The sequence below is a fragment of the Xenopus laevis genome, chromosome 5S, assembly GCF_017654675.1.
Source record: "Xenopus laevis strain J_2021 chromosome 5S, Xenopus_laevis_v10.1, whole genome shotgun sequence".
NCBI classification, from domain to species: Eukaryota; Metazoa; Chordata; class Amphibia; order Anura; family Pipidae; genus Xenopus; species Xenopus laevis.
In genome coordinates this window covers 25295990-25440168 of record NC_054380.1, presented here as the reverse complement: position 1 = coordinate 25440168, position 144179 = coordinate 25295990, and the positions used below count along the sequence as shown (strand labels likewise).

Genomic DNA, 144179 nt, shown 5'->3' with positions numbered 1-144179 from the left:
GAAGGTTTTCTTCAGAATAAGCAGTGGCCATCTTTGGTGCAATGTTCCCCTTCAGGGTAATTATTTAACATAATGGCAGAATCTCTATTCTGGAGTTGGCATATATGGAGGTTTTTCAGCACATTTTGCATTATAAATGGCCGCTTGGTATTCTTCCACCATAATGATAATGAAATAGAGAGAAAAAAAAGGGCTGAGACTTTATAAGTTGTCAGTGAAGGATCAGTGCAGTAAATGAAGGTGGAATAAGAAGAAGGAGTAAATAAAGATGGAGAAAGGCCAGCCGATGGCAGACATCTCCTGTCAGTATGAGGTGTGAAGGATATTAGTACAAGACAAGACTTTAAAGACCCACTGGCAAGCTCTTGCATGTCAAACGCATAGAATACATCAGATTACATATAACCAAATGTAAAATAGTATCGGCGCCCCTTGTTACTCACCTTTATGTGTGAAACATGAGCAGTCAGGGCTAACACCCTTTTTTCATATTGTGCTGCATTAGTATCAGTCCTGCCTTGCCAGATCTAACACATTAAAGCTGGCCATAGATGTTGAGATTTTTAAAAGATCAGATCCTGATCGTGAGACCACGATCTTCTCAGAACGATCGTACGATCGTACGAATTTACCATCAACTAAAAAGACCAATGGGGAGCTGCCTGCTTGTCCCTGCAAACATAGATAGATTGCACTGGCCGATCAATTTCCCGACAGATGTCGGCCGAAAAATCGTAAGATGTACGATCGTTCGACTGCCACTAACCGCACGATAATTTCGATGGATTGGTCGGGCTTCCCTAAAATCGGTCGTTCGGCAAGAAGAATCGGCGCGTCTATGGGGACCTTTAAAGTGTCCATAGACGTTACAATGTTTTAAAGATCTTTTCGTTATCGTAAGACCAAGCTTATCCTGAAACGATCATTTAAATTTACTATTTGTCCATCAAATAAAGAGACCATTTCAAGTGATATCGTCTAGTTCAGGGATCCCCAACCTTTTTTTACCCGTGAACAACATTCAAAAGTAAAAGAGGTTGGAGAGCAACATAAGCATGCAAAATGGCCCTGGAGGTGCCAAATAAGGGCTGTGATTGGCTATTGGTAGCCCCTATGTGGTCGGGTAGCCTACAGGAAGGCTCTGTTTGGCAGTACACCTGATTTTTATGCAACCAAAACTTGAAGCCAAAAATTCAAAATAAGAAGTGGCTTTGAAGCTACTGGGAGCAACATCCAATGAGCTGGTGAGCAACATGTTGCTCACGAGCCACTGGTTGGGACCACTGGTCTGGTTGAAGCCAGGAGAACTGTGGGTAGCTGCCTGCTTGGCCCTGCAAACAATGGATAAATGGGTATCTTTCACTGTGAATGATGAAAATATTCTAACCTGCCCGATTATTTTGACTAATGTTGGGTGAAAAATAGTTCGATTTTCGATGTTCGGTGCCCACTAACCTCACGATAATTTGACGGATCGCACTAAAATTGGTCATTAGGGAGAGAAATATGTCTAACGCCACCTATACACTTGCTTTGCCTTGACTTTGTTTAAAGCATCCTCCTCCTACAAACTATGGCATTGTGTCAGGGATAAAGGAATAAAATGACTGTTTCTTTATTCTCTGTCCAAACCCCTCCTGTTTAAGATGGGTCTTATGTCAATGGATTCCTCCAAAGGCCAAATGTTAAATAAACGTTTAGCCACAGCTATGTGAATAGTCAAACAAACATCATTCGCTGTATCATTTACAACTCAACATTTGGTTGAGTTATTCCCAGTTCTTATCCTCTGTTTCCATTTCCATGTTCGTTTCAGAACTTCTAACCACAGGACTTTGGCTCAACTAGGGAATCATTTAAGAGATGCATTTTTCTTTTCATCTCAAAAATGTCCCCTAGTGAACTAACTGTACGTCTTTGGCACCATATATACATCTCATTATCGACATCCAAACAGACTAATGTCTATCAACAAAGGCAACCAGTCGGTACTTTTGTCAATAATTCAATCATTCCCATTAAGGAACTAATAGTATTGACTCGGCTTGAGATCAGCACTGTAACATCTGTTACAAAGTGAAGGCATCTCGGTTGAGCTGAATGACTGATCTCAGATGCTTCAGGTGTAAGAATATTATATGGGAGTGGGGCGAAGTTAAATATCATGACATGTAGAAAATGCCTTATCTGCTGGGGTCACAGACAGATTCAAGTGCAGTACATAAACAGTGCACATGCACATTTGGTACAGGGAAGGATCTGTACCAGCAAAATAATACCCAGCAAACCGGTGAGATATGAAGGTATCTAAGGCAACTTGAAGGTTATTCTACATACAGTATCATTAAACTGTATCTAACACACAATTTATACTTCTCTGCAAAATAACCTAAAGGAGGAATGACCCTGTGTGAGAAAATCACAGGCTGAACGTGAAGCTCAATAAAGGTGTCCCCCTCACCTGCTCTAACCATATAATGTTGGTTTGTGTAAAGTTGGCCATAGACGCAACGATCCGATCGTACGAATCGTGGATTCGTGCGATTTTTGCACCGTGTGGAGAGTCCCGACATTTTTCGTCCAGCGGAGATCGTCGTTTGGTCGATCGGACAGGTTAGAAAATGTCGCCTGATGATAATATCTCTGCATGTATTGCCGATCGTATGAGTTTCAGTGGGAGACTGTCACCAGCTTTATCAGACATAACTATCGTACGATTGCTGTCAGAGGTAGAACATTGGCTGATCTGTTCTTTTACTACTTTGATCGGAATGATAAGACTTTGATCTGAATGGTTAGTGGCGGGTCGGGAGATGGGAAAGTCCGGTCGTATGTTGATTCGTACGATCGGATCTTTGCGTCTTTGACCAGCTTAAGACATACTTGTCTCAGTTTCACAAGCTGTAAATGTAAATCCGCCTCGACTTCCCAGAATCTCTTGCTGTTATTGCAAGTTTCATGTCCTTTGGGCATCAATTATCTCAACCTATTAACTACTAAAAAGACTCTTACAGGCGTGCCTGGATCATAGTAATGGTCTAGTTTGTTGCAGGTACTGTGCTCACATAAGCAGTCATTACAGCATCATCACCACTTTATCTATATTGTATTTTTTAGTCTCTCCTTCAGAAGTTCTTTGAGGTTTGCACAAAATATGACACATCAGAATCCTACTGTCGGTTTCCACTTCAGGATCTGTGAGGCCGCTGTACATATTAGTGTTATCTGGTTCCTTCTGAGCACCTTGTGGTCCTGCAATGCTCCAAGATGTTCCTGACACTTTTCTCATAGTTTCCACCAAGGTTCCCTAATGGTTAGCTCCCACTTAAATTGTATAGAACTAAAAAGAAAATTGTAATCTGCAGCATCCCAGAAGGTATATGTCTGTTCCAGTTTCCCAGAGGCAAGAACATTTTTAGAATTTGGATATTTGCCTTATTAAATCTTTCCCATGAATCTCAAATTACCCATGACAGATAAACATTTCATATCATTCTCCCTTATTGTTCCTGATTGCTTCTTGTGATGTGATCTTCTGTACTGATCTTAAATCTGTTGTAGTTGTCCTCCAAGTAGCCTGTCTTATATTTGGTATTATGTGTTGCTTGAGTTTTTCATTTCTGGCTGCTCAGTCTCTCCTTTTACATATATAGCACTTATATTTTTTCTTCCAGCATCCCTAGACCTTCTGTTTGTCCAAACTGATGGTAGAGATGGGGCTGACGGCCTCCTGTGTGACTAAATGTTGATGTTAAAGGCAGAAGCGTTTGGTAATGCCAAAATCTTTATGTTCCCATTTGGTTTAGAAGACATGACACATGTCTTAAAACAGTAGCATCAAAAAATAGTTTAAAAAGTAGTGAATAAACAATGTAGTGTTGCCCTGCACTGATAAAACTGGGGAGTTTGCTTCAGAAAGACTATTATAGTTTATATAAATAAGGTGCTGCATAGCCACGGGGGCACAGTAGATAACAGATAAGTTCTGAAGAATCCCATTGTATACTACAGAGGTTATCTGTTATCTGCAGTGTATCCTGTGTCTTTTCTTCTTTTTCAGCTTTGAATGGCTGCCCCCATGGCTACACAGCAGCTTGTTTATATAAACTATAGTAGTACTTATCTGTTTTCTACTGTGTATCCTGTGTTTGAATGGCTGCCCCCATGGCTACACAGCAGCTTGTTTATATAAACTATAGTAGTACTTATCTGTTATCTACTGTGTATCCTGTGCTTGAATGGCTGCCCCCATGGCTACACAGCAGCTTGTTTATATAAACTATAGTAGTACTTATCTGTTATCTACTGTGTATCCTGTGTTTGAATGGCTGCCCCCATGGCTACACAGCAGCTTGTTTATATAAACTATATTAGTACTTATCTGTTATCTACTGTGTATCCTGTGCTTGAATGGCTGCCCCCATGGCTACACAGCAGCTTGTTTATATAAACTATAGTAGAACTTATCTGTTATCTACTGTGTATCCTGTGCTTGAATGGCTGCCCCCATGGCTACACAGCAGCTTGTCTATATAAACTATAGTAGTTCTTATCTGTTATCTACTGTGTATCCTGTGCTTGAATGGCTGCCCCCATGGCTACACAGCAGCTTGTTTATATAAACTATAGTAGTACTTATCTGTTATCTACTGTGTATCCTGTGCTTGAATGGCTGCCCCCATGGCTACACAGCAGCTTGTCTATATAAACTATAGTAGAACTTATCTGTTATCTACTGTGTATCCTGTGCTTGAATGGCTGCCCCCATGGCTACACAGCAGCTTGTCTATATAAACTATAGTAGTACTTATCTGTTATCTACTGTGCATCCTGTGCTTGAATGGCTGCCCCCATGGCTACACAGCAGCTTGTTTATATAAACTATAGTAGTACTTATCTGTTATCTACTGTGTATCCTGTGCTTGAATGGCTGCCCCCATGGCTACACAGCAGCTTGTTTATATAAACTATAGTAGAGTTTCTGAAGCAAACACACCAGTTTTACCAGTGCAGGGCAACTGTACATTATATTTTAATTAACTTAATACATTTTTATTTGTTGGTGTTACTGTCCTTTCAAAGTAAGATAAAGGCCAGCACTGGCCAAGGTGGAATAAAGAGTTGTGTATCACTGACTTTCAGAATGTTATATTTACTTTAGGCAGTTAACAGTTAATGCTGTGAATCTGATTGCAGAGATGGGACTGAAGGCCTCTTCTGTGTCTAAATGTTTCTGTCAACAGCAAACGTTTATTCTGTATTGGGTTGATGTTGGAAATCCACACACACAGGGAGAGCATGTAGATTCCTTGCAGATAAAGCCCAAGTCAGAACCTAACTCCAGACTCCAGAGCCTCCATGCCACCCAATATTAAATAAAGTGGAGCACTGACACCAGCTACGTCTCTCCTCACAGATATTGGCACCCACTGTTTATCTGAACACCAGTAGGAACACAGTAAAAAGGTTTTATTATATGAGAAGGTTGAATGAAGCACCTATGCACGGTATGACATTTAGCTGGTGACATTTCCATATGAGTCAGATACAAGTCCAAAGGTTGATGATTATTAAAATTTATCAAATCACTGTGAATTATTTCAAAGTTGGAATATTTGGAGGCAGATTTAATGTCTTCAATCCAGCAAAATATTAAATTAGTATAAAGGTATAGGACACGTTATCCAGAATGCTCATGTCCTGGGGTTTTCCGGATTACAGATCTCTACATAATTTGTTTCTTCCTACCTTAAAGGGATACTGTCATGGGAAAAACATTTTTTTCAAAATGAATCAGTTAATAGTGCTGCTCCAGCAGAATTCTGCACTGAAATCCATTTCTCAAAAGAGCAAACAGATTTTTTTATATTAAATTTTGAAATCCGACATGGGGCTACACATATTGTCAATTTCCCAGCTGCCCCAAGTCATGTGACTTGCGCTCTGATAAACTTCAATCACTCTTTACTGCTGTACTGCAAGTTGGAGTGATATCAACACCCTCCCTTTTTCCCCCCAGCAGCCAAATAAACGAACAATGGGAAGGTAACCAGATAGCAGCTCCCTAACACAAGATAACAGCTGCCTGGTTGATCTAAGAACAGCACTCAATAGTAAAAACCCATGTCCCACTGAGACACATTCAGTTACATTGAGAAGGAAAAACAGCAGCCTGCCAGAAAGCATTTCTCTCCTAAAGTGCAGGCACAAGTCACATGACCAGGGGCAGCTGTGAAATTGACAAAATATCTAGCCTCATGTCAGATTTTAAAATTGAATATAAAAAATCTGTTTGCTCTTTTGAGAAATGGATTTCAGTGCAGAATTCTGCTGGAGTAGCACTATTAACTGATTCATTTTGGAAAAAAATTTTTTTCCCATGACAGTATCCCTTTAAGTCTACTAGAAGACCATTTAAATATTAACTAAACCCAATAGGCTGTTTTTTTTTATCCAATAAGGATTAATCTTAGTTGGGATACAGTACAAGCTACTGTTTTATTATTACAGAGAAAAAGGAAATAATTTTTTAAAATGTGGATTATTTGCATATATCTTTTCTGTAATTTGGAGTATGGGACCTGTTATCCAGAATGCTCATGTTCTGGGGTTTTCCAGATAACAGATCTTTGCGTAATTTGGATCTTCATACCTAAAGTCTACTAGAAAATCATATAAACATTAAATAAACCCAATAGGCTGGTTTTGCTTCCAATAAGGATTAATTATATCTTAGTTGGGATCAAGTACAAGCTACTGTTTTATTATTACACAGAAAAAGGAAAAATTTGGATAAAATCCAGTGTATACGAGACAGCCTTTCTATAATTTGTAACTTTCTGGATAATGGGTTTCTGGATAACAATAATGAAATGACGGTTTTTATGAGGAGTTGATCTGAATCTGGTTTATCTTTATGTTTATCTTCTCTACAATTTAAATTAAATGACGGTTTTATCAACGAGGAGTTGATCTGAATCAGGTCTGGTTTATCTGTATGTTTATCTTCTCTAAAATATAAAATGAAATGATGGTTTTATCAAGAGTTGATCTGAATCAGGTCTGGTTCCAAAGACACATTCAGACGACACCAAAATGAAGTTCAATTGCTAGCCCTTTAAACGTCTATTTCTAGAAAAAAATACAGAGTAATCAGCTTTTTTAAACATGTCCCTTTGTCTCTACTTGTGATAACAACAAGCTGTCAAAATCTATTCAACTGTGGCAGAAAAGCGAGCACTCCCTTCCTTGGGTGTTTCTCCTCCACTCTGCGGATTCCTTTGTACGGACTAGAAAAAGTTGTTGAATGGACACTTTCCCCATCAAACAGATTTGCACTATCTCTATACATGTTTCCTGATGTTCCTGCTCCTAATGACCTTCAGACCTTTGTGCTCTTTCCTGTTGGATTCTTTTGTAGAATGAGTTCTAAGTTTATTCAGTAATTCAAGGTTTGCCGACTCCAGAATCTTCAGCCACATCTTTAGTCATGTCATTTATATACATTGCCTCTTAGGCCAGACCCAGACATCTATAGCAGTGATCCCCAACCAGTAGCTCTTGAGCAACATGTTGCTCCCCAATCCCTTGGATGTTGCTCCGAGTGGTTATTTTTGAATTCCAGGCTTGGAGGCAAGTTTTGGTTACATATAAGCCAGTTGTACTGACAAACAGAACCTCAATGTAGGCTGACAATCCACATAGGGGCTACTAAATGGCCAATCACAGCCCTTATTTGGCACCCCAAGAACATTTTTCATGCTAGTGTTGCTCCCCAACTCCTTTTACTTCTGGGTGTTGCTCACGGGTTCTAAAGGTTGGGGATCCCTGTGTTGTATGAACACACACAAAGGCTGATGTTATTGAAAACGAATATCACTTAGTTCATTGCTTGTATTTCATTACAAATTTTAATCATCTCATGCAAGACATTTTATTATTATTTTTTCCACATTTGCCTTTGAAATCCGCCTTCTGCGTTCCATTGGAAAAAAACAGCAAATGACTAGAAAGGTCAGAGAGATGGGTTGCCAAGACAACTGTTTTCATTGCTTAAATAATAATGGAAAGGCACTTCATTAGAGAACTTTATTAATCTCGTAAAAATGTTTGGGCACTTTCAATAATTGTAGGATAATGGGCAGTGCCGTCTCTGGCCTTGATCTCCATTATTCTCTTTCCGCAATAGAGTAGAGCTTCAGTCTGAGCACAACTTATTTTAGACTAGAAGACAAGTACCAGAGACTTCACTATACGGCCAGTAAGTAACAAATTCTCTTTGTGTAATTGTCAGTTCACACAAGGTTTATTTGTTTTTTTTCTATCAACTAGAACATATATATACTGTATATATGTATGAATACACACAAAGAAAAGGGTTCCTCTGCACTCGCACATTAGCAAGAATATTAAGACATTTTATGCATTAAGCTACTAAAATTACCCTCCCCTTTAAACAAAACATGAATTGTTTGCCCATATATTGCAATATATTCAAGATGCCAACTATGTCAAAGTATCTGCCCAGTCCTACACTCACACTCATCTCTAGTCTGGCCAGTCCTACACTCACACTCATACCTGGTCTAATCAGTCCTACACTCACACTAATGCTTTGTCTGACTAGTACTACACTAACACTCATCCCTGTTCTGGCCAGTCCTACACTCACACTCATCCCTGGTCTGGCCAGTCCTACACTCACTCTCATCCCTGGTCTGGCCAGTCCTACACTCACACACACCCCTGATCTGCACAGTCCTATACTCACCCCTCATCTGTTAAGTCCTACACTCATGCTCATCCCTGGTCTGGCCAGTCCTACACTCACACTCACCCCTGATCTGCCCAGTCCTACACTCACACTCATACCTGGTCTAATCAGTCTTGCACTCACACTAATGCTTTGTCTGACTAGTCCTACACTCACACCCCTGATCTGCACAGTCCCATACTCACCCCTCATCTGTTAAGTCCTACACTCATGCTCATCCCTGGTCAGACAGTCCCTACACTCACCCCTGGTCTACCAAGTCCTATACTCACACTCACCCTTGATCTGACCAGTCCTACAATCACCCCTGATCTGCCAAGTCCTACACTTACCTGTGGTCTGCCCAGTCCTACACTAACTTTCACCTGATCATAATGTATATAATGTATGATCAGCCTAGGAAACAAGCAGGCCGGATTTCTATTCAGCTTGGTCACTTACAGCAAGAAGATGAACACAATAATTATCAGCCGGTAAGTCTGACATCTGTAACCTTCAAATGTTAATGATTTCCAGCAGGATCCTTTAGGGTCAAAGTACCTCATTAGTTTTTTATAGGCAATTTAATGCAAAGTGAACTGGAACTTGTGATGTTAAAATCTAAGACCTGGTTGAGAAAGTATTTGAAAGAAGACTAAGAGAGAGCACTACAAGACAGCACAAAAAGGTCTTCAACTTCTCTCAGTCAGAATGTTTTTTTATGAAAACAGAAGGTCATGTAAAACTGATCTTGCAAGTTTCTATAAAGAAGTAAAATTTGGACCAGGGAACGGAAATTAAAACTGACTTTTTTATAGGTTTCATGTTATGGCGTTACCCTGCCAGACAACCACTGACTTTTAAGAAAAGAAATTGCCATTTGAGTTTTTACTTAGTTGTAGATTTTTTCCTTTCAAAGATTTGTTCATAAATCTTTCCCTTTTGATGTGAGGAGAGAGAAGCCACAAGTTGCCTCCCAAGCTGCTAATGCGATGGGCAGCCTTGTAACAAACCCCAGAGGAACACAAGCGAGTGCACCAATATGGGAGTGAAAGAGACTATGCTTAGACAAGAGAGGAAGATATGGATTTCGATGTCTTTGGATAGAGTGTTTTTTCCATGCTATGAGGAAGGAACTACTATTTCAAAGAGCAATGCAACCCTGTTACTTGAGGCTGAAATGTATTGACTGAACTTTTGTGTTACTGCCCAAATGTGGACTTACCAAGGAAGGAATGTAATCATTATATTATAGTTACATTGTTTGTGCTCCATACATTAATATGTTATTCTCCCTAGTGGGGGCAGAGGTTTGAGTGGTCCTTTACTATTTCTTTAAAATAAGGAATGAGGTATGTGCACCTCTTGAACCGTATAGGATGGAATTGTGTTACAGGTTTGCCTTTGCCTGGGCACCTGACTTAAAGGATATGTCAACCTTTAAAATAAGTAAATGTAAAATAAATGAGGGAGCTATTCTAAAATATTTTGCAATTCACATTCGTTATTTATTTATTTTTTTTCCCCAATATATTAAGGGATATGTGTACTGTAAATATGAATGAATTGTGTTACAACAGCGCCACCTGCTGGTCAGTTTCTGACCAGTCTGCCCACCAATTAGTCAAGGAAGTTGTCAGGAGAAAGAAAGAGGCTGCTCTGATGTTCTTCTGCTTAGGAAAAAAATTAGAAACCTTTCTCACATCTTTCCTAAGCAGAAGAACATCAGAGCAGCCTCTTTCTTTCTCCTGACAACTTCCTTGACTACTTGGCGGTCAGACTGGTAGGAAACTGACCAGCAGGTGGCGCTGTTGTATCAACATTCATTCATATTAACAGTACATGTATCCCGTAATATCTTGTGGAAAAAAGAAAAAAAAATAATGAATGTAAATTGCAAAATCTTTTAGAATAGCCCCTCATCAATTTTGTGCCTTCCCCCCACAGCACAAACATTCAAAGGCAATAAACATGTAGCAGGGGCAGCTTTTGACTCTGCTATTTGAAAGTTGGTGAGAATTCACTAATATTCTATATCATTTGTGTTTGACATTGTATTTCTGATACTGAAACCCCATATTCAGGCTGTGTGCAATGGCTGTATATATATAATTGCCTTACCGACTGTATGTGAGATGCAGGGGCAGCACTAGAACAGCTGCGTGAAATCGATTTCCACCATCAGCATTTTAATATCCACAATGGAACAGAACAGCTGCAACTTCATTTTACTGCCTTCTGTTATTGCCTGTAATCTGCTGCCCTCTGCTGTCTGATACAGTAACTGCAATATATTGCCCTGACTGTCTAATGCCCAGTGAAACATCTCTGCTTGTAAATATTTATATTTTACTGAAACAAATCTAATAATATATATAAATTAGTCCCCATCCAGGCTTATTAAAACTAATTGTTTTCTATCCATGATGCCCTCACATCGCGGTTGCTGCAAATAGAACCCCCTTCCCCATACCCGATGTTCATTCCCAGTGTCCAGTCATTTCTGATATAAGTGCAAGGCTATAGTAAAATGAGCGGCACCGTTACTCTCACTAGGGGGCAAATTTACTAACGCGACTAACACTGTCGCAAATTCGCCAGCATGACGTCATTTCGTTACTTCGCCAATTTACTAACGGGTGCTTGTGTAAATTCGCTAGCGAAGTGGACCTACTCTAGCGCTACTTCGCACCCTTACGCCAGGCGAAGTTGCGCTATGTCGAAGGGACGTAACTACGTGTGTAGGGCAATACAACACCTTTATTTTATTTCTTAAAGGTTTCCTGGGCTTGTGTAGTGTAATGTAGTTGCTGCAGCATATACGTCCATAATATTTTAACTTTGCGCCATATGCAAATTAGGCATCGCTAGCGTAACTTTGCTTTGTCTGAAGAAGTAACGCTAGCGCAACTTCGCTACTGTTCGCCTCCCTGAGCGCAACTTCGCATTTTAGTGAATTTGCGTACCGCTGGCGAAACTACGCCTGGCGAAGTGCGGCGAATTGCGGCAAAGCTGTTGCTGGCGCAACTTCGGATCTTAGTGAATTTGCCCCTAGGAGCTTTACCCCCAATATCTGCTCTGGATGAGCCTATATTCCTCAGGGGATGACCCCTCGCAACGGTGCGGAGGCAGGTTGTTGTGCAACTGTAACTGTATGTAATGCACAATTATTGGGCGCCAGTGGTTTTTGCAACATATTTATTAAAGAACAAGATAATCAATAAGAGATAAGCAGGAACATAGAACAGCAGTGGATATAGTGAATAAAGTACCCCCTCTTGTAAATTATAAGTTACCGAGGAGTTTCATGACCATATAAAAACACGAGGTCGAAGGTCATGGAACTCCGAGGTAACTTCTAATATCCTCATATTTTGCAACTGGGGTACTTTATTTATTATAATACACACATTTCAGTGAGTCATATGACAGAAATGACATCAGAACTCACCGTTTATAACTGATGACATCAGAACTCACCATTTATAAGGATATAATTTACAAGATATTCATGACTTTTGTGTATTATAGGCAGATACTCACAGCACCAATGGTCAGTATGATTCATTGCAGGGTAAAAGAGAGCATACACAGCATAAACTAGAGTACTCACAATTTTCAGCCTCTTCCCTAAGGGTGTCTCTCCATACCCTAGCTCTAACACTTAGTCCCTACTCTTTGCAATTAGTATCCTAATCCCGTAGAGGGAGAGGGAAGCCGTGCTCAGCCAATTAACTCTTTGTAGATGAATGCATCAATCCTCTTAAGTAGATGTACCGAACATCCAAAACTATTAGATTTTTAGTGAGAAAGAGGAGAGCACTCGAACGTAGATTAACTGCTTGTGATTAATATTTATTTAAGCTGCTGTACACAACATGTTTCAGGCTGTAATTGCCCTTTCTCAAGTGAGAAATCCCATAACTCAACACTCCTCATGGAGTCTGTGCTGCTTGACTAAATAGCCCTGACTATCTATCACTCTTACAGTGACCTATGAAACTAAGTAGCGTATCACTTACTAGAATTGACCTTGTCTAGCTTCCAAGTGCAAACCCTTCCTGTCTGCTCAGGTAAAGGGACTGGCAAATTGGACCCTGAGCACATTTACCTTATATATTATAGAATTCTGCTATCTAGTGGCTAAATAGGGGGAATGCTAGGGGTCATGCTTTGATCCAGGAAGAGGAGTAGATCTCCTGTAAAATTAAGGGGCCCTTAAACGGCCAAACTAGGGGAATGCAATATAAATGGGGAATACACATATCAGTCCCCTACATAAGATATTAAAAGCTATAAAATTAGAAATTCCATTAGATAGACAGTAGTGTATTACACTTTGGGCTGTGCCCATCCAGCAGGTCTGTACCTGTAACATCACATCCAGGTTCTCTCTATGACCCAATCTCAAGACTTTTTTCTGTTGTCGGGGATGGGCAGCCCAGCCCTTCTATGTTAGTTGTTGTATTAAAGGGCTTGTTCACCTTCAAACACTTGTTTCAGTTCAGTTGGTTTCAGACAGTTCCCCAGAAATATTGACTTTTCCCAATGACTTTCTATTTGTGACCATTTTTCTAATATTGAAGTGGAAAGTTTCATGTTTCCCCTTCTTATGTTTGGGGGGTCAGCGACCCTGTAACTGATCCATGAGTTGATCCACGTGTTTGTCCCTGCTGAGCAGAATCCCTGAGTTTCATTAAAGGCAGATGTTAGAATTGATATAATAGTTGCACTTATATTGCCCATAGATCCTACTGAGAAATGGACCAACTAATGGAGCAAACTGGAATAGAATCTGCCCCTGGATCACTGAGCTGCCCCAGACTCACAAACCACTGGCACCAATATTCAAAGACTCTTTGTCTTTTGAAGGTGGTGAGGTTTATATCATAACACACACACACACACATATATATATAATGTTACCCATATTATAAATCTAAGCATATTATGTCACCAGGAGACCATATTCTCTAGGAACTCTAAGGTGACTATCTAATCATCATTTTAAACACGGGAAAATGTTTTATATTATGTGAGTCATGTGACACAAATTACACCACTGAGCAACGATTATAACTAATGACATCACTGAGCAATAATAACTAATGACATCATCATCATCATCATCATCATCATCATGATGATGAGCAACAATAACTAATGACATCACTGAGCAACGATTATAACTAATGACATCACTGAGCAACAACAACTAATGACATCAGTGAGCAACGATTATAACTAATGACATCACTACGTAACGATAATAACTAATGACATCACTGAGCAACGATTATAACTAATGACATCACTGAGCAACGATTATAACTAATGACATCACTGAGCAACAACAACTAATGACATCAGTGAGCAACGATTATAACTAATGACATCACTACGTAACGATAATAACTAATGACATCACTGAGCAACCATTATAACTAATGAAATCAATGAGCAATGATTATAATTAATGACATCACTGAGCAACATCTATAATATCGCGGATATTCTTGGCATCCCTTATGGACATTGTTGTACTTCTCTTTACACCAGGGACCGAATCTGATCATTTCCATTGATTGATTAAGAAAAATTAGTTAAAAGAACAATTTGCCTAATGGAAACCACTGTGCTGTGCTGTATAATACAATAGCAATGACATTTCTCCCTCTCTGTCACTAATTAGCTTTTAGCTGAGAACGACTGCACCCGGCTGGGGCACAACACTGAGAATATTCTCATGCGGAATAAAGACGCTGCCTTATTACAAGAAGTGTATCTGTTCTTAGCAACCTTTGCCTGCACTTATTCTGTCCTCATCTATGAATATTCCATCCATTTGAAAATCTGTTAAAGGATAAGTAAACTTTTAAAATAAGTGAATGCAAAATTGATGATGGGGGCTATTCTAAGCACTTTTGCAATTTACATTCATTATTTATTTTCTTTTTTTCACAAGATATTAAGGGATACAAGTAGTCAAGGAAGTTGTCAGGAGAAAGAAAGAGAACTCTCTCAAATCTTTCCTAAGCAGAAGAACATCAGAACAGCCTCTTTCTTTCTCCTGACAACTTCCTTGACTACTTGGTGGTCAGACTGGTGGGAAACTGACCAAAAGGTGGCGCTGTTGTAATAAAATGGATTCATATTAACAGTAGATATTTCGCTTAATATCTTGGGAAAAAAGAAAAGAAATAATAAATGTATATTGCAAAAGTTCTTAGAATAGCCTCATCAATTTTACATTCACTTTTTTTAACTGTTTACTTATCCTTTAAGAGAGCAATTGGATGGTGCACGGGCAGACAGACATAAAGGACAGGCCTTTGGTCACTGACGCTACACTCTAAACCTCTTGACACTTCTACCCACAGATTACGTAAATGACCCCTTAACACAATCCACTAACAGAACCAATCACTTAGTACTTGGGTTTCTTGGGCCAATATCCTGAAAATCTGGTCCCATAGAGGATTGTCTGCTAGTCTGGCCATAGACCTGCAGATTTTATTCCTTGTGCAACCAATGCTCCTTCATTTCAGTCTAATGATCTACCACTAATCAGTCAGATTAAATAAAGTAGTAAAAACACCAAATCAGACGATGTTCTGGCCATGAATTCACAGACAATGTTAGAAAAATAATGTCAGACAAATAGAAGTGACAGTCACCCATTGGTATGGTCAGACAGGCAATACATGCAGAGATATTATCAGTAGCACACAGAAATCTTCTAACCTGTCCCATCAACTAAACGGTACCAGAAATGTTGGGGCGATCCACACACGGTCCTAAAAATCGTACGAAACTTCGATTCATACAACTGGATCTTTGTGTCTATGGCCAGTTTAAGTTTTATTTTTAAGTTTTTTTTTCCTGGTGCTCTCCCATTGGGAATTGAAACTTACAAGTAACTAGGGTCACTTACCCTAGCAACCAGGAAATATTATTGCTGATATTATTAAAGGGGCGGCTGGCCTTTAAGTTAACTTTTAGTATGTTATAGAATGGCCAGTTCTAAGCAACTTTTCAATTGACAATCATTATTTAATTTTGAAAAGTTAATTTGAAGGTGAATTTCCCCTTTTAATAACTGACTTCCCAATGTGTTTTCTAACATACAGCTTCAAGTACAGTAATATCTTTGCTTCAGCACATGGAAGTTTGTTCTTATCTGAGGAAATTGCACAGTTTAGGAATAACCAGCAGGTGGCAGTGTAACACAACGCTGTTCCCAGACAATATTGAATTGCAACCAGAAGATGGTTTTTGTGCTCCTGTGACGCTGTTTGTTGAGCAGCAGCCACTGGGGGTCATTTATCAACACTGGGCAAATTTGCCCATGAGCAGTAACCCATGGCAACCAATCAGATTGCTGCATTCATTGTTCTACTTGCAGCTGGTTTCAAAAAGCTAATCACTGATTGGTTGCTTTAGGTAACTGTCCATGGGCAAATTTGCCCAGTGTTGATAAATGAGCCCCACTGAGACAAAATCAGATGAGCTAGAGATAGAATTCTGACATGGATATGTGATAGGATGAGGATCGATAAAAGAAACTGATTAAAGGGCACCTGTTGGGCAAAAATATTATCCCTAACCAAAGGTGCGGGCTAATTGAGCTCAACTCGGGCTATTAGAGCCTGTTCTCCAGTTGGGGGTAACAGTAGGTTTTTTTTTAAAAAAAAATTGCCCCTGCCAGCTCTAGGCCACCTGCACCGGAAGGGAGCTCTCATTTTGAGTGGCCATGTTGGGGCACATGCATGTGCATATGGAGCGAGTAATGCATCTTGCTCATTATGTGCATGCACGTGACGTCAGAAGAGCATTTATGCACGCGCTCTGACTGCAATTTAAAAAACAAACTACTGCTACCCCAAACCAGAGTGCAGGTTCTATTAGCTTACACCTTTGGTTGGGGATAAGATTTTTTCCAACAGTGCCCTTTAAACGTTTAAAATTAGTGAATGTAAAATTGATGAGGGGGCTATTCTAAAAAAAAATGCAATTTACATTCATTATTTATTTTATTTCTTTCCCAAGATATTAAGCGATACATGTACTGTTAATATAAAATAATTTTGTTACAACAGCGCCACCTGCGTTTCCCACCAGTCTGACCACCAAGTAGTCAAGGAAGTTGTCAGGAGAAAGATAGAGGCTGCTCTGATGATCTTGAGCTAAGGAAAGATGTGAGAAGGGTTTCTAATTCTATTCCTAAGCAGAAGAACATCAGAGCAGCCTCTTTCTTTCTCCTGACAACTTCCTTGACTACTTGGTGGTCAGACTGGTGGGAAAATGACCAGCAGGTGGCGCTGTTGTATGTTGATTTTGATAAAATTTGGATGAGACTCCACTACATTCCACTTTTAGTATACAATCTGTCGATCCCACACCATGCTACAAAATCTTCCAATGCTGTTTGGCTCGTAAAGGAATTTAAATCCTCAGCAGAAAAAAAGTTAAATTGCTCAACTCTTCTGACTCTTACTTTGCCATTTTTTCTAGTTTTCAAGATAATAGCACCATCAGCCGTTCATTTTCTCTGGCCAGCCGGACAGGTTAGTTGATCTTCTGATGTTGCTCTGCTTAGAAAACAGCTGAAAAGATCCACCTGCCATTGGAGATCTGTGCAGGTGTGATGGGCAGGTCTGTGCCAAACCCGGACCCACTGATCCATAACCTGACCTGCACCCACCACCCTGCAATGCCCCCTACCAAGACCCGCAACCCGGCCCTATCTGCAATAGCTTAACTTACCTTCTGACCCGGGGAATGTGAAACTCGAAATGACATCACTCTGGAGGTGGATCAGCCAGGTAAGAGGGAGCACACCTACACTTTAGCTGGGTACCCAAGCAATTGCCTTACAGTCAGGGGCGTTCTGCCTGAAACCTGAACAGTTTGTGGGTACCCCCCATATCCCTGACCCAATGTAGCTCTCTACCTGCCGTTTCTCTACTCTTTCCTAAGCAGAACAACATCAGAACATTGTTCATAACTGAACAGAACCTGCTGACATTTTATCATGGCTGAATCCTGCCAGTGCCAATGAGATGCTACATCTGGATAGAATATTATCAATAAAACAGACCCCCACATAGGGATATAGTCAGGGCACCCCTGCATTTTGGTATACTATAGGCACAAATACAATGTAAGAAATTGTGGCTGCTAAGAATAAAAATGCCTTTTGTGGAAGTGGCACCAGAAAGGGAGAGAAAAGTAAGAATATTTGCAAACATTTCCACTACAGAGCCCTGTAATAGGCACAGTAACACGCAGGAGCACAGGGTGACCACTAAGGGGCAGTAGCGCATAACCAAAGAACTTGTGCAAATTTCATGCAAATGTAAAGGAGGGGCAAGAACTGTTTAACCCACGCTTGCCCAGTCACTAGGAATTATGAGCAGATTTTGAAAATAATGTCAACAAGTAATAACTCCTTACTGATCTGTATATATATATATATATATATATATATATATATATATATATATATATATATATAGTTACATAGTTAAATTGGGTTGAAAAAAGACAAAGTCCATCAAGTTCAACCCCTCCAAATGAAAACCCAGCATCCATACATACACCCATCCCTACTTTTAATTAAATTCTATATACCCATACCTATACTAACTATAGAGCTTAGTATCAGAATAGCCTTTGATATTATGTCTGTCCAAAAAATCATCCAAGTCATTCTTAAAGGCATTAACTGAATCAGCCATCACAACATCACCCGACAGTGCATTCCACAACCTCACTGTTCTGACTGTGAAGAAACCCCTACGTTGCTTCAAATGAAAGTTCTTTTCTTCTAGTCTAAAGGGGAGGCCTCTGGTACGGTGATCCACTTTATGGGTAAAAAGGTCCCCTGCTATTTGTCTATAATGTCCTCTAATGTACTTGTAAAGTGTAATCATGTCCCCTCGCAAGCGCCTTTTTTCCAGAGAAAACAACCCCAACCTTGACAGTCTACCCTTATAATTGAAGTCTTCCCTCCCTCTAACCAGTTTAGTTGCACTTAGTCTCTGCACTCTCTCCAGCTCATTTATATCACTCTTAAGGAATGGAGTCCAAAACTGAACTGCATACTCCAGATGAGGCCTTACCAGGGACGCTGTATTATTTATCCATTTGCCTTCCCAGTAATTCAATATTCTTATGTTTAAGGCTGTGCCAGATGCTGATTTTCCTCCCTTGCTGGAGAAGCCTCAGGCTGTGTAAGAAGCACTCGTCCTAATGATGTGAACTCATGTCTTGCCTTCACTAAATGTCTGGTTGCTGCTGCTGCTGCTGCTCTGAATACCACGTCCCATCCATTTGTGTATACAGGTTGGCTGACAATGGACAATGGAAATTAGGGTGGCCTGGGACCACTGGGAGGCCAGTATGACCTGGGTGCTGGCTGTCATATACTTGTGCTTACTAGCGATTAGCTAATTTTTTCTCCAAGCATGGATTTGTGACAAAATTCTACACTTCGCCATCTGCAAAATCTTTCGCAAAACTGCGGCAAAAATCTGCAGTGAAAAATCTCACCACAAAAAATTAGTTGCCAAGACAAAATTGTTGCAGAGACAAAAAGTCACCATAAGAATAAACCTCCCATTGTCTTTAATGCATTTGGTGTGAGAAAAAATGGTTGCGTGCAAAAAAAAGAAATAAAAAAGAAAGGGTAATAGCTGATGCCCCAGGGGTTACTATTCCTGCCAGACAAAGCCTAGATCTTGGGACCTGGACTTTTCAGGATAATGGATCTTTCTGTAATTTGGATCTTCATACATTGTATGTAGTTGGGATCAAGTACAAGCTACTGTTTAATTATTACACAGAAAATCATTTCTAAAAATCTGGATTATTTGATTATAATGGAGTCTATGGGAGACAACCTTTCCATAATTCAGATCTTTCTGTATAACGGGTTTCCTGATAACGGATCCCATACCTGTACTTGATCCCAACTATATAATAAGTCCATATTGGAAGCAAAAGAATCGTATTGGGTTTATTAAAAGAGGTGGTTAACGTTTAGTATGTTATAGAATGGCTAATGCTAAGCCATTTATCAATTAGCATTCATTTTTTCATTTTTTATAGTTTTTGAATTATTTGCCTTCTTCTTCTTCTAAGTCTTTTCAGCTTTCAAATGGGGGTCACTGACCCCATCTAAAAAACAAATGCTCTGTAAGGCGACACATGTATTGTTATTGCTACTTTTTATTCCTCCTCTTTCTATTCAGACCTCTCCTATTCATATTCCAGTCTCTTATTCAAATCAGTGCATGGTTGCTAGGTTAATTTGAACCCTAGAAACCAGATGGCTGAAATTGAAAACTAGAGAGCTGCTGAAAAAAATAAGGAAAAACCCACAAATAATAAAAAATGAAGACAAATTGCAACTTGTCTCCGTGTATAACGCACTACATTGTAATTAAAGTTAACTGAAAGGGGAACAACCCTTTTAATGTTGAAAATATTGTTTAGGAGACTTAAGGTAAGGTAATTCAAATTACATTACCTTATCCAGAAATCCCCAGGTCTTGAGCATTCTGGATAACAGGTCCCATACCTGTATTAAAAACTCTAATGATGGACTTGTGCCGCCCACTGCAGCAACTGCAGCACCAACATTAAAGTACCACTGCGCCAACACAGTCAATTCCGACTCTTTAGGGCAGAGTCACGCGAAGATTACAGGAGATTTAGTCGACAAATCTCCTCTTCTTCAGGCGACTAATCTCCCCGAACTGCCTTCCCGCCAGCTAGAATCTAAATTGCTGATGGGATGGCACTCGGAGCGCTTCGATTTCTGAAGTTGCCATCCCGCCCTCTTTTCCTTTAGCACAGTGAAATAATCAAGGGGGATGTAAAATAAATAACTTCCCATCTTTGCAGGAAGCGCCATAGACACACCCTGTGGGAGGGACTTCCTATTGACCCAGGTGTATTATGGGTATTTCTCAGTTAACTCATCTATAAAAGGGGAAGGAACCTATAGAGCCTCCTCTCTGATCTCCAGCTTAGCAGGGGGCGGATGCGCTGATGAGCCTGACGAAATAGGAGGCCTCGGTACTGGAGAAGAAGTTTTGAAACCATCACTTTAAAGAGGCCAGGGAGAAGAGACCCTGCCAGTGAGGCTTCACAAGTGACAGCTTCTCTTGCACAACACTCTAATGGGGTCCATTACAACCACGGCAAAGTTGCCGTTTTACACTTATTTAATTTCTTTTGTTCAGCCAGGGCCAAATTTGAGCGGCGGGCGCCCCTAAGCCTCTCTAGTGCGCTCTAGTGAGCACAGGTACACCGGAGCACTGGGGAGCTGCGTGTCCCCGGTGCTCCCTATAGAGCGGCTGGGCGGCCCCTAGGACATTGCCGCTCTCGGCCCAGGCCTTTGTGGCCTCACCACAAATCCGGGCCTGTGTTCCGCATCTCTCCAGTTTGGACATCCAGAAGCTATCTGGTTGCTAGGGCCTAATTTACCTTGGCAACCAGGCTTTAATCCAAATGACAGACTGCAAGCTGAATGTCACGTTTGGTATCCCAAAACCAAGAGCAGACTCCAAGGTTCCTTTCACGGCTCACGCTTCTGCCTATAGCAGCTGCCTTTCACTTCGGGAGGAGCCCTCTGCAGGTCTTAAAGTGAGAGAACAAGGGCAAAAGTTCTGGTCAGACAAGGGAACTGTAATGGAAGGGTGGGGAAAGAGTAAGCATAGTCGTGGGACTGGTCAGGGTCAATACAGCACAGGAACCAGAAACATAGTCGAGGACACAGGCCATAGTCAAACCAATCAGTAGCGCAGTACAAATTCAGGATCCGGAATGGTCAGTAACAGACAAAGGTCAGTACAGGCAGCAAATTAGCAGAGGTCAGGGACAGGCAAGGGTCAAGAGAAGGAAACCAGACAATAAGTGTATCCAGGAAATATCTCACAATAGACCTACGTTGGGTGATGGGAAATAGGTTGTGGCCCTTTAAATATTTGAACTTCTCAATAAGCTCAATTACAATATGTGGTGCACCAAAACAAAAAGGACGTACGTGTTAAAACGAAGAAGAGGACGACAGTTGCAGACGTCCCCACAGGGAGAAAAGCATGCCTCCCCACTGCCCCACTATGAAGTCTTACAATGAGTTAAGCTGGCCATAGACGCAAAGATCCGATCGTACGAATCAACGTACGATCGGACTTTCCCATCTCCCTACCCTCCACTAACCATTCAGATCAAAGTCTTTACCATTCCGATCAAATAAGAACAGATCACCCAATGTTCTGCCCCTGACAGCAATCGTACGATACTTATGTCTGACAACACTAGTGACAGTCTCCCTCTGAAAATCGTACGATCGGCAATACACGCAGAGATATTATCGGCAGGCGACAGAAATTTTCTAACCTGTCCGATTGACCAAACGACCGATCTCCGACGGACGAAAAATGGGACTCTCCACACATGGTCCGAAAATCGTACGAATCCACGATTCGTACGATCGGATCTTTGCGTCTATGGCCAGCTTTAGAGAGGAACTGAAAAGGCCAAGCTGACACCCACCTAAGGACCAACCGTGAAAAGGGACCCAGGATATTATTCTTATGGAGTAGAACCCCGCTTTTACTTTTACCGCAGAAAAATGCCTGGAAAATGTAATATCCGAGTATGTAAACGCAGATTTATACTGTAAAAGGACATTAAGTGAGGTATCCAGTACAATGAGGTGTCTTACCTGTTGGGACGACACCTTCACACCCTAGTCTGTTTCCTAGGGGGTCTTCTTCTTCTTCGGGTCTTCTTCCGGCGCTTCGGCAATTTCCGTGACTTTTGGCGTATGTGCAGTTGTTGCAAAACGGGAGATTGCATTATCAAAGTCAAGAAGATTGGCGCCTGTGAACTACGATGCCCTGCCTCTGCACAGAGGGATAAGTTAACAGTTAGGGGCATTTACCAGGGGTAACAGCTAGTCTGGGGGGGGAACAGGGAGGGGTCTATGTAGGGTGGGGGGGTAGGGTTTTTTTTAATTAAGGGTTTAGTTCTCCTTTAAGTGGTCTCTGAGATATGAGCAGTTTTACAAGGGTAATGGATTAAAAGCTGCAATGTTTGCCCAAGTCTAGTTACCCAAAGCAACAAACAAAAAGAAGTTTGCTTTCAAAAGGGTGATCAGCTATTTGCTGAGACGGTTAATACCATGACCTTAACTGACTGCAGGTGCCTCCTATTTGGATTTAGAAGACCTTTAATGATCTACCTTGGAGCTGTCATGCAAGTAGGGTGGCCACCTTTTGTCCTTCATTCTATAGGCCTTCAGGTCTGGGGAGGCAATGATGCTACATGAGGGCGATGCAATGACATCATGAGCTAAGGGAACGGGCATCTCGAATGGGTGCTAAGGTGGGCCTGTTCTTATCATGGGAATTGGGCAGTAGAGAAGGTTCAGCTAGGGAGGGACTTATAGGGTAATACAGATTTACATGCAAGTCTTAAAATGTATGGGATGTGAATGGGCACAGGGGCAGATTGTCTGGAGGGTGAGCTGTAACAGCATGTTCATTGCAGATGCAATTTACATTTGACTGAAAAACTTTTTATGGCACTTACATGTGTTGTACTGGCCCACTGGGATAGCAGGAAAACTCTTGGTGGGTCCAGATGTCAGTGGGTCCTTTTGCTTCTAAACATTTGGCCTAGTTCATGTCATTCTCTATTTCTTTATTGAAAAAATGGTAATAATATAGTAAGTAGATATGAAATACTAGGAGAATAAAGAGGTTGAGTGTGGAGAGGCGGAATAATACCGTATATACTCGAGTATAAGCCCCCAAAATATGCTGAAAATCTCTACCTCGGCTTATACTCGGGTCAAACGCAAAAACGGTCGCCGGCGTCCAAGAATAGTCTCCAAGAATATTCGCCGGCATCCAAAAATGGTCGCCGGCATCCAAAAACGAGACGCCGGCACCAGGGCCGGACTGGGAGTAAAAAGCAGCCCTGGCAAAAAAAATCAAAGCAGCCCACACAGAAATGCGTGCTGGTCTTTTATTTAAACACGAGCATATTTTATATATATATATATAGTCATAAACAAATACAAAAGGAGTACATTTTAGTTTTTTAAATTTATGTTTGCTTATCATTTATAGTAGGGGGTACATTATCCCTTATAATACATGAGTGATACTCAGAGTTCCCTGTGTAACTCAGCCTGCAGCCTTGTGCCTTTATATGGTCACAGAACAACCCCCCAGTGACTTCTAATATCCTTATCATTTACAGTAGGGGGTACATTATCCCTTATAATACATGAGTGATACTCAGAGTTCCCTGTATAACTCAGCCATCAGCAGTTCTAGAGGTACCCAAGTTAAGTGCAGCACCGCCGGGCCGGTCTTATCAAGTGTGGGGCTATTTTGGTGGGAACCCTTAGACTGAGTTGCCAGCTGACATACCACAGGGACTCCAGTGCCTGTCTCTGCTTCTCTCCTGCTAACTGTTGCTGTAACCCTGCCTTTTAGTGATGTTGCGGGCCGACCCGAGGCCCGCGGAACCCGCGGGTCGGGCGGGTTCAGGCTGACCCCTGGACAAAATGCACGGGTCGCGGGCGGGTGCGGGTTGAGCTCTTCTGCTGCTCTCCCAGCCGACCAAGTACTGCCGGTTTCTGGCTTCCGGCACCGTAATATATAGACTTACACCTGCCCTGCCCCACCTGTGACGTCACTGCGGGGCGGATCTATAAATAAAGGGGAGCAGCTGGCCCGGGTTGGGTGCGGGTAGGGAGCGGGCGGGTTAGGGTCGGGTTAGGGTCGGGTGCGGGAGCGGGCGGGATAGGGTCAGTTGCGGGTCGAGAAATTCTCGACCCGCACATCACTACTGCCTTTGTACCGTATCACTTCCTTGTTTCATTAGCCCTAGCACTTAATGGAACATAGTGGCCCACAACTATTTCATACTATCACAGCCCACTGCCGAAGAATTACAGAAAGAAAAGAGGAGAGATACTTTCTACTTTTTTCAAATTCTCACTCATAACCCTTCATTTTTACACCCTTCACCATTTAGCTTTACTTTTTTTCCAGATTTCTCTCCTTTCATTGCTTATTCTGCTTCCCCATCTTCACTGCTATTTATTTTGCCCCTTTATTTTTTATTAGATCAGCCTCTCCTTTTTTTTCAATTGTTTTGTCTGCACAGTGCAAAAAAAAAAAAGGTTAATTGCCTCTTACTGTGGCAGGGAGCATTGCGTTCAGGCGCAGCACAGGCAGGCCAGCAGCAATCAGCATAAATATGATCCGCACCTCTCCACACCTATACAGTAGTGTGCTGCAGCTGTCTGTGCTGATGCGGGCGCGCAGAGACAGGGGACTGAAAGGCCATGCTGAAGGCCCTGTTCCTCCGGCTTCCACTGTGAACGCAGCAGCAGAGAACAGAGAGACGTGGGAGGGGCGGAGCCACAGTGGGAGCTAGGACGGAGGAGCGGTCCTAGAGCCCTCCAGATGCATTGAAAGGTACAGTAAATTCTAATAAGTATTATTTCTCAGGAGCGGCCCACTTAAGCAAAATATAGAGCGGCCCTTAGGGCAAATGCCCGACCACACAGATTGCCAGTCCGGGCCTGGCCGGCACCTCCAATGGGAGCAGAAACCCTCAATTTTTTGATTGGAACTTACCAGAAGCTGCTGCATTTCTCACCCTCAGCTTATACTCGAGTCAATAAGCTTTCCCAGTTTTTGGAGTTAAAATTAGGTACATCGGCTTATACTCGGGACGGCTTATACTTGAGTATATACGGTAGTTTAGAAAGTGGGCCCACTGTCTAAGGTTTTCTGGTGGGTCCCTGGCATTCCAGTCTGACACTGGAAGAGGAAAGAGGAGTCTACAAAGCATAATCTCTTTAAACTGATGTTGTTTACTGGAATCCATTCTAATCAATACAATCGCTGCAGTCAGCTACCTTCTAAAAAGCACAGGGCATGGCAAATTAATCTAATGTCTTATTAGGGGGAAGGAAGATGCTGGAAGAGTGAAATCAAGTCAATACAACATATATAGATTTATTCCTCACTAGAGATTAGTGATGATTATAATGCAAAGTCATCCAAGCTCAGGCCACGGCTCTTTCCTTTGTCATCAACTCACAGAGATTACAGTGGATGTTCTCATTAAAATTCATTTCTGGTAGGATATAGGTAATAGTGTTCTAAGATAAATTTGCTGATGAGTGAGTGGGTTTGACAGCCAATAAGTCAGTGTTACAGGCTTAGCTAGAAGGGACCTTTGGCAAATAGTTGCGCACAGGAGACATGTATGTAGAATGCATATAGGCATGTTGGAAGGGTTAACGTGTAAGCACTAATTATATTGTTTGACAGGACAGTGCGATATGGGATAGGCTGCACTTTGTCTCAGGGTAATATCTGTAACTATACAACAATTTTACCCGCAGTCCAGCGCTGACAGACATCCAACGGAGTCGCTGGTCATTTGCTTTCAAAAAGAGCCAATGCTGCACTACTAGAACTGCTTTCTGACAGGCTACTGTTTCTCCTACTCAATGTAACTGAAGAAGTGTCAGTGGGACATGGATTTTTACTATTGATTGCTGTTCTTATATTTACCAGGGAGTTGTTGTTTACCTTCCTATTGTTCTGCTGATGGGCTGCTGGTGGGGGGTTGATATGACTCCAACTTGCAGTACAGAGTAAAGAGTGACTGAAGTTTATCAGAGCACGTCACATGACTGAGAGGCACCTGGGAAACTAAAAATATATCCCCATGTCAGATTTCAAAACGAAATATTAAAAAAATCAGTTTTCTCTTTTGAAAAATGTATTTCAGCACAGAATCTACTGGAGCAGCACTATTAACTGATGCATTTTGAAAAAAACATGTTTTCCCATGACAGCATGCTTTAAATCAGGGATGCACTGAATCGTGGATTTGGTTTGAGATTTGCCGTAAATAATTTTTAGCAGGATTAAGATTTGTCCAAATGCAAGAGCATGGTCAAACCAAAACAAACCCTGCCCTGCAGCAGGAGCTCCCTCTTGGTGTGGGGTGCAGATTGCTCTTGGCAATTGTATTCTTCCTACTTTGTGGCAACTAGGGATGCACCAAATACAGGATTCGGTTCGGGATTCGGCCAGGATTCGGCCTTTTTCAGCAGGATATGGATTCGGCGAATCCTTGTGCCTGGCAGAACCAAATCTGAATTTGCATATTTAAATAAGAGGCAGGTAGGGAAATCACATGCCTTTTCGTCACCTTTCCTGACCCTAATTTGCATATGCAAATTAGGATTCAGATTCGGCCGAATCTTTCACCAAGGATTCGGCCGAATCCTAAATAGTGGATTTGGTGCATCCCTAGTGGCAACAGTTCGTTGATGTCAAACACCACTTTTGCGCAATTTGCGCAACTGAGAATGGATAGCAGCGATTTTGTGCATCTTGTTGCCCACGTGGAGTGCGATTACCCTTAGAAAACATAACTCCCCATGTGCTGACAATAATAGGGCATTGGCATTACCATTAATGACTCATATTTTATAGAAACATATTTGTAACCCAAGGCAGCAAAATGTCTGTTCAGCACAGAAGTTTCATGGTTTGCAGGATATAAGTTTATCAGGGCCGGCCTTAGGCCTATTGGACCAATTGGGCCCAATAGGGCCCCGCACCTCTGGGGGCCCTGCACCACAAGGCAGCACAGATAATATTTCCCTCAGCACATGATGCTGCCTGGCCTGCCCCCAACTTTGAGAGTCCAGCCCATCCCCAAATCCATAGGTCCAGCCCACCCCCAACTCTGATAAGCCAGCCTATCCCCCAATTCTCATAGGCCCAAGCCTGCTCCCAAGCTGAATCGGCCCAGCCTGCCCCAAACTAATTGGCCCAGTCCACTCTCCTATTTCCTCCCTCTCCTCTCTCTTACCCTGTGTGCCCCTATTATGTGCCCCTATTTCATCCCTCTCACCCTCTTACCTTGTCTGCCCCTTTCCTTTCTATTTTGTGCCTGTATGCCTTTATTTTCCTAAATACTTAGTGTGTCAGTAGCCAGCAACACTTTGTCTAGGGGCCCCGCCAACATGGTCCCATTTGGGCCCCACATTTGATAGGATCAGCCCTGAAGCTTATATATACCCATTGTGGCATAGAGAAAGTAAAAAAAGGGGGCAGGTTGGCATGTGGTTTGAGCTGGAGCTTGTGTCTAGGGTGTGGATCCCATGAGGTGGGTGGCCCTAAGGTGGCAACTCCTGTGGTCCCCACACCCCTCAGTTCGACACTGAGCCCTGGTATAACCAGCGTAAGGTAAGGTGCTTCCTGACCAATGTCAGACAGACTGCAACCAATTTATAGAGCTGCCCATACACAGACAGTTTTAAGCTGCAGATTCAGACAGAGTCAGCAGCTTCTATGGCTGTGTATGGGCCCTTCCTGACAGGTATCTGTCCACATAGGTGGCCATACTGGACAAAGTTCCATCACTCATTGGCAACGTTACATCCATCTATGTACAGGTGTCTGCCCATGAAGTCTTTGAGACCCACTGCAACTCATGTCGTGGTGAACAATGTGACTGGTGCAGGGATTCATAGTAACATAGTAAGTTAAGGCTGAAAAAAGACGCACGTCCATCAAGTTCAACCTTTTAAATTCTTTTTTACCCCTCTGCCTATGGGTACAACTGCACGAGAGCAATACCGGCGGATCCGATGCGGTGTGCCAAAACGCAGGCATCAAGTTGGATACGGCGGAAAATAAGCCTCTCCAATTTGCTTCAGAGGGGGAAAACATTCCTTCCTGACTCCAAAATGGCAACCGAACCAGTCCCTGGATCAACTTGTACTATGAGCTATCTTCCATAACCCTGTATTCCCTCACTTGCTAAACACCATCCAACCCCTTCTTAAAGCTATCTAATGTATCAGCCTGTACCACAGGGAGAGAATTCCACATCTTCACAGCTCTCACTGGCGGAACCTCTTTTCTTCTAAATGGAATGGGTGACCTTGTGTCAGCTGGAAAGACCTACTGGTAAATAAAGCATTAGTGAGATTATTATATGATCCCCTTATATATTTATACATAGTTATCATATTACCCCTTAAGCGCCTCTTCTCCAGCGTGAACATCATGGACGTTGGGTTTAGACTGGTAAAACAGGAGTTATGAGACTATGTTGTTATGGAGTCGATATGGACGGTGTCTTAATAAATCCATCATTAGCCATTTTTCCAATTATTTGTAAGTCACGAGTGAATGACCCAGTCTGAATCCGATACATTCTATATGAGGTTGGGTTGGGGGGGAAGGAGAATTTGCAGGATTTTTGTTTCACTGCCGGATGACTGCAGCTTGCCCAAGGCAGGGAGCCACACAAACAGCGGCCCCTTAAAGGAACAGTGGCGTTACTGTGTCGCTGCTGAATGAAAGAGCTGCTGTGTGTGACTACACGTCTCTAGCAGCTGCAGGAGCCTCTGATGCACACGGGGGCAATTCACAAAAGGGTATTTTTATGACATTTGTTAAAACCAATGCCCCATCCTAAAGAAACCCATGCTATATATATGGATCAAGCATAACATTGGTAAAATAATTGAAGAATTTAAAGGGTGCTTAGCGCCTTCTTGTTCTCTTAACCCTTCATGTTCCAAGGCTTTCTCCCACAGGCACCCCAGCCTGTTCTATGGCTAGACTGGCGAAAAGTCAATACGGTGCCCCCGGAGGGTTTCCTAAGCAAGTCACTATTCTGCATTGTTGGTGCTGCATTGCCATGGCAACTGTCATCCCAATAATTAGTCAGTTGGCTTCAGAGTGGCAGCCAAATACAAACTGTGTTACTGCTATGTCCTTTCTCTGCTTGTGCACAACCCCCTTTGCTTATTTGCCACTTCCTAACCCAAATGCCAGCCGGGATATCATTATTATTAATGATTCTTATATATTATTAATAATGCCAGCATACGCTGCTGGGTAGTGTACATGGTGTATTGAATAAATGAGAGATTGACACATATGTCTAACACTGCCCCTGTCATTGATTTAGGTGCAGACTGCACAGTTTCTTTGCAGCCCTGCCTTGTTCAACTGCAACTCTCTCATCAGGGAGATTCTGGGAGCTTTAGAGTTACAGCCTGGACATCTCTTCTTTATATGATGTCATCCAACTCTCACACAGGGACTCCAGCCTTACTGCATTTCCAGGGGGCCCTTCCAGCCCTGCGCACGTGGATAATTAGCTGGTTAAGATGCAGCCTGCACTGATTTCTGTGCAACGTGGATACAAATTCATTGCTAATTAGCCTTTCAGCACGTGCATGTCCAGTTCTAATAGGAGGCAAAGCCAATGTCCGGCTATTGTTTAAATGGTGCAACAGCTGCTGGTGGGTAAATGAGACTAAAATAATCAACCATTTGTGCAGGGATTGGGTTTCACAACTGGGGGGTCCATGAGGCTTCCAGCCAGGTCTGGACTGGGAGTCAATAGACCCTGGCATTCCAGGTACAAAGAGGCCTAAACAGTCCACTACCAGCCCACTAAATAATGACTTTTTATGGCATCTTAGAGCAGCCCCTCTGGCATTTGCCAGAACCGACAGATAGCCAGTCCGGGCCTGCTTCCAGCTGTCCCCGTCTATGGCACAACTCAGTAGTATAGAAACTGGCCAGGACTGAGATTCAAAATAGGCCCTGGTAATTCAGGTACACAGAGGCCCAAACAGCCCCCCACCAGCCCAATATATAGTGACTGTCTATGGCAGCCCCTCTGGCATTTGCCAGAACCCACAGATTGCCAGTCCAGGTCAGTATAGAAAGACTGGTGCTGTGTGTGTGTGATATGCTTAGAAGCAGCACCCACCACCTTCCAAGGTGCCCCGGTTGACTGGGAGTAGGTTTGCCACCTTTTCTGGGGAAAAATACCGGCCTTCCTATATATTTATCTTTTTTCCCTATTAATAACATTGGGATCAACCATCATTTTTACCAGCCAGGTGGCAACCCTAACTGGGAGTAAAAGTGCAAAGGGCACCGATTGTGGCCATTTTTAGATTTTATTTATATTAGTGGCGTCTGAACCTCTTCAACAGGCAAATCCGCAGGATGCTGGGAGTTGTAGTTGAACAACAGCTGGAGGAACATCACTTATTCTAGAGGAGCTTCACCTTCACTGCACTGACCTTGACCCCCGACTCTTCTTCAGAGTCCGAGAAAGAAGTAGGTGAGGAATTGTTGCAGGGGCAGGAAGGGTTAATGAGCAAGAGGGGGTACTGATTCTGGGGGAGGGGGGATGTAACAGTATTGAGCTGTTCTCTGCATCATTCCCACTCCCCCCTCCTCACACACAGACTCCTATGAGAGAGGTGAAATCACAGGGACACTTTTACAGTCTAATTCAGTATAAAGAAATTTCTGTGAATTCTCTACAGAGGAGACCTGACAATAAACAAGGGGGTCTGGACTGAGAATGAAAATAGGCCCTGGGGTTCCAGGTACAGAGACACCCAATAAATAGCGGCGCAGCCTCTCTGCCACAACTCACTGATTGCCAGTTTGGCCCTAGTTATCATCACATTCCCGTGCAAAGCAGAACCGTAGGTGGGGGCGCGGTATAACGGTTTATGGGTGCGGGGAGGGTCCCTGGCGCATCTGGCCGGACAGACACGTGCCATCAGCAGTAATACCCCCCCCCCCATAGGAAATCAGCAGTGCTTGGGGGTCGCTGGTTTTTCCGAATAAAGATATAAAAATGCAGTGGGAAATGTGCCCTTGATTCCTGCGCAAAACAGAAGCGGTCGAGGGGCCCCGTTCCCAGGCGCTTGGTCTCAGCGAATCAGACGGGAGGGGGGGGACAGATCACTGCGACGTTTCCCCTCTCACCCCCCTTTTTTGTGTGAGATGTGCGACGGCCCAGCTCCTCTCTCCTCCCTCCTTCATTCCCTCCCCCTTCCCCAGTCTCCAGATGCCGCTGCCTCTCCCTTGTGCTTCCCGCAGTCTCTGAGCCAAGAGCAGCGACAGCAGCAGTGACACGGACAGGGGGTCCCCCTCTAATAAGGGATTTGCCGCGGGGGACCCTGAACGTTACTCCATTTCATTGAGGCGCTTTCCCAATGGCTCGGCGACCCCCGGAGCAGCGGACACACCGATCTCATTAGGATTATATTGGGAATATCACTCTCTGGGATTTGTGTTTCTTTTTACTTCCAAATTGCAGGATAATCACTATATAGAAAATGGAGAACGAAATTTTTGCTCCAATCCTGGAAAATTTCATGTTCAGCCCTCTGGTGATCTGGGTAAGTGTCTGCGCGAATCTGCAACCCCCGCCGGGCACAGCCTTATCTCCCCCCTGCCTGGCACAGCCTTATCCCCCTAACCCCTCTCTCTCTCCAACTCCCTGCAGCCTTATCCCCCCCTGGCACAGCCTTATCCCCGTAACCCCTCTCTCTCCAACTCCCTGCAGCCATACCCCCCCTAGCAAAGCCTTATCCCCCCCTAACCCCTCTCCAACTCCCTGCAGCCTTATCCCCCCTGGCACAGTTTTATCCCACCTAACCCCCCTCTCTCCAACTCCCTGCAGCCATATCCCCCTAACCCCTCGCTCTCCAAGTCCCTACAGCCTTATCTCCCCTGCCCTGGCACAGCTATATACCCCAACCCCTCTCTCTCCAACTCCCTGCAAGCCTTACCCCCTGGCAGAGGCTTATCCCCCCTAACCCCTCTCTCTAACTCCCTGCAGCCTAATCCCCCCTGGCACAGGTATACCCCCCCTAACCACTCTCTCTCTCCAACTCCCTTCAGCCTTATCCCCCCTGGCACAGGCTTATCCCCTCTACCCCCCTCTCTCTCTATACCTGCAGTCTAATCCCCCCTGGTACAGGCTTATCCCCCCTAACCCCTCTCCCTCCAACTCCCTGCAGCCTTGTCCCCTCTGGCACAGGCTTGTCCCCCTAACCCCTCTCTCAACTCCCTGCAGCCTTATCCCACTGGCACAGGCTTATCCCCCCTAAACCCTCTCTTTCCAACTCCCTGCAGGCTTATCACCCTTGGCACAACCTTGTCCCCCTTAACCCCCTCCTTCCAACTCCCTGCAGCCTTATCCCCCCTAATCCCTCTTTCTCCAACTCCCTGCAGATCAAGACCTTTGGCACCCTGCTCAGAGGCGCTGGCACCCTGCTGGACGAATATGTGGCTTTAATAGACGGTGTGTTCCTGAATGAAGTCATGCTGCAGATGTAAGTGCACAATTCCTGCTCAGTATATAGAACATGTGTCAGGCCTATATGCTGTGTAATAAAGTCACACAGAATAACCGTTATATCATGGGGAGAAGAGCAACAAGCCTATGGAATTAAGAATAATTAGCAGACAGTTAGTGATGAATTGTGCTTAGCTTGCAGCCCGTATAAATCAGGGTTATTGCCCCAGTTGTCAATGGTCTGGATATTCAGACCTTGTAATAAATATCCCCTGCTGTTAACCCTTGATGCAGCAGAACCCAGGACTTTCACCAGTGCTGGTGCTGGGGTTGTTCCCTGCATCTCTGTAAGTGTGACAGCCTTTGCCTTTCTTGATTGACGCTGTCACCCACATACAGTAACAGTCTGATGTGTGAATGCCAATGACCCACTTTATATGAGCCTGTTCCTAATCTCAGACAATGTATCACTTTAAACTTATCATCATCATCATCATTTATCCATTCATCAGCTTAGTCTCGTGTAAAGGATAAGCATCTCCTTGCGTTATACGGAGGAAATAAAAGCTTTGTCAGTCTGCATGTTACAGTCCATGGAGCCATGTGCAGAGGCTGCAGAGCAAGATAAGGAAGTGGCTGGCATGCAGGCAGTGATGTCACAATGAGCCACAGGCCTCATATGTTGCACAATTACTAATATGCGCCGTTCTCCCAAATTTATAGGAAAATGCAGGATGTCCGTGTGACAAGTATTCAGAAATACTGGTACTGAGTATCACACATATACACTCTATTTCCAGTTAATTTTTGCTGTGGGTGTCTCTTTAAGAGCTGGGCTTGTGGTGATTTAGTGCAAAGTTCTGGTCTCTGTTGGCCCCCCCCCACACACACTTCTCGGGGGTTTGTTGTGTTCAATGTAATGACTGTGGAAGCTGAAAGGAATCCTTTAATGTAGCTCTTTAGATGCAAAGGGTGATTAGATATGGCTGTGCAAATGCACGTGATTACCCCAGTGATGTGCCTGCAGGGGCAGACTGAACTCACTGCTCCACGCTGCCAAGTCTGGACTGAGAATTAAAATAGGCCCTGGCATTTCAGGTACAAAGAGGCCCAATCAGCCCACACAGAGGCCCAAACAGCTCCCACCAGCCCACTAAAAACTGACTTTCTATGGGACCTTAAAGCAGCCCCTCTGGCATTTGCCAGAACCCCCAGATTGCTAGTCCGGGCCTGCACGCTGCTGCAAATGGACTTTATTTGGTTCAGACCTGGGCAAGTACTGAATGCAGGAAACATGTTTCTACTGGACCCTTTCCTGCCTCAGCTGCATTCAAGTTTCTGGGAGTTGTAGTTGAACAAAATCCGGCTGTCTTACAACTGTCTCCACATGGTCTAGTCTATATATCTCTTTCATAACCCTCTCAATGGGGGGGGTTCACCTTTTTAAGGGCAAACATTTCAAAGCAGTCATTTTGTCTTGATTATACAGGGTGAAAAGTGTTTTATATGCAGCAATTCCAATAGCGATGGATGGCACAGCAGTTTTGGGTGCTTTGCTGCCCATGGGAGAGACAATTTCCTATGGGTGACCAAGCACCCCATGTCCTTTTCCAATGCTACCGGTTGGTTACTATGGGTTCCTTGACTTGGGTCAAACCAACTAATGCTACCGGTTGTATGACTATGAAGATTTTTATTCATCCACGTCATGGTATATCTAGTATTGGTAAATCTAAAAACAACTGGACTTGCTGACTAATCATTGAAGACATTTCACTACTCATCCGAGCAGCTTCTTAAGTTCAACTGACTGGTGTGGGAAGTTCTCGGTATACAAACTCTTCCATTGTGATTGGAGTAGTGGAAGAGTTTATATGCCGAGAACTTCCCACACCAGTCAGTTGAAGAAGCTGCTCGGAGGAGTTGCGAAACGTCTTTAATGATAAGTCATAAAGTCCAGTTGTTATTAGATTTACCTATACCAGATAATGCTACCGGTTGGTCACTATGGGTTCCTTGACTTGGGTCAAACCAAGTAATGCTACCAGTTGGTTACTATGGGTTCCTTGACTTGGGACAAACCAACTAATGCTACCGGTTGGTTACTATGGGTTCCTTGACTTGGGTCAGGCCAGGTAACGCTACAGATTGGTTGCTATTGGTTTCTTGACTTGGTGCACACTGGGAAACATTTCTGTCGGTTTCTTGAATTGGTGCAAACACTTTTTGCATGACCATCTAAGTTTGTGTGTTTAGCTTGTTCCTATAAGAGTTTCCAGTAAGATTTAAGCAGTGCAGAGAGCTAGCAATTAAGAACCCTGTTGCTAATAGAAGTGAATGCCTTCTGTATATGTGCTGCACCACTGTGGCAAATTGCCATTGAGATACAGTGTGGAAATACGGTTTGTTTTTGATGACTAATGATAGAATTGTGTATTGTGACAATCCAACAAACCACATTTCTAGTACAAAAGTGGCCCCCAATAACTCCAAAGTTTTATAAAGTGCTCATAATAAAATGGGGATCCCCATCCCTGGACTCTTGGCCTCCAGCTTCATGTTTCTATCAAAATACAGAATGTGTCAGAGTGAGTATTACTTACCCTTTGGCAGTCTGTACTTTCAGCTGGGACAGCACAAGGCTGAATTGTGTTTTCATCCTGCCTGACTGTCTGTCAGGCATATAATAACCTGTATTTACTCAGCCTGCTGGTTTGGCAGCACCCCCCCAGGAGGAAAAAAGGTTTTGCTCATGGAAAATGGAAAATATTAGTATATTCTGTGTGTTTATAGTTCCACGGCAAAGCATTTGTTTTCACTATGTGTGTGTGTGTGTGTATATATATATATATATATATATATATATATATATATATATATATACAGTCCAAATACTGGTGCACTCAAAACAAACGTTAATGCCTAGGTGCTGGTTAAAACAGGACATGTATATAGCAAAGAAAACCGCACACACTGGTCTTTTCAAGGTGCAAAATCCAAAAAATGGTATTTATTCCAACGTTTCGGCTATTCACTTAAGCCGTCATCAGGACGGCTTAAGTGAATAGCCGAAACGTTGGAATAAATACCATTTTTTGGATTTTGCACCTTGAAAAGACCTGTGTGTACGGTTTTCTTTGATATATATATATATATATATATATATATATATATATATATATATGTCCAGGGCCCACAATGGCTGCCAAGTCAGGGGTTCCCCATACTGTTCACTGCCCTCCTCGCCCCATTCAATGCTTCTCCACCCGCCACCACCGTACCCTTTTACCTTATGAAGCTGTGACGAGAGATGCCTTGGACAGCAGTATTAGGGGTGATCTGTAGATCACATATATTTATTAATATATATGTGTATAAAAAATAATTATTTAAAAAAAATCCTATTGGCTGCCAGACATTTGCAGGTAAATCCAGTGGTGAAGCTTGGACCAATCATAAAGTTTATAGTATTTTCCAAACAGATGGGTTGGAGGGAAACTCTATGGAACAAAGAGAAGCTCCTGGTGCAGCTCTTGAGGGGATTTTCCAAGTAGAGATTCCAGAAACCACAGAAATATAGGGAGCAGATCTTGGAAGAAAATATGAGCCTGGAAGTAGCTTTCCAAACTCCCTGAAGGACAGAGCCTCTGCCAAAATGAAGAGCATAAGGGAGTAAATGATAACGCTGGAGACATCTCTTCTAGGACAAGGTCATACTTTGCAGATCCTTCATCAGCAGAAGTGACAGGACTTAGAAAATGATTGAATGTGGGGATGAAAGGGAGAGGGCAGGGTCCAGGATTACCCCCAGGCAATGTGTCAGACTGTTTGGAATTAGAGGAGTATTGTTAAGTGATGGATCCTTCAGGTGAGGGAGCAGAGGTTGAGCGAGGAATAGCATACTAGGGGCTAATCTGAGCTGTGGGACCTAGAGGTGACATTCCTGAAGATGTGGCATAAAATGGGATTAGTGGCTCAGGACATAAGGGAGAAGACAGATATATTTTTGTCATTATGACATTAATCACGGGTAATAATCAGGATTTGGTACATGTGAACATAGGGTTAGTACTGAGTATTTTTTGCCAGTATAGAAGGTGCCTGTTGAGCTACACACAGTAGAATAAAGGTGGCCATTCATGTCATCCTCCTTTACAACTTGAATATATTGAATACATCAGTAAAGGAGAGTAGTGCACTAGTGTCAATTTCTGGTTCAATATTATGCTCTATGCTATGTGTTTGGTGGTAGGTAGTAGTTCAGATTACTTTACAATAGTGGTCACTCTACAGTAGTGGCTTCAGACCTTTTTTTGGCTCAGCTTTTCTTTTGGGGTTCAGAGGTTGTTCAGGAAATGCATAGCTCATGAAAAAAGTTACAAATATATAGAAACATTTATGTATCTTCTTCAACCTATGTCTGCCCTAACCCAAGCCTGGTCCAGGCCAGCTGATATGCCTGTGCCTGACCAGTCCCTTCACGTTTTGGACCAACCCACACATCACTACTCCATGAATATCTATCTCCACCCCAAATCCCTTTTTAAGATTCAAACTGGGCTTTTAGACTTATCTAGATTCTAGAAGAACAAAAATGCATTTGCCTCAAATCATAACTTATTTAGTCATTAGGCTTGGACACTGAGTGACTTCTATGGACTCCCTTAAGACACTCATACTCATGGCGACCCCATGTTCAATCCAAGCAATGTGCCCTACTGCCAAACAGAACGATTTTAGGGGGAAAACAGGAAGCTTCATCATGATCATTTGACTCATATTCTTTTACAGAATGCAAGAATAGATGACATACTTATTGAAACATGAACAAAAGAACACTCCTTCTCCATGTTGCTTTCAGGTAACCCATGCTGTTTATCCCTAAAAAACATCATGAGTCATTGTTTGAAGAATGACCGGAATTTGTAGTTACTGACTCATATTGTGTATATGGGAATTCAGCCCCATGGGTGACCTGAGCTTTCAAAGCAGAATGTCTTTATTGCCCATTTATCCAAATATTGCACATCTGGTCATCCCTTGGCTGTGGCAGAATTGGGAAAGGTATATTGTACTGTAGCTGAAATTGCTGAGGCAGAACCTTTATCACGTAGTGGGGATTAATAATGCTGCGATGCAAAAAAAAAGAAAAGAATCTATAACAATTTGTCTGCAGATCTGGAGTGGGTGTTGCCTTGGAGATTTGGCCTGGAGCCACCTTATCCCTGGGTATCTGGAGAGGCGCCTTTATGTGCCATAATGAAGCCATTTCTCAGGGCATCTCTTGGATCACAGGGAGATATAGCTTTAACAATAGCCAGGGAGTTATACATATGTATACATTTAAAAAATTTCAAAGAAATCGATGAAAATAAATAATTTAAATATTTTCTTTCACCTGCACCCAAATTCATATTGCTCAGCATTTCGTGAAACGCTGCCAGCGGCACTTCTCCTCTGGGTTAATTAAGAGTAATTTCCTTAATAGCGTGGTGCATTGCCACATGGAGCTGCATAATTATTCATATCCGGTATCATGATTTATAGGCTTTTTGTTAGAGAGAAGATAACAAAGCCAACGTTCAGTTTTTTCATTCATTGCTATTGTGCTAAGATCAGCACAAAATATTGCTTAAAAATCAATGGAAACCTTAACATTTGGTTTGAACCCTCTCTCAAAAAATTCATTTTTTTTAATATAAAATCTGAATTTTTAGTGGAAAAATCTATTATAACCCGAGGATGCAAAAAGTCAAAATCCGAAAATCCAGCATCTCAGACTTGCCGAAGTTGTATAGAAGTCAATGGGAGAGGTCCCTATCCTATTTGGAAGTTCCTGTAGTCTGCGCTGGAATTAGCCTGAAAATCCAACTATTTTGGGCTTTTCAGACAAAAATCCGGTAGGGAAAAAGCCAGAGCGACTTGGGAAAAATGGTACAGTTTGGGTTTTCGCTCAATTTTATCAAGTTTTCCCCCTATCTGATTAATTTGTGCTTTTTAAATAATAAATAAGATTCTAGTTTAGTCTTTTTTTAGTTTTTTGGGTTTTTTTTAATAAAAAAAAATTCTAATTTTAATAAATAATCAAAGTCTGGACAACTGAATGTGAAAACATTTTGTCTGCAATTAATGCTGTTTACTCAAATTTGAAGTTGCAAAGTAGGAGTTTGGTTTTGTATTTGGCTGAAACTTTTGTGGAGGATTGAATATTTGCCTGAATCCAAAAATGCTGGATTTGTTTCCTCCCTTTTTATCAGGGAAGAACAGCCGACTGAATGTCTGCCCTGCACTCTCAGCTACCATGTGAGCACAATCCAGTAAGTCCTATTCTCATGCTGGCCACACAGGACAAACTTTCTTTTGTTGGAATGATTGGTTGGATATTGGTCAAATATGAACAAATTTTCTATTTTGTCCGGTCAACTCTGGTACTTGTCAGTGGTACTTTAAGTCATATTTTTGGTCTTATTAAAGAGGAGTCAAGAGCTAGGCATTTCCCAGACAGTGGAAAGCAATACCAGGCATTGTGAGCCATGTGTGAAATATTTATGCCATGGCTTTCATGGTGGCTTGCTCATTGTGTTGCTTTCACAAGAATGTTGCTAAGAGGCAGTAAAATACATGTCTGGGGTTACACTGCTTACAGGCTTTTGTTGCCATATTCTATTGTGTGACAGTTTATGACGTTCTACAGTATTAGTGCATCAGGGCCAAGGAATATAAAATAAATATTTCCCAATATAAAACGTCTTCCTATAAATATAATAATATGAATTGTAGCTTTCTATCTCTTTATCTGGGCAATAACGTACCATGTAGGAACATTACACAGATTTAGTGAAAGCAGCCAGGACACCATGCACAGCCGAGAGGAAATACAGGTATGGGATCTGTTATCTGGAAACCCGTTTTCTAGAAAGCTCAAAATTACATGAAGGTCATCTCCCATAGAATCCATTATTATTATGAAATGATTAAAAATTTCGAAACATATATATCCCGTTTCTCTGTTATAATAAAACAGTAGCTTGGACTTGATCCCCACTGAAAGAGAATTAAACCTTATTGGATGCAAAATAATCTTATTGGGTTTATTTAGTTTTTCTATTATTTTTTAAGGTATGGACATCCAAATTTCCAAAGATTCCCTATCCAGAAAACTTTCGGCATTCTGGATAATAGGTCCTATACCTGTACTTTACATGCTATTTATCCAAGAGGTCAAGACTAGGATAACCGAAGAGGTCAAGACTAGGATAACCGTATATAATGCAGGTAATGAAGCAGAGAGGTTTAGCTAACTACTTAACTTATCCTGTATCACAGCAATAGCTGCAGAAATGTCTAACTGGCATTTGGCAAAAATTTTTATCTTCATCACAGAGGGAGTGACCAATATGTGGGTATCTGTATTCAGCACAAAATCTGTGCACCAGGGAACATACAGAAATATTTACAGCAATGTCAGGATGGCGCAACATGTGAACATCTCTAGTTCAAGTGCATCACCTATAATTGTCTAATTACTACTTATGATGGGAGCTTGGACACCTATGTATAGCACTGATGGAGTGCTGTAGATATTTACATCCTGTTGTCCCATGTTTTTTTGTGTGTCTATAGCCGGACAGAACCAAACATGTAAATATGTTTTCCAATGTTAAGTATGAGTGCTGTGTTGCTCAGTACAAGCAATCCTTATTTGTTATCAGCCATCTCCATAGCTTAGTCTGTCCTGGCAATGTCCTTAGATGACCTGCAGAGTCAGGCATCTGGGCATAATATGACTTCCATCCTTTATGAAGGATGCCGTTATAAACAATTTGTAAAATAAAAAGAACTATTTGAACTTATTTACCAACATAGTAATTTAGGTTGAAAAAAGACACCAGTCCGTCAAGTTGAACCTTTTATGTCTGTATATAACCTGCCTAACTGCTGAAAGGCCAAAAACCCCATTTGAAGCCTTGACAATCTGCCTCCAAGATGGCAATCGGACCAGTCCTTGGAACAACTTGTCCTATGAGCTATCGTCCATAACCAACTTAGAAGTGTTGTGCCTAAGCAGAAGTCTCTATTGCTCTACTACACTCTTCAGTCACACTTGAACCCAAAGGACTTCTGTGGTGTCTTTGTAGACCCATGATGGGATATGTGGTGAAATGGAAATGCACTCTATTTTATATTACACAGGCTAAGGTTAAATGCTTGGAAGCACCCTCTGTCTGCAGTCGGATGAGTGAGGTGTCCCAAGAGACACCAGCTAAAAAATGTCGCAGGTAGGGTTTTCCAAACTCCATTGTTGGATGCAGACTGTAGCTGTTACTGCATGGCAATAGTGTCCCAGGCAGACTCATTGATTCTAGTTAGGACAGTGTTCTTGTAGGAAATTGGAATATAGTTGTTCCATAATATATCTGTTCCTTGTGATGAGCTCTCAGATATTTCACCAAATGAAAATGTTATTGCAAGTCAGTGAACTAACTCCGTACAGAACTGGCTCAAAGCCCTTTGAATAAATATAGGAAAGTGCCGTTGTTTATGGCCATGTGCCAGTGGGTCAGATGGAATGGGTGTATGAATGGTCTCATTCATGTTTAGACCTTCTCAATGCATAATGTTTGGGCTGCTGCTTGGAAAATTGGCTCATTCTGTACATGATGTAGGATCTGTTGATTTGTTGTGGGACGACATCTGTAACTGTTCCCAAACTTTCCTACTGTGGGTAACCTTAGTGGGTCCTACTCCTTCTATGGTGCTGTAATTCATCTACTCAAGGTGCTGCTAGAGGGCATATCAATGTAACCAATGGTCGGATGTTTGTCTTGGATGTGTTTTGGCTTGCCTTATGAGATCAGACAGGTTTTTGCCGGTATAATCAGAAAATATAATCTTTAGAATAAACGGGGCCAAATAATGCACATTGTTGTATTGATTTGTGTATTAAGAAACCCGATCAGTTTATTAATGGTCTTTGCTTTCTAATTAGCTTAACATGGTGTATATATTTTTGCCTTTTAGACTGACCATGCTGCCAGTGGCATCACAACACCCTGTAGTTTGCTAGGCCACTGGCACTCAAGACCCCCACTATAAACATGTTCTTGTTCCGGATCTTTCCCCGGATATCAGGGCTGATCTGATCATTGGCCCTAGGGCCAAACAATGAAATTACAAAAACAGGAATAGGAGCCATTGGAGCAAGCACCACATAACTGGCCATTGCGGTCCTCAATCCAATAGGAAAATACAACCTGCCTGATTTTTGTCCAGATGTCAATCAAGTGGACCTGTTGGAGGGCCCCACACACGGTTAGATAAGCTGCCAAATTGGTCTGAAGTGCATGAATTGGCAGTTTAAATCTGCCCGTATATGGGCAAGGGCTAAAACCGCAAACAGAAAAAAATTAGCATAAATACACTGCTATTATTATTATTTCCATCAGACAGATATAAAAGGGATATAACAACTTTATAGTGTCCCTTTATTCCTCACCATAGATACAGTGCAAAACATTACCAACGCTGGTTTGAATTATTCAGTAGTAATAATAATAATAACCATAATAATAAAGCCCTGTGTGTCCTGCTTGTGGGTGGTTGGTGGCCGTGTAGCACAGGAAGGAAATTCTAGAGCAAATGCACATTTTGGGTGAGCACTGTGGAATGGGGGGATGATCTGTGCCAAGTTCTCCTGGGTGCTATTATCCTAATTTCTGTTCTTGGTGTGAGGTAAAGCAGTATGATGAATTGCTGTTGATTTTACACAGTAAACGTTATAATAAAGCTTTGCATTAAGAGTATGATTTTATATCTTAAAAAGAGATTTAAAAGCTTTAACTTATACTTTTTAACCAGTAACACATGGTGTGGACCTTAATTCCCATTCTTGAGGAATTAGTCCCATTAATTTGCTGTTTAGGCTTCACATAGCCTTAGCTGGACTGCTTGATGCAATGGGAAGACTATCTATATTGCTCCCCACCCCATGTGAGTGGTTATAAGAAATGAAGTCTTTTGTCTGCTAAAAATTATTTTAAACATTTAAACGCAATTGGATTGTTTTGACACAAATATGGATTAATTATATCGTAGTTGGGATAAAGTACAAGGTACAGGTATGGAACCTGTAATCCAGGTTTTCTGATAAGTGGTCTCACCGTAATTTGGATCTCCATAACTGTGTTACAGTATGTCTGCTAAAAATTATTTTAAACATTTAAATGCAATAGGAATGTTTTGACACAAATATGGATTAATTACATCGTAGTTGGGATCAAAAATGCCTGTACTATGTTATTATTATAGAGAAAAAGGAAAGCATTGTTAAAAAACTGAATTATTCCATTAAAATGGAGTCTATGGCAGACAGCCTTCCCGTAATCTGAGTTTTTTGGATAATGGGTTTCCGGATACATGGCAAAATGTATGGATAATAAAAGTCACCAAAGAGCTCAATGACCTTTTATAAAAGCAAATTTCTTTGGGGCCTCATGCCTTTTGTATGGTTGATGGAATGGAATGCCTTGGAGAAAAGTAGTTTACTTTTATTTTGTATTTGGAAGTAAATTACTAGTTATTATTATTATTGGCCACACTTTGGCTATGTGATATGTGAGGTCCTGATTTGGATGTACATGCACTTTATGTAAAGGAATGAAGTGAGCAAGAGAACATTCTGCGCTGCGCACATTGGGCAGAAAGAGAAGCTGTGAATAATTAATGTCATTTAATGCTGACAGGATTAATTTCTTTCCTAAATCCTTCCGCTCTTGCTTCTCTCTGGAAAAATTCATTTGAAGGGATTTTTCAGGGCGGAAGTATTTTTATTTCATGCCGCTCGTTATCTCGTGTCGGCTTTCATTCCTTGTCATTAATATATCTAAAGTTATGTAAAGTTTTGTTTCCTTAATTCACAGTTTTATCCTTTTTTCCAGTGACCCTTTTCAGTTTGTCTGTGGTATCAGTGTGGTATTGGTTCAAAAGGGAACCCAGAACCAGCATGCTAAGGGTTAAAAGCATAACAAATGTCTTTACTTAAAAAAACTTGGGAAAATTGCTATACATCATTGTGATTTATAGCAATTCTCCAAATAGTTTTTTCTTCTTTTTTTTTACATTTTCAAAATGAATTTCTTTCTCTCCCCCCCTTAAAGTAACAATTTCAGTTGTGCTATTTGAAGGCAACAGTTAAGAACTCCTCAATACTTTACTATAAATGATATGAGGGCCACAATTTAATGGACGCAGGGATTGTAGAGGAGTTATCCCCTTACCCCCCATTGTAAGACCATCCTTCTCCCATCCCAAATGGGATTGAGGTTAATTTACCTATTAACTCCATCTAATACCCAACTGGATTTAGGGAGCAGGTGCTTGGATCCTCATCATTTTTATCTCCATCAATCCTCACCCAAACAATTCAGTCTGTTTCTGTCCCTCACTTCTTAAATATCATTTTAAATACAAATTAGGGAATGCAAAGAGGGAATCTTACTGCATGCAGCTTCATAAAATTAATTTGTGCTCATTATCCTATCGGACACAATGATTCACATTTTCTTCAGTCTGTCACATTGATTTATGCCTTGGTGCTGTGTATAAAGGCAGCCTGAGACAATCACCAGCACAGAGTCACACTATGAATGTGTACGAATGCCTTTCATCTCCTGCTGGAAACACCGAGTCGCCTTCCAATTTAATGGAATTCGAAACAATGTTTCCAACAGGAAGCAACGCTAATCTGATTGCTAGCTCCCGTGGGGGGGACCTACATTGGTTTATCATCTATGAACCAGTAAAATGAGATGAAACAGTGAGAAACAGAAACAAAAAGAATGTCTCCACCCTACTCCCTACGTAAGAACCATAACTGCCTAATTGGCCCTGACAATATTCACAAGATATTCTCCTTCGCACTTCTTTATTTTTCTGCCCATGTGTCTAACAATATTCAGGGTTAAAATATTAGTAAGTGGGGGGCGCTTTATAACAGTCTTTAAAGGAAATAAACCCAAGTTTCAATTAAAGTTGGAGTCTAGGGTCCCAGCAGATCTCGATCAGGGATACCTTATCAAACAATCAATTGACGGGGTGTTGCCACTTCAAAAGATCCGGATGGTCAAGCCAGGAGTGATCTAAAAATAGATAATAAATAGGGCACACTCCCCTCGTGTAAAACAATTTATTCATTGTAGATAAAATGCACTTTCAATATTTGCAGGCATCAATAGTGTATAACAACACAATTGGAAGATTTGATTTACATCTATGTGCTTTCCAAAGATTCAAGTCCCAATACCAATGTGTTTTGTCCCTCAAGGTGACTTTTTAAGGTTAAAAAATAAATATAATGCCTCTTGACATAAATATTTCTAGAGGCAAAAAAGTCGCTCTGCTATCCAGCAGTGATATCAGTCACACAGTGAATTCTGTATAAATAGTGCTCCAATTACCATCAAACAGGTGAATGTTGCCCACAAGTAAAATGGCCTCAATTTGGCAAATGCGCATGTGCCAGAAATTACAACCAATCAGGCTGATTTCCAATTAAGTCACAGGAATTTCCTCAGTGCTGTGGAGGCCGGGAAACGCTTCCTGGTCATTACGTTGCTGCCCACAAATACAATGACCCTTAATGCTTCAATTTGGCAAATGTGCATGTGCCAAATAGTTTTTTAAGCTCATCTGACTTAATTAAAACTGCACATGTCTAAACTTTTTACGCAATACTATAGAGGCCACGCACAGGGTTAAAATGTATTTTCCATTAAAAGCAAACTGGTTGGCACAACTCAGGGATGTTCGCTGCTGCCAAAGGCTGTCCCATTGTCTTCAATAAAAAACAGACGGACGGAAAAGGGTTCACACCTTGTCAGTCGGAATGAAGCAGCCGATGAGGCTGATTTACAAGCATAAGTGCTACATTGCCAAAAGCAGTTTCGTTTTCAGGAGTCTACAGGTATGGGATCCGTTATCCAGAAACACATTCTCCAACATGCTCAGAATTACGAGAAGTCCATCACTCAATAGACTCCTTTTTCTCTCTCTAATAATAAACAGTACATTGGAGGCAAAACAATCCTACTGGGTTAAATTAATATTTCAATTATTTTTAGTTTTAATTATGAATTACAGAAAGATGCCGTATCTGGAAAAAACCCAGGTTGAGCATTTTTTGATAACAGATAATTTGGATCTTCGTAACTTAAGTCTACTAAAAATCCCAATACGCTGGTGTTGCAGCCAATAAGGATTAATTCTATATTGGGAATATTAGTGTAAATTCCAGGACAGCTCCCAGTTGAGCAAACACAAGCATCAGGGTTTTCTAGATGTGTATGGGGTTTTGGGAGCATCACTGGTGTGACTGGGGGTCAGCGTAGCAGAAATGATCCCCAATTCCCCCTATAATTAGTAGAGGAAATTGGGCAATTTCTATGTTCTATGATGTTTAATGTCCCAGAGTCACCATTGGTACCATAAGCCTGAAACATTTTTATTTTGTTTAAAGGAACAGTAACACCAAAAAAAATCAAGATTATTAAAGTAATGAAAATATAATGTACTGACTGTGCTGCACTGGTAAAACTGGTGTGTTTGCTTCAGAAACTCTACTATAGTTTATATAAACAAGCTGCTGTGTAGCCAAGGGGGCAGTCATTCAAGCACAGGATACACAGTAGATAACAGATAAGCACTACTATAGTTTATATAACCAACTGCTGTATAACCATGGGGGCAGCCGTTCAAGCACAGGATACACAGTAGATACCAGATAAGTCCCATTGTATACTACAGAGCTTATCTGTTATCTGCTTTGTATCCTGTGCATTTTCTCCTTTTTTAGCTTTGAATAGCTGCCCCCATGGCTACACAGCAGTTAGTTTATATAAACTATATTAGTTCTTATCTGTTATCTACTGTGTATCCTGTGCTTGAATGGCTACCCCCATGGCTACACAGCAGCTTGTTTATATAAACTATAGTAGTACTTATCTGTTATCTACTGTGGATCCTGTGCTTGAATGGCTACCCCCATGGCTACACAGCAGCTTGTTTATATAAGCTAAAGTAGTGTTTCTGAAGAAAATGCACCCGTTTTATCAGTGCAGAGCAATAGTACATTATATTGTCTTTCCTTTAAAACAATGGGATGTGCATTGGTGCTCTGCAGAGCAGATTAATGCTGTAATATTCCCAATGCTCAATCCATTGCAATGCTCTCTCTGCAAATCCAAGCTGGGAACGCTGATTCCAGGGTTTCTTTTTTTATCTCCTTGTAACATTTGGCTCTTGGCAATTAAATGCAAAAATGGAAGTGGATGGATTTAACCGAAGGTGGGCAAATAATATAGTGAAATCCTCTTAGAATCCAGTTGTCGAAGATTAGTTAACGCACTTTAAGCGAGATGTTATTAATGTACTTCTTCTGGCTCACAAGTGGCATCATTCTGTCGAAAGGCGACGGCGCCCGACATTTCCATGGACAATAGTAGTTGCGTGTTCTCTCACGTGAAGCTTGATAAGGATGGTGCTGGCATTGGGCATGTAGATGTTTGTGCAGGATTATGGATTTGGTCTGTAGGGGCACAAACTTTGCAATTGATTTTTTTTTTTATTAAATAAATAAGTAATTGATGCTGAATGAAATGAAATTATTGACTGATCCTGTGTTCCATCAGTGTTCCATTTGCTTAGTGTCGATATGTTTTCGTTCCCTTTTACCGGTCTCCAAATGTTTACAAGGCTAGTGGCAACCTCTGGGTCATTTCTTTAGAGCATAACAATAAATGTGTTTTATTCTAGCCACACTTCAGCCAATTGTTTGCTAGAACTCTGTTGTTTAGGATCATTTCTCTGTGTATGGGACCCCATAACAAACCCCAATGCCATCATATAAATATTCATGGGCTAAAATGGAAAACTGGGATGTCTTATGACCTTCAGTACTGTACTTGATCCTAACTAAGATATAATTAATCTTTATTGGAAGCAAAACCAGCCTATTGGGTTTATTTAATGTTATCATGATTTTCTAGTAGACTTAACGTATGAAGATCCAAATTATGGAAAGAGCCATAATCAGGAAACCCCCAGGTCCCGAGCATTCTGGATAACCGGTCCCATACCTGTATTACTAAGTCACTTGCTGACCTTGAATGACCTGAGCCCACCCACTGCAGGTCCACCCAGCAGATCTGGACATTCACAAAATTGATACTGGAGGAGAATAAGCCTAACATTCTACTTCTATAATGATGTGTATTTGCCATCAGTGTACTCTGTCCTATTTCAATTTGGCAGCAAGTCCCTCCAAAATATGACAGACTTCTTGCCCCATTGCACAATATCATCCATAAATCCACTTATTTTTGGACAATTGGTTTCTAATATTTGGGCTATTGGAAGCAATCTAAGAGTAGTAATTCAACTGAACAGGCCTTCATTTTGGAGATGTCTGATCTACATATTGAAACTATCTACCAAATTTGATATTTGCTTTTTGTTTTTGTTTGCATTTAACCCCAAGAGTTCCTTCCTAAGCTGCCATCTTTCACTAGGCCTACACCCTTGTCAGCTGCTGCAAATAACAGAACTGGATTAAAAAAATATAATTTTCTTTCTAAAAAGACTATTCCATGGTTCTTCAGGGAATGGATTTTTCCTGCTTCCATAGAAACGAGTGGACTCGCATCTGGATGCCGTGAGATACAGGCAGAGGGGATTTCCCAAAGGAGAAACAGTCCCGGATGGACATATGTTGGTTATTTGTATGGTTTCCCTTTTGAACACTATTAAGATCCTGCTGTTTGGATTTATACAGCCAGGAGCTGTTACAATTTGGAAAGTATTTGCAGTTAACCACGCTTTTGCTTTATGTGGAGGCAAGCAGCTCAAGTGTTTGTAAGGTGTTCTTCTGGGGTTGGGCCTTTAATGCACTGGATTCTATAGCTTGACTTGTCTTTGTGTAGGGGAAATTCACTTCGGTTACACTGGCCAATACTCTTCAATATCCAGCCATTCAACCTGCAGACCGAATAGGACAGAACTGATAATCGTGGGGCCCCATGCTATTAAGGCTATTAGTCCTCTCCATAGAGCACAGCTATTTGTGCACAAATAACCAGGTCACAATAACGGTTTGTTTTGCAAGAACTCCATCCACGACCTGCCGAACTCTGCAACTCATGGATCATGCCTCTTGGTGCCCCCTTTACCATGGGCTCCAAACTGAAGTACCCCTCCCCGATGGCTGGACATTTTTTTTGTCATTGATCACTGTTTTTTTTTTTTTTTTTAATAAAATGGTTTTTAATGCAGCTAAACAAAACCTGGTACTATGGATTCAGGGATCAATTAGGTTGCTCCCATATTGTATGCCAGAAAAATAAAGTAAAACATACTTAAGAAATTGGGTATACTCTACCTTTTGGGTGATCTTGGAATTTCTGCCTGCTGTGTGTTTTTTCTTGCTAAAAATGTGGCACTGCTGCCAAGAAAATTGTCTTCAAGGTGCATGTCAGGCAATTCTTGCCTGAAACTGCAGTGCTGCTCCTATGAGGGGAAGAATTGCTAGACAAGCTGCTTCGTTGGGACCATTCTCATGGGACTGATGATGGATTTCCAGCCCTTTGACTCTGCATTAACAGAGAAAATACTGCATGGAAACCCCCTGAGGATGGAGCCAGTGTCAATGCATAAAAGTCACAAAATTCTCACCTAAAATCACACTTTTTAGTTGCTCGTCTTTTATGTCTTTTGCTGTGGGGTTAGTAAATAATATTTGTACTATAGACCCCTTTATACATGGTGGGACGTGCATTAGCCTTGCTATTTACATTAGCATTGCCAATGTTGAAAATAGTATAATTATTAGATTATATTTAAATGCTGCACATTTCATTAGCCGAAGATGCAGTTACTGGCTCAGATGTGATGCTAAATTCTATATGGAATGATAATCAGCAAGGCTGTTAGTCTCAAATGTGTATGTGCTGGAATCTGACAGTGTTTGACACAGGGGTCCTCAAACTACGGCCCGCGGGCCGGATACGGCCCTCCAATGTCATTTACCCGGCCCCAGCCCACGCTGGCAATTGCCCCCATATTTTTTTTAAAAAAAAATATAGAAAGCTCGAATCTGGCCTCCCGCTGGACTAACTATGGGCATTTGAACAAGCGGTGCATCAGTTATGTATGCGCGCATGTTCACATCGGCCCCCTGATGACTTCACTGAGGCGTGCTACGCGTGGGGCGCAAGAGGCGCATCAGGGAGGGAGCGCTCTGGATTTGGCGCTTTTACTGACATCCTAGGGCAGGCTGTGGCTGCGCATTTTGGTGGGCTGCAGGCTAAAAAGTAACCTACTGCTCCTCTGCCAACTGATCGGAATCTGCTGCTCCTGTCTCTTCTACTGCGCTGGTGAGCAAAGTGAATTGGGGGAACATGTCGGCCTTAATTATTCCCAAAACCCACACACACACTGTGCCCACCACCAACTTCTTTAATTTAATTTTACAAGGTTTCTTAATTTCTGTTTGCCCTATTTCTCTATTTCTTCCCCATTTTTTTTTTTTAAATCTTGTTGCATTGCCCATCTCCATACATTCTCCCTTGCATCTCCTCACTGAATTAATTATTTTTACATGATTAATGAAGTGTTTTAATTTAATTTTACAATTAAACCCAAGAGCTCTCTTAATTTCTGTTTGCCCTATTTCTGCCCCATTTTATTTATTTTGCTGCCCATCTCCATACTACTCCTTTGCCTCATCTTTATATCTCTCTTTATCCCTGGGTATGCTATGATTTTCTTACTGGGAGTGCTTACAATGAATGTGTTAAAAATTGATTATATATGCTCACTGAATTATTTTTAGATGATTAATGAAATGCATTAATTTTACATTTAAACCCCTGAGTTCTCTTAATTTCTGTTTGCCCTATTTCTGCCCCATTTTTTTTATTTTGGTGCCCATCTCCATCTCTCTTTATCCCTGGGTATGCTATGATTTTTTTACTGGGAGTGCTTACGATGAATGTTTTAAAAATTGATTATATGCTTATTGAATTAATTATTTTTACATGATTAATGAAGTGTAACAATGGATTTGTAGTCAATAAATGTCAATGAATTACAAGTTGATTAAATGGAATGGCAGTTCATAAAGCTATATGTGTGTGTGACTATATATAATATATATAGTCACACACACATATAGCTTTATGAACTGCCATTGAAATACTGGTAAGTTTATGTTAGTTAAAATTGTTCTTCATTGTACATTTTTTAAATAGTGTTTTGTTTCTTCATGATTTTTTTTGCACTACCTGTACTACAAATAAGATATATGCAGTGTGCATGGGAATTTGTTCTTTTTTTTTTTTAAACTATAGTCCGGCCCCCCAACAGTCTGAGGAACCGTGAACTGGCCCTCTGCTTAAAAAGTTTGAGGACCCCTGGTTTGACATTTGGACTTTTGGTGGTTTAAGGGGGGGTGTTTATTTGTAATTTCTGTTTGCCCTATTTCTGCCCCATTTTTTTTATTTTGGTGCCCATCTCCATCTCTCTTTATCCCTGGGTATGCTATGATTTTTTTACTGGGAGTGCTTACGATGAATGTTTTAAAAATTGATTATATGCTTATTGAATTAATTATTTTTACATGATTAATGAAGTGTAACAATGGATTTGTAGTCAATAAATGTCAATGAATTACAAGTTGATTAAATGGAATGGAAGTTCATAAAGCTATATGTGTGTGTGACTATATATAATATATATAGTCACACACACATATAGCTTTATGAACTGCCATTGAAATACTGGTAAGTTTATGTTAGTTAAAATTGTTCTTCATTGTACATTTTTTAAATAGTGTTTTGTTTCTTCATGATTTTTTTTGCACTACCTGTACTACAAATAAGATATATGCAGTGTGCATGGGAATTTGTTCTTTTTTTTTTTTAAACTATAGTCCGGCCCCCCAACAGTCTGAGGAACCGTGAACTGGCCCTCTGCTTAAAAAGTTTGAGGACCCCTGGTTTGACATTTGGACTTTTGGTGGTTTAAGGGGGGGTGTTTAAAGGGGTTGTTCACTACTGAGTTAACTGTTAGTATGATGTAGAGAGTGATATTCTGAGACAATTTGTAATTGGTTTTAATTTTTTATTATTTGTAGTTTTTCAGTTATTTTAGCTACTTATTCAGCAGCTTTCCAGTTTGCCATCTGGTTCTAGGGTCCAACTTAACCTAGCAACCATGCAGCCTTACAGAGCTTGGGGTCAGTGGTCCCCATTGGAAAGCTGTAACGTGTCAGAAAAAAAAGGCAAATAATTCAAAAGCTATAAAAAATGAAGGCTGATTGAAAAGTTGCTTAGAATGAGCCTTTCTGTAAAATGCTAAAAGTTAGCCTGAAGGTAAATCACCCCCCAAGATCGGGCGGTGCCAGAACATGGAGTTGGTGGAAAACAGAGAACGGGCTCCTTGTTCAAGTGTTAATAACATTGTATCAGTCTCACAAAGTTACAGCTTTCAGCAGGTTTTTTTCACCTCTGTTATCCTAATTCATCTTCCCTCTTATTCTCTTCATTTCAGTGCATACGTCACATTCTCTACTGCTTTCCTCAGCCCTTGTCATTCTCCTTAATGGGAGATGTATTTGCATTAGTGCCTGAAAGCAAAGAGCAATGCTTAGTAAGGAACTGCTGAAAACCAAATATTCGCTATTTGTGCAGCTGGCTTTCTTTTCTGGTTCCAGTAGGCTTTTTTGCTTAAACCTTAGATTGTAGATGTCTGTATAAAGGTGGCCATACACTGAGAGATCCGCTCATTTGGCGATGTCCCTAAATAGGCGGATCTCCACCCAATATGCCCACCTTGAGGTGGGCGATATCGGACTGATCCGATTGTGGGCACTAGGGCCCAACGATCGGATCATAATGAAGGGAAAACGGTTGGTCGGATTGCCGGACCGCATCAACGAACAGATGTGGCCGCAATCCGACAAGATTTTTAGGCCTGTCCGATCGACATCTGCCCGACTTTTGGCCGGATATCGATTGGGGAAGCCCGTTTGAGGGCCCCATAAATGGGCCAATAAGCTACTGACTCGGTCTCTCGGCAGCTTTTATCGGCCGTGTATAGCCACCTTAACAGGGAACGGCTCTATTCTTTTATGTTCAGTTGTGCAGCCTGTAGAGGCTTTAAAGGGGTGGTTCACCTTTCAGCATGTTATAGAATGGCCAATTATAAGCAACCTTTTAACTGGATTTTATTATTTATTAATTATAGTTTTGAATGATTGGCATCTTTCTTCTGACTCTTTCCAGCTTTCAAATGGGGGTCACTGACCCCATCTAAAAAAAAAAAAACCAAAGACTCTGTTAAGCTACAAATGTATCATTTTTGCTACTTTTTATTACTCATCTTTCTATTCAGACCCTCTCCTATTCACTTTCCAGTCTCTTATTCAAATCAATGCATGGTTGGTAATTTAGACCCTAGCAAACTTGAAACTGCAAGCTGGAGAGCTGCTGAATAAAAGGCTAAATAACTCAAAAAACTAAAATAATTAAAAAAAATGAAAATCAATTGCAACTTGTCTTAAAATATAACTCTCTATAGTCTACACCAGTGATCCCCAACCAGTAGCTCGTGAGCAACATGTTGTTTTCCAACCCCATGGATGTTGCTCCCAGTGGCCTCAAAGCAGGAGCTTATTTTTGAATTCCAGTCTTGTAGGCAGGTTTTGGTTGTATAAAACCAGCTGTACTGCCAAACAGGGCCTCAATGTAGGTTGACAATCCACAAGAGGCTACCAAATGGCCAATCACAGCACTTATTTGGCACCCCAAGAACATTTTGCATGCTAGTTTTGCTCCCAACTCTTTTTTACTTCTGAATGTTGCTCACGGGTTCAAAAGGTTGGGGATCCCGGTCTACACCATACTAAAAGTTAATTTAAAGGTGAATAACCCTTCACATTGCAGTGGTATTGGTGAGCACATTGATACTCATTATGGCAGCTCCCATTGGAGTGTGCGTATTTATACTGCAAAACCAATCTGTTCCTCACTTTTGGGTGGGGGGGTGGCTTGGCTGGATGGGGTAGGCCTAGAATAAAAGGCAGTGCCCTCAATGCTCTAATTCCATAAAGCTAGGTTGTTCTAGTGACCTAGGGCAAGCATAAAAATAGTATGGCAGGAGAGGGTTTTGGGAGACCATAAGGAGAATTATGATGAAACGAAATCTCTCTGCACAAGAGATATGTGCAGCAGCAACATCACTGGCTGCATTGCTCAAGATAAATATATTTTTGTGCTCCTGGTAAACATTGCTGTATATTTGCTCTCTGTCTAAAACAGATCCAAAAATATCTGCTGCTTGCCCCATAGACTGATCCATTACCAGCCTCAGTAGCACTAGAGACTGGATTGATCCTTTTCTGTGGAACGGAGGCTCAGGATCGTGTTTGCTTCCCAGCTATTGAGTTATTATTGAAGGAGAGTTGTTCTATATTGTTCCATATTGTTGTGATGGGACCCCTTCCAAGAATGCCTTGCAGCTGTTGGATGACATGCGTGAGCCAAATCAACCAGCGGAAATAGAAAATACGGTGTAAAATAAATAATGGCTATTGTAGCAACTGTGTTCTGTGTATCTTCAACTGCCAAATAAAGGGAAATGGAAATATAATGTATCTTTATGCCACTGCACGTCCTCCTCTGGATAAACTCGGCTACATGCCTCTTCATATTTCTCTTTGTGGGGTTCCAACCCGCTAGTGTGTTTGGCCTGACACGTCTAACTGGAGACTCATATACTGTATTTATGGCCTGAAGTATGGCCCCTATCCATTTGCATAAGCAGAGCCCTTGGATGGCACAAGATGTTATAATATTCCAAATTATAATTGCATTATATTGGGAGTAATGTATTCTCTATTGTAAAATATAAAGGTATGGGACCTGTCATCCAGAATGCGTTTTGACCTGGGGTTTTCCAGATAACAGATCTTTCCGAAGTTTGGATGTTAATAACTTAAGTCTACTAGAAAATCACGGAAACATTAAGTAAACCCAATAGGCTGGTTTTGCTTCCAATAAGGATTCATTATATATTAGTTTGGATCAAGTACAAGTTACTGTTTTATTACTACAAAGAAAAAGGAAATAGCTTTTAGAAATTTTGTTTATTTGATTGGAGTCTACGGGAGGTAGCCTTTCTGTAATTCAGAGCTTTCTGAATAATGGGTTTCCGGATAACGGATCCCATACCTGTATAAAGGTATTAGTAACTGAGGTTTTGAAGACCATGACAAGCCTCAGGCTGAGCCATAGGACATCACTTAGTGACATCATTAAGTCCTGATTATAACGGATGACATCACTAATCACTGATTATAACTGATGACATCATTAAGCACTATTTACAAGAATATATTTTACAGGGTATTGGTGGGTCTTGTGTATAATGTAGAAGTTGTATGGGATTGTCTGGTGGGTGCAGTAAAGTGCTGTGCCGATTTGGTCTTATTCCCCTGTCGGGAAGGACGCGCTGTTGGGATCATTCTCTAAGCTGCATGCCCTCTCTAGCTTGTTGGCTTGACCATGGGAGATTGAGTACCAAGCATGTGACCTTTGCCATTAGGTTCCCAGAAATCCCGTAATCAGAAGATATCTGTGCCGGTGCCATGTTTATTTCTATTGGGCCGAAGAGATTTCACTATATTGGAGTAAAATTAGGGTCAAATGGTCACCCAGTCTCCTATTGACAGGCACTCGCTCATACGTGACAGGAAACAGATGATGACATTCCCATTTCCTTTGGTTTTCTATAGTTAATCATTGTTAAGAAAATTAGTTTTCAATGTAATGAGATGCATTTTATACTGTTTAAAGAGTTCCCAATCATTCCAGCTATATACAGTAGTTTTCTTTTAAGTAATCTGATGTTTGTGTGTTTTATTTTCAGTTGTTTTAAGTGCTCTGATTTTTTTTAATTTTCCCTTCCACAATCTATAAAGGGAATGTAACCTCTTAAAATTGATGTACATTTGCTCACAGTCTTTTTCTGATGACATACATTTTTTTATATTATTTGTACCGTTTTTTTCGATATTTATAAATTAAAGACTGCGAATACAGGTATGGGACCTGTTATCCAAAATGCTCAGGACTTGGGTTTTTCGGATAATGGGTTTTTGCTTCCAATAGGGATTAATTATATCTTAGTTTGGATCAAGTACAAGCTACTGTCTTTATACCTTAAGTCTACTAGAAAATCATGTGAACATGAAATAAACCCAATATGCTTGTTTTTCCTTCCAATAAGGATTAATTATATCTTAGTTGGGATCAAGTACAAGCTACTGTTTTATTATTACACAGAAAATGCAAATTGCTTTTTTAGAATTTGAATTATTGGATAAAATGGACTCTATGGAAGATGGCCATCTGTTATTTGGAGCTTGCTGGATAACGGGTTTCTAGATAACTGTTTTCTGCATACCGGATGCCATATCTGTATGAGGCTTTTGGCCTGCTAACATCTCAGAAATATGTGAAATAGGAAATATAAATTGCAGACATGCTCAGCAAACCGTTCACATCAATTCATTTTTTAGGTTTAGGGCTTCCCCAGGCTGCAGTGCAGATAATTTAGTAGCTTGTACCTTTCAGATAAACAGTGACTTAACTGTTTTTATTCTTTTGGTACAACTGACACCTTCTTTGTTTATAACATGGGATATTTATTAGAGTTTCCATTTTGGGCTGAACACAGTTTTGCCGTGAGCCAAAAAAGGTTGCACACTGTAAAGGAATGTCCTGTGGACACTAATCTGTGCCCTTGTAGTACTCCAGTGTCTCAGGGAAGATAAACTCCAATGTCTAAGAGAGGATAAACTCTCTTAATCAAACTGGATTTTTTATTCTTTGATTTATGGCCATAGTACCTCTGCCACCCACAGGTATATACTATATTGATTTTAAAAAATGTGTTGAAACAATGGGGTAAATTTACTTAGCGACGAAAATTCGCCAGCGACGGCTTTGCGGCCATTTCAACACTTCGCCGGACGAAAAATTCGCTCAGACAATGCAAAGTTGCGTGCAGGTCGCCGAACGCTGGCATTCAATTCCGCCTAGCGGAACTTCATTAGTGGTCTTCACTCAGGCAAATTTGCATACGGCGGGAAATTTGATGTTGAATGGGCCTATATGTTGCAGCAAATACATTACATTACACAAGTCCAGGGAACCTTAATAAAGAAAATAGTTGTTATAATGCCCTACACATGAACCCACTGTATAGTTAATGTTCCATATGATAGAAAATGTATGGGGGAACCCGGTTACCCAAAACATTTGTTAAGGACTTTTGCGAAAATTCGCCTGGCGGTAGAGTGTCGCCGCTGGTGTCTTATCTCCTTTGCTAGCAAAGTGACACCTGCGCCCCTTGGTAAATCGGTGAAGTACCTGAAAACGGTAACGCTGGCGAATCTTCGCCAGCGTTAGTCACTTCGCCCTTTACTAAATCTGCCCCACTGTGTTTGTGTGTGTGTCCATTTTATCCAAAGACTCTGTTTCCTTTTTCTGTGTAATAATAAAACAGTAGCTTTTACTTGATCCTGACTAAGGTATAATTAATACTTATTGGAAACAAAACCAGCCTATTGGTTTTTTTTAATGTTTACATTATTTTCTAGTAGACTTAAGGTATGAAGATCCAAATTATGGAAACCCCCAGTTCCCGAGCATTCTGAATAGCAGGTCCCATGCCTGTATATGTATTTATTTATACACCTGTGTATGTTCTTCTAAATTACAAATAATTATATGCATTGTTATATATAGTCACTAGTGAATACCTATATGGTGTGTTCTTGCCTGAGGCACAGAGTAATATCCCAGGAATTCCAGTCTTTATTTTACCTAAGCAGCTGTTACACACAGATTTGCCTTTGGCCGTTCCTTGTCCTTGTTGTGAAGCTGCAGCTAGCACCATTGAATGGCTGAGAATGCTGGGAAATGAATAACAACAGATGGAGCACCAGATCAGGGGTTATTCTATGCCAGTTGCTGTCTGTTAGCAGCTCTTTTTACCATCCACCAGCTACTGGAGATCTATAATCAAAGTGTCTAAAATTATATTTGAAATGGCAAATAAAACTCAGAATGAATACAGGTATGGGACCTGTTATCCAGAATGCTCAGGACCTGGGGTTTTCCGGAAAAGGGATCTTTCTGTAATTTGGATCTTCATACAATGTCTACTTAAAATTAATTTAAACATTAAATAAACCCATAAGGATTGGCGTGCCTTTATTCTATCTTAATTGGGATCAAATACAAGGTGTTGTTTCTTTATAACAGAGAAAAAGGAAATCTATTTTAAAATTCGGAATTATTTGTTTAAAATGGAGTCTACTGGAGACAGCTTTACCATAATCCAGAGCTTTCTGGAGAACGGGTTTCCAGATAACAGACCACATACCTGTATAAACTAAATGAATCCAAGTCACTTGGCGTCTTCCACGAGCTTCCTTCTTAAAGGCAGTCTGTGGCACATTGCAGTTGGTCACCCAGGGATACAGATCATGGATGAACAGAGAAGTAGTAGTGCGGTACTTCAATCCTCTACCATAAGACTAATAAAACAGGCAATATTTACAGTATTGTATTTTACCTTGCTGTTTAATAGTGAACCTATTCCCAAACACTTAGGGGCAAATTCATCAAGGGTCGAATATCGAGGGTTAATTAACCCTCGATATTCGACTGGGAATGAAAATCCTTCGACTTCGAATATCGAAGTCGAAGGATTTTGCACAAATACTGCGATCGTATGATCGAAGGAATAATCGTTCGATCGATATCAATCCAACGATCGAAGGATTATCCTCGACCAAAAAAACTTAGCCAAGCCTATGGGGACCTTCCCCATAGGCTAACATTGGGTTCGGTAGCTTTTACGTGGCGAACTAGGGGGTCCAAGTTTTTTCTTAAAGAGACAGTACTTCGACTATCGAATGGTCGAATAGTCGTACGATTTTTAGTTCAAATCATTCGATTCGTAGTCGAAGTAACCCATTCAATGGTCGAAGTAGCCAAGAAAACACTTCGAAATTCGAAGTTTTTTTTACTTCGAATCCTTCACTCGAAGTTAATGAATTGGCCCCTTAATGTTATGTGTGCAGTCTATTAGGTAACAAGCTCTCTAGAAAGCCCTTTATACTGTATTGACTTCTAGGATCATAAATCATTGCTCTCCTCCAAGTGCCTGTTTAGCAGTGAGCGCAGAGATCCAATGAGGATGCAGTGTCCGTCCCCAATGTCTGTCCGGCAGTGCCAACTCATTAATGGACAGGTTAATTAAGGTTACAGGGATTGTTGCCACAAGCCTAGACATGGTACTACAGGGGCAGACAGGGAAATCCTAGTGTTTATGCTGGGCCTGCAGACTGGCTTAGGCCAATTCCAGAACATAGTTTTTTTTATTGACTGGCAGGATTCGCGCCTGATATTCCTTACATGCCGTTAACTGTTGGTACAAGATGCCACCACTTTATATTAGTGCTTCTCAACCTGCGGCACCTTTATTTTATATTAAGATAAATCTATGAATACTGAAGGCTCTTAGGGGTGCTAGGAGTAATAATTTCAAAAAAATCCCAAATGCCATACGTAGTATAGTCCTACTAGATGCAAGAAACTGGGCCTTGCTGCTTAATATGTATTTGAGAGTCAATTTGGGGATTTGTTATGCAGAATGCTTGGGGCCTGGGGTTTTCTAGATAAGTGGTTTTTCCATCTCCTGGATTACCATGTGCATATGTCTATTAAAAGAACATTTAAACATTAAATAATTAGACTATTTAAATAATTAGTGTTGTTTTGCCCCCCAATATGGATTCAGATGGCTTAGTTCTTCCCAACTATTGTATTATTACACCGGAAAAAAGTTGGAATTATTTACTTAATATGAACTTATTGGGATGTGTACTTTTAGTAATTTGGAGCTTTCTGGTTATCATTTTTGCAGATAAGAGATCCCAAAGATGTAAAGATAACGGAACGATAATCGGTCAGTTTTGAGGGTCTGTAGGTTAATTGTGTATCATGTTAGAGCAGCTGCTGTATATAATACAGGAATGGGACCCGTTATCCAGAATGCATGGGACCTGGGGCTTTCCAGATAATGGATCTTTCCATAATTTGGGTCTTCATACCTTAAGTCTACTAGAAAATCATGTAAACATTAAACAAACCCCATATTGCTTCCAATATGGATTAATTATATCTTTGTTGGGATCAAGCACAAGCAAGTGTTTTAATTATTATTATTATTATTATTATTATTATTATTATTATTATAGAGACAAAGGAAATCAATTCATAGACATTTTTATTATTTTGATAAAATGGCGTCTATGGAAGATGGCATTTCCATAATTCAGAGCATTCTGGATAATGGGTTTCCAAATAATGGATCCCATACCTATATAATATCTATTGGTGTTACCTAAAGGGCCCCTTGAGTTGTAATGATATCTAAACTTCCATTGGCTCCTCAATGACTGTCTTTATGAAAGTTCCATGACCAACTGCTCAGGTCAATCTGTTTTTAGGATTAAATGTCTGGCTTGTGCCTGTCTGTTGGGCAAAGTCTTATCACAAGACAGATGGTTAGACAACTGCTCTCTGGTCTGGCTTTTCTTAAACCATGAGCCATTAAGTTCTCAGGTTTCCATGTAGAGGCTGTTGGACAATAGGCCACTAAATGTACATTAATTTGAGCCACATGAGGTCCCAGATTTCAATTAATACTCGACGTGTTTAATGTCCTGAAATCACCACTTTCTACGTTAATGTGCTCTTTCGCCGTGGATTTTCTGTCTGTTTCATCTCGTTTGAAATTGATGTAAGTTGCCATAAGTAGGTTACTGTTAAATGTAAAATGACTCAAGGCAACGCTTTGCTGCTGAGCTGCCTATTGACTTCTGCACAGATTTGCCCTATTTCACTAGGCAATTTGCCAGCCAGCCATTTCCATTTTCCATTGTACAAAAGGGGCTATTCATAGCGGCGTGTGACTAGTGAGGGGGGCTGGATACCTTGTATTTTACTAACAAGGACTTTTGTCTGGGAAATGTTCTTTTAATGATCGGTTCCATTAAATCTCCCCGTGCTGCTGTACTGTAGCAAATAGCGGCTACTGAGACCCTCAACTTGCTCCTGAATCAGAAATACACAAGCACAGCAAGGTTTCACCATTATATAGGCAAAAATTTAATTTATTCAAATATTTTATTCACATTGTTTTGCATAAATGTGCTTTGCATTATTATGCAAGGAATTCTAATATGCATTAATGTGTGTGTGTGTGTATACATATACTGTATGGGACCTGTTATCCAGAATGCTCGGGACCTGGGGTCTTTCGGATAACGGATCTTTTTATAATTTGGATCCTCATACCATAAGTTACTAGAAAATAATTTAAACATTAAATAAACCCAATAGGCTGGTTTTGCTTCTAATAAGGATTAATTATATCTTAGTTGGGATCAAGTACAAGCTACAAATGTTTAAAAACATTGGATTATTTGATTATAATGGAGTATATGGAAGACCGCCTTTCTGTAATTCTGAGCTTTCCAGATAACTGATCCCATACCTGTACTGTATAAATAAAAAATTATACATGAGCAAATGAAACATTGATTCGTATGAATGTTATTTGTTTATAACCCCATTAACCAGAAAGATCCAAATTACAGGAAAAACACCTCCCACAGACTAGATTTTAATCAAATAATTAATTTTTTTAAATTCCTTTTTATATAGATCATTACCCTGTACTTGATCCTAACTAAGATATGGTTAATCTTTATTGGAGGTAAATCAAGACTACCGGGCTTAATTCATTAAATATTTTTTAGTAGACTTGCGCTATTGAGATCCAAATTATGAAAACAGCCGTGATCCGGAAAACCCCATGTCTCGAGCATTATGTGTACAGTATATATAATATATACAAGTATGGGATCCGTTATCCATAAAGCTGAATTACAGAAAGGCCGTCTCCCATAGACTCCATTTTCGCCAAATAATCCATATTTTTAGAAATTATTTCCCTTTTCTCTGTAATAATAAAAGTGAATAACGTCCCCCCTGTTGTAAAATATTATAAATATTATAAGTCATGAGAAGTTCCATGACCATTTAAAGGCCAAGGGCAGGAACTTTTGTACAGGTCATGGCTTCATGTGCTCTACATCTAAAGACTACAAACAATTGCAATGACATTTGGAAGGATTTGGAATACTTTGAACACTTAAAACGTATTTCAGTTCACAGAGATTCTCGTATGTGTTGTCCCTGTGGTGGTACCATGGTTTCGTCAAACTACGTCAAACTACCACAACTTTCCAAGGCCTGGAATGTTCTCAACCTATAAAAGTTGAGGACATTGCTGCTTTCTACAACTCGTTTGGTTACTAAGTGCACTAAACAAAGGCCGGCACATCCGCACAATGCTTTAGTTGGGATTTATTGGAATACCCATTTGTTTTAAGTGTCTCCAATTTGTATTATTTAGGGCAAGCCAGTGTTCCACCACTATTCCCGAAAAAGTTTATTTTTTTCTCCTTTGCCCTGGTGATGTGGGCTTTGCTCTTGGAATGTAAAGTGGCTTGCAGTTGTGTAAGGCCTGTATCCGTATCTAGTAAGCGTTAAGTCTTATGACTCCTGTCTATTCACTCAAATAACTGATTCCAGTACGAACAAAATCTAATAAAATAGCTGCCTTTTGCACAAATTCTGCATGAAGAGAGACATATTGTCTGGTGATTTTAATAAAGTGAGTTCTAATACATCTAGGCAAAAGCAGCCCCCCTATAAGATATATTGGACCATTCATCTGACCCCCAACTCCTGCATGAAGACAGAATGAAGAGAAACGGATGCTGAGAGAGGAATAGAGAACATAAACTTATTTCAGAAATAGTACAGAATTTTTAATTGATTATATTTAGAAAGTTTCTATTATTTCTGTATGCTGAAGCTTATATTAAATTTTCATTTTCGCAATAGTCACCCTTTAATAAAGAAAACGAAATATTAGACTGATATTGCCGTATGAGGACCTGGCTGTTTTCACACGTTCGCACTCGCTGGCAGTAGGAACGGTGAGGCTTCTCACTTTAGGAGACTGTCACATGGGAATCGTGCAGAAAATGTATGAATGTAATTAACAGCTCCTATATACTGGCATCAGAGACACCAGAGAGAGAGAGAATAGGAGATCCTTGACACATAAAATCTGGGGACACCAGCTTCAAATGGGAAGATCCAAAGACCAGGGATGTTCCCAGCTGAATTAGACAGATTTCTATTTACTGTAACTACAAACCAGTAGTGTAGCTGAACTGCTGATTATATACAGGTATGGGATCCGTTATCCGGAAAACCATTATCCAGAAAGCTCTGAATTATGGAATTTCATCTCCCATAGACTCCATTTTATCCAAATAATCCAACATTTTTAAAAATGATTCCTTTTTCTGTGTAATAATAAAACAGTAGCCTGTACTTGATCCCAACTAAGAAATAATCAAATCTTATTGGATGCAGAACCATTCTATAGGGTGTGTTTAATGTTTACATGATTTTTTAGTAGACTTAAGACATAAAGGTCCAAATTACAGAACGATCCGTTATCCGGAAAACCCCAGGTCCCCAGCATTCTGGAGAACCGGTCCTATACCTGAACAGCTGCTTATATGGATCAGGAACCTATGTATAAAGTGTTAAAATGTTTATAAAGTAGTGTTGGACACAATGCAAATAACTTGTATGTAAACTGTGTTTGTGGGCATTAATTGTATTTCAATGTATTTTTATCTTCTCTTTTCAGAAATCCTAAAGCTGATAATCAAAGAATATATAGAAAGATCAATAACGATGCTTCCCTTCGGATCCAAAATTTGTCAGTGTTAGTCAAGCAGATGAAATCGTACTACCAGGTAAGAGCATTGTCTGTTGAGAGTGCAATAAAATATTTGTGACTTTATTTAACACCTGGAATTGTCCCGATTGCTGCCTATATGAATTGCCAGGTAAGGAAATACCACTGGACAAGGACCGCATGGTTACCTAGATATTGTCCTTTTCTGATCGACCTGTAGGCTGACAATCATCATAATGTAGGCCAAATGATCAATTTAGCTTATTTTGCCCAGCTTGTGGGTTAAGGTGGCCATAGACGCAAAGATCCGCTCGTTTGGCGACATCGCCAAACGAGCCGATCTTTCCGCGATATGCCACTAACTGGCATGGCTATATCGGGGGTAATGTGAACGTTCGGCCCTATGGCCGATCGATCGGATTACGATGAGAACGCAATGGGCTCCGGCGGGATGGTCGGGACAAAATCAAACCTGTCCGAACTACCAAACGACCAGAAAAATGTCGGGACTCTCCACACACTGTCCGAAAATCCTACGATTTTGTATGATAGGATCTTTGCGTCTATGGCCACCTTTAGAGTATGTATGGGTGATGGAAGATGTTCTCATGTCATCCTTATACCTACAGGGGGAAATGTACGGCATTACAGATTTCATGACTATCATTGGGTATTAATTGCATAGGTCATTCTCTTAGCTTTTTTGTTAACTCCCTTTATCACAGTACAGGTATGGAATCCGTTATCTGGAAACTCGTTATTCAAGTTCCAAAAAATAGGTCATCTCCCATGGTCTCCATCTTATCGAAATAATCCAGATGTTTAAAACTGATTTCTCTGTAATAACAAAACAGGACCTTGTACTTGATCCCAACTAAGATATAATTAATCCTCATTGAAAGCAGAACCAGCCCATTGGATTTATTTAATATTTGCATGATTTTCTAGTAGACTTCTTGTATGAAGATCTAAGTTACAGAAGGATCTGTTGTCTGGAAAGCTCCAGGTTCCGAGCATTCTGCATAACAGGTCCCATACCTGTACCACCTGCAATAAAAAAGCAGTTACAAAATAGATTTTGGTAGAATTAGGGTATGTTCTTATGGGCACTTAACTCCAGTTTAACAGGTTACTGTGTTTAGGGCTATTCCACACGGGGAGATAGCCACGCGTTTGCGGTCGCGGCGACAAAGCGCCTGAAAATGCCTCGCCAGGCTTTTTCAGGCGACTGTTGAAAAGCGCATCGCCTCGTGTGGTTAGCACAGGCGTTTTTACATAGGCGCCCATACAAAACTGTCGCCTGCGCCGGTCGCGGCGACTGGCGCGGCGCTTTGTCGCCGCGACCGCAAACGCGTGGCTATCTCCCCGTGTGGACTAGCCCTTAGAGTTTCCACCTTGCCAGTATTGATGCCAATGTTTTAATTGGTAAGTAGGTTCAAATATAGAAAGGCTGGTATTTGTTTTCCAAAAAGAGTTTGCAACCCTATCTGTGATTCTTTCCTGTGGCTGCCATGTGCTGGGTAACAGTGCCTGTAGGTAAAATAGTAATACATAGTCCGTACAACTTAATTTGGAGTACCTGCAGCTGACGGACCTTCAAGGAGTAATTAGAATGTTCTTTTCATTTATTTATCCTTCTGTGGTTTAGGTGGAAGGTGGGTTGTAAAAACAACTATTCCGTCGATCAGTTTTAATACTGGATTATTATTTTATGTTCTTTTGTAAAAACTCCTGCTACCTGCAAAACGTTATATTATGTAGAAGAACGTTAGACTCATAGTCGTTTTCCCAAGCTCTGATGGAGCACGCAACAGAGGGAAATCATAACACTTGCTTTGTAAATGAGCCCATTGTCTTTCAAGTGAGTGCATGTGACAAATCCAGTGCAGTGTGTATATGTAATATTATCAGACTTCCCAACAATAGCTCAGTGTATTTAATTGGAATAGGATATGATCTTGGCATGACACATTCTGGCACTCGGCCCATTGATAACAGAAAGTGAGCGACAGCCTTGTCACCCCCCCATCAGCTGTGTCCTCTCCCCCCGGTGACTGTGCAGCTGATTCATTGCAATGCCTGCAGGCTGAGGTCCAACAGAATCACAGTATCCACTGTCATTCACCTCCTGGATCCATTTCCTCCCGTTCAGCACTTGTATTCCTACTCTCATGCCTCATCCACGCAAGCAGAGAAGCCATCAGTAAACTGGATTTTATGTCTAGACATAATGGCCCTGCAACAGACTTGTCAAACACCTCCTCCAAAAAATCCCATTCATGCAAAGATGATTGAGCAGGAAGGTCAAACTTGTCCAAATTGCCCTAAAAAGTCTGTGCAGGTATGGATCAAAGGTTGTTGCTATTTTCTAGTCTACCTTCGGAGGTCCAGGCTTTGGTGAGAAACCCATTAACCCAAAGTTTAATACGTCTACAGTGGCACACATTTTCACCCCAAATCTGACCCTTAAAGGGGTTGTTCACCTTTGAGTTAACGTTCAGCATGACGTAGAGAGAGAGATTGAGACAATTGGCAATTCCTTTTAATTTTTTATTATTTGTGATTTTTGAGTTATTTAGTATTTTATTCAGCAGCACTCCAGTTTGCAGTTTCAGCAATCTGGTTGCTAGGGTCCAAATTCCCCTAGCTACCATGCACTGATTTGAATAAGAGACTGGAATATGAATAGGAGAGGGCCTGAACAGAAAAATGAGTAGTAAAAAGTAGCAATTACAATAAATGTTTAGCCTTACAGAGCATTTGTTTTTTTAGATGGGATCAGTGACCCCCATTTGGAAACTGGAAAGAATCAGAAGAAAAAGGCAAAAAATTAAAAACTATAGAAAATAAATAATGAAGACCAACTGGAAAGTTGCTTAGAACTAGTCATTCTGTAACATACTAAAAGTTAACTAGAAGGTGAAGCACCCCTTTAATTCACACTTAAGCTGGCTTTCAGTAAGTTTCTAGGAAGTAGGCATTTACCCCAAATCTCGCCCTAAGTGGCCTAGTGAGCCCTCATTGGCACATCTACAAGCACCCCACAGTTTGAGGACTAAATACTAGGCCTCCCTTCCTATAATTTGGAGCTTTAGGAATATCAGATTTTAGGATAAGATATCCCATTCTAAAGGTTTTCATTCTTTATTTGTCCCACATTAATCTCTGCAACAATGAAAAATAAAATGTTGAAAGACAAGTGGGAAGTGGTAATGGAGAGGAGAACCTTTTGTTACAGTCTTACCTTATGCAAATCAATATGAAGTGTGAGCTCACATATTCCCCGTCAAGGCGAAACTATAACATTCTTTCCTTGATGGTTTCCTATGGATGCATAGCAGTGATTAAATAGCCTGAGCTGTGTGCTGAAATCTAAATATTTCAAATACATCACAAAGATAAGCCGTATATTGTAAGTGTCTATTGGATACATGTGCATGGGAAACTAAAACAATAGCAACTTTTATTGGTTTATTGCCTACGTATGCTTGGGTGTAATTGAGAGCAAAAGAGTTCTGTATAAACCTAAACCGTATTAAATGATATTCTAAATGTAATAAAATGTATAAATGATAATGCCACGGTTTGGTCAATAGGGAAAAGCCATTATATAGTAACAAGATATGAGCACAGCATGGTTTTATAATTCCAGAGTAAATTTTGTATTATTTGGATTAAATGGAGTCTATGGGAGACGACCTTTCCGTAATTCACAGCTTTCTGGATAACGGGCTTCCAGATAACGGGTCCCATACCTGTAACATAGAGACACATATAAAACTTTTGCTTTGTTTTTATAATGAATTATTGCCAAAGAAAGTAGCGCCCTATTGATAACCAGTGTGCAATGTGACTCTAAAGTAATCCAAATAAACACCGAACCAAATCTAAATCCTAATTTGCATATGCAAATTAGGGGCGGGGAGGGAAATTGCGTGACTTTTTGTTACAAAAAAAGGACGTAAATTTTTCCCCCCTTCCCACCCCTAATTTGCATATGCAAATTCGGATTTGGTTCGGTATTCATCTGAATCTTTCGTGAAGGATTCGGGGTTTCGGCCGAATCCAAAATAGTGGATTCGGTGCATCCCTAGTTTTTATTTCGGCTGTTTGTTTGTTGTCCCAAAATATGACCTTTCCAGTTTTTATAGAATATCATTTTAATTGTTTCCCTGGCCGTGCTAAGCTGCTTGTTTGATGGGCATTGAGATTTATAGTTTAACAAGTGGGCCCCAGATTCCCCCTCACAGATAGGGGTCCCAGACTTCTAGTAGTGCCATGGGCCCTTTATGGAGCCCCTGAGTGCCTGTCACTGCTTGTAATGGAGAAGATTGATAGTTAAAGGGATACTGTCGTGGGCAAACATGTTTTTCCAAAACGCATCAGTTAATCGTGCTGCTCCAGCAGAATTCTGCACTTAAATACCTTTCTCAAAAAAAGAAACAGATTTGTTTATATTTAATTTTGAAATCTGACATGGTGCTAGACATATTGTCAGTTTCCCAGCTGCCCCCTGCCATGTGACTCGTGCTCTGATAAACTTCAGTCCCTCTTTAAGGTAAGGCCACACAGTGTGTTTTGGGGAGATTTGGTCGCCTGGCGACTAATCGCCTCGTCTTTGCAGCAAACCAATCTCCCCAGACGCCTTCCCTCACTCTGTGCCGGCTCTAATCACACACGGCGATTCGTTTTCCAAAGTCACCCAAAGTTTCGTCTTGAGGCAAGATCGGGCGACTTTGGAAAACAAGGCATTTGTGTGGCCTTACTCTTACTGCTGTACTGCAAGTTGGAGTGATATCACCCCCTCCCTTTCCCAGCCCCCCAGCAGCCTAACAACAGAACAATGGGAAGGTAACCAGATAGCAGCACCCTAACACAAGATAACAGCTGCCTGTTAGATCTAAGAACAGCACTCAATATTAAAATCCAGGTCCCACTGCAACGCATTCCATTACATTGAGTAGGAGAAACAACAGCCTGTCAGAAAGCAGTTCCATCCTAAAGTGCTTCTGAAAGCACATGACCAGGCAAAATGACCTGAGGTGGCTGCCTACACACCAATATTACAGCTAAAAAAAATACACTTTTTGGTTCATGGAATGAAATTTTATATTGTAGAGTGAATTATATACAATGTAATTTAGAAATAAAAGCTACATCATAAAAATCATGACAGAATCCCTTTAAGTCAGAGATATCTTATGCTTTGTTTGTAGCTACTGTATGTTTTTGTTTTGCTTTGTTCATGTTTTTGTGACTTTTTTTTTTTTTTAGCAGTAAAGTATTTCTGAAGGAAGAAAAGGAGGTCTGGCTATTTTAAAAGTGTGTATATAGGGACAGTTACTTGTTCTGGGTTGCCATCTGTCTGGTTTTTGGAAGGGCTGTCTGGTTGAAAACTGCCTGCCTGGATTTCCAAATTAGGAAATCTGAACAGGATTTAGAATTGAATGTTGAACTGATCTCTGATCACCATCCAGACTCCCAAGCAGCAAAAGGTGTCTGCTCTAATGTTGGGGAGCTTAAACCAACAGTCCCTACTCTTTAAGGGAATAAGCTTAACTGCCTGTTCCGAGTGTGACCCACAGGCTGAATTATATGTTTACACCATATTGGGTTACATGATAGGTGCCCTTTAAGTAACTGAAAGCCTGTAGCATTTACAGATATGGGATGAGTTATCCGAAAACCTGTTAACCAAAAGCTCAGAATTATGAAAAGCCCGTCTCCCATAGACTCTATTTTAACCAAATAATCCAAATTTTTAAAAACAGATTTCCTTTTTACCGGTTATAATAAAACAGGACCTTGTACTTGATTCCAACTAAGATATAATTAACCCTTATTGGAAGCAAAACCAGCCTGTTAGGTTTATTTCATGTTTACATAATTTTCTACTGGATAACTGGTTCCGTACCTGTATTTGGTGTGTGTGTATTATGTGACAGAGTATCCCCTTTTAAAAGCTTTATGGCATCCAGATGTTCATGGTGCAGGAGTGTTATTCTCATTTGAAAAATTAAGCTTTTGTTATGTGAGACAAATGTGTGTTTTCTAGTTTAAACTGCTCAGGAAATGATCAAAGCTTTTATTCAATATTCCTCTTTGGCTTTTGGCTCTGATTGTTGTGCAGTTTCCTTTTCCCCGTCTCATATCTAAGCCAAATATATAAATACAGTTTGAGGAACACTCCTATATTGCCTTTTTCTGTTTACGTTTTTTTAGATCTAGTAAAGGAACAGTAACACTAAAAATACATTCCTTGAGGCTATTTCCTTCTTTTAATTAGATGCATTGGCCCCGGGGGGAACATGTGACAAGTATGCCCATAAGCAAAGCTTGCTAGTCGGTCATTTGGAAATCCAGTAAGTCCAATGAGGGGTGAGACCTTATTAGCTTGTAGACCATGTTGTCGGGTGGATTGATGTGTTGTTTGCAAGTGTCCAATCAGCACAAATGTTCTAAGGTCTCAGTAATTATGTCCCAGTAGCTCTTCTGCCAGTCGTCGCTCTACCAGCCTCAAGGCCCACCAGTAGGAATCAAAGGTTAGCACTTGGCCTCACCTTTTTGGATGAATTGGCTCTCTAATTATTCTATTATTACAAGAAAAAATGAGTTGTGAAAAGCACCACGGCTTTCTCCAATTGGCTTTTGTGTTTTTTCATTTAAAAATGTTGTTCTCCTTAAAAAGAACCTTGAGTATGGTGCAGACAGACACATTCTAAAGCTGGCCATAGATGCAAAGATCCGATCGTACGAATCATCGTACGATCGGACTTTCCCATCTCCCGACCCGCCACTAACCATTCAGTCTTACCAGTCAGATTAGTTAAAGAACAGATCAGCAATGTTCTGCCCCTGACAGCAATCGTACGATATCTATGTCCAACCAAAGCTAGTGACAGTCTCCCACTGAAAATCTCCCACTGAAAATCGTACGATCGGCAATACACGCAGAGATATTATCGGCAGCCGACAGAAATTTTCTAACCTGTCCGATCGACCAAACGACCGATCTCTGCCGGACGAAAAATGTGGGGACTCTCCACACACGGTTCGAAAATCGTGCGAATCCTCGATTTGTACGATCAGATCTTTGCTTCTATGGCCAGTTTAAGACAAATTGCAACTAGTCTTAAAATGTTTTATTTGTTTTGTGGTTCTAGAATGACATTCTGTTTTTGTTCTGAAGCACTCTGTCTTAAATGTTTATCCTGTTGCTAGGGGTTAATTACTTCAGCAGCCATGGAGCAGTTTTGAAATCAAAATAAAAGATGATGAATAGTACAGAACCTGGAATGGAAAATAATCATTACCATAACTTATAGGCCTCATAGTTGAGATATATATATATATATATATATATATATATATGTGTATGGAACCTGTAATCGAAGCAGCATAATGTTACGATCATAGACTTTCCCGGACCTGGGGATTTCCGGATAATGGATCTTTTCATAATTTGCATCTTCATACCTTGTCTACTAGAAAATCATATGAACATTAAATAAACCCAATAGGCTGGTCTTGCTTCCAATAAGGATTATCTATATCTTGGTTTGGATCAAGTACAAGGTATTGTTTATTTTTACAGAGAAAAAGGAAATTCTTTTTAAAAATTTGGATTATTTGGATAAAATTGAGTCTATGGGGCAAATTCACTAACAATCGTAGTTTCGCCAGGCGCAACTTCGCCGCACTTCGCCACACTTCGTCAGGCGTAGTTTCGCCAGCGCTTCGCAAATTCAATAAAATCCGAAGTTGCGCACAGGGGTAGCGTAAGGTTGCGCTAGCGTTGATTCGCTAAGTAAAGCGAAGTTACGCTAGCGAAGGCTAATTTGCATAGGGCGCCAAATTCAAATTTCAATGGAGGAATACGTATCAGCACTATAAATGCCTAGAAAACCTTCAATTCATCAAATAAAAATTTTATTTTGCCCTACACATGTGCCCACTGTCTAGGTAAGTTGCCATGAGTCAGAAAATGTAGGGGGGAAGGAGGGGAGCCCCAAAATTTTTTTTGATCTTTTTCAGCCTATCACCCATAATGTAGAAAACACGCCAGCGTGTTTTGGGACTTAGAAAAAATTTTGACTTTTTTTGAAACAATCCCTATCTACTCTATTGCGCTTCGCCAGGTCTGAGGTGGCGAAGGAAGTCTAGCGTAAAAGGTAGCGTTCAGTACACTGCGCGCGTTAGTGAATTTGTGTAGTTACGACGCTAGCGAAAATTCGCCAGGCGTAAGGGTGCGAAGTAACACTAGCGAAACGATGCCAGCGTTCGTTAGTGAATTTGCGCAGTAACGAAAATGCCAAACGCTAGCGAATTAACGCTAGCGTTCGGCGCTTAGTGAATTTGCCCCTATGAGAGATGACCTTTCCACAATTCTGAACTTTCTGGATGGTGGGTTTCTGGATAACGGATCCCATACCTGTATGTGTGTGTATGTATATATATATATATTTCTTTTTTTTGGGGGGGCGGGGTTGCTGAAATCAGTAAGCCTGTGATAAAACAAGCTGTTATCTGTAAATTAGACATTTGTTGTGGATTAATATCTATAGATCTGATGTTATCTCTTTATAGTTTGGTGGGAATTCCATGGTCATCGGTTCAACCAAATTGTGATTTGTGCAAAAATTCTTGAGCCATTTTGTGTCCTTTGTATTGAGCAGTTTCTAATCAATAATAAGTGTGAGACTGTGGCTCCAAGTGTAGACCACAAATCCAATTGCGTTATCTTCAGAAATACTGAGATTGAATGGAAAACCCTTGAGTCCTGTTATGAGTTCTGAAATGACCATCAATTGGCCACATGTGTAGAGATCAAATGCTGCAAAAATGATGAACACACAGCTGTGTGGTCATTGCTTTAAAGTTATGTGCGTCCAACATGCCCTTGCAGAACAGCTATACTGAGCATTGGTTTATCCCTCTTTTTATAAAGAATTATGCTACTGGCACAAGGGAAACCTGCCGCTATCACAACCCTGGATGTACTGCTAATCCCAAAATTCGCATAGTGACTTTTTTGGAAGTTCAGTATACTGTATTAGATAAACATACCGAAGACCTACGGTAAATAAAAACGGATATCTAAAAAATCATCTTTCTTTTAGGCTGAAGGACTGTGTTTGCTGTTATACTTAAATTAATGTGCACAAAAGTGTTGCATTACATAAGAAATTATACTGTAAGTTGCCCTTTCTGCATTTGCCGTAAAAGTCAAATCAACGCGTGTCGTTGGCCATCTGACCAGCAAGCCGAGCCTTGCTCAACAGGAAAGCTTAAGAATATATTGGATTTCTATGCCGTCAGCAAATATCAGCTTCACTGTTTTAGACCTTTGTTGGCCCTGGAAATAAAATATAATATCTTTTTTTGGATGTCCTTTAGTCTGTATGAAAGATGTATCTACGTACTGAACATTCACTGTATATTTCTTTAGAATGGAACAGACAACCTAAGGCCATGATTGTTCAAATGGGTTTAAAGGGGGCATGTGCATGTAGCGTTCTGTAGTATGGCATTGTTAGTGTCAGATAGGTGAAGTTGGCTGGATATTTAAATAGCAAAAACTGTTGGGAAATTGGATTCCCACCACATCAGAAGGGATATAGATATATAATATGTAAGTAGGGTGGATCATCTATGTGGACCCCAGCAGATATAAACCAATTTGTATGGTTTGGATTTAGTGCTGTTTTTGAGAACACAACAAGTAAGGAAGCACACTCAGTGATTAGTAACAAGAGTTCTCTGGCCCCCGTTGCTCGTGTACAGGATATCCTCCATGCACCGCAGGTTGCCCTGTCACTGGGGCTCATCCACTCCTCATTTCACTCTTGGGAGGAAATCCTGGCAATGTGCACCATTAATATGAAACATTGTTAGCTGTAACCTCCCTATAAATAGAATGTGCTTTGCATATGTGTTTGGGAAAATCTGTATATACAGAGCATGGACAATATCATAATCAATCTGCTGACTTGCTTGGAACAAGAGGAATCAACAGCCAAGCTTTCCTTTTCCACAGGATTTGTAAAGGCATGAAAACCTTATGTATCTTAGATGTAAAGCAGGTACATTTTTGTTAAGGGTCGTAGCAAGAGGACCAAAGGACTAGTGCAAAAATTGGTGCCTTTGCCATTCTTTCTGCTCCCAAACACCTACCTGAAAATCTCAGTGACATCCGATGTCTTAATTCAAAACTTTAGATCTGTTCTCATTCCCTCCGTGTATGAGGGTTGTAAATAGTCCCCTCTAAACAACATTTTATTTTTGTTTTTAGTTCCAAAGGCCTGGGTTCAGTTACAACCCCCTTGGTTAAGTGGGGACTGAGCAAACTCATCTGCAGGAACCAGTGATCAGCTTCAGTGCAGCCAACAAGTATAACTGGGCAGATGCTACACCTCTGGGTGCCACCACAAGGCCACTCATAAGTTGGGGCCCTGTACAGGTGTAACTTTTGAGCCAGACTTGAAGAGGCAATTTTGCAGTTGGTCAGTAGCTTCAAGTGTTGTTGGAGGGAATAAATGCCCCCCCAAACAATTCTTATTCCCAGGCTTGCAGCAATATATATTAGAGGGAAGAGGGTCTTTACAATACATTTCTGCTAGAGGCTTGTGAGTGTGCAGTACAATTTTTAGGATTCACATGCACCTAACAGGTATCAGAGATGAAGAAGGGGGTCTTCAGCCATGTTTGATTACGGAGACTGTGTAAGACAGCCTTGTCCCTGTGGGGCTCCTACAGTATTGCTTTTTCTACCTTTTCTACCTAATAATGGCTGCCCTGGATAGGCAACTTTCAGGTCATCTCCATTGTGTTTGGCCAGTGAACTCCCACCTGCAATTGATTTGTCTCCCAATTGTGCATTTTTTTATTTTGTAACCAGGAGGAGTTGATTTGTTAGTTGCTGTTGGTAACTGCACTGGTTCAGTTTAGCTCCTGTATATGATGTGGTATCTTCCCTTGCATCTGCACATATGCTTGCAAATCTAATCGGGACCATCTATACTTTTTTTTGGTCCGCTCTGTGTCATTTCCTGCAGGAAACAGGAAGTGAGCTGTGTGCTTTCCCTGAGGAGAATCATTTGTGTGGATTTGTTGCTGTGACTTGTCAGACTTCAAAAGTCATTCACAATTCACGTTTTTCCTTAACTGATTGTAAATAGTCCGATGTGACCCTAGGCAAAATCAGTCATATCAAAATGATTGGCTTGCCATGTGTTTTCTCACATGGCATTTCTCAGGATTTATTTATTTAGTAAAGCTGCCTATAGACGTGCAGATTTTACCCTTGTAACCGACGGGCAATAGGAAGTCGCAATCGTCCGACCTGTCACTAACATTCAGATTAAATAAAGTAGTAAAAGAACAAATCGCGATGTCCTGGCCGTGACAGCGATTGCATGAAAGTCATGTTACCCATTGATATTGTCAGGCAATACATGCAGAGATATTATCGTTAGCCGTCAGAAATCTTTTAACCTGTCTCATCGACTAAACGACCGATCGTCATGGTACGAAAAATGTCATAGTAAAATAGTAAGTTAGGTTGCAAAAAGAAACGTCCATCAAGTTCAACCTTTGAAGTCTATTTATAACCTGCCTAACCGCTAGTTTATCTGAGGAATGTGAAAAACCCCATTTGAAGCCTCTCCAATTTGCCTCAAAGGGGGAAAAAATTCCTTCCTGACTCCAAGATGCAATGGGACCAGTCCCATGGTCAACTTGTACTATTAGCTTCCATAACCCTGTATTCCCTCCATTGCTAAAAAGCCATCCAACCCCTTTTTAAAGCTATCTAATGTATTAGCCTTTCTTCTAATCGAAATGGGTACCCTCTTGTCAGCTGTAAGGACCTAGCATTAGAGAGATTATTATATGATCCCCTTATATATTTATACATAGTTGTCTTATCACCCCTTAAGCACCTCTTCTCCAGCGTGAACAACCCCAATTTGGCCAGTCTTTCTTCATAGCTAAGATTTCCCATAAGTTTTATCAGCTTAGTTGCCCTTCTCTGTACCCTCTCTAATACAATAATGTCTGGTTTGTGCGCTGGAGACCAAAACTGTACTGCATATTCTAGATGGGACCTTACTAATGCTCTATACAGTGGAAGAATAGCCCCTCCTCCTACAAATCTCTGCCCCTTTTAATACAGCTCAAGACCATATTTGCCCTTAATGCTGCTGATTGGCATTACTTGCTACAACCAAGTTTATTATCTACAAGTACTCCAATCTCCATCTCCAGTATGGCCTAGTGCAATCCCATTAAGGGTATAAGTATCTTGTCGGGACAATCCCCTCACGGTCCAGAAAATCGTGCAAACCTTCAATTCGTACGACTTTATATTTGTGTCTATGGCCAGCTTAAGGCTAATCTTCAGTACACACAACTTAATAAGAGAACTGCTACGTTTGGTTTTTCTCTGTGTAGGTGTAGGAGACTGAATATGCCTGTAGCCAGTAAAAGCATCTGAATTTTCCCATTTCTGGGATCCAGTCCGTATCCAGCCTACAACTGCAATAGTGAAAGTTCATAAGATGTATATAGGACAATAAAATAAAGTTTATAGTTCGGACTTATGGAATTGCTCTTGTACTTTGGTTCACTTATTCCCCTTATTTTCAGTTAGTTCAGGAAATAAAGCTTGTTTTTTGGTAGAATTAGGATTATTTCTAGCACTAAATACAGCAAACTCTGAATGTAAAGTCACATTCTTCTTCCTGTCCGTATGAGCACAGTCAGAACAAATCAGCAGTTTGTGAAGACCCCCCGAATAGTATAGGTAGTGTACAGTATGGCAATGTTCACTGTAACGTATCTATCTCCAAGTATGCAAAGAAAGTGTTGTGTCTTTATTGGAAAATGACATTGTTTGTATTTATTTATATAGCTCTTCTTGTTTATGCAGTGCAGTATGTTTTTACAATATAGTAATAATACAAATAAATAAATAAATACGAATAGAAACAGTTGCAAAGATGTTTAAGTGCCATATACTAAGGCACACGGGAGAAGGTTACTATAGCCTTTGTATTTTCACTTTACAGTAAAACATATATTTTTATAACTGCACATAAATGGCGTAAAAATTAAATGTTTTTAGACTTGCCACAAAGAAATTGAGCCTTGAAAGGCTCTGCTTTGAAGCAGAAATAATTTTCTATTTGTACTGTAAATTCTGTTTGTGCTGAAATATACGTCTTAATCACACACTCTTAAAATATTCGTTATTCTTCTGTTTCTCCACAGGAATCGTTACAGCAGTTGGTCATGATGAGCTTGCCAAATGTTTTGACTATTGGCAAAAATCCATATTCTGGTGAGTAATACAATATGCCCCAGAATCCTTCTGCATTGGAAATGCAGTCTTGCTTCTGAAAAAAATGGAATTTCTGCTAATGAGTAAAACTCACAGATTAAGCACTTTTAGGCACATCTATTCTCATTTATTTGTTTTTTATTAAGTTATTATTTCAATTCATGGCAGCTTGTCCTTGTTTGAAAACAACATTGAGCTATTCATATAGGATTACATCAAATGCTGCATATGCACCAGTACTAACTGAAAGCTGCTCATCCAGTGTTTTGATCTGTAATATCTTGGGAAAATGTCCTTCATAGACTTTTTAAAGGGATACTGTACTGGAAACATGCTTTTTTTTCAAAATGCATCAGTCAGTAGTGCTGCTCCAGCAGACTTCTGCGTTAAAATCCATTTTTCAAAAGAGCAAATGGATTATTGTGAGTTTCTCAGGTGCCCCCATTCATGTGACTTGTGCTTTGATAAACTTCAGTCACTCTTTACTGCTACACTGCAAGTTGGAGTGATATAAAACCCCCCCCCCAGCAGCCCATCAGCAGAACAATGGGAACGTAACCAGATAACCGCTCCCTGGTAGATTTAAGAACAGCACTCAATAGTAAAAATCCATGTCCCACTGTGACTCCTTCAGTTACATTGAGTAGGAGAAACAATAGCCTGTCAGAAAGCAGTTCCATAGTGCAGCACTTGCTCTTTCTGAAAGCACATGACCAGGTAAAATGACCTGAGATGCACCTACACAACAATATTACAACTAAAATACACTAGCAATGGAATGTTTCATGGTAGAGTGAATTATTTGCAGTGTAAACCGTGTAATCTAGAAATAAAAACAGCACCATGACAGAGTCTGAAAGAGATCAGAAGGAGCCTATGGCAGGTGATTGTTTTCAATTACAATTTCCATGATGGCAGTCAGCGGAAATATGGGAGTTGTGGGTAAACCGCATGTTCATTCTTGTTTTACAATCCAGTGAAAACCTTGTTTGTATGTGCTATCCAGGAAAGGGTAATAGAAACCGTGATCACAAACACATTCTTTTTAATTCCTATTTATGAATTGGCCACCATTCAGTAACTACCTGTAACCAAAGCTGAAGAACCCCTATTTTTATGAAGGCTGGAAAATAGGAACTCACATTGAGCATTGACATCAAGTCACATCCAAATATATGGTCCCATTTTCCTATTTGAAGACACATAACCACTGCACTACTTGCTAGCAGTTTAGACCCCATTTCCTAGATCTAAACATCATAAAACAAATCAGAACAGAATACCAAGTACATTTGAACCACTAATCGGGGAAAAGAAAGCTTTCCTTTTTGATGAAATGGTCAAACATTCCACTAGAAACATTTAAAAACTTGCCCATACTGAAAAGAGGAATGAAGCTATTCCAAAGACATCGTCTTTGTATATATTGCTTTGTTCTCCATTACTTTGTCTGTGCCCTTGAGGCATCTTTCAAATTTTTGCCTACAAACCAAATGTTATATTGGAATGCAACCTGGAATTTAGGCTGGAGACGTCACTGGAAAGTGCAAAGTGCCATTTTTAACTTGTTTGAATTTCCACTAGAGAGAACGTGAGAATGAAGCAATTAACATGCTTCTGATCTAACTCTTGATGGCTATTACTTTAAATGGCGGAAAGCTAAAAATGGCCTGACCTCTACAATAGGTGGTTAAACAATCTTTTCCTAAGTTTCCTCTGCCAATTGTGTTAATAGCTAGGTTGCTGCTCGCTTTTCTTAGGCTTGCCACCAGTTAACACTGCGTCTGCCGAACAAGCCTTTAGGAACAGCTACATAAAAAGAGAAACGAGTGCTGAAAAATGCACTAAAAGTAGAGGAAAATGCACTTGTTCCTACAAAGCCTATATGTTCTATAAATATATTTTATTCAATACAAAAAGCCAAACCAGGTGATTAAAGTGGTTCTGTCACGATTTTTATGGGGTAGTTTTTATTTTTAAATTACATTGTTTTAACTGCAAATAATTCATGCTAACATATAAAATTTCATTCCTGAACCAGCAAGTGTATTTTTTTTGTTGTTGTAATATTCGTGTGTATCTCAGGTCATTTTGCCTGGTCATGTGCATTTAGAAAGAGCCAGTGCTGCACTATGGAACTGCTTTTTGACAGGCTTTTGTTTTCCTACTCAATGTAACTGCAGGAGTCACAGTTGAAGTACAGCAGTAAAGAGTGACTGAAGTTTATCAGTGCACAAGTCACATGACTGGGGCACCTGGGAAACTGACAAGTTGTCTAGCCACATGTCAGATTTCAAAATAAAATATAAAAGAAAATCTGTTTTTTTGAGAAACTGATTTCAGTGCAGAAGTCTGCTGGAGCAGCACTATTAACTGATTTGAAAAAAAAAAAAACATGTTTCCCATGACAGTATCCCTTTAAATGTCCCTGTGTTGTTTTGGGTTTATATTTTCTTTTTAATGAATGTTGTCACCTGGCTAGAAGCTTACATTTCCTTTCTTTCACCATTTAATTCTTTTCTCTACAGTGATGCTAAAATACTCGGTGCGGAGAGTACTAATGTTCTTAATATTCCCAATTAACGTCGGCAACAAAGAAGGCACTCATTCGTGCCAGGCCAGGCCTGAGCAGGCTTTTTAAGTTGGCTGTAATAGCTGTGGTCTGTTGCCAGCTTGGTCCTGTTTCAGACGTTAATTCTAATATTATGGTTTAACTGGTTAATACATTTGGAGATGTTATGCACATTAGTTAAATTGGGGCCATGATTTTGGAATGGAAAAAAAGACATTGGTGCCAGGACTATCCCAGACCACTTAGATGCACTCAATATCACCTGTAAATTCCTGTGGAATGTAAAAGTGTCCACTTATAGACTTTCACTGCTCTGTTCGCTATGTATTTTTAGGGGTATTTCAGGGTAGTGAATGTGGAGGATGGTGAAGTAGGTATCTAACAATGCTGGCACTGTTTACTATAATTGGAGGCATCATTTGGAGCAGTATAACTAACTGGTGTTTTTTGAGAAGGTACTAATGGGGCATTTTAAAAAATTTTCCCTTTAAAGAACAAGGAACAGAAGAAATGAAGAAATTGCTTCTCCTTATGCTGGGTTGTGCCGTCCAGGTGAGTTCTTATAGGTTTGCATGTTTTTCTATATTTATAACTAAAATGTAAAACAACATTGGGATTAATTGTTGGCTGTTGTTTCAGCTGCAGTTGCCTTGTGATTGTTATCTAAGGTCAGGCTATCTGTTATATCATCCTCCTCCAGGCTTCATGGCTGGGATGCACAGGGAGGATTGCATAAAAATAGTTAAAAATAGTTTTGTAAGCACAAAGCACAAATGTTCTGTAAATTAGTGCTGGACGTAGGCCCCAGTTACTGTGCCAGTTATGTTAACCTTTCTCCCACAGTCTAAGGCAGGGGTCCCTAACCATTTTTACCCATGAGCCACATTCAAATTTAAAAAGATTTGGGGAGCAACACAAGCATCCATAATGTTCCTGGGGTGCAAAATAGGAGCTACCAATAGCCAATCCCAGCCCTTAACTGGAGTTGCAGCCTATAGGAAGCTCTAATTGGCAGAACATTTAGTTTTTATGCAACCAACACCAAAATTGCCTCCAAGCCTGAAATTAAAAAAAAAGCTCTTGCTTTGGGGCCACTGGGAGCACCATCCAAGGGTCTGGTGAGCAACATGTTGCTCATGAGCCACAGGTTGGGGATCACTGGTGTAAGATATCGTTGTCCAGTTGGATGCCGTGTGACCACATCTGCATTCAGGGTCTTGGGAAGTTGGCCATATATATTTGTTGTTATTTAGATGGTGCTCCTTCCTAATTTACTACATTCATGCATCCAATTATACTTACACTCTTAAATAGGAGATGCCTGAGTGCTGAGATTACATTCTGTAAGAACGTTATTGCACAGGTATGGGATCCATTATCCGGAAACCTGTTATCCAGAAAGTTCTGAATTATGGAATAATAGGCTCCAAATATTCAAAATTTTTAAAAGATATAATTAATCCTTATTGGAGACAAAAACAGCCTATTAAATATTTAATGATTTAATTATTAATGTAATTATTTATTTAGTAGACTTGGTATGGAAAGATCTGTTATCCGGAATCCCCAGGTCCCGAGCATTCTGGATAACAGGTCCGATGCCTACATACAAATGAAACAATAACTTTTATTTTTTTTCATAGTCTGAAAGGAAAGAAGAATTTATTGAAAAAATCCAGGTCTTGGATTTTGACACAAAGGCAGCGGTTGCAGCTCATATACAAGAGGTACGTGTTTGCTTTTATTTTCTGCCATGTGATGTTTTGGGGGCGCACGAGTTAATAAAAATAGTACAGATAGATTTTGCAGAACTAAGAAGTGAAGATAATTTATTGCACAGTTGTGTTCACATGCAGATCACATGAAAACAGTCTACAAAAATTATTAATAAATTGTAATAAAGGGCACTCTGAATCCCAGGCCCATGTTTACAACACATTTTTAATCACAAGGTTGATACTGGACCCAAGGGACAAACTCACATATTCTGACAATAAAACAGCGGGCTGACCAGAACAGATTGAAAGTTTTAAAATGATGTGTATAGTGTATATAAGTCCATATTTAAAATGACGTGAGAAACTTATCTTCAGAATCCTTACCCTATTACCCCCTAGATTACAAATACATTTCCATAATTCAATTATGAGATATATCTATTATAATATATTTAGTTTTAAAGCTGTATTTCATCATTATTATTATTTATAATAAAATTTGGAATCCTGGAGAAAGGAAATTACCCCTCATTCTATATGTGCCGTGTTTTAAATATAAATAGAAGAATAGGTGACTCGTAGTGACTTATCTCCTTTGGGGTGACTACCCTTTTATGTGGCTTGTGGCCACTGTTTTAGTTTTATTATTTTTATTTAGCTTCTACAATCACGCAGCTCTTTACTGAGAATGTTGACATACCAGTCCTTGCCAGGAGGAGCTTGCGGTCCCTGTCAGTGAAGCTTACAATCAAGTTTATGTGTCACATAGGTGCACACATTGAACCAAGGTCCATTTAATCAGATGCCAATTATTTTACTAGTTAGGACTGCAGTAGGGAACCAGAGGAAAACTACACAAACCCAGGGAGAACAGAGCTGAAGTCTCGTAACAGACCAAGATTTTAATGATAGACCTTTCCAAGCTCAAGCAGGTTTATACCTCCGCTCATGTCCTAATCTGTTATTGCACAAACACTTATAGACTATTGGGGGGTTTCTTCTGTTTTAGGTAACGCACAATCAGGAAAACGTATTTGATTTGCAGCTAATGGAACCCACAGAGATGTCGTCTGAAGATTTAGAAGCTTTTTTAAAAAATATTTCTTTCCATCTGAAGAGGCTGGTTGATGAGAGAGATGAATACACAGAGGTAGGAACCACAGTGACAGTGACTCGTATTGGTGCTTTAACAAAGACACCACTTGTGTTACAGACACCTCATTGTTCTTTTCAGCTAAGACATATTTGCTAATATAATACAAGTAAGCTCACAATTCCTGGCACAGGGTTAAGGAGGCTCCAGTTTTGAGATGCCTCATGTCATAAAGCAGCCATTCCAATAAATCATTGCTCTGAGCCACAGGCCTGTGGATTCCAGAGATGAATCATTAGAGCAACTGCATGAAGTCCTAGTCTTAAAAGAGTGTTTATTCAGTGGGTGGTTGTTTCTTAAAGAGGTCTCGGCTGTATCTGTTTGCTGCATGCTCTAACATGTCTAAAATCCGACGGAAATCAGAGCCGTCCATCTGGTAGAAGTGAAAAGTGCCCCGTGGGAATGTAGATGTCTCACCGTACTGTTGGACTGCAGTAAAGCAGGAATAGGCAATCACTGCTGCTGACTTTCAAATGAACAAATCTATAAGTTAAAGGAGACAAACTAAAAGGAGACGAGGGGTGTAGATGATGTTAATTGAGCTGACAAGAGAGAGTGACTGATTCCTAACTGCCCACTGCCTGCTTTGCTTTCTGCCCCACTCCAGCCTGGTAACTGAGAGTGTGAAACCCCATTTTACTGCTGTGGGTGGTCCGGGCGAGGATGATGACCATTTCAGAGTTTTCTTATCCATATCCATTACATGGTCAATCATGAGTGGGACAATCACTGATTTAGTCTGTTTCAGAATCTATATAACAGTAATGGTTCAGGTCTTCAAAGTGCACAAGGGGTCACCATCTTGGACTTTGTTACAAGAGTCTGTGACATGAGCATGCTCAGTGTGTTCGGAGCAGCCGTTCAAAGGGTTGTTAGAAATCAGCAGGGAAAAATAAGATTTGCATGTCCTATAAGCTGGGGATACAGGGCTCATTATTAAATTCTGATGAAAATTGGTTTCTGGGCTGCCATGTAATGAGCCTTGTATTGTGACATTTATATTGTATATACACAGTATATTGTAAATTAACTGACAGCAGCACAGAGCAGAGCTTCACTGCGCAAGGGCTGTGGGTGCCTTGGGCTAGTGCAGAATCCCAAAATATAATGTACAACATTTATATTCTACTTCTTTGTTCAGCTTTAGTTCTTCTTTAAAAATGACTCTATGGAAGATGACCTTCCTATAATTTGGAGCTTTCTGGATAGCGGGTTTCCGGATAAGGGAAAAATTGACATGCTTTTGCTTGGTAATTTCATAGAAGGTTCCTGTCATTTACATAACCACTTGTATAGTTTTGGGGGCAGACTCTCGCTTATATGCAAAAACAAAATTATACAGGAAGGACTGTCCATAAAAATTGTTTTATGATAGTGATATAAGCATAACTTAGTCAGAGCAGTGGAGGCATAAAACATTTGTTTATAATGGACTTGTTGGGGTTGATTTGTCCCTGTGTGAATCTGTATCGGTGTGAAGATTACAAATGTAGTGTGTTTTACTGAGCACAGCAGATTGCTTCAGCATGGTAGTCCAAGTATTTCACTGGTTATTCAGTTATATATGGTTGTGCAAGGCCCCTATTTATATGTTTTACTGTATCTGGTGAGGATAAGCATGTATAGATGTGCCTTAATTCACCAAAGGGCATATCACCGGTTAAACACTAGTTCACACCAGCAATATAAAACCATCTATCAAGGTGCCATAGCAATCGAAGGCATATGCAATTATTTTAATTAATCAGAAGTCTTCATCCAAGCTGTGAGGTCATAAAGGGTCTAAAATTTTGGTATGATATACTTTAAAATTTGCTTCATTATCCAGTGATGATGCCATTGAATCTTCCTGTAAACGCTCCCCCTGCTTTTCCAGACAATCATCGAACTGACAGAGGAGAGGGACTCCCTACATTTCGCACCTCTCGCTACATCGGCACAGTCTCCATCTGGATCCCCGAGCATGAGGCGCACAGAGAGCAGACAGCATTTGTCCGTGGAGCTGGCAGACGCCAAGGCGAAAATTAGAAGGCTGAGACAAGAGTTGTGAGTAATCTTTGAAAGGAGGGTGGGATCCGATGATTTAATTACAGGCATGAGAGGAATGAATACATTAATTTTGTACCTGTGAAATACACTTGTTCAGCGACACATTGTTTTTTATATACAGGTATGGGATCCCTTATCCAAAAACCTGTTATCCAGAAAGCTTTGAATTATGAAATTGCTGTATCCCATAGACTCAATTTTATCCAAATAATCCAAATTTTTCTGTGTAATAATAAAACAGTAGCTTGTACTTGATCCCAACTAAGATATAATTAATCCTTATTGGAGGCAAAACCAGCCTATTGGGTTTAATTAATGTTTACATGATTTTCTAGTAGAACTAAGGTATCAAGATCCAAATGACAGAAAGATACGTTATCCGGAAAGCCCCAGGTCTGGAGCATTCTGGATAACATGTCCCATACCTGTATACATTTAATACTCCGCATTTTTTTGTTATCTGTTGGTTAAAGTGCATTGACTGCATTGTTTCCCAAACTGTGGGGATGTTGGGGCATTACAAATATTCATCTAGAAGGACATGGTGGGTTCTTTGACTTAAACTTGGATATACAAGAACCAGAATTCAAGCCAATGTGTTCTGCAGCATCTGTTGAGGCCTAGTTTGAATGAACTTGCAATCCCATGATTGTAACTGCCCGAATTGGAAAAAGACAATGAAAAGTATTTGTAGAATAAATTAATCTCCAGGTCCTTTATCTCCGCCTTGATTCCAGACAACCATGAAGGAGATTCTCCAATGCTTGGAATACAGTTGTGTTGATCCGCATCTTTAGATGACCTAAACTAAATATCAGTATGTTGTTGGGATTGGTGAGAGCCTCATAACCACATATGCCATTCACATAACTTTGGCATTTAGTTCATAAATAGGCTATGTTACCAACCTGGTGTTGACAGTTGCAAGAATAAAGTACTGCCTGAAGGTCCAACAAGCATTCTATTGGAACTAGGCTTTATTTCCAATGATTTGTCGCCCGGCGACTAATCTCCCCGAACTGCCTAGAATGTAAATTGCCGGCGGGATGGCACTCGGAGTGCTTCATTTTCTGAAGCCGCCCGAAGTTTCCTCGTGAGGCAACTTCGGAAAATGAAGCACTCCAAGTGCCATCCCGCCGGCGACTTTCATGCTAGCCAGCAGGGAGGCAGTTTGGGTAGATTAGTCGCCACGAAGAAGAGGAGATTTGTCGCCAGGCGACTAATCTCCCCGAGTCATAGTGTGTGTCCCTGCCCTGAGAAGTAGTCCCGATCTGCCTGATCTCTTCATTTATCTCTTATTTGCTTCTATTCCGAGAGCCGCCCAACAGCTTCTGCACACAGCTGCACCAGGACAATTGTCCCTGAGATTGCTGTTATTACTGTGATTGGCACTTAATACGTCGCCTAAACATTAAACTCCACTGTGCTCCTGGTAATTTGGTGCAGTCCTCAGTCTGGAGATAAAAACCTATAATTAGAAATCCTTATGGCTGCTAGAGTTTGCCGCCTATTATCTGCGCTCTGTATCAGAGATAAGAAGCTGCGCATTGTATTGCCTTGCCGCCTTTTGTAAATGCCGAAAGGAGTCTCAATTTTGCAATCAACCCCCTGTCGTCATTTACGAAAGAGAATTATTAAAGAAGTTCCTTGTTCAGCAGGTGTCACAATTGAATATCTCAGGGCAGTGATCATGTTCTCAGATATTCCATCTTCTTAACCCTAAGTGGCAGGAGAGAACATTTTTAAAAATTATTTCCTTTTTCTCTGTAATAATAAAACAATACCTTGTACTTGTTCCAAACTAAGATATAATTAAACCCTATTGGTGGCAAAACCAACCTTTTGGGTTTATTTAATGTTTAAATGATTTTTTAGTGGACTTAATGTATAAAGATCCAGATTATGAAAATATTCGTTATCCAGAAAACCTCAGTTCTTGAGCATTCTGGATAACAGATCCCATACCTTTACCACTGGCTGGCACTTTTTTGTTTAATTCTATTTATTTTATATACATGGGTGGCATAGTTTAGGGTCAAAGCTCAATGCAGAAGCTCAGATCAGATTGGATTAGGGTGGTATAAATGGTGTTTCCTTCCCTGTCCCCTACTGTCATTTATAAGGACAGAGGTCACCTTAGCATTTCAAGATCCGTGTAGCAATTATTGCCCATAATTCATGGGCCTATACGTATTGTACTTTGTCAATAAAAATAAATTAAACTAATTTGCGCTAGTGGACAGTGTGCAATCTAATACTTACAATAATATAAATCAATATAAATTAAAATAAATAAAATTCTGTCTTGCCTTTGGCACACCGAGCATAATGTGTGAGATATATTTGTGTTGGACTTTTTCTTTCATATGGTACAGTTACATGTCACTTTATGGTGATATATGCTGTTGTGTAGCCATGGGGGCAGCCAGTCAAGCACAGGATACACAGTAGATAACAGATAAGTGTTACTATAGTTTATATAAACAAGCTGCTGTGTAGCCATGGGAGCAGCCATTCAAAGCTGAAAAGGGAGAAAAGGCACAGGATACATAGCAGATAACAGATAAGCTTTGTAGTATACAATAGGATTTTTCAGAACGTATCTACTATGTGTGCTGTGCTTGAATGGCTGCCCCAATGGCTACACAGCAGCTTGTTTTTATAAGCTATAGTTATGTTTCTGAAGCAAACACACAGTGCAGCACAACAGTACATTATATTGTCATTACTTTAGGACACTTTCATTTTTTGGTGGTACTGTTCCTTTAAGGGACTTGTGGGGAAGGTTGTGTAGCAACTAGGGAAGTGTTGAGCTAAGAAATTTTCAGCCTTAATGAGTGATAGAAGATAATGAACTTTAGTTAAGGACACCCATATGTTCATGTTGATAAACATTTGTAAACAAGGAAACATTTGTACCCAAAACACGTCCTTTTGAAGTGTATTCAGTTCACTCCCAGGTTACATCTCCAGTACGATTGTTATCCTAACACCCTGGTTTTAATCTGTTTATATACTGAACTGAACATTTCCTTTGGCTTAATTACGTTCCACTCACATATCAGAACTTAAACTGCATTAAATTGATAAGATGATCTAAAGCAGCTGTGTTGCCATATTTTTAATTGAATCATTGTACATTGTATTTGTTTTTCCTGGAACCTCTTTAAGTGCTTTAAATGAATTTCAGTGAATACGCAGGTAAAATATAGGAGTAATGCTCCAACATTTTCACTGCACTGATAACTAGGAGAAGAATGAAAACTGTAAAGTTTCCTAATCATCCACTTTCACTTAATTTTTCTGACCTTTCTGTATTCTTAAGGGAAGAGAAAACAGAACAATTCCTGGACAGTAAACAGGAGGTTGGACACTTGGAAGCAGAACTTAAGCGGGTTCAGCAAGAGGTAAGAGTGTTGTCTGATGCTCCCATATACTGGCATATAACCATGACGATACCTTCTCTTAGTGTAATGTGATAATGATGGCCTTTACAATCACAGAAAACAGTGTAAAATGTATCATAATTGACCCTTTTTGCATTACATCAAGCATCTCCATATTTAGGTCTCTCCTGAGACACGAGCGTGACTAGCTGGTTTTCCTCTTCAGTTGGTGTTTTGTTTCTGGAGAGCCACAGATGAGCACCTATGAGCAAAAAATTCACACGATTTCTCTCCCCGCCCCTAATTTGCATAATTAGGAATTACTAGACCTGCTAGTTTAGCATTCCATGTATGAGGGCAAAGCTGTATCTGGCTACCCACATCCTACTGTGCTTCTTGGAAATGACTGTTAGGGCATGGAAGGCATCAATGTGGAGCTCCGAATTCAATTTTAAAGGTAATGATCCCCTCCTCCACCTATTTTTTTTCCCAAAGTAAAATATATTATTTATCATTTCCTGCGTCACAAGGATCAATGTAGAAACTGATATATATCCCCTTCAATTTGCTTTCAGATGTTTATTTAAAAAAAAGATTAAAGGGCTAACACCTTTTTGAACCTTCCCTCCCTTGGGTTTACACTTTTCTTCTTCTTTACTTGGTAGAACATGAATCTGCTTGCAGATGCTCGGTCTGCTCGAGTGTATCGGGATGAGTTGGATGCACTCAGGGAAAAAGCCATTCGAGTTGACAAGCTTGAGAGTGAACTGAGCCGGTACAAAGAGAGAATGCACGACATTGAGTTTTACAAAGCTAGAGTAGAGGTGAGTAGTAGAGGGAGATATGAATAATGTATGAGCGCCACTTCTCCAACATATCACTGGAAATAATGACTGAAAAAGCTCATTTTTGACCCCAAACACTTCCCATAGGACCACCATCTGGTTCAGTCACTCAATTTTAATCCTATAAAAGCCTTACAATAAATGTTTAAATACAATGAATACTGTAATGATTGATTAAATCTAAGCGACACAAAATGGCCATACAATGCCAATAAAAGTTCTGACTCTAAAGGCAGGAGTTGAATGGCCCATGTAGGGAGGTCTTCTTACTGGCTGATACCTGCTTGAAAATCAGCCAGATCTCTATTGGATATTTGCTTGAATCCCAGTTGGTAAGTGCTGCAGTCTTCACTTTTTCCTTATATATACAAGATGATCCAATCATCAACGAGCAGGAGTTTTAAGGTATACGGCCTGCTGTAGTCACTGATTCACTCAATACTCTTCAGACACAGAGAACATATAGGGATGATATGACTGCTATCAATAATAGTTTAAAAAAAATGGAGCATCTAACAATAATGACAGTGGAGACATTATTTATCAAAATCCAAAATTTTCTGAGTATTTAAAATAAAAAGTCTGAGTCTGACCTTATTTATTATTAAAAAAAAAAAAACATGATTTTTTCGGATTGGTTAAAAACTCAGAAATAGTCAAATTTTCTGGCTAATTCCAGCGCAGACCACAGAAATTTTCAAATAGGATAGGGACCTTTGAGTTATGAGGTCTGTGATGGAGTATTTTTGGATTCTGACTTTTTCCATCCTCAGTGAATATAATAAATCTCGAAAAATTTGAGATAACCCCCTAAATGTTCAACTAAACTGGAATTCATCTTGTTTAGGATGAACTTTCCTTACTGTTTTTGACCAGCTTGTAAAGACCTCCTTTTCGATTTTCATTGCAGACTTTCTCAACAGCTCTGCTGCAAATACATAAGAGTATGTAGGAAATTAATCACAGCATTAAAACTTTTGATTGCTAAAAATGTAAGAAAGCTTAACTATTTGTAAATTGGTATCTTTTTAATGATGATGTTTTCCTTTAAAACGTTTTCCTTTTGATGTCATGTTCTTTCAATTCATATGGGTCATTACCGACCAGTATCAACACTGAATGGACTGTTTAAAATATAAACTGTTTGCTCCTGCATGACTGTCACATTAGGGGATGTTAGATACATGACAGATAGGCAGCCTTTTTATGTGCAGAGGAAAAAAACATTTCTGGTGAATTTAACCAATGAAAACTCCTCTAAAAATCCTGCACTTGTTCCTGTTCTGTAGGAGTTAAAAGAAGACAATCAGGTGCTTTTGGAAACAAAAACAATGTTGGAAGATCAGCTGGAAGGAGCTCGGGCCCGTTCCGACAAACTCCATGAGTTAGAGAAGGAAAATCTACAGATGAAAGCCAGATTTCACGATATGGAAACGGTAATAACATTTTTTCACTTAAAATATTTTTTTATATTATTGTTGTTAAAGGGCTGCTGGGAGTGGGGGGAGTGATATCACTCCAACTTAAAGAGAGTGACTGAAGTCAGAGCACAATCACATTACTCAGGGCACCTGGGAAACTGACAATATTTCTAGCCTAATGTTAGATTTCAAAATTAAATGTGAAAAAAAATTGAGTTTGCTCTTTTGAAAACGGATGTCAACACAGAAGTCTGCTGGAGCAGCACTATTAACTGATGTGTTTTGAAAAAAAACATGTTTTCCATACACAGTACCTCTATTGTGAATATAAAGATATTCTAAGTCACCAAAGGTTCCGTGATCTGCCGAGTGCTTTTATACAGGTCAAGGAACTCTGAGGTGACTTTTACTATCCTAATATATACATGTTTTTTTTTTTTTTAATTTAATTGATGCAATCACTAATAGAGATTAGTTTATTCAGGTCTGTTGGGTATTGGTACCGGTATGGGACCTTTTATCCAGAATACTTGGCACCTGGTGCTTTCTGGATAACGGATCTTTCTGTAATTTGGATCTTCATACCTTAAGTCTACCCAATGGGCTGGTTTTGCTTCCAATAAGGATTAATTATATCTTAGTTTGGATCAAGTACAAGCTACTGTTTTATTATTACCCAGAAAAATGAAATCATTTTTAAAAATTTGGATGAAATGGAGTCTATGGATGATGTCTTATCCGTAATTCGGATCTTTGTGGATAATGGGATTCCGAATAACGAATCCCATACCTGTATAAACAATATCTAGTCTAATGTAGTCAATTTTAATTGTACGTGCTAGCGCAACTTCATTCATGTAAACCATGGTTCATGTCTGCCAATGCAAAGTAAGCACAAGATGATGAGGATATGATACCTTTTTTTCTGAATAATCCAGACTCAGGACTCCAGTTCATTGGTCATATTTGCAGGCAGTAAACCCGAGAATTGCAGCCTGCTGGGGCAACAGTTACTTTAACAATGGTGAAATGCTCTATATTTATCATAAAAGTAGTTTCTTAAATTCCAACCCATTATCCAGAAAGCTCTGAATTACGGAAAGGCCGTTTACCATAGACTCCATTTTATCCAAATAATTGTTTTTAAAATGATTTCCTTTTTCTCTGTAATAAAAAAAACAGTAGCGTGTACTTGATCCCAACTAAGATATAATTAATCCTTATTGGAGGCAAAACCAGCCTATTGGGTTTATCTAATGTTTCCATCATTTTCTAGTAGATTTAAGGTATAAAGATCCAAATTACAGAAAAATCCAATATCCAGAATCCCCAGGTCCCCAACATCCTGGATAACAGGTCCCATACCTGTACAAGATTTTAACAGAAGTAGGCACAACAGAAGGGGACCCTAAAACAGTTGACTGTTTGTAGAACTTGTTTGGTGCAGTAAGCATTACAGGACATTAATTGTTCCAACTTGCATAGTCATGTTAAGGTCCTCATACAGGAGCAGAAATAAGCTGCCAACAGATTGTTGGCAGCTTATTGGGCAGTGTATGGGGGCCTTCTGATGGGCTTCCCCTTTCAATTTCTGGCCAAAAATCAGCCAGCTGTCAATCGGGCAGGTTTAAAAATCTAGTTGGATAGAGGACTGCAAATGCTAAAAACTCGAAAAATTTTTAGAAATTAGAATCTGAAATTTTAGTGGAAAATTTTTTTTTTGGCCCCAGGGCATTGTAGCCAAAGGAGCTGAGGTTTTCTTCTTTTTAGCCACCTAACCTGACTATACTCTTTATTCTGTGTATTTTCCTAAAGAACAAGCATATTCTAGCATTTTTTTTCTTCTCAATTCTATTTTCTCTGCTGCCAGGTTTTTACATTTATTATTTATAGTAATTTATCTTCCAAAACCTTCCATACCACAAGGGTTACAAGAGAAAAGCGCGGTTTGAATTAAAAATTGCTTATGTTTGAAACTATCAGCTTGCTGGAGACACCATATTCAAAATGCACATTAACAGTAGTGATTTTCATTTAGGAAAGGGATTTGGACAGAAAGAGAATTGAAGAATTAATGGAGGAAAACATGTCGCTGGAAATGGCTCAGAAGCAGAGTATGGATGAGTCTTTGCACCTCGGCTGGGAGTTGGAACAGCTGTCGAAAACAAGCGAACTCCCAGAAAGTAAGAACGTTTTTCAATCCATTATAGACAGGACATGTCATGTGCACACATGAATCAATGTTAGATCTTATCAACAATAAACTCAGGCAAACGGTTATAATCATGAATTTATGTTAAAGAAATGTGCTTATCTCTGAATATATCTATAAAGATGTCAGTGGCTCAGTATCAGCAACTATATAATCCATACAAGAAATTACTTACACAAGGACAGATTGGCCACCTCAGGTGCCCCCATCCAACCTCAGGGACCTCAGATCCCCGTTGTGAGCTCCTCCTGACATGATACCCAGTGCCTCCTCCCCCTGTGGGTACCTTTTACTTTTTGCCACAGTCAGGGGGGTCGGGGCAACTCCAGCAGTTTCTGGCAGGGAGACGATCATCTGGGTCTGAGAGAGCTAGGGCCCACTGGGTGGTCCAGTCTGACACTGACACACACATAATGGACGCCTTTCTGTTGTTCTGGTCATATGTGCAACGGCCACAAACAATGGGAACAGGAGGAAGTGAAGAGGAGCTGCACTGGCCAACAGGGTGCGTCTATAGTGTGTGAATATCGTTCAGCTGGTCACTATATACACCTTATGTTTTCCTGCTTTATGCAAAAATGACTTTGGTAGCATTCCCCTGTAAGGAAAAAGGAGAAAGTAATATAGAAAATGTGCTCCCCAAAGAGCAATATTAGATGAGGTGAAATCTCCCCTATCTCCACTGCAGTTCTAGTTGAGGAAGGCATCTTGGATTTCACTGCCTCCTCCTACCTATATCTTCACAGCCAACTGCAGCTCTGAAATGTTGCACATGCTCAGTTGAAATTCCTTGGTTGCCTAGCAACCCTTCTAAGCTATTTTCAAATCAGCCAAACTTCAGTTCAGTAGTGCTGTCACTAGTTAGTTAGTGTGTGCCCTTCATTTTCTAAACGTTTACTAAAACTAGGCATTCTGGGTAGAATTTTTAAATACTTTTAAAAACTGTATATGTACTTTGATTAAATGTGTTTAGGTTGTACTGGTCAGATTGTTAATATGTGTTTGATTTTGGCTGTGATAGGTGCCCTTTAAGTAAAAGGTATTTTCTGTGGGTAGCACAGATTCCCTGCAAATCTCATCTTCTAGCATTTCTCTAACGGCAAGCCATATGGCAGCTCTCGCATGTATAAATGTAAATAATGCGTAGATCTTTATGACCCTACGACCAGTTAATTGATTATGTTTTATATTATTACTTCCATACTGCTGCCCAGTCTGCTAACCAGCTGCCTTAGGATAATGTTGCTTGCAAGATACTATTAAGAACAATACAGTAGCCCTTTTATATTTTCTAAAGAGTGCTTTAGACTGCTCGACTCAACGCTGGATGGTAAGGCAGGCTTCCCAGGTATCCTGGGGTGATTTTCAGCTTGTGGCATGTGTAGGACACATGTATTCTAGAAGGATTTTTGTTAATAAACAAGAGCATATGCAGATCACATTGTTACACATTCTTTTGTGTTTGCTTTGATTCCTTATTTCTTGCTGGTTCCTTTCCCCATCGCACGCACCATGCAGCTCCACAGAAGTCTCTGGGCCATGAAGTGAATGAGCTGACGTCCAGCCGCCTGTTGAAGCTGGAGATGGAAAACCAGACGTTGCTGAGCACAGTGGAGGAGCTGCGAATCACCATGAGCTCCACAGATGCCAAAAACACAAAGATCCTGAAGCTGGAGAAAGAAAATCAAAGGCTGAGCAAAAAGGTAGTGTATATTTCTGCGTTTAGTCATAGAGAAAATCTGTCTCTTTTGCACCCCTGGGCCAGTGCAATTCTATGGAAAACCATTACCGGTTGGGAGTGATTTGTCTCACTTAGGGATATCCAACATATTGGCTCCCGCAAGTGGTTTAACATTTACTTTTCCTCTAACTGCTTCAGTACTAGCTTTTCACAGAATAAATGATGCTTTATATAAAATAATATGTATGCATAGCTATGTTTGAACAAATAACACTTAAATAAAACAAATTATATGCCGAGGCAACTGGAATTTCCACCTGGACAAAATAAGTTAAAGGAGACATATACCATAAGGGTAAACCCCCTTTAATCTTGTAGGCAATGAATAAAATTTGGTGCTGTTTTACTCAAACAGAAAAATGATCATTAGCCCAAAAAATGATTGTTACTGGTCCTTTAAACCTTGTAATAAAGACTGGCACATCTGCCCTTTCTTCTATGAGCAAGTGCCCACTAAAGGTGGCCATACACGGGCAGATAAAGCTCGGGAAGGTTTGATTTTTTTCCGACCGACCCTTCGGAGCCCATTGCGCTCGTCGTAATCCAATCGTTCGGCCATAGGGCCGAACGTTCAGATTAACCCCGATATAGCCCTACATTAGTGGCATATCGGGGAAAACATCGCCAAACGTGAGGATCTTTTAGTGTATGGCCACCTTTAGGCACGAAACGTGTTAGGATAATGTATGTCCTAATGAAAAAGATTTTTTTCATTTTAAAACAGCTACTTATTTACTTAACAGTAGGTCCCCCCCAATGTTTTACTTGATTTGCCCTTTCTTCTTGTTTTCTATGTCTGCCATTCCTGCACTCTGGGGTGCAACTTGAGTTGTTCTGAAATGCTTTTAATGTGCACCAAAAGCCTCCATGAAATGCAAAACCCTAAGCAGGATCAAATCGAGACACTGTACAATTATTCTAAAATGCCAGTAACCCGATAAACACACCTCTTGCTTCTAAAACTGTGACCTTCACTGTGTTTGTACAACTTGGCTGGATTTATATTCCACTGACTGGGCATTGATGTAAGGCACATCCTTGTTTTCACTGAAAAGTTCCACTAAAGAGACCTAACAATGTTTCTCACAGTCAAAAGCCATAATCTTCCACTATGCAAGATGCTTTGGACTTTCAGGGAAATTTACCAGTAATACAGAGTAGGCCATACCTGGCATTTTGACTTCCAGGCAGTGCTGCTTCAGTTGGCAGTATACCCTTTAAAAAGTGTTCAGTGAATAGAGCTTGCGCTGAACATATTTGCCTATTGTTTTACAAAAAATATATGTTTTTTTGAGCTTAATAGGGAAAGTGTAGCTACTCCATGTTTGGTCCTTGCGAGAAAGATAATTAGTGCACAACCTCCTCCCTTCACACTTTTATGTGATTGTTTTGTTATCAGAAGGGGAATTATGTGCACAATTGGTTCTTCCGAGGTACATAATGAGATTACGTACCTCGGAAGAACCAATTGTGGAGTAGCTTCAACTGTTCTCAGATGAAGAAATAACAAAAACAATAGGGAAAAGGATTGTTTAGCACAAGCCCTTGTCATGGAACTCATGTTCCATGAGCAAGGGTCTTTTCTGCCCGTTTAAAGCTGGCCATTGACGCAAAGATCTGATCGTATGAATCGAGGATTGATGATTGATGGTTTCATTCATTATGTTCCTACAGCAAGTTTGAGCTGTGGAAGAGGGCATGCTACACTTAAAGGGGTTGTTCCCCTTCAAACAACTAGTTGGTTTCTGATAGATCACCAGAAATAACAACTTTTTCCAATAACTTTCTATTTTCTATGTGTCACCATTTTTCTAATATACAAGTGTAAAGTGTCATTTTTCACCTTCTAAAGCAGCTCGGGGAGGGGGGGTCGACGACCCTGTAGACTGTTCTAAATTGATACATTTAGTTGATCAATTTCTTATCTTTGTCCCTGCTGAGCAGAATCTCTGGGTTTTATTACAGGCAGCTGTTGGAATTGAAACAATAGTTGCCAATACTCCAGAGATGATGCTGAGAAATGTATCAACTAGATGTTGCAAAATGTAACAGTTTAGAGTCTGCTCCTGAATTATTGACTCAACACCAACATTCAAATTTAAACTTAGATTTTGGAAAAACAGTAAAAAATAAATAATGGAAGGTAATTGAAAAAAGTCTTTATTTCTGGGGAACAATCTGAAAACAACTGAACTGAAAAAAGTGAGAACAACCCCTTTAAAAACAACAAAAACTATTTTCAAAGAAATTAAGTTATCATCATCTTTTTTTTTATCCATAATTTTATTTCAGATGGAAAAATTAGAAGGAGTGATTAGCCACGAGCGACAAAACAATGAGACCAGCCAGCATCTAAGCAGTGATCTCATGAAGGAGAAGTCCGAGCTTGAAAAAACAATTGAGACCCTGCGGGAGAATTCTGAGCGTCAGGTAAGGAAAATGATAAACGTTTACATAAGGAAATATTGTAAAATTCTAAAATGACAGATTCTTGCTGCTTAAAAACCATTCTTTAGCCTGGGGAAAGTTACTGGATTTTGCAGAAGAAGGAATGACCACCAAAGTAGATGAAATCCATTACTCTCATACCTTCCAAATATTGTAATTGGTCAAGTGGGACAATTAAGGACACACAGTGCCCTCCCCACCAGTTATTCCCACTGTGAACTTTCCTACTCTCCTATAAGCCAACATGTCTACTTTTGGACAGTTGGAAGGTAATGAGCTGTATAGTGGCAACTATGGTTTTAGAGCAGAGAGGGCATTTACCATGGTCCCCTTGCTAATTAGTGAAATAAAAAATGCACATGCAATATGTTATAATTAGTATATATTTTGTTTTACTGTCTGGTTGCATCAACTGGAGGGTCACAGGTTGGGCATTTTTGACTGGAATGTATTTGAAAGAAGTCAGCATCCCAGCCTTATTAACCGATCCAGACCACTGTCCTTTTCCCAACTGCTCCAACTGGTCCCCAAAATCTTTCTTTTCCTTTTCATTAAGTATTTGTTTCCATTTATTTGTATTTGTTTCCTGTGGAGTTTTTTTTCTCTTTAATGCACAAATGTGCACATGTTCTGACCTCAAATTCACTGTAAAGCACTGTGTGATATATCATTAGTATGCACAACATAATACTATTATTTTTGTCATTCAGATTAAAGGACTTGAACAAGAGAACGAGCATTTGAATCAGACCATCTCCTCCTTGAGACAGCGTTCACAAATCAGTGCTGAGGCCAGAGTCAGAGATATTGAAAAGGAGAACAAAATTCTGCATGAGTCTATCAAAGAGACAAGCAGTAAATTAAACAAGATGGAGTTTGAAAAGAAACAAATGAAGAAGGAACTGGAGCACTTCAAGGAGATGGGCGAGAGGTCCGAGGAACTTGAAAAGGAACTACATCGAGTGGAGAAAGAGAATGAACTCTTGCAAAAAAAGATCACCAGTTTAAATATAGTTTGTGAAAAAACAGAGGCCTTGGAACAAGAAAACGCCAGCTTGGAACTAGAAAAAAGAAAGCTGAAAAAGACATTGGATAGTCTAAAGAACTTAAAATATCAAATGGAGTCACTGGAGAAAGAGAACAACCAACTCGACGAGGAGAACCTAAACCTGCGGCGATCGGTGGAATCTCTCAAAAGCACAAATATAAAGATGGCCCAGTTGGAATTAGAGAACAAAGAACTGGAGAACGAAAAAGAGCAGTTAAGGAAAGGACTGGAGCTCATGAAGGCATCTTGCAAAAAAACTGAACGTTTAGAAGTCAGTTACCAGGGACTGGACACAGAGAACCAAAGATTACAGAAGGCGTTGGAAAATAGCAGCAAAAAAATTCAACAACTGGAAAATGAGCTGCAGGACCTGGAGGCAGAGAATCAGACTCTGCAGAAAAATCTGGAGGAATTAAAGATCTCTAGTAAGCGTCTGGAACAGCTGGAAAAGGAGACCAAGCTGCTGGAACAGGAAACTTGTCTATTAGAAAAGGACAAGAAACAGCTGGAAAAGGAGAATAAGCGACTTCGCCAGCAGGCTGAGATTAAGGACATTACGCTGGAAGAAAACAACGCAAGGATCTCAAACCTGGAGAGAGAGAATAAATTGCTTTCCAAGGAAACGAATGCATTTAAAGAATCATGTGCCAGGATGAAAGAGCTGGAAATGGAGAATAAGGAGCTTGTGAAAAGAGCAACCATTGATAAGAAAACATTAGTCACCCTGAGAGAGGTAATTGGCTTCTCCATTCGATACTTTGCTTTACAAATTGAGAATTCAGCAGTTTTCTTTTATTGTTTTGTCAATTTTACTGTAGCAAATACGAGTTGACAGAAGTAACTTAAAAGGGGTACAGTTGTTTTTTATGGAATCAGGACTAAACTAGAGAGTGGGGGTCAAGTCTTGAAGCCAATTATTCTGTGGTTTTGAGCAAGTTCCTATATTATTTTCTAGATATGTTCTAAAACCCAGCACAAAGTCTTGTTTCTATCTACAATCTTGTGCTGAGGTAAGGGTGTCATGATCAAACTACAAAAGCAGCCTTGAAAATAAAGATTAAAAAAAAACACATGTATAAGATGTAAGTGGTGTCCTAAATGCAACCACTGTATTACTTAAGGGTTATTGTGTTAATGGGTGTCTTGGCTTCACTATGTTGGTGCTCGATCATCCAGGATGGTGGGCATTTCACTGGGTCTCTGTATTCAGTGTTCCTTTGATAGTAAAGATCTAGCTCTCCAAAAATGCTCAGTATCTGATGAACTGTCTGACCTTTACCAATGAGTGTACAGATAGTCTCTGAGCATGCCCTGCAAGCACCCAATATGCTGTGCCACTGAGGTTTGGGGGAACTTGGCCAAATAAGTGAGGTATGGTGCCCCAGAGGACAAATTCAAAGGCAATGGTTACAAATATGGGGCTGCCATTATAGCTTATATGTTGTCCCAAAGATGGGATTCTTATACCTAAATGTAGAGTTTTATAGTATAATGTATCTCAGAGAGGGAATAGTGTCATTGCTCTCCCCTGGGCCCAATCAGAAAGATCCTTGGTGGGAATAAAAGTACATTTTGTAACAGTTGCTAGCAGTTTATATAAATATACTGTATATATACACACATACAGTTTAAACTGCAGCTCCCAGAATCAAACCAATAGTCAAAGGTTCACAGGGGGATGTCTGGGCATTGTAACAAGGGGCTGCAGAGTGGATATCTCTGAATTCAGTAAATTCTTTCCCCTTCAGAAAGGCCCCCAGGTTCCTGTATTGCCAGTGTCCCCTTATTCTCTAATAACACTATTATTTAGTACTGGCACTGCAAGTGAATCCATAGCTTGTTGTCGATTCAGCCTTAATTTGCTCGTTGTGGCTCCTGGCGTCCACGGGAAATCCTGAAGAAAAAAAGGAGGCTCTGGTTTATGAGGGATGCCGGGGGCAAAATATGTCCTGTTTTAACTTCTAAGGAAGGAAACTGTGAGACTGTTTTGTCATTTTTTTTAATATCTCTGGTACAAATGTTGGAAGCAGCTGTCATGTCTGCATTTATTTCCATTTCTTCTGCATTAAATTGTGCATAGGCCATGTCATTGGTTTGTGATTTTTAGTCATAATATTGAGAAAAAAAAGACAACATTTTAGAGCTAGGAGAGGTCACTGTGCAATTCTGAACTATATTTTATAGTTTGCGGTACAGACACTGATGAGTGGAGATTGAGCCTCAAAATTTACTCTTTTAACCCCTTCCTGCTTTGAGTCCTGCCAGTAGACACCCAGCGCTGCACAGATCAAAGAATAACCCAAAGCTGTAAATTCTCCAGCAAATCAAGTCCTTGTTATTTCCTATAGGTGTGCCCAGCAAGCAGACTGCTTAAACAGGTGGCAATGGCATTAATATGTTATTCACTTGCACAAGCTTTAGCAGTCAATATTATTTTCATATTTTTGTGATCCTCTTGGGGAATATCTTATGATGGCAATCATAAATAGTTTTCCCACTGTGATATAAAACTTTCTATTGGGGTAAGCCACTCAGCTTGGTGTTATTTTAGGCAGATGCCGCACAATAACTTCCAGCAGGGATTACATGCCAAAGGAAAACGCCTTAGAAATCCTGCACCTGTATCATGTGTATAGTTAAGTATACGTGGGGAAATGTGTTGTCAGTGGCCCTGCCAATGTAGTTGCATGGTTTTATTCTATATACAGTGAGTGACGGGTGTTTTTAACTTCTAGGATTTAGTGAATGAAAAACTAAAAACACAACAGATCAATAATGAACTGGAGAAACTAACCCATGAATTAGAGAAGATTGGGCTAAACAAAGAGCGGCTGCTGCACGACGAACAGACTACGGATGACAGGTAAGCACACTTGCTATTTCCCAGCTATTAGATTCCTTTCTAGAAAACAAATGCTTTCTGGTGATCTTTGTATTTGGAAAGGCCAGTCGCAAGCCAAACTATTCAAGAATTGATAACCAAATAATTGACTACTGTATGCCTGAAGCATCCAAGGGCCACCAGCAGGTGTTCGTTCATTAAAGGGATTCTGTCAAGATTTTCATGGTGTAGTTTTTATTTCTAAATGACACTGTTTACACTGCAAATAATTCACTCTACATGTAAAATTTCATTTCTAACCCAACTAGTGTATTTTTTAGTTGTAATATTGGTGTTTAGGTGCATCTCATGTCATCTTGCCTGGTCATGTGCTTTCAGAAAGAGCCAGTGCTGCACTATGGAACTACTTTCTGACAGGCTATTGTTTCTCCTATGTAGTTGGGGAAGGACAAGGTGCTCCAGAATAAATTGTAAATGACTCACCGAGTAGTGAAAGTGGTCCGGGTGCTCCAACCCCAGACCCCCAGCTTTAGGGAGCGGTACAGCAAAGAAGAAAGTAGGGCCAACCGGCACATAACGGATCCACAGGACCAGAGAGATTGAATTAAAAAAATATTTTATTTATACAAAGTTAGAAGTTTATATAAATCTGCATCTCCATCCACCCATGGATAGATGGTGGGTGGATGGAGATGCAGATTTATATAAACTTTTAACTTTAATCTTTTAATTCAATCTCTCTGGTCCTGTGGATCCGTTGAGTGCCTGTTGGCCCTACTTTCTTCTTTATTGTTTCTCCTACTCAATGTAACTGAAGTCGCAGTGGGACTTGGATTTTTACTTGAGTGCTGTTGTTATATCTACCAGGGAGCTGTTATCTGGTTACTTTCTCATTGTTCTGCTGATGGGCTGCTGGGGATGGGGTGATATCACTCCCAACTTGCAGCACAGCAGTAAACAGTGACTTAAAGTGGACCTGTCACCCAGACGCAAAAAGCTGTATAATAAAAGTCCTTTTTTAAATTAAACATGGAATCCACATTCTATGTCTTATTAAAGCAATCATAGCTGTTGTAACCTCCTTCAAAAATCTCAGCTGTCAATCAAATAGTGTCTGCCACTCCTCTATGCCTTAGGCCTTAGGCATAGAGGCGGGGCAGACAATTACTTTCACTTTCCATTCAGCGCTTCCTAGATGTCACTGCTCTCCACACATTCCCCCCTTCTCTTCAACGTTTAATTGTATAACCAGGGCATGGGGATGGACATCGGGTCCCCCATTCTGGTGTACAAGCAAGATTCTGAGCCTTAATAACAGTGTCCACAAAATGGCTCCTGCCTGCTTGCTATAATTATGAATTCCCAGACTGAAAGATCATTTATATAGTGTAATTAAAGTTCATTTTGCTTGACTTATGTGATAAAATAGGATTTTGAATATTTTTTTCAGGGTGATGGGTCCCCTTTAAGTTTATCAGAGCACAAGTCACATGACTGCGGGCACCTGGGAAACTGACAATATGTCTAGCACATGTCAGATTTCAAAATGAAATATAAAGAAAATCTGTTTGCTCTTTTGAAAAACGGATTTCAATGCAGGTCTGCTGGAGCAGCACTATTAACTGACGTGTTTTGGAAAAAAAAAAACTTGTTTTTCCACGACAGTACCCCTTTAAGGAAATTGACATGTGTCCCATTTCAACCTAATGGGCTAATCTGTTCTATGTAGATGTTATGGCAGGTGTCTATAAAACAAATCCATTAAGGGTAAAGTAATAATAATGAATCTGTCTGACTTCTAACTATAATTTGTTTAAGTCATCTGATGGGATGCTGTTGCCCAGTGGAAACTGCATAAACCTTTTCCTAGGGTCTGTAGCATTTGATCTGTTTGTATGATGGCAAGTGTAAAGATCACTTTAGGACCAGAGCTACTGTAAATAATATGTATGTGCTCAAAGGGACCATATAAGGTGTTAGGACTTTTATTATTTAACATTTATTTCTGTTTTTCCCTTATTCATTTCACTTTGAGCTTTACCATTGCTGTATAGTTTGTGATCTTTCAAAGAATAATCCTAAAAACTTCCATTGCATTTTCCTTTGTAATCTAAACAAAAAGTCATAATTTGTAGTATGTATATCCACAAAAGTAATTAAAAAAAAAAAGGCATGGAAATTAAGTGCATGCAACGCTATTCAGAATAAACCATCCCGACCAGTAACAGGCATACAGTTTTACATTTGTACCGCTTCTGCCTCTGACCACAATGAATGGCTGTTGCTGTGCAAATCTGATGGCACAAGAAAGGGATATATTTCATGGTCCGTTCATAATAAATGTACAAACTTTTATCAAGACTAATAATGCAATTTGCTTTTATTAATATTTAATAAACCTGTACTGAATTATTTAATGTATAACCCACAGACTCTCCTCTCGTGTTTTATAATGTTTAATGTCAATTTAATTGTTTTTGTTTTAACTTTAAAAGACTCCATTGTAAGCATGATTCTTTTGGGAAATTGCCTCTCCTGAATACACTGTAAATGAAGTCCATGGAGAAGGCTGCATGAATAAAACAACTGTTAGTGCTGAAAAGCTTCAGTTGCCCCAGATGCGTCACGTATATCTGTGCTCTATAAACGCTGGCTTAAGCTCACATCTTATAATTATTTGAGTTAATGTGAAGTAGTTCCTGTCAAATGCCTGGATAAGTAGTAATTAAACACATCTGTTCCTCCGTTCAGCAGATACAAGCTCTTGGAATCTAAGTTAGAATCAACACTGAAGAAGTCCCTTGAAATAAAAGAAGAAAAAATTGCCTCCCTTGAAGCCCGATTAGAGGAGTCGGCTAATTTTAATCAGCAGCTTCGCCAGGAGCTTAAAACTGTAAGTTCTGTTTCACGGTTCTTCTGGGTCTCTGAGAGAACCCAAATTCTGTCTCCTGCTTTTAGTCCTTGGCAATGACCATTTGTTTTTTTGCTGCAGGTTAAAAAGAATTATGAAGGGCTTAAACAGAGGCAGGAAGAGGAAAGGTTGGTCCATACTTCACCTCCAAGACCTGGTGAGGAAAATCTACCTGTGCCCAAGTGGGAGAGAGAAAGCCAGGAGACCACCAGAGAGCTGCTAAAGATCAAGGATCGCTTAATAGAAGTTGAGAGAAATGTAAGCTGAACTAAGGATTTTCTTTTTATCATTAAAATAATGTTGAGGCCTCACCAAATTTTATATTTTTTGGCCTGTTCACTTATATTCATGATATGTCAAGTTGATAGCAGGGGCTTTAGCAGAAAGGAAGCAGATCCTGCAACTGGTGAGGGTCTTCTCAAGAGGTACAGATATGGGACCTGTTTTCCAGGATAAGGGATATTTCTGTAATTTGGATCTGAATACCTTAAAGGAGAAGGAAAGCTACAGAGGTGTTTTATTGCCAATAGATTAGCTGCAATTGCACAAGCTAGAATGCTATATTTATTCTGTAGAATGTTTTACCATACCTGAGTAAAAAGCTCTAGAAACTCTCTGTTTGTTTAGGATAGGAGCTACAGTATTAACATGGTGTGACATCACTTCTTGCCTGAGTCTCTCCCTGCTCTGGGATCAGATTACAGCAGAGAAGGGAGGGGGGGAGAAAGAGGAGCAAACTGAGCATGCTCTTGCCCAGGGCAATGAGGTTTAAGCTGAAGGCAGGAAGTCTTATACAGAAGCCCATGTGTACACAATAGAAGGAAAGAAATGCAGTGTTTCTTTTGACAGGGGACTCAGAGCAGCACTTCTTTGGGGGTTTACTGGTATATTTAGATGGACCTTTCTGATAAGGCTTACTTAGTTTTAACCTTTCCTTCTCCTTTAAGTCTGATAACCCCAAAAGGATTTCTTGCCTCCAATAAGGATCAGATATATCCTAATTAAGATCAAGTACAAGGTACTGTTTTATTATTATAGAGAAAATGGAAATCTTTTAAAAATTGTAATTATTAAAATAGATGGGAGATGGCTTTCCTGTAATACAGATCCCATACCTGTATTGGAGTCCAATTAGACATGACCCACTCAACAGCTTCAATACTTGTTTATGAAAATATCTTATCCACAAATGGGTCCTAAAATTATTTTGCTGTGGTGCCCAGAAATCTCTTGCATTTCAGGATTAATTGTTCATTGCTAATTGTGGTCAATTTAATTATAATTGGTTAGGAAGCTAAATGTGAAAATTTTGTATCACACTACTTGCCATCAACATGTGTGTGGGTATGTACAGGATGGAGTTTGAGATTCCTCCAGGGTTTAATATCAATCCATATCAAATATTTTTCATATACAGGGTATTCTGAGTTCATAGAACAGCAAATCACAATGTGTTTTAATGACATGCTATCATCTTTTTCCCCATAGAATGCTACTCTGTATGCAGAGAAACAGGCACAAAAAACACAGCTGAAACAACTGGAAACCCAAAACGACAATTTACAAGCACAGATTTTAGCACTTCAGAAGCAGACGATATCACTGCAAGAGCAGAACACCACTCTGCAAACTCAGAACGCCAAGCTACAGGTATTGCTGGCTGTCCATAAATAAACCTTTCTGTCTGTATTGAGTAACTGGAATAATTAGATATTGTGATCGAAAGTATGGTTTTTGCATAATGGGCTTTGGGGGGCAAATGTAGACACATGTGCAATAGGTATTATGTTCTGTAAAATGAATAAGATCATTTCTGTTTATACATACAGGCTGTCAGCAGGGTAACATTGTAGGCTGCATGGCTTTGAATTGTATCTATGAAGTGAGAGTGCTAGAGTCTAATTTCATATTATTCCATTCTGATTTACAGGTTGAAAATTCTACTATTAACTCGCAAAGTACATCGCTTATGAATCAGAATTCCCAACTTCTAATGCAGCAGTCTAGCCTGGAAAATGAAAATGAATCCCTCACCAAGGAGCGTGAGGAGCTGAAGGCCATGTATGAGCTTTTGGTGAAAGACCATGAGAAACTGGCCCAAGTGCATGAGCGGCAGGCAGCAGAATATGAGTCGCTTATCTCCAAACACGGCAGCCTCAAGTCTGCACATAAAAATTTAGAGGTAGAGCACAAGGACCTTGAAGACAGGTACAGACTTAGTTATTGTGAAGTGCAGTCTACAGTTAAATGTGCAAGGGTGGAAGGAGGTGGGATGGTGGTCAGGGTGGCAGGAGGTGGGATGGTCGCCAGGGTGGCAGGAGGTGGCATGGTGGTCAGGATGGTGGGATGGGTGGCGGGATGGTGGTCAGGATGGCCAGTGTTGGACTGGCCCACCAGGATACCAGGAAAACTCCCGGTGGGCCCAGTGGTCAGTGGGCCTCTTGCTTCTAACCATTTGGCCTATATCATGGTCATTCCCAGTTTCTTTATGAGAACAAAGAGGCTTAATAATGGAAGAATATAGTATAGTATGTAGAGAAAAGACTAGGAGAATAAAGAGGTTACCGTAAGTGAGGAGAGGAGGTATAATAGTTTGGAAAGTGGACCCTCAGCCTAAGGTTTTCTGGTGGGCCCCTGTCACCCCAGTCCAACACTGAGGGTGGCAAGAGATTTTATGTTGGTCAGGGTGACAGATGGTGGTGAGGGGGGCAGGAGTTGGGATGGTCACCAGGGTGGCAGGAATTGGGATGATCACCATGGAAAGATGGACATAGGAAAGAACGGATATAAAGTTAAAAGACAAAGGAAACATTAAAAGTGATAAGATAAAAGTTGAAGTAAAAGAGAGCAAGTACCAAGTAACATAGAGTTAACTGAAGCTGATGAATTCCCTATAGACTTAACTGTGACTGTTAATGTTTGTTCAGTACTGTTCCATGGAGGGTTATTTTACTGGTAACTGCTGAGGGAGATTATTATTCAGACTTTATGCTGTAAGTAATTGTATCATAAATCTAATTATTCAGGATTTTTAATCTCTGGTATTTATATATATTTGATGCTTCCATTTTCTTGATAAAATTTTACAGAAGATAAAATTGTCACAGAAGAACTTTTTTTTCTAGGTAGGGATGCACTTAATCCAGGAGATGGTCTGGTATTCAGCTGTTTTCAGCAGGATTCGGTTGCATCCAAGTGTCCGACTGAGCAGAATCCAAATCCTTAAAATCACGTTATTTTTTAATAATATGAACAAAGAAAAGGGAGATTTTCTTTCTTGCACACGCCACGTGCATGGTTCTTTTGAACTATTTCTTGCCCTAATTTGCATGTGCAATTACATATGCAAATTAGGGTTCAGATTCAGTTCAGGATTCGGCTGAATGCTTCATGAAAGATTCGATATTTGTCCAAATCTCCAAAAAAATTGATTTGGTGCACCCCAATTTCCAGGTTACAGTGACTTTAAGGGAGTTAATCAAAATCGACTAATTTCTGAGAATTTTCTGAAAACTACTAAATCTGCACAGATTTCCCCCCTTAAAATAATTTTCTTGTTCGTGAAAAAACTCGATAAAACCTTTAAAAAATCGGAATATCACAACTTTTTTGATTTGACACCCGAATACCGTGACTTTTTTGGATTTGATGTCCGAATACCATGACTTTTTGGAATCCTAGCACAGATCAGTATATTTTCAGAACATCTCCCATTGACTTCTACATGATCTCAGCAGGTCTGAGTTGGAGTCGTTTTTTATTCTGACTTTTAACACCCTCGGGATTGAATAAATCATGGGAAAAAATCAGACATTAATACATAACACCCTTATAGTCATTTAAATACTTAAATGAGTGGAGTGACAAAGATTTCAGGCAAACAATGATACACCAGTTTGTTTAAATGGATCTAGTTAGGTTTGAGCTCTGAGATTTTCTCCCGACACCTGCTGTTGCCTTTGAAGGCGAACAAAACAACTTCAAAGCCCCCTAACTTCTTTTGAACCAAACTACTGGGGTCCCCTGTTGGCTGTACGTAGTGCAGCAGGGTTCGTAGGCACCATCTTGTACCACTTAATGTCCTTTTCTCCTCAATGGCGGACACAGAGCTTGTGCACTGGAAGGCCAGTCTGAATTGCCTTTAGATTGTGAATACTTCTGATGGTATCTGCAGAAAAGAAGGACTAAAACAGAGTAAGGTGATGCCTGGCATCCTGGCTGTCCCATTTGGAAGCAGGTACAGCGAATGGGGCAGTTTAGATGGTCCCCACAGGTTCAGTTTGGGAAAGGAGAGGGATCTGAAGGGGGCTGAGCTATTTATCTGTGCTCCATTCTCCTTTAACACAGTGGCATCTGCAGTCGCACAGTTTATATTACAGATAACACAATGAATGACTTCATTTCCCTATAACACTTACGCGTACATTTCCTGTATTACTTGGTTCACACTTAAAGCTAAAAATAACAGACATTCCCTCACCCTCACAGAGGAACTAAATGAAATGTGTAATGAGCAGGAGGGTTTGGGTTCCTCATGCTCTGAGTGAGGTCACCTCAAAGTTCTAGTTTGCCAAATACATGAGCTGAGCGTAGAAGCAGAGACTGGGAATATCATTTATTAAAGAACAAGCTCATTGATGTCTGCTGCTTTTCATGGCATCTGCATTTGTAATTGCCCTTAAGACTTTTACTGAGAGAGAACTGACTCCGGCGTTTACTGGAAAAGAGCCGTGTTTGGCTATTTCATTTCCTGCTCTCTATCCGTTATTATGGCCAAACAACTTTATTTTTATATTTGTTAAACAAATAGGGTGACATTTAAAATACATTTAAAACAAAAAAAAACCTTGTTTTAAGGTTCTTTGTGTCTTCTCCAAAAAGCCAAAGGTTTGCAGAACTGTCAGTGTCACAGGGGTGAGCCACACAATCTCTTGGAACAAAGCGCAAGTTGTATCTGCTGCTGTATCTGACCTTGTCCATTACCAGTGGTTTGCCTGACCCAACCTCATGGCTGAAAGGAACTTTCCCTGGTGGCTTCTTGTATGCTAGGCATGTCACATTCATTTCTTTGTGGCCACATGCAGAAACACTTTATTTTACTTACAGTCCTTGTCACTTGACATTGCGTTTTGCAGCTCCCTTTAAAATGCTTCTATATCACTAATTTGAAGGGAACCTTGTATTCAGCAGTTACGTTAGCAGTCTAAACTCACAAAAAGGTTTGTTAATTCCTTGCAATATTGTAGAATGTATTGCTAATGGGTACAGCCCCATCTTAAAACTTTTTTATCAACACTGGACAAATGTTCACCTGGGCAGTAACCCATAATAACCAGTCACTCATTAGTTTTGTTCAGCCTCCTCCATGTTCAACAATGAAAGTTAAAATATTTCAGTTGCCATGGGTTACTGCTCAGGTGCAAAATTGTGGCACAATTCCCCTTCCCTCTAAGGGAAATCACACTACAGGTATGGGATCTGTTATCTGAAACCCCATGATCCAAAAAGATCCGAATTACAGAAAGTCTGTCTCCCGTAAAAAATTTGTAATAATAAAACCGTAGCTTGTACTTGATCCAAACTAAGATATAATTAATCCTTATTGGAGGCAAAAACCAGCCTATTGTGTTTATTTCATGTTTAAATGATTTTCTAGTAGGCTGAAGGTATGAAGATCTAAATTACGGAAAGATCTGTTATCTGGAAAGCCCCAGGACCCGAGCTTTCTTGATAACAGGTCCCATACCTGTATCAGAAAGGTTGTGAGAGAACGTGTACATAGGAATTAACCCTAGAACTACGGAGTCTTGTGCAAGGCTGAATCTACAAGTCCCTAGCACTTAAGTGAGTCTTAGAAAAGGCAAAAGTAAAAGATATACCCACCTTCTAACCCAAGGAGGAAGGTACAGACATTAAGGGGCAGATTTATTAAGATGTGAATCAAACCTCACAAATTCCAATTTAAAGCACCAACTCAAATGTGAATTTGAATGCGAGATTTATCACACTTTGTAATTGGAATAGTCGCCACCTAAAACCTGCCAAGTTCATGTACAGTACAAGTCAATAGCAGAGGTCTGTTGAACCATCTGAAGGTGCTAATTGGCTTCCTGGCATTCAAGTTTTTTTTCTCAGAGGAAAGCTCGATTCCAATTTGAATCGTATATGATTCACGTTTTCCGATCTTTCATATTCGATCCAATGTTAGATGTTCAAGTTTTTTCTTAAATGACCTCTCATTTGAGTTATGAGCACATTCGAATTTATTAGAATAAAAAAAAAAAAGTTCTCATAACTTTGAAATTCGACCTTTGATAAATCTGACCCTGCATTTTAGCCAGAATAAAAAACAGTTTAATCCATAGCTTTATAATATATAATTGTCTATTTCCCCCAGATATAACCAGTTACTGAAACAAAAAGTTCAGCTGGAAGAACTGGAGAAAGCGCTAAAGGAGGAACAAGCCAAAATGCTGCAGGAGAACAAACAGCACAAAATGTTATCGTCCGACTACCAAAGGTTGACTGAGGAGCATGGGAGGTAATTGTTTGTTTTCAAGGTTGTGTATTTGCCCTTCAGGAAACAGTAGTGGTCTTGCCAAATATTGCCATGGACTGTTATTTACTTATTACCAGCTGGGATGTCCTATATGGCCTCCAGATGTTTTTATGCTACAGCTCCCTGCAATGGCCAACAGCCACATTGTAGTGCAGAAAGTGATCGCAATTAGTTGGGCAAGCACACGGTCAAGCATGTATATTTTGGTGCATGCCATGCATGTGTGTAGGGTTAAAGATCTGGGGTATATTTGTATAGTGGGAATATAGAACAATTGGTCAGCACTCACCCAGACCTTAGACACTCAATTAGCAGGTGCATGTGCAAAGTTGTCCACTCCAACTGGCTTAGATACTTAAGTAGTGAAGTCACAGCACAATCCAAGTTTTTATAGTATAAAAGGCCTTTATTGGAATCCTGGCTCCAATCTCAGACAAAACAAAGTTTCAGGCCTGCATGGCCTTTTTTCAACTTGAATCGAATCCACTATTTTGTATTCGGCCCAACCCACGAATCCTTCGCGAAAGATTCGGCCAAATAGCAGCCAGAATCCTAATTTGTTTTTGCAAATTAGGGGTGGGAAGGGTAAAACATTTTTTACTTCCTTGTTTTGTGACAAAACAGATTCGGCCGAATCTGAATCCTGCTGAAAAAGGGCGAATCACAAACCGAATCCTGGATTCGGTTCATCCCTAAATGTTTCTGCTGTAGTGTTCTTAGCAGCATTGGTGCAAGTAGTGGTCTTCAGACCCAACCTCCCCCCGCAAAATAATCTGAGGGGCCCATTGGGTACAGAAAGCATGCTCCCCTCCCCAGTCAGAAAGTATTTGGGGAGTGGGGATTTCTGTGCAGCAGACCCCACAATCCAAGCCTCACTTTCTTAATCCCAAACATTAACCCATCCATTTACCTCCTGCACAGGGGATTGCACACTGACCCTTTTTATTTGTTCTTGTGTGGGCAAAGATCTAAATCCATGTGGCCCTGGGAGCCCACTTAGACCCTGCTTGCACTCCTATAATTACACCCCTGTTGGCGCAGAAAGTATTATGTTAATGTTGTAGCATTATAATTGGAAATATGATGGAGTACAGCAGTGGTTTCCCATATTTGTCTACAAATTCCGGTGCCCACACTATCAGTCACAGGCAGCAGAGAACAACAACTAACTGCTACCTTGATGGCACTGGCAAAATGGTTCTTTTTGAGCCTTTTAAGCCCTTCAATAATATATTAACCCTGTCTATTTGGCATGTGGCAAAAATGCTTTATAAGTGAATTATAGGAGCTGTGTTTGAATTTCCATCTTGCAAGACCTGATGCTGATCCTGTAATCCAGTATTTTGCTGGCAAAGCACAGCAGGCTGGTGTGTTTCTTGCTGATTACAAGAAATGGAGAAAATGTTGATTTGCCGGTGGGGCTGAGCTGTGACAAGACTGAGCCGTGCATTATTTATAGGACAATGCTGCTTTGCACAGCTGCTGCTTTCTTTCGACTGCCCTTAGCAGCGGGGGGCTTCTACATGATTCATATTCTGAGGGTACGGGGTTAAGGTGACAAATGACACTGTCAGTGCACAGAAAGGGACATTTACCTTTGGTGCTGAATATTCTGGCTAAAAGCAAACTGATCATATATGGGGGAAAAAACAAGATACTAAAAACTATATTATATATATATTGTTTATTTTGCCTTTGATATTTTCATACATAGAACATAGAATATTCCTGAAGGGAAGGGCCAGTAAAACTGCAGTCATGGCCACTCCTACATATTGAATAAATCCCCACTTGCATGCTACCCTTATATCCTTTTACTGATACTGAGACCTTCCAATAACTGAAATCAGCATGCCTGTATCATTAAAGGAACAGTAACGTCAAAAAATAAGTGTTTTAAAGTAATGAAAATATAATGTAGTGTTCCCCTGCACTGGTAAAACTGTTGTATTTGCTTAAGAAACACTACTATTGTTTATATAAATAAGCTGCTGTGTAGCAATGGGGGCAGCCATTCAAAGGAGAAAAAGCTCAGGTTACACATCAGATAGCAAATAAGCCCTGTCTGTCTAATGGTGTTATCTGTTATCCATTAGTTAACCTGTGCCATATAGTCGTTTTTCATTTTCCGCCAATGCTCCAGAGCAGCTTGTTTATATGAACTATAGTTGTGTTTCTGAAGCAAACAGATCAGTTTTACCAGTGCAGGGCAACAGTACATGATATTTTCATTACTTTAAAACACTTCCATTTTCTGGTGTTACTGTTCCTTTAATAAAGGAGAACCTTACAACTCCTGCCCAACATAGAGCATCAGCATATGAAAATTGCTTGCCAAATCGGGTCAGACTGGGAAAAACCCCTGTGGGCCCCTGCTGACCTAGGCCTGCTCCCCTCAGCTAGGAGCTGCAGACACCATTGATACCCACCCACAATCGCATCCACAAAGAGGAGATAAGGTATTCGGTGTGCGGCAGAGAGCTGGTATTTAAAGAAGCTGGAGCTAGCGTTTGGGGGGGGGGCACAGCTGGACACTGTTGCCAAATTTCCAAACTGACTCATTTTGGTAATACATGGATATGGTGGGCCACTATACATGTGCCAATAATTGTATGGAACGTTATTTTTTACAATATTTTTGGTATGTGTATAGCCTGCTTATGCCATATCAGTGCTGTAGATTTGCAAAACCAACTCCTTTTAGGGCCAAACTGAGTTGTTGATTGAACTGGGCAGACTACACTTCCATATGATGATTGTTGGTCCGAGGGATGAATATTTGGAACCTGTTCACTCATGAGTGGGGTATTATCAGCATTGGTAGAACAAATGCATCTTTTCATGTTTTCCCACAGACTCAATCACACATACAGACAGCTGTTACGGGAAAATGAGAGCCTGCAAAGTGATCATAAAAACTTGAAAAGCCTTCTTAATAGTGGAAAACTGGAGCAAACCAGATTAGAAGCTGAATTCTCCAAATTAAAGGAGCAGTACCAGCAGCTGGATATCACATCAACCAAGCTCAATAATCAGTGTGAGGTGAGAGTCTATTCATATGCACTTTATTAAAAAAGAGAGACAAATATGTAGTATCAGTTGTAATCTTGACAAAATTGGTGTCAATTGTTGAAAGGTGCTGTAATTTGGGCTTTATTCTCTGTGTCATAGAGAATCAATAGGAGTTGTCCCTGAAGTATGTGTATGAGGTTCATATACAGGAAAAAATGGTGTTCAGACTTGATGGTTTGGTGTGTATAGTATAGGTGATTCTATTTATTGTAGAAAATCAGTGAGCGCAACTGAACAAGCAAATGCACAATTCTGTGGCAGATGTGGCTACATAAGGCAGATATAAATGATAGACTGGCAGGTAAAGTGTAAAGTAATGTCAAGCAGTTGTCTAGTTTTAAGTATTCAGCTACAAATACCTACTTTGAACATTTGTGAAAATACAAAGATATCTCAATATTTAAGACTCCAAGAACACGGTCATCTCATGTTCCCTTTTATAAATAATGTTATCTTGGCCAGAAATCTTGCCAATGTTTTTCCATGTTATGATTTTGTGTCTTTGATGTGATTTCTATATGCTAGCTATTAAGTCAACTGAAAGGCAACTTAGAAGAAGAAAACCGGCACTTATTGGATCAAATTCAGACGCTGATGCTGCAGAACAGAACCCTCCTGGAACAGAATATGGAAAGCAAAGACCTTTTCCAAGTTGAGCAAAGACAGTACATGTAAGTGTCTCCCGGCTGCATGAGCATAAATCTCAGGAAAGTTTGGATGTGTCCTGTGATCTCAGGTCTTCTCTGGGAATATACTTTTGTGTACTTTTTATATTTAAGAAGAGTGCAAACAATTGATCGTAACCCAGAAATTATGTCCCAATTGTAGGGAAAGTACCCGTTGCCCCACTACGAATCGAACATTGTGCAGTCATATTTGAGAAAAACAAAATCTAGAAATGGACCCAGCTAATCTCCACTTTTACACATTTTTTCTTCAAGGCATTGTGTATCAGACCAGTTACTGTAGCTAATATTGCTCATTTTCACAATGAATTATGTGTATTGTTTATATTTGTATGCAGGTTTCAATGTTCATCCAGCCACATAACAATCATGGAGTATGTATGTGTGTGTGTGTATATATATGTATATGTATATATATATATATATATATATATATATATATATATATATATATATATATATACACGGAAAGCACAAATGGATACACTTAAAATTGGTGATTTCTCAAACGTGTAATGTGATGTTGTAATTTCTTCATTCCATTAATTTATTTTATTTTTTTTAGTGATAAATTAAATGAACTCAGGCGACAAAAAGAAAAACTGGAAGAGAAGATAATGGATCAGTACAAATTTCATGAGCCATCTCCCCCAAGAAGGTATCCACAGTCTGTGATATAAAGCTTGATATAAAGATGATTCTGCTTATTTATGGTTGACGTTTTTTTATTGAGACGGACACCCTTAGATCCATTGTTAAACATGGGGCTCAGTGGCGGAACTACCAGGGGAGCAGGGGGTGCGAGAGGGCCAGGGCCCGCACCCCCTCAGGGCCCCCCGGCAGCCCGCGCACCACTGGAAATGCGGGCGGCACAGAGGGGGGCGGGGCCTGGCTGCGCGTCACGCACCAGGGCCCGCCCCCCCCCCCTCTAGTTACGCTACTGATGGGGCTTGTTCAAAAGATTGGCAGGCTAGATATTGCAAATCCACAAGTGATATCATGCTTTTATAAGCTGTTGGAGTACTGAAAAAACAGAGCCCAAAATCAATATTAACTTGCCCATTTCCATTCTTCACCTAGTCTAACCTGGGATGGGCAGCCATTTTCCAACCCAAAGCCACATTTGAACTATAAAAGAAAATGTCTGGAAGATTCAAATATTTTAAGCCTAAGCAGGGTTTATTTTAGCCTGTCCCAAGGTGCAACTTAATGAAGTCTTGCCCCTCACCCAACCAAAGTCCCATCACTTTTTATTTCTTATTATCTCTGAGTGTTTTCTGTTATGTAGATATAACTGTGACTTTGATAACATTGCTGGGATATTGTTTGGAAAACAGATAAAAGAAACACATCAAAGCTCATATGAGCAATAAAACATAGCCTTAGCAGCAATGTATAAAAAATATAAGTGGAGTTTTTATAAGTGTCAAAAATAGTTTATCAAAGCCATGCTTAAAAAAAACAACATAGCAGAGACCAACTGAAACCAGCGGCGTTCCAGCAAAGCCTCATTGATCTTTGTTGGTTTATTTATCCTCTGGAATTTTGTGGCTGTGATGTTTTGATTTGCAGTATCAGGACACCCTTAATTTGGAAAATGTGTATCACAGCAAAATTATGTGTATCAAGCTGAACAATTCCACTGATATGTGTTTCTGAGATTTTGAACGATTGTCTGGCTCTAAGTCCTGACTGGTAGCCAATTAACCTTCAGATGAAGTTTCATTTTATTTCCATTGTGTTTAAATCATAGAACTGCAAACATGTCCTCAGGCCTCACCAATAGTGCAAATATTTTGGAACCCCTATAAGCAGACTAGGTTTGTTTTTACCAAATAGCATTGGGTTGTAGGTTTGGCCAAACTCAATAATCCAGAATCTGGATTGAATCATAATCTGGACATGGTGTAAATACCATTGTAAAACTAACCTAGGATCTTCAGATGAACAGTCTGTTCCATGGCTCTTTGGTGATGAGAAATTCATCTACTAAAATACCGGCCAAATAAAAAGGTCATTTTAGTCCTAAAAGTCTGTGGGCAGATTGCTTTCAAATGTGGTGATTGTAATGTTTTTTATATTAATGTGCGGCTCTGTATCTCCAAGGAGAGGAAACTGGATTACATTAAAAATGAGAAAGCTGATCAAATCTAAGAAGGATAATAACCGGGAACGCCTGAGATCCCTCACCATGGTGCCTTCCCGCTCCGAGTCCAGTGAAGGTTTCTTGCAGTTGCCACTGGGAGACAGTCAGGATAGTTCTTCCGTTGGCTCCAATTCTCTTGAAGATGGACATCCACTTGGGGCAAAAAAGAGCAGCAGTGAGTACCATGTTACAAGCCCTTCCATACATCTAGACTTGTTCCCATACAAGAATAAAAAAGTAGCCAAAATACAAGTGGAGGGTGAGAAGCAACTTTGTTATTGCTAAGCATCTGCAGATGTTATCTAAGACTGTTATAAGTTGGCCTGTCAACATTTTGTAATGCCGGGCATTTAAAGGGAAAACCCCTTTTACATGGGCTGGATGTATTTTAGCCTATTGTTTTAATCACAAAAGAAATCTATGGTGGGTGTTATTTCTAGAGCTATACTAGGCAAACAGGAAAAAGAAGCAACTCCATGTTTGGTTCTTGCAAAATAGATACAGGTATGGGACCTGTTATCCAGAATGCTCAGGACCTGGTATTTTCCAGATAATGGATCTTTTTGTAATTTGGATCTTCATACCTTGTCTATTACAAAATAATTTAAGGGGGTTGTTCACCTTCCAACATTTGTTTCAGTTCAGTTGGTTTCAGACAGTTCCCCAGAAGAAAAGACTTTCTATTTGTGACGATATGTCTAATATTGAAGTGGAAAGTTTCATGTTCTTATGTTTGTGAAGCAGCTGTGAGAGGGGGATCAGCGACCCTGTAACTAAACTGATCCATTAGTTGATCCATTGTTTGTGTTTGTCCCTGCTGAGAAGAATCCCTGAGTTTCATTAAAGGACTTGTTCACCTTCCAAACACTTTTTTCAGTTCAGTTGATTTCAGATTGTTCACCATAAACAAAGACATTTTTCAATTACTTTCCATCTTTTATTTTTTTACCGGTTTACCAAAATGTAAGTTTAACCTTTAATGTTCATGTCTCGGTCTGGCAGCTCAGTGGTCCAGGAGCACATTCTGAACTTTTAAAATTTGCTACATTTAGTTGATACAATTAGTTGCTCCATTTCTTAGTAGGATATGGGGAATATGACTGCAACTGTTGTATCAATTCTAACAGCTGCCTTTAATGAAACTCAGGGATTCTGCTCAGCAGGGACAAAGAAATGGATCAGTTACAGGGTCGCTGACCCCACAGGTGTTTCACAAACATATTAGAAGGAGAAACACGAAACTGTCTGAAACCAACTGAAATGAAAAAAAGTTTTTGAATTTGAACAACCCCTTTAAACATGAAATAAACCCAATAGGCTGGTTTTGCCTCCAATAAGGATTAATTATATCGTAGTTGGGATCAAGTACAAACTACTGTTGTTTTATTATTACACAAAAAAAGGAAACCAATTTTTAAATATTGGATTATTTGGACAAAATGGATTCTATGGGAGATGGTCTTCCCGTAATTCAGAGCTTTCTGAATAATGGGTTTCCGGATGACAGATCCTATTCCTCCAATTAGATTACCAGTATTATTTCACTGTTTAGCTCAAGAAATAAAAAAAAAACAAAGCTTTTTCATTAAAACAATAGGCAAAAAGTATGTTGATCACAAAGCCCCATTTATCTCACTCATGTGGATATGCTGCAGTTTTAAGCTGCTGCCATTCAGGCCGCGTTTGGATAACAGACAAGACGTGAAGAAAAATAGTAGTGGGCCTGAACAGTAATATAATAAAAAAAGAAGGTAAATAGACTAAAATCCATGTTGACATTTCGCTTAGATTAGTGATGTCTGCAGCCTGCTATAGCTTCAACTCTCCCTGTTAATCTATTGTAATCTGCGCAGTCTAATCATTTGCTTCATTTTACTTAATGTATAAACTATAGAATGAAAGCGGCTGCTGAAACCAAGTGTTATTAAATACTTCAACTTTCTTGCCATCTGGAGACTATTAAATGTTTGTTATATTGTTTAATGCTGTATCACAGTTGCAGAATCTTTGTTCCCATTATCCTGTATGTCAATTGTTGGTTTATATTGCCGTCCTCTGCAGGTTTTGTGATTAAATATTTATTAAATGTGTCCCTTGCACATGTTCCTGTGCCTTGATCTCAGTCCTTCTGCATTTCTGATTTTTCTGTACTCCATCCCACTCCCCATACTTACAGTCTCAGAGGCAGCCATACACAGTAGCGCAGCACAGTTGTCATTACTCTCATATCTCTGCATTAGCTTTTATGTGTCACCTAGTGGGGGCAGATTTATTGAAGAACAAGGAAAAAGTCTCACCAGTGAGAATTCCTGATTCTACATCTCCTGTTTTCTCACTAGAGCATCAGTTTCTCACATTTATATTTGTTCATGTCAGTTTTCTGGAGCAAGAAGATTTCTGTGATCATGCCAGAGCTCCTGAGATATCTCCAGTATTTGAAGTGCTAGTAATATTCTAATTCTAACTCATAGAGATTTACCCATGGATCTCAAGACCTAAAAAAGTCATGGTATGGTTAGTACATAAGAATGTTTGCTAAACATCCAAAGATCTGACATTGCAGGAGAAATGGATTTATGTTTAAAGGATAAGTGAAACTTAAAAATATGTGAATGTAAAACTGATGAAAGTGCTATTCTATAACTTGTGCAATTTACAATCATTATTTATTTTATTGTTTTTCCAAGATATTAAGGGACATGTACTGTTAATATGAATGAACAGCTCCACTTGCTGATCAGTTTCTGACCACCACGTAGTCAAGGAAGTTGTCAGGAGAAAGGAAAAGGCTGCTCTGATGTTCTTCTGCTTAGGAAAGTTGTGAAAAAGGTTTCTAATTTTTTTCCTAAGCAGAAGAACATCAGAGCAGCCTCTTTCATTCTCCTGACAACTTCCTTGACTACTTGGTGGTCAGACTGGTGGGAAACTGACCAGCAGATGGCGCTGTTGTAACAAAATTCATACATACTAACAGTACATGCATCTCTTAATATCTTGGAATAAAAACAAAATAAATAATGAATATACATAGCAAATTTCTTAGAATAGCCCTCTCATCAGTTTTACATTCACTTATTTTAGAGGTTTACTTTCCTTTAAGACTGGCTAAAGAGAAATCTCAAACATTCATAGCTCGGCCCGTTTCGAGTCAGTGATTCTATAACTCAGTGAGAGGAGACATGGCTTTTCTAGAATTGTTCCGAAGTGTTTCTGTTTATTTTTTCGGCTACATTCCATTTGAATGCAAGATTTTCCTATAGTAAAAACCATCCAATAAGGACAACCTAAAACTTCACTTTTAAATAAGATTTTCGGTTACGCAATCCTTCAGCCGTTGTTAACGGCAGCTGTTAGTCACGTTAGCAGGTTTCATTGGCTAATGTCGCAGGAAGTTTAGTTAAAGTGCTGCATGTATATAGTAGTACTGACTTTTAGGAAATAGAACACTTATTTGGATTCTACTTTAGTACTTTATACCCTAGCTTTGGAGACTCATTTTAGGCTGCCATTGACTAATTTCACCGCAACAGCAACATTTACGATTAGAAACCCTCCACTCTTTACTCACACGGGGTCCTCCCACAAGAGACCCACATCTACAAACACAGAGAAACCATTGGAAATCTCAGTAGAAGGACTCTGTGATCAAGCACATTGGAAAGATTAGTATTCCATATCTGCCTTCAAAGGACACATCCACCAAAAAAAAAATTAATTATAAATATATACATATATATATTAAAAATTTCAATGGTTTTTGGGTGGAGTTCCACCTTAAAAATGTTCTCCTTTCAAACCATATGCAGATTATTGGTAGGCTGTTCCTTGAAAGATCAAAATATTTATACTTTGTAGATGAGTCCATCTAGTTAAACATCTGAACAAACAGTGTAACACTTCAGAAGTTACTGACTACCAGTTTCATTAAATATTAAATTTGACCTTTGCCTAAAATTTCAAGGAAGTGATGATGTGCACTAAGAGGAGGCCCTAATTGGTAGCTGGGATAAGGCTTGAAATTTGTTTAGTGCAACGTGGAAGCCACTATAGTTCTTACCTTTAATATGATCCTTCCAGAAATCTTTGCCTTCCTATCTGTGTTGGCCATCTAGGCATCATTCTGTCTTTGTTCCCAGTGTCACCCTCAATAGTCCAGAAGGACGCCATTTCTAACCGTATCTTAACATTGTATCATGTCTGTCTATATGTTCTCCAAAAAATCCATTCCACTGATCTTCTGTATCCGATGGCTCTGGTTTACATCAGCATTTTCCTTCATATTGATTCCAGCCTTCAGACCACTATAGTATAGTTCCATTAATGTTAATAAGTGATGGAGCAAGCTGGAAACTATCATAACTTATGTATATTAGTTTTATGCTTGAGTTTCCAAGTGCTCAGTAATGACTGTTGCTTTAATAATTGCATATTGGAAAATATCCACCTAAAATATTCTGTATATGTATAACAAGCTCACCTTGCTCTTAAATTGGACCTGCCACCCAGACACAAACATCTGTATAATAAAAGTCCTTTTCAAATTAAACATTAAATCCAATTTCTATTTTTATTAAAGCATTCATAGCTGTTGTAAGCTCAGCTGTCAATCAAATATTGTCTGCCCCTCCTCTATGCCTTAGGCATAGAGGTGGGGCAGACAATTACTTTAACTTTCCATTCAGCATTTCCTAGATGTCACTGCTCTCCCCACATTCCCCTGTTCTCTTCACCATTTAATTGTGTAGCCAGGGCATGAGAATGGACATTGGGTCCCCCATTCTGGTGCACAAACAAGATTTTGAGGTGATGCAAGGCTTGTCTTAATAACAGTGTCCACAAAATGGCTCCTGCCTGCTTGTTATAATTATGAATTCCCAGACTGAAGGAAACAAGATTAAAATAATGTATATAGTGTAATTAAAGTTCTTTTTGCTTGACTAATGTGATAAAATAGGATTTTGAATAATTTTTTTGGGTGATGGGTCCCCTTTAAAGTAAATACATACATTTCCAGTGTCGGACTGGTCCACTGGGATACCAGGAAAACTTCCGGTTTGGCCCAGATGTCAGTGGGTCCTTTTGCTTCTAACCTTTGACCAATTTCATGGTCATTCTCTATTTCTTAATGGTAAAAAAAAGGCTTAATGATGGAAGAATAAAGTGTAATAAGTAGATATAAAATACTAGGAGAATACAGAGGTTGAGAGGAGAGAAGTAATAATAGTTTGGAAAGTAGGCCCATGGTCCATTTTCTGGTGGCCCTTGGCATCCCAGTCTGATGTATATTTCCCAAAAACCCAAGCTTTCAGCTAATTTGATTACTGTTAATATTATTTACTAAAATAGTATAAATAAAAATTCTTAGACAATTTCCTTACTTAAGCCAATTCACAACAGGGCAGTCCATCTGCCTTACCCAAGATTACATTTAGATATTATGTTAAAATCATATCTGTTGTATCTTCTTTTACTTATTTCAAGGAAGATGACTGTGCATGGGTTCTTCCTTAGAAATTGTTTACGATACGATGTTCATTTCCACCAATGCCTTGGTACACCAAGGAGGCAATTCAAGAGGGCTTTAATTTGGAAATGTCATTGCCATTTGGAGTTCGGCTCTAATTTAAACCCACTGACAAAACAATTAAAAATGACATTATGTTCAGGCAAAAGCACAGTTAAAATTCTGATCAAAATACTTTAGGGATCAGGAAAGGTTCATGTCAAAGCTCAGAAACATAGAGAATAGTAAGAAAGGAAGGCGTGTGTGACAGGAGGTACAAGCAATAACCTATTACAATATATGTTTGCTGCAGTTCCCACAGTGACAAATGTTTTCGCAAACAGGGGGCCCAGGCTGTGCATTTGGAGACCTCCCTCTAGCAGCACACATGCTTCCCTCATTAACCTTAGTGCATCTGTCCTAATGAACTGGGTACACACATAGTGTAGGACCACCCTGGAGTCCTGTATTATAAACGAATATAATCTGTGCAACTTTTATTGTTTTTCTCTTCCTTTTAATAGTTTATCTTTCGTGTTATCACAAAAAAATCTTTTAATAAAATAAGAGGCTAAATTTTAATTTCTTACCCTTTCCTGTGCAGGCCAGTCCTGTATATCCTCCAGTCTGTCATTTGAACCTCGGATTGGCCATGGGAGGTTGGGTGTAAATTGCAAACTGGAAAAAGATAATAATTAATTTTGACAGTTGACAAGATGATGATTGGAAGCCATATTGCTTGATGGAACTTTTTCTTTTTCAAGTGTGGTCATTTCAAAAGGGTGGGGGGGGCAGTTACTTCAATTCCAGGAGCCAATTGGTCCTAACATATTGAAAAAGATACTTTGTTTTATAAATGGAGCCAAATATTAGGTCATCAGGCTGCAAAGCTTCCTTAAATAAATGTAATCCATTGAACAGTCCAGTCTGTGTTTCCATCTGGAAACAGCAGACTCAGAGTACAAATAATGACCTGACCCAGAAGACGTAGGGCATGATGTCCCCTGTGATGCATTTCATTGTGTGTTTCCATTCCCTGTGGCTAGTGTGTCTGTTGTTGTGGCACCAGTTAATGGTGTTTAGCAGGACATGCTTAGCCGTAGTCCAAACATACTCATCTCTGTCTTTCCTTTCAGCATTTAACTTCTACCATGTGTTCTTCTCCCTTTCTTTTTCCTCTTTCATTTTCCCCTTTTTTTCTGTTGATTTTTTTGCTTTTTTCCCATCCCCGTGACATAAAAGTGGTTGCCCTGAAAAAGCTGCCCTTTATGAGGAACAGACCGAAGGATAAAGACAAAATGAAGACCCTCTACCGCCGCTCAGTGTGTAAGACTCTCAATCAGTTCAGCTTGTGTCCACTAGCTGCCCCGGCTTCCATTACTAATGTCTCACTAGGCTTTCCCCCCAACTGCACTCTTTCTCCCCACACAAGTCCCATTACCGGGAATCACTGGCACTCGGTACAGACGTTGGATGCCAGGCAATTTTTCTAGTATTTTGATGTGAAATATTCAAAGCCATAAAACAAAAGGCGAAGATTAGTAATTACCTTGCAGTTTCCGAACAATAGTTAGACTGTTTCTGTGAAATGTCCCATTTTCTGAGGTGCCATCTTTTTCAGATCTTTTAACTCATTTGCTAACATAGTAACGGTGCCCCTATTGGCCCACAGCAACCAATCAGAAGTCAGAGTTCATCTATTTGATAAATCAGCCTGGGGGCAAATATTCTATGTTGTTAAATGATCTACAGAATTGTAGCAGTAACCTGCACTGGCCATGGACCCTGCTTTTCATTGCAAAATTCAGCTCATGCCGACGGCCTTGTGTTTCAGCTTAATTCACGTCATTTCATCTGGTCATTCGTAAGCGACATAACTTGTAGGCAAGCTATGCTGCTCTCCACGGCTGGGCAGGAGCAGATACACATGTTAACCAATGCTGATGGCACATGTTGCCTAAGCCGCACATTTCCATCCTTTTCAACAGAATGCATGTCATAACTCAAAATGGCTTTGTGGTTTGTAGCTTTTGTGATCTGCCAAATGCTTTCAGTGCTTGAGCGGCTGTCTAACCAGAACTGACCCACGTTACCACCCGCTGATTCATTTGCTTTCATTTGCATCCCAGCCATGAATGACCTGGTGCAGTCCATGGTCCTGGCAGGTGGACAATGGACAGGTAGTGCTGAGAATCTGGAGGGTCCCGAGGATCATGCATCCGGGAAAAGGAGGAAAGATTTGGGATCTATGGCCTTCTCCACTACAGCAATCGACTTTTCAGCTGCCAATGCCTCTTCGGCCTTCAGATCCAAGGTTTTGCCTAAAAGTAAAGGTATAGGCCGTGCAATTTCAACTCTCTAGTATGTGGTGTGCTTGTGCTTTATAGCCTTAGAACTGACGTCTTTGCTGTCTCTGCCTAATAACCTTGTTCTGGAACTAACACCCCCGCTCTATGGTTGTTTCATGCAAAATCCTAAATTGGTGCCACTGGGCATTTTTATAAATAATAATGGAGTTCAGTTCTGCATCTGAACATAGTCAATCTTACAGCATAAATAAGGAAGACCCATATGGTGGTCCTTAGCAAGGGATGGAGGGGTCTCCTTACAGCGGACACAACACAAACATTTTTGTGTTTTCTGAATTCTATAAGATCAGCAAATGTTTGCAGCTGTAACAATGGCTACCGTCTAGAAAGCACTGAATGTTTCTGCCTCCCACCCACTGATGAAATTTAATCCAAATAAAGATTAAAATTGGTGCTCCTCATGGAAACAAATGCCATATTTGACTGGGGTGTTAGTTCTTCTTAAATGCCTGAATGTCTTGGTACTGTGTGCCCTAACATTTATTTTCCTGACTGTCTGTGCATACTAATTTTATAACATGTATACACATCCTAACCTTTATAATCTGTATCACTTTTATACAAGCTGCTTATTAATACTGTACAATTATATTTTATAGTTTGTCATTTGTATCTAGTATTGGTATCTACTGTATAGTTTATTTGCACCACACGTCTTCACTAAGATCTTCTTTACCACTGTGATCCCACATTCATGTTGCAAATAAAATCCCAACCAGAGAGAGGTAAAATAGAGGAGTGATTTCAGTGTGTGTCATTGGCTGATCCAACAGGCAGAGCACCTCTGTGTTTCTCAGACTTTCCATGCAGTAACTTGCAAGGTGATACACTGAATATAACCCTAGGCTTAACTGACTATACAGGAAGTGCAATAAAGTGCTGTAGAGCCAAAAGCCTGATTGTAGCAGCCTAAAACTGGCAGGGTCCAAAAACCTCTAAAGTTATAGAATGAACATAAATTGCAAAAATGCTCAGTCTGGGTGCAGGTGCATCAATATATTGTTTTTAAGTTTAGATCCCTTTAAATAATATGATATGATGTGCCTTAAAGGAGAAGGAATACCATTTTACACTTGGAGGTGCCAAAATGTAGGCACCCCCAAGTGATTACTTTTACTTACCTGACACCCCATGCCGGGGCTCTTATCAGCAGAAAACTGCACTGGTCCAGGGTTCTTTCAGCGAGCGCCACAGAGCTTCTTCCGGCTTCTTCTGGACTTCTCGTGTCTGCCCTGGGAAATTTGAAAACCGAAGAAGCAGGAGGATTATCACTCTGTGGTGCTCGCTGGAAGAACCCCGAGCCGGTGCAGTTTTTTTGCTGATAGGAGCACCGGCCCAGGGTTTCAGGTAAGAAAACCATGTGTAAAATGGTATTCCTCCTCATTTAGGGAGCTAGCACACTGGCAGATTCGGGGAGATTAAGTCGCCTGGTGACTAATCGCCTCTTCTGCGGGGCGACAATCTCCCTGAAACTGCCTTCCCCGTGCCTGCCACCTGCTATAATGAGAAAATGCTAGCGCCTATGCACTCGCGCCACTTCGAATTCAGAAGTCGCCCCCGAAGTTGCCTCACGAGGAAACTTCGGGTGACTTCGGAAATCGAAGCACCAGGTGCTTGAGGCCTAAAGCCTATTAAGATATTAAATTTCAGTCAACGTGATGTATTTGCAGTTTGCACAGATTTATCCAATTTGGTTAACATCAAGTACTAAAACAGTCAAAAATAAATAAAAGGAATGTCTTGCGATGACTTTCTTCTGCTCACTAATGCAAGGCTTTCCTTTTCTCAGTAACATCATTTTCTAATGACGGTGTCACGTTGGCCAAAGTCAACAGCAGGTGGCGCTGTTGATTTAAATTCATTATATTAGGATTTATTTTTAAAAAGGAGACGAAAAACAAGAGCACTCTGAGCAGTTTTACATTCATTTGCTTTGAGGGCTTCCAGACAAGTTTTAAAGGAGAACTAAACCCTAAAAATTAATATGGCTAAAAAAAGCGATATTTTTTATACTGAACTTATTGCACTAGTCTAAAGTTTCAGCTTGTCAATAGCAGCAATGATCCAGGACTGCAAACTTGTCACAGGGGGTCACCATCTTGGAAAGTGTCTGTGACACTCACATGCTCAGTGGGCTCTGAGCAGCTGTTGAGAAGCTAAGCTTAGGGGTCGTCACAAATTATCAAGCAGAAAATGAGGTTGTCCTGTTATATATGCTAATGTTACAAGGCTGATTATTAAATTCTGATGCTAATTGCACTGGTTTCTGTGCTGCCATGTATTAATTACTAATCACCCTTATATTGTGACATTTCTATTCTATGTGTACTGTATATTGTGAGTGGTTCCCTAAGCTCAGTAAGTGACAGCAGCACAGAGCATGTGCAGTGAATCAGCAGAAAAGAAGATGGGGAGCTACTGGGGCATCTTTGGAGACACAAATCTCTGCTAAACGGCTGTGGTTCCCTTGGGCTGGTACAGAAGTCCAAAACATAATGTACAACATTTCTAGCTACTTCTTTAGTTAGGCTTTAGTTCTCCTTTAAGAAGGGATTGTTGTATTTCAGAGCTTTCTTTATGATAAATTACAGGGCAACCTTGAAAAAGGAACTAATATGTTCTGAAAGTTTGCTATGATTATCTTAGTTAGCCAATAAAGGTATCACCTTTATACCACTTTTTTTTATTTCAAAAGGGTTGACCTGTAACATTTTTATTGGCTAACACGTTACAACAAATTTACCTGCAATTGATAAGTTAAATCACCAAATGAAGAAATAGAATAAATAAGAGAGTGAGTCTCAGTTCTGTTCTGTAAGAAATACAACCATGAGAATAGGGAGAGTTCCTCTCTAGAGGCTACAAATTTATTGTTATTACTTCATTTTATTTCTCATCTTTCTAGTAAAGTCCTCTCCTAATCATACTCCAGTCTCTAATTCAGATTAATAATAATAATTTGAACCCTAGCAACCACACTGATGACATTGCAAACTGGAGAGCTGCTGGATAAAAAGCTAAACATCTCAAAAACCACAAATAATAAAAAAAACAAAATAAAACCAATTACAAATGGTCTCAGAAAATCACTCTCTACATTATACTAACAGTTAACTCAAAGATGAACAACCCGTTTAAAGACACACAGACACCACAGTCCTGTTAATGTTGCTCTCACAGTGCTTGTCTGTGTATCTTTACTCACATGGGCTCTCTATTGGATCAGTACCAAGAGCTGCACTGCTCGGAGGCTTCTATAGGGAAGCTAGGAATGAAGAGGGGGGAAAAAAAAAAGAGAGGTGGTTTGTTTATGCATTTACCCCTTCCCTGGAGTCAGTGCAAGGAGTGGTAATCAATTTGGCCACTAAGTTCTGGCTTGGTCTTGTGGGCCAAATTAGTGCCAATTGGGACATCCCAACATTTGGAAATTGTTTGAAACCCCTTCCTAATTAAAGGACAAGCACTAAATAGAACAGTACCCTGGGTCAGTTATTATAGTAAATAGGAGCACTGGCCCAGGGTCACCTAATGATTTGGCACCCCCCCCCTCCCCCCTCAGGGATTAACCCATTCGTTTTCCATTAATGCCTATCTATTATTTACCCACTAACTTCTAATAAAAGCTAGTATCTGGCCAACTTTAGATTCAATGAAGGATTTTCTAGAAGTGATTTTTCACACAAACTTTCCATTTTCAGTTTCACGGCTGATTCGCCACCTGACTGCTGAACAGCCGGGTGTCTGTCCACAAAATGTGGACGTTCGTGTTATTTGCCTGTGGAGGCCAGTTGTTCTGCAGTTGGTTTGCACCCGTGTAAACTTGCAGCTTTCATAATGTAGGGATTAAACAGCCTCCACCAATGTCGCACATTAAAAAGCTGAAACATAAAACATCACAGAGAAGAGAGAGAGGACACAGAGAAGGGTTTAATTGTAAAAGAATTAGTCAAAGGTCTCAATACGTTCTGCTCTGTGTCATACTCTGAATAAAGCAATGCATGTGTTCTAATATGTCTTCAAGCGCTCTCTCCCTCTGCTTATTTTATAGACAACACTTCTTATGAGGATTTAAGTGCTCATTCTGTAAGAAATGGTTCCTATTCTGTGCCTGGAACGCATGGTAAGAACGCTCTTCTGCTGTCCCTGCGCTCTCTTCTGCTATCCCTGCGCACTCTTCTGCTGTCCCTGCGCTCTCTTCTGCATGAGGAGCTGCTATGGAATGCGTTTGCCTTCTAATCCATGGTATTTCCCAATCGGCTCCTTAATACCTGCACCTGCTTGGGCCGCTCTTTAGAACATAATTCCCTTTCAAACAGGATGACGTATAGATTTAATAACACACCTCTTTTTGGAGTAGTAAAAAGGAATGGGTCCTACTCTGAATACATATAGACAAATACAAGAGATCCTCTGCACTCAACCCATTATCACTATATTTAAGACAGATACATTTTGTGCATACTGCTACTGAAAAATGCCTTACCCTTTAAACAAAACAGGGATTGTTTGTCCATATATTGCAATATATTTAAGCTGGCCAACTTCCTACTCTGAATGTCATGTCGTTTAATGGGATCCAGGGTGTGGCTGGCTGCATTAGCACATGAATTGGGCAGTTTAAGGGCATGGCCAACGTTGCCCTTATTTATTTTTTTATTTTATAATGGTGAGATTGCACCACCACCACTTTACAATGGAAGAGAAAAAGCAGCGCAGTATAAAGAACAGGTTGGTCTCTGACTACTGTCATGGAAGGCTGCTATAGAAAACAACATATGGAACATGTTCCCTTTCAGCAGGGGTTATCAGTTTACCCCCTGATATAAAAGCATCCATTAATTGTAACTTCCTTTTTATAGGTCATAATACTCATTTATGCATTTAATTAAACCAAGGAGGCACTGAATTTATATCACCCCACAGACTTGGGGCACCATTTCCAGGATTAAATAGAAAATTATTTTGGTAGTTTGATTTTTGTAGTTCCAATATCCCTGGAACTTATTTAGGATAATGCTTTTCAAAGTAGCTGCCAACCAATGAGATCCATCTTCCTTTGATTTTAATATTTAGAAATGTTTTAAATCACATTTGGGGTAATGTAATAAAAAAACTCTTTAAAGGGATACTGTCATGGGAAAACATGTTGTTTTTTTCAAAACCCATAAGTTAATAGTTCTGCTCTTGTAGACTTCTGTTCTGCCAAAGAGCAGACTGGGTTTTTTTATATTTAATTTTGATATCTGACATGGGGCTAGACATATTGTCAGTTTTCCAGGTGCCCCCAGTCTTGTGAGTTGTGCTCTGATAAACTTTAGTCACTTTTTACTGCTGCACTGCAAGTTGAAGTGATATCCCCCCTTCTCCCCCAGCAGCCCATCAGCAGAACATTGGGAAGGTAACCAGATAACAGCTGCCTGGTAGATATAAGAACAGCACTCAATAGTAAAAATCCATGTCCCACTGCGACTCCTTCAGTTACATTGAGTAGGACAAACAACATCCTGCCAGAAAGCAGTTCCATAGTGCAGCACTGGCTCGTTCTGAAAGCACATGACTAGGCAAAATGACCTGAGATGCACCTACACACCAATATTACAACTAAAAAAAATGTTTGGTTAAGAAATAACATTTTATGTGAATTATTTGCAGTGTAAACAGTGCCATTAAGGACTACACCATAAAATCAGCACAGATTACCTATAAGTTTGTCCACATCTAGTAACCCATAGCAACCAAAGATATGTTTTCTAACAGCTGATTGGTTGCTAGGATTTACTAGACAAGTAGAAAACGTACGACCATTTATTACATTACCCCTTCTCCTTGGGAGATTAGAATATACAAGGCCACTCCCATTATAATAAACAGTCCAATCAGTGGACAGTATGTACACAATGACATGTTAGCTACATACCAATAGTAACATTGGAATTGTATGCAGCACATTCTAACTTTTTACTTCCATCAATAGTTTATATAATAGTTACATATGATTGAATATTTATGGCTTAGACATCTCTAATTTGTGCTGTATCCCAGTCTGACTTCTCTGCATGTACCCCAAGGTCCTGGCTAAAAGGCTTGGTTTAAATTTGTAGAGTTCTTTCCTAAAGTTTCCTCTTGGACTCCATGGAAATTCCTTGGATTTATCCCCTGAACGAACTAACAGATGACAAAGAGCATGCCCCACATACTGTACATATCTATGCATGACTATCCCTGTACAGAGTATTCTGGAACCAGCGTGTAAAGGTTCCAAGCCACCTTCTAAAGTCTTTCACTATATTGTCTCCTGATCTCTCATCCAGCTCCCAGAACTTCCAGCCTGGATAGTGCCAGGACATCCTCTAGTAATAGTAATAATAATGCTTCAGCCCCTGCAGTCACAGGTAGGCCCTCAATTGATTTTTGTATAATCCTATACTTTTTTTATCAGCTTTTAGTTTCAGTTGCCAAAGTTGTTGGAACTTTAGGAAATGAAAATATGTTCTACATTATTCCATCAGCTAAACCCCATAAGGAAAAATGTCAGCCGTCATCTTTGATATGGTGGTGGTATTATTTATTAATAAATAGTGTCAAAATATTCTGCAGTGCTTTACAGATATCCTACATCATAGATCAGTCCCTAATATTACAATCTAAGGTCCCTATTGGTCTCTTAGGTCCCTATACTCGCACACACACCCTGGTCCGATTTATTAGTAAAAAATTAAAGAACGCTTATCCTGAAAGGGCCCCATTTTCTGTCCCCACCTAATGCACCCTTCATAGCTGTACCTAAGATGAGAAAGCAGGCCCGGATTTGTGAGCAAGACTGTAGGGGCGGTATGCCGCCCAGCCGCCTGCATGCGCACACACGCCGCTTGTGAGGGGGAACAGGGGTTTCAAAACACTTGAAAAAGGGCCCTTGTTGCCCGAAACATGTCGTGTAGATGCACAATAAATACTAAATAGCAGATATTCTGCTTTTTGCTGCTTCTTGATTCACTCATTCTACATATTGAAGTTAATCCTGTGGTTGCCAGTGACGGAGCACCAGTGTGAATCAAGATTATCCAATTATTGCTGGGCGGTTGTGTGTTACCTCCAAATGGAACAGGGGTTTCCATGTGACATTTGTGGGCACTAAGGCCCAGCGGTGCGCCGTTAGCGGGTGCTAGGACCCAGTGGCGCAGAATGGCCTCGGGGCGCCGGAGGCAGAAATCCGGCCATGTGAGAAAGCAGAGTGGCACAGTGGAGTTGGGGGGCTCCTAGGGATTGTCTGCTAGAAGGCAGAGCATTAGATGCAGTCCAGGATTAATGGAGGCTTTTTTCTCCTATAGGATACCTAAGAAAGAGGGACACGCTCCCATGATAAAGTGTATTTTAAAACATTATTTATACCACAAATAAAACTGCACTTACAGTAGAGCCATGGTCAGTTTGCTTATTCAGCAAAGGCTAAAATGGAAGCCAACACTTTTCAGCAAACCAATGACTTCCTCAGGGGTTTGCAGTTTTGCTTGGTTTGTCCAACCTTCTGAAGTGGCAGTGCCTACTGGTATATAGCAGCTGAGTTGGTGATTGGGACTACTTTTATTTGGGACTTTATATTTTTTTTTCATCTGGACAAACCTATAATCCCTGGGTCTGCAAGGTGCCAGTGCTAACCATTGCACCACGGTGATGCCCAGCGCATTGGTGTCTAATATAATAAATAATAAATATGTTTTTTACTAGTTATTCTTTGTGTAAAGACTGTTGTGTACCCACAACATAATACAGGTATGCGACTTGTTATCCAGAATACTCAGGACCTGGTGTTTTCCAGGTAACGTGTCTGTAATTTGGATCTTCACACATGTAAAAATAAAATCAACCCAATATTGATTATATATCTTAGTTTGGCTCAAGTACAAGGATCTGTTTTATTATCACAGAGAAAAAAGGAAATTGTTTTTAAAATTTTGGATTATTTGAAGAAAATGGAGTCTATGGGTGACAGCCTTTCCGTAATTCAGAAAATGGATCCCATACCGATATTGCCAAAGGCTTTTTGGGATAATGGCAGTTTTAATTAGCCACATCCACATAATTACAGGTTGAACATTTCTGCTCAATATAGAGTTTTGTGTACAATAGGTTCAAGCACGAAATGGCCTTTGTTTCACTTCCTCAGATGGATTAGCATATATGACAAATATAATACTTTTTAAGCGGTGCACACGTTTTGAGAGTCATACTAGTTTTTAGCACATCATTATTCCAAAACTGCATTTCTTGCCATGTGATACGTTACAGCAGACTGATAACATCTGCACAATTCTAGATTCCAGAACTAAACATTTTAAGGTATTACGTTTGATAATCCGGCATTGAAAGAAACTTCTGGTGGTCTCCTGACATGTATTGATGAAAAACCCACAGCGCAATATCTATTTATCTACAGCAGAAATAAGCCTAGTTTAGATTGCAAGGCCAGATAGCCCCCTAAGAGTACATTGACCCCAGAGGAATGTATATATTTGGAAAGAACACATTCTAACAGATTCAAAAAGATTAAATATTTATTTTTACTCCAGAGATTAAAGCTTTGCCAAAGCTTGTAGTTTTTACAAAATTTCTGAAAATAGCATTTTCCAACATATTATGATAAAACATCACAAATATATATTGGCTGGTTTTTCTTCCAATAAGGATTAAGTATATCTTAGTTGGGATCAAGTACAAGCTACTGTTTTATTATTACAGAGAAAAAGGAAATAATTTTTAAAATTTTGGATTGTTTGATTATAGGGATGCACCGAATCAACTATTTTGATTCGGTCGAATGCCCTAATCCTTTGGGAAAGATTCCGTTGAATACAGAATCCTAATTTGCATATGCAAATTAGGGATGGGAAGGAGAAAACATTTTTTACTTTCTTGTTTTGTGACAAAAAGTCATGCGATTTCCCTCCCCGCCCCTAATTGGCATATTCAAATTCGGATTTGGTTCAGCCGGGCAGAAGGATTCGGCCAATTTCTGATGAAAAAGGCCAAATCCTGGATTCAGTGCATCCCTATTTGATTATAGTGGAGTCTATGTGAGACAGCCTTTCAATTATTCAGAGCTTTCTGTAAAACGGATTTCCGGATAATGGATCCAATACCTGTAGTATAATATAGTATAGATAATTTACTGGAAGAATAATTAATGTAGAGCATGATAAGAGTAAGGGTTAACTTGCCAAATATGATGGGAGGGGTCCAGGTGTTCACGCCCCAGACCATCAGCTCGGGGAGGCACACAACTAGCCTATGACCACCAGGCACGAAATGCGTAAGGTGTATTTTTGAGATGCTTTTTGACTAAATAAATACTTTTTTTAAATCATCATCATCATCATTTATTTATATAGCGCTGTCAAGATACGCAGTGCTTTGAATGCATCTATCAATGGAGTGTGGTCCGGTTTGTGCCAGCCTATCCTAAATATTTGCTTAATATAGTAAAGCCAACTTTTCTGACCCCAGAAAACCATAATTTTTTTTGGAAATAAGACATTCTAATGAAGTATTGCTGTGATTTCATAATTAAAACAGTGCTAGAAATGATTTACTAATAAAAACAAGTAATCCAGAACAATGCTAAATGCAATAATATACATAAAAACCCAGTTAAACCAAAGTAATAACATATCCATTGATTGTTTAACAGCTACAGATTGTAACATTGTAAAAGACAGAAAAGGAGTAATGCAGTAAACTATAGTAGTATAAGGATCCTAGTGATCATATAAAGGAACTCCATCACTGATTGCACTGTCAGGAAAAGCTAAGATGACTTCAAAAATATTTTACAGTGGTAGAAACAAAGAGGATGTGTTTTATGTTTACTGGCATATATAAATCCCATCATGAAACTACTAATAAAAACCTTTAAGAATTCCTAAAAATTGTGGTCACCAGGGCAATACAAACCCCCTTGTTTAAAAGAGTGCCTTAGTGTGAGTAGCACCCTATTTACTGTATTCAGTCGTTTTGGGGCAGTTTTTTCCATTATCTTTTTAGTCATTGGGTAAAAAATTTGCTTCCCCCACTGTCATCTTGTGTACACACAAATGTGTAACCATGGGAAATAGTGTGCACAAAATGTGTATATGGAGGTTGCTTGGGTTTCTCCTAGGGGAAGTTCTTTGTGGTCAATAGTGGGACTTATAGACTTCTGGATAGACTTCAGAACTTTTTTGTAGAAGTTTGGTCTTTATTTAAAATGAAATATTTTGTACTTATGCATACTCTTTACAACTGAATATTTGTCCCAAAACAGGAATGGTGGCTTCTCAGATCAGGTCCCACAGCCACATTGGTGGAGATTTCAGCCTGCATCAGGAAAGTGAACCACTGAACGGCAGCGGGAGCCCAGTCCCTTACCTCGGCCATCGATTAAAAAAGTCTGCAGTATCTAGTCCCATGTTGAGACCTCAACTAGGGGACACACCAGAAACCTCGCTCCAGCCTAAGCTGAAACCTGGGTCGCCCAGAAGCGAAAAGGTTTCACTCAAACAATTTTTAGAGGAAAGCAACAAGCTGACTGTAAGCCAGGTGAGTGGGAAATGAATCAGGTATTTTCTTGAAACTGGACCAAGCCAGTAAAAGCTGACTGCTTGACCGAGGTTACAAAATTAACAGGATTGATTCTGGCTACAAGAGACTAAAAGTAAATTTTTAGTTGGATGGAGGTTAGGGGGCAGATTTATCAAGGGTTGAATAGGGAATTCTATTTTTCAAAATGTATACATTCAGATTTGAATCCCCCTATTCAAATATGAAATTTATCACAACTCGGCCATGGAAACAGTCCTAATTCGAATATTCGTTACCTAAAATCTGCCAAGTTAATTTTCAGTTCAATGGCATAGGTCCATTGAGCCATTTGGAAATGTTAATAGCCTACTTGACATTCAAGGTTTTTTTCATGACTCGATTCATACAAATCAAATACGATTCGAATTTTCAGGTCGGAACCATTCGATCGAATATTAAATTTTTTTCTTAAATAACCTCCAAATCGAATTGTGCATATATTCCAAATTTAAAAAGATTCACATGAATTCAAAATTCAACTTTTGATAAATGGGCCTCTTGTTGTGTGTAGTTGGTCTACAATTAATTCTTCAACCCTTCTGTAATCCTGGTTGTTAACTTTATACAGATTCGCTCTGGAAGTCAGGAAAACCTATTGGATGAAGTTATGAGAAGCCTTTCTAGTTCTGTTGAGTCTGCGGGATTTCATTCTCCTACACTGCTATCTCCTGGCCTATCGCTGGCACTGGATCGGAAATCTGCCAAACCGGAACAGTCTGTGAGGCCCAACCTTCGGAAAACGGAGAGCTTACGTTTTACCTTCCCTGAACTGGTCAGTTCACAGTCCTCGGATGGAAGCTCTGCTATAGTCGACGGGACGGTGTTCTCCCAAAAGCACACAAAAGATTCCAATCCATATGCAACGTTGCCTCGTGCAAGCAGTGTGATCTCTACTGCAGAGGGGACTACTCGGAGGACAAGTATCCATGATTTTTTATCCAAAGACAATAGGTCACCTGTATCAGTTGATCCATCACCCACAGCGGAGGATGAACCTTGTTTATCAAGTGAGTACTGTATAGTCATGCCAAGGGCTTGTCTCCATGCCAAGGGCTTTGATGGGGATGATAGAAATGGGTCACACAATTGTCATGTATGTAAGTTAGATCAGTTCAGTAAAGACAATACCAACCAACCCTACTCTTCTTCCACAGTGCAGAACCCAATAAAAACAGAAGGTACCAGCATGGTATCCTATACATCCCCGTGCATGTCCTATCCCTATTTATCACTGAACACTGATCTAGTGAGCAGTATCAGTGGCTTGCCAGCAAGTTGCCATTGTGCCTTCTCAGTTGCTACCACCACCAACGACATTTCTGGTCCACCTGTGACAAAAAGTGACATTCCAAATTTTCCAAAAGATGATTGTGAATGCCCCGTTGTACAGGGTCCTTCAGACAAGGAAACAGAAATATCATTATCAGTGACTGAAGATAATCAGAGTATATGGTATGAGTATGGCTGCGTGTAAACATTATTCAACATTGCCCTTCTACTGGGTAAAACAGATACTGAAGCTGGGCGTTTTTGGTGACGGGAAGTATAACCTCTGTTTCAAAGGGGACCTCCACCCAAAAACCATAAAAAATTTTGGATAATGAATGAAAAATATAATTCTAAAAAAGTTGGTCCCCTTCCAGGTATCTTAATCAACTGCCGCATTGTTTTACAATGATATTATATTTTTAAATACTTGGGAAAAAAATTTTTTTAATAAATGTATTTTGGAAAGTGGCTTAGAATAACATATTCTTTTATTGTGCAAAAAAACCCCTCTATTAGGTAGAGAGAACCTTTAATTTAGAATATTTTCTGTGTCCCAACCATCTGTTGCCCTGGACATCTGTATATAACAGACTCTTCAGTTTGGGAATATGGATCATTGGGCCAGTAAACACTTTTGTTGATCAGTACGGAGCTCTGTAGTTCAGATAATACATCCAATTACAACTAGTCAGCTGATCAAAATATATCGTACAATCATGTTATCGGGATTATTCACAACATCACTGTACAGGTATGGGATCCGTTATCCAGAAATATCCGAAGTACGGAACGGCCATCTCCCATTTTATCCAAATAATCCAAATCTTGAAAACTGATTTCCTTTTTCTCTGTAATAATAAAACAGTACCTTGTGCTTGATCCCAACTAAGATATAATTAATCCTTATTGGAAGCAAAACCAGCCTATTGGGTTTATTTAATGTTTACATGATTTTCTAGTAGACTAAAGGTATAATGATTTAAATTACGGAAAGATCCGTAACATTCTGGATAAAAGATCCCATACCTACAATAAAGTCACCAGTATTCTTTAAATGTCTATTTATTATACCTAGTTTTGAATGTGCTGTGCAACATTGTAACTGTCTGTCATTTCTTGTTGTTGTTTTTTTTTTTTTTTTTACTAATTGTCGAAATAGTTTGCTTAATCCATGGCAGTGCCTCTTGAGACACAGGAGTGTCGCTCTCCCAGTATAAACCTTTTGTTGCATCATAAACAAGGGCCCAATGGGTTAAAATAATTTCATCTTTGTCACAATAAAGGTTAAAAAGAACTTTAATGTCTAAATTCCTCTTCCACAAATTCTATTATTCTGTTAATAGGACACTGGGATCACATAAAAAATTAGAAAATGTGATGATTTTCTTGTTGTTGTCATGTGTGTGGGTCTTGTACACGTTTTATTTTCTGGAACATGTTCATGTAAACTAAAGGAAGAAAATGGTTTACAGAATTTTAATAGACATATTAGAATATATGAGTCATTGTGATGTCATTAATATATCATTTAAATATGGAGCCTACGCAAGTGTTTCCTTTAAAATTGCTTGTTTGCGAGCCTGTAGAAGGAACTGGACCCAGAGTTAAACCCATGGCAGAGCTAAAATCCCCCCTAATCCCCAGTGGAGCACAGCATGTCCAATATCACTGCACCCCTACATAAAATGGGTGCACTGTAGCCGTTACTGGTTCCATTGATTTTGGCACAATGACACACCAGATTAAGTCGCCAGTCCCTCCTTTTATAAATCTAATACATGAGTGTTGCCGACAATTTGAGATGAAATATTGACTTTAAAAGTGTTTTCCTTTGAGCTGTAAATGCTGTTTCCAAACGGAGTTGATTTTATCAGACTTACTGGCACGAGCTTAATCTGAGAGTAATATGTAACGCCCAGTAGAAAGAATAAGGGTTTTTCAAACATTCAGTTTTATTACCCAAATCTGTCATTAAAAATCCATGTACTGTTGCTATTTAAAGGCAAATATGTTTTATTATCATTACCCATTCAATATTGCAATGGGCCATAAAGCACCCCCTCTTCCATGCAAATTAGATTCAGAGAGAATATACACACATATGGTGGTTTAACTGCCGGTCTTCATTTTTTATTTTCCTTTTGGGTGATGTTTGTAGGATATAAAGCTTTTCATATGTCTCCGGACAGGAAAATAATTATTTAATTTCTGTCATTTAATTTGATCATATATCAATAGATGCTGAACTTCCATAGTTTATTTGAGAACAATGGAAAATGATCAAAAACGATTGCATTCAGTTTTCGAAAATGACATAACTTTAAAGGAGAGATGACACCAAAAAAATAAAAGCATTTTAACGTAATTAAAATATAATGTACTGTTGCCCTGCATTGGTAAAAGTGATGTGTGTGTTTTAGAAACTGTACTATAGTCTGTATAACATAGGCTGCTGTGTAGCCATGGGGGCAGCCATTAAGGCTGAAAAAAGAGAAAAGGCACATGTTACTTAACAGTACAGTGGTATTCTGCAGAGTGCATCTGTTATCTGCTATGTAACCTGAGCCTTGAATGGCTGCCCCCATGGCTACACAGCAGCTTGTTTATATAAACTATAGTAGTACTTATCTGTTATCTACTGTGTATCCTGTGCTTGAATGGCTGCCCCCATGGCTACACAGCAGCTTGTTTATATAAACTATAGTAGTACTTATCTGTTATCTACTGTGAATCCTGTGCTTGAATGGCTGCCCCCATGGCTACACAGCAACTTGTTTATATAAACTATAGTAGTACTTATGTGTTATCTACTGTGAATCCTGTGCTTGAATGGCTGCCCCCATGGCTACACAGCAACTTGTATATATAAACTATAGTAGTACTTATGTGTTATCTACTGTGTATCCTGTGCTTGAATGGCTGCCCCCATGGCTACACAGCAGCTTGTTTATATAAACTATAGTAGTACTTATCTGTTATCTACTGTGTATCCTGTGCTTGAATGGCTGCCCCCATGGCTACACAGCAGCTTGTTTATATAAACTATAGTAGAGTTTCTGAAGCAAACACACCAGTTGTACCAGTACAGCACAACATTAAATTATATTTTAGTTACTTGAAAGCACTTTAATTTTTTTATGTTACTATTACCTTTTAAAGGGGTTGTTCACTGTTAATATGATGTAGGGAATGGTATTGGGAGACAATTTGCAATTGGTTTTCATTTTTTATTATTAGTGGTTTTTGACTTATTTAGCTTTTTATTCAGCAGCTCTCCAGTTGGCATTTTTAGCAATCTGGTTGCTAGGGTTCAAAGTATCCTAGCAACCATGCATTCATTTGAATAGGAATAAGAGAGAACTTGAATAGGAAAGTTGAGTAATAAAAAGAAGCAATAACAATACATTTGGAGCCTTACAGAGCATTAGTCTGTAAAGAGTCAGAAGAAAAAGACAAATAATTAAAAAACTATAAAAAAATAAATAATGGTGACCAATTGAAAAGTTGCTTAGAATGGGCCATTCTATAACATACTAAAAGTTAACACCCCTTTAAGGGTTTGATTTGGCTAAACACTTCCAATTCCACAAAATCGGAATACTGCAGATAAAGTGCTGGGGTTCACCTGAATCTCGAATCCTGGATTTGGTGCAGCTCCGAGTAAAAGTTGTGCAGCATATAAGGACAAGTGATTCATGCAGAGTTGTTCTGCTGCAAATCTACGAGTCCCATGAATTGATTTTGCTGTTTTAATACATAGTGAGTGCCCTGGGATTGATTGTAGTAGAAGGAAGTGATGCAAGCTCATGAGTCTCAATATCACGACAAACCGCAATGTAACTAAAGCTGCTTTTCTCCTGCAGATGTGGATGCAACCCGAGAAGTCAGGCTTTCAAAAAGCAGGTCTAGGGAGCAGCAAACCCCTTAATTTAGCCACCCATTTCAAGTGATATCCCAGTTGGTGAGTTATTACCCATGTTGTAAATGAGGACGACATGATCTTGTTTACAAAAGGCTAACAACCCTGCGCCCTGTGCATGAATAACAAACACCCCTCGCTTGCCTGCATTTCCTCTTCTCCGTTTTGCTAAAGACTCAATACATGTTTCTTAGACAAATATCTTTACTATGGAAGCAGTACAGGACACTGAGCTTGACTGGAATAGTCCGTCCTTTGATGGATCAGATAGTTTGCAAAGCGATGATGTTAAAAAGTATTTGGAATGATTTCCTTTCATATATAAGATGTTATCTGCTTGTAATTGGAGCAAAAGTCTCATTCCCATCGTCACCAGGGTGCTGGGTCACATAAAAGTAGGGATGCACCGAATTCGGGATTCGGCCTTTTTCAGCAGGATTCGGGCAAATCCTTCTGCCCAGCCGAACCAAATCCTAATTTGCATATGCAGATTAGGGCCGATGAGGGAAATTGCATGACTTTTGTCACAAAACAAGAACATAAAAAATGTTTTCCCCTTCCCACTCCTAATTTGCATATGCAAATTAGGATTAGGTTCGGTAATCGTCCGAATCTTTTGTGAAGGATTCGGGGGTTCAGCCAAATCCAAAATAGTGGATTCGGTGCATCCCTACATAAAAGATACAGAATGTGTCATCGATACAACAGCCAACCAGGATTTATTTTAAAGCGATTTAACCCTTAGTTGGTTGCTTTGCATTTTGATCGTCTCGACCAATCGGCAGGCCAGTGATTCATAAACAAGAAGACAAGATTGCCATCTTGAAATTATAGGCAGAAGAGTTGGTAGCCATTCAGGCTGAGAAATGTTATTTAGTGAATAATTCCATTTGGGTTTATTTTATTCCTTACAAGGGGGATATCTTGGGGTTCTTATAAGTTGTAATACAGATAATGTACATTCCCATCATAATACGCAAGCTTCAATCCTTCTTCTTCCATTGGCCTTAATTATATGTTCATTATTTCTTGTACTTAAACACGTTTTCATGAGGAGCGGCACACGTGACAAGGATAGATTTTTCGGTTTAGCTTATTAACAATTGTTTAATTTTTGACAATAAAATAGTATTAGCACTTGCTTATTTTTTATAGGATGTTTTGCCAGGCTGTTAATAATGTTAAACCACTTAAGTCATTTATGTTGGCCCTCGGGCTGCAGCTACATACCTGTCATTTCTTTCTGTTGATATTATTTCTTCAAAAGGGGCATTATTACAATATACTATGTCATTCCTATGCTCCACTAAAGCATGATAGTCCGCTAAATTGGTATATGCTGATTCAGCTTTAACTGGCCACCCCCATGGCTACACAGCAGCGTGTTTAAATAAACTATAGTAGTACTTATCTGTTATCTACTGTGTATCCTGTGCTTGAATGGCTGCCCCCATGGCTACACAGCAGCTTGTTTATATAAACTATAGTAGTACTTATCTTATCTACTGTGTATCCTGTGCTTGAATGGCTGCCCCCATGGCTACACAGCAGCTTGTTTATATAAACTATAGTAGTACTTATCTGTTATCTGCTGTGTATCATGTGCTTGAATGGCTGCCCCCATAGCTACACAGCAACATGTTTATGAAAATTATAGTATTACTTATCTGTTATCTACTGTGTATCCTGTGCTTGAATGGCTGCCCCCATGGCTACACAGCAGTTTGTTTATATAAACTATAGTAGTACTTATCTGTTATCTACTGTGTATCCTGTACTTTAATGGCTGTCCCCATGGCTACACAGCAGCTTGTTTATATAAACTATAGTAGAGTTTCTGAAGCAAACACACCAGTTACCAGTGCAGCACAACACTACATTATATTGTCATTCCTTTAAAACGCAAAAAAAAAACTTTATTTTTTGCTGTTACTGTTCCTTGAAACTGTTGACATCTATACAGTTGCAAGCTGCTGACTCCTGCCGGCTACACCAATATTCGTAGCATTTTAGGTTTCATTGAATAAAAAAGTTGTTTCATGATAATTTCCCTTTTAGCTTTGAACTACCAAATAAATTGCATTCTGCCATCCCTAACATCCATATTAACCCCTGCATGTTTTGACTCCAGCGTTGCCATCTAACCGCTAATACTCTGCCTTGTCTTTCCGCTTTCTCATGTTTATTTTGTCTTTCTCTCTTTCTTCTTTTTCCGCTTTCCACTAAACACAGAGAGAAAAGTGGCCTTCATTTCTCAAGGGGAAGTTTATTTCTGAAGTCCCGAGATCTCGCGCCCCCCACCAATGTCTTTTTCTGAGAAATTGCTAGTAAAGCCTCAGCACTGGGACTGGGGAGATTTGACACTTTTCCTTCCTTGAATCAAGGAGTTGTGTTGGACTGAATGAAAGTGGAGGATTGAGTGTCCAGCTCTTTGCACTGGGGAAGATTGTGCCGTCCTGTTCAGGAAGGAGCTCTGTCATCACTCATCATAGGAATTCACTTCTCACATCTACTTTTAATCCTCTGATTTTATAGCCTTCTGCTTGGTGTTTCACAATGTGTCCAATATGTATTTTAATTCCATGTATATTAAAATTGTTTTTATTTTATTTTTAAACTTACAAGCTTCCGGCCCCAACTGCCAGGATTGTGTGCTCCCCCCCCCACTGTCCGTTTTTGTAGGTTATAATGGACCCCCTCCTTTAGATGATAAGGATATAAATTAAGGGACACTATTCATTTTAATACACATTTCAGTGACATCACTATACACCAGTATAACTGATGACATCACAAAGCCCTAATATTTTACTAGTTATTTCTGGATGTTTTTAGCATAAGGATTTTAGAAGTCATAGAAAAAAAGACAAGATCGGGACATGATGGGTCCCAGGCCAAGTGCCTTCATACAGGATTAAGGTGACTTCTAATATCCTTTATAATGTTAAATGTGGGACAAATCATGTACAATAATAATAATACAATTCTAGTATAAATGGTCTGGACGTAGGTAACTGGGCTGTGTCTTTCTACAGTAGAACCAAAAGAAACTTCTTTAACTGGAAATGTCCAACCCGGAGTATCTCTCCCCCCGTAGGTGAATTAAAACTGCAAGGAATGGCATAGGTTGAATACCCCTTATTTATATCATTCTCTGGAGGCTCCATTATTCCTCATCATACATGTAACATGATTGTGTTCTAACCCTATATTGTAACATTACTGCTAACTGTCAGCAGGGGGAGACTTGCCTGGCTGGTGGGTCGCCACCATAAGCCTATATAACCTCTATACCATTTGGCACTGTCTCCATATAATTGTTGTGAGAGTGGGGCACTTTTAGGACACTTTTAGGACTCGTACCCATCATCTAGGCAGTGTTATGCAACCACACAGCAACACTCAAGTTAACTGATGGCATTTTACACAGTGGGGTTGTAGCCATGGCAACAGCACAATTTTTTTATGCATTCTGCAGTGGGATAAATTGGGTAAACTGAGATGACTTAACGGTGTGGATGCTTGCCCAACGCACACTAGACTCCGTTTGTGTGTCCCTTAAAGGAACAGTTCAGCGTAAAAATAAAAAATGGATAAATAGAGGCTGTGCAAAATAAAAAAAATGTTTCTCATATAATTCGCCAAAAATGTAATGTATAAAGACTGGAGTGACTGGATGTCTATCAGAACAGAACACAACTTCTGTTTTTCAGCTCTCTAACTCGGAGTTAGTAAGTGACTTTAAGGGGGGCCACATGGGACATAACTGTTCAGTGAGTTTGCAATTGATCCTCAGCATTCAGCTCAGATTCAAAAGCAACAGAAATGACGCGCATGCCCCCCTCCCCTCAAGTCTCTGGTTACTGCCTGGTAACCAATCAGTGAAAAGCAAGAGAGCTGCAAAGCAGGAAGTAGTGTTCTGTTCTGTTAGACATCCAGTCACTCCAGCCTCAATACATTACATTTTTGGCTAACTAACATTTTTTATGTTGCACCGCCTATCTATTTACCCAGTTTTTATTTTTATACTGAACTGTTCCTTTAAAGGATACGGATAATGAGTATGAACATTGCTCGTGTATTGTATGAACACCCGGGCATTTGGATTCTCCCTCCGGAAACTCTGCAGCATTGGGCACTTTTTCTGGCTTCCATTTACCTCCCAGTAAAGAGGGCTAGCTATGTGTTATATTGTTGGGGGGGGGGGTTCTCTTTTTGGAGGCTGCCATATAACGTGCCATAAATATTTTGGTACAAATTGCCTCTGTATTATAATTATATTCTCTGTGACAAGACAGATTTGTGTTTCTTCTTGTAGACAATTACTGCAATAACATTGTTCTGAGGTTACCGGTACAGATGATTCTGCACTAAAGGTGATATCCAGGCTAATCGGCCCATGGCTCTTCACTTGACTACAACTCCCAGC

General features: G+C 40.0%; 1 protein-coding gene across 8 annotated transcripts; it reads left to right on the top strand.

Annotated features, from left to right (window-relative positions):
• Positions 1 to 30536: 30536 nt before the first annotated feature.
• Positions 30537 to 143402, top strand: LOC431899 (girdin). Of its 8 annotated transcripts, XM_018265059.2 has the most exons (33): positions 31049 to 32051; positions 32890 to 32990; positions 63878 to 63986; positions 77198 to 77267; positions 80333 to 80391; positions 81483 to 81566; positions 82567 to 82707; positions 84587 to 84756; positions 88085 to 88166; positions 88811 to 88969; positions 90280 to 90426; positions 92450 to 92594; positions 94142 to 94326; positions 96657 to 96794; positions 97523 to 98593; positions 100596 to 100723; positions 103454 to 103595; positions 103695 to 103871; positions 105102 to 105263; positions 105544 to 105821; positions 110011 to 110154; positions 113028 to 113214; positions 113770 to 113915; positions 114496 to 114588; positions 116037 to 116251; positions 122822 to 122905; positions 123709 to 123912; positions 127997 to 128068; positions 130260 to 130340; positions 134246 to 134520; positions 135131 to 135569; positions 139695 to 139792; positions 141983 to 143402. In XM_018265059.2, exons 1-32 carry the CDS (start codon positions 31989 to 31991, stop codon positions 139757 to 139759), a joined length of 5616 nt encoding a protein of 1871 aa, XP_018120548.1. In that variant the 5' UTR covers positions 31049 to 31988; the 3' UTR covers positions 139760 to 139792; positions 141983 to 143402. The 8 variants fall into 8 exon arrangements, with proteins under 8 accessions (XP_018120545.1, XP_018120544.1, XP_018120549.2 ...); XM_018265056.2 differs by lacking the exons at positions 139695 to 139792; positions 141983 to 143402 and adding an exon at positions 30537 to 30976 and having other exon boundaries at positions 31970 to 32051; positions 135131 to 136673; XM_018265055.2 differs by lacking the exons at positions 139695 to 139792; positions 141983 to 143402 and adding an exon at positions 30538 to 30976 and having other exon boundaries at positions 31711 to 32051; positions 135131 to 136673.
• Positions 143403 to 144179: the final 777 nt, after the last annotated feature.

Coding starts and splice junctions, on each gene's coding strand:
- LOC431899 (XM_018265056.2), top strand. CDS start 31,989: ATGGAGAACGAAATTTTTGCTCCAATCCTGGAAAATTTCATGTTCAGC. Junction 84,757..88,084: donor AGAAGGCTGAGACAAGAGTT/GTGAGTAATCTT, acceptor TGTATTCTTAAG/GGAAGAGAAAACAGAACAAT. Junction 105,822..110,010: donor CACAAGGACCTTGAAGACAG/GTACAGACTTAG, acceptor TATTTCCCCCAG/ATATAACCAGTTACTGAAAC.